This window comes from Sceloporus occidentalis, unplaced genomic scaffold (genome assembly GCF_023333645.1).
Source record: "Sceloporus occidentalis isolate IW3139 unplaced genomic scaffold, rSceOcc1.0.p SCAF_7, whole genome shotgun sequence".
Lineage (NCBI taxonomy): Eukaryota > Metazoa > Chordata > Lepidosauria > Squamata > Phrynosomatidae > Sceloporus > Sceloporus occidentalis.
Genome location: NW_028316987.1, coordinates 29,183,255 through 29,305,150, shown reverse-complemented (window position 1 = coordinate 29,305,150; position 121,896 = coordinate 29,183,255). Strand labels below are relative to the sequence as shown.

Genomic DNA, 121,896 nt, shown 5'->3' with positions numbered 1-121,896 from the left:
AGTGTGGCTTTGGCGCGACCTCCGGACTCTTAGGACCCATGCATCATTTCAATAGCATACCTCCAAAGAGACCCGAAGCAGCTTTATTTTAGCAGTCTGTAACAGGCCAAAGAGTGGAGAAAAAGGGAGCTATCCTTTGCTCAGGATGGGACTAGGCAAGGGAGACGGTGAAAGCGTTGGAACATCCAGCCACCCAGAAGCCTTTCCGCGTTCCTGACGATTACGTTGCCATTGGAGTTTATCACACTGTGGTAAATTCAGCATTAGAGAGAGATTAAAGCACATCTAAAGCATCCCGCAAGTAAAGCAAAAATGACAAGTAAATATGCAAATGATTATCGCATGCAGTGATATCAGAAATGCATCGTTACTGAAATCCCGAAAGTAAAAAGAGGCGTGTTAATGCTTCTTTGTGACCACTTTAACAGCAGCTTTTGTGTGATGTTGTGTGAAATCGTTTCACGTGATTATGCGATTTCCCTGGGATATTCATGGGAGCCCTGGTGGCGCAGTGGTTAAATGCCTGTACTGCAGCCATTCACTCGAAACCACACGGTTGTGAGTTCAAGACCAGCAAAAGGGCCCAAGCTCGACTCAGGCTTGCATCCTTCTGAGGTCGCTAAAATGAGTACCCAGACTGTTGGGGGCAAATTAGCTAACTTGCTAATTAGCTTACTTGCTGTTCACCGCTATGATCTTTGGAATAGTGGTATATAAATAAAACAAACAAATTAAACTCCTGCTCTCCTTCGTGAGATAAACTTCATCGAAGTCGGTGCTGTGGGTTGTTTTCTTGTACAGCTTCTGCTGCTGCATTGCCAGGGCTGTGGACGCATTTCAAGGTGTGCCGAAGCCACCCACCTGTGGCCCTCAAGCCTCCCTTCAGCCAAGAAATAACTCAGGTTGACACCGTTGTAACTGCCATGGCTTAACGCTATGGAACTCTGGGAATTGTAGCTTGTTGTGAAATATGCAAATAAAAAGCCTTTTCCCTTTGCCTCTCTTCACTGAATCCACACAGCAGAAATACTCTGCTTTGACACCGCTGTAACTGCCATGGTTCAATGCTGTGGAACTCTGGGAATTGTAGCTTGTTGTGAAAAATGCAGAAATACTCAGCTTCGACACCACTGCAACTGCCATGGCTCAACGCTGTGGAACTCTGGGAACAACCTACAATTCCCAGAGTTCCACAGCGTTGAGCCATGGCAGTTATGCGGTGTCAAAGCGGATATTTCTGCAGTGTGGATGCAGTGAAGAGAGGCAAAGGGGAAAGGCTGCTTGGTTTCTAAGGACCTTTTGAGGGAAGAGGATGCTGAGAGGCAGCGAAAGATGGGCCTCCCAGAGTGCAAGGAAGGAAGGGGAAGGGAAGGAAGAGGAAGAAGCGACCCAGAGGGAGGGAGGGAGGGAGGGAGGGGGCCGAAGGGGCAGGGAAGCCAGAGGCAGACAGAGCCACAGCTGGAGCCCCCCTGCCTCTCTTTGGGACCGCATTCCGGGAGCAAGGCGCCTGCCTGCCTGCCTCTCCCAGGGCTTGGGCTGGGCCAGCGCTGCCCTCCTCCTCCTCCTCCGAAGGACCCTGGGAGGGAGGCGACCTCCTCGCCCCTTTCCCAGGCCTTGAGGCTGAGGCGCCTGCTTCTTCCATCCATCTATCTCTCCGGAGGAAGGCAGGGATGAAGGCGGGAGGATCAGGGGAGGACTGAGAGGAGGAGGAGGAGGGAGGCCAAGTGGCGCCAGAGGGAGGCCTCGCCTCGGTGCCCTTCCAGCGGCGCCCCTGCCCTCCCTGCCTGCCCCGCCTGGGGCTGGGGCTGGGGCTGGGGCTGTGGTGGCAAAGGGGAGCCCCAGGAAGGAGGATGGAGACCCTCCGCGCCTTCGGGCTGCTGCAGCTTTCCCTCTCTCTGGCGTGCGGTAAGTAAGTCAGGGGCGTCCTCCTGGGCTGCCTCCCTCTTCCCTCTCAGGCTGCCAAGGGAGGGTCCCTTCTGCAGGAGTAGCCTTTCACTCAGCAGACAGAGAGAGAGAGAGACAGAGAGAGAGAGAGAGAGAGAGAGAGCTTTGACTAAAAGTTTTCACATAGCTTTTTGTTATTATTTTATTTTTGTTACTATTTTAAAAAAAACAGGGAGCTGGCTTTTCTAGATAGTTTTGGGCTGTCGCTATTGCCAACTTTTCTATCATTTGATCTCTTTGGTAGCACATTCGTCTACAGCTTACACTGCTCTCCTCTCTCTATTCCCTTTCATCTCCAGTCAACTCCAGGAATTAGTGAAGAGGAATTCGTGGTAGAAGCTGTGCTATCAATCCCTCCGAGGCCACGCATCCTGTATCCACACTGGAGAAATCATCCTGGGTTCAATGCTAATTTCACTCTGGGAACTGAAGCTCCGCTCCGCTCTGGGGCCACCACAGACTTCGGTTCCCAGAAGGACAGAGCACTCAGCCAGGGAAATTAAACCCAGATTATTTCTCCAGTGTGGATACAGCTCAGTCAAGATGATCTGAAACACTGTGGAGAGAGAGCAGTGTTGCCAACAAGCCTCAAAGAAGTTCCCTGGAATCTTTTACCAAAATCCAAAGTCCCCAGAATTCCCCAATATTTATTAATATTATTCAGTCAAAATCCCCAGAAAGAAATGATTTAAAGTCCCCAAATTCTAGGGAATTCCCCAGAAATTGGCAACACTGATGGAGAGACATTTGCCACTGTGGGTCCACTCAACAGACAGCAACAATGCTTCCCAGCATGGCTTCAGTACATAATGTTTTCCTACGCCTTGCCTTAAGGACAACTAAAATGGTGAAGGGCCTGGAAACCATGTCCTATGAGGAACGACTTAGGGAGCTGGGGATGTTTAGCCTGGAGAAGAGAAGGTTAAGAGGTGATATGATAGCCCTGTTTAAATACTCGAAGGGGTATCATATTGAGGAGGGAGCAAGCTTGTTTTCTGCTGCTCCAGAGAACAGGACCCGGAACAATGGATGCAAGCTACAGGAAAAGAGATTCCAACTCAACATTAGGAGGAACTTCCTGACAGTGAGGACTGTTTGACAGTGGAGGCTGGATGGCCACCTGTCAGGGATGCTTTGATTGAGATTTCCTGCATGGCAGGTAGTTGGACTGGATGGCCCTTGTGGTCTTTTCCTACTCTACGATTCTATGATTCTATAATTCTATGACTTCAACTGCTCTGAACAGAATGGACTTGATGGGTGGAACATGAACTGCGTGTTTGGCCCCGGAATTACATCTGTGTTAGTAGTTACATCGTGTATCTTGCTCTGATTTTTAATAAGAAACATGCACAAGTATTTTCATAATTATTTCTGTGTTGATTTTTGTAGGCAAGCCAAATATGGTAAAGGTCATTTTCAAAGGTCTTTTATGGGGGGAGGGTGCTTAGTTGGAACAGTTTCTTTCCCACCAAAGTGCGTTCTAATGACAAGTAATAAACATGACTTGCTTACAAAAACAACAGTGATTCATCTGTTCAAGGGCAGGACTTTTCTCTCACCCTTTCCCCTTTTCCTTGTGAGAGCAAACATCTGTTCCTAAATCGAGATACATATCTCTCAACTTTTTGCTACATTACATATGTTAATAGGCTGGTGTGCATTACAGTTGTGTATATAACCAAGCAATTTCTTTTAATCTCAAACAAATGACTTCAAGTGATTCAGCTTTCCTTAAAACAGGTATTGTTTTGACACTTCTGAGACAAATAATATCCTAGCATATCTGTATATTCATTTACCATTACAGATGTTTATGCTAAACCAGTCCTTTGAAAGTTTATGATCAGTTTTACAACTGCTATTTTTTACACATCCTAGAAATAGCCATGTATAATAACATAACCCACCCCAACCAAACAATGAAACCTTTGTGGGGCCAACCAAAATGCAAAAAAATATGTGTTGCAAGCTTTCAAAGCGCCACTGGGATCTTCATCAGGAGAAAAGAATATATGCCGATGTTAGTCAGAAGCCTGCATTTTATCAAGATGTGGCTGTTCGCTGACAAAATGCAGACTTGTGACCAACATTGTCATAGGGGTCATTCACACTACCGTATAGACCAAATTGCAACCCGGATTAAAAGTTGGTTGTTCCTGCTGGCGCTGGTTTTTGCACATCCGGATCAGGGTTTTGCACACCTGAACCGGCGCAAACCCCCTTCAGCACAAGTTTTCCAAAAGTGGATTTTTTCCTGTTTCTTTTTGGAAAACCCAATTCTTTCATGGTGCCGGCAAATGTGAACTTGTCCCCAGTCATGATCGAGTCATTTAGGGGGAAGGATAAAGGTCAGAGGGTGGGCAGTGGGCAGAACATGCCTCCCCTCTCGCACCAGTTGCTTTGCATGCGGCCTTTTTTAATTTTTTAAATTTTTTTGGTGACAGATTATGTGAATGCTTGTACTACGAAGTCTTCCTTTCAGATATGGCAAATTGATAGAATGTGTGAATGCCTGTGCTACATATGTTTCCCTTTTGTTTGCTTGCTCCCGCCACTGCAGCCAAAAAGTTCACTTTTTGCTCTGTTGTCGGCATGTGGCTGGGACCCCTGTTCTGCTTTCCTGCCTCCTCAGCCTCTCTCCCTTTGCTTTGGGGACTGTTTGGTGGGGTCTGGGAGCCATTCCCTGGCTGCCCCCTTCTTTTCTCTTCTCTTCTCGTCTCTTCCTCCCCCTCTCTCCCCTTTACCTCCCTCAGCAAGGCTCGATGCAGATCCTTTCCCCACTTCCACTGAAGGGCCGCAGTAGGATTGAAGGGGGCAAAGAGGGAGGATGGCAAGCCCTGGACACCTAGAAGTGGGGAGTGGGCTGAGGAGAGCGTGAGGGGAGAAAAGAAGGAGGGAAGGATGAAATCATAGAATCATATACTTCCTTTCAGTTATGAAAGGAAGGGGGCATAAAGTAACCTGGGCATAAAGCTAGAATGGAGGACCTCTTTTCACCATCATAGACATGTTAAACCCAGGCATTTGTTTTTATTTGACAAGTTGACAGAATATGTGAACGTTGCCGCTAGATTTTTTTTTAAAAGAAGGGGAGGAGCACCCATGCCATTGGCAAATGGCTGTATGATGTCACCACTGATGACAGCGGAAGTGAATATGTAAATCATTTGATTGACAACAGGAGTCTTCATCTTAAATTGCTACTTTGTGAAGTGTGAGCATCAGTGTGGTAAATTGCACCGGGGAGGTTCAATCGCGCTAAAGGTAGTGGGAACATCATTCCGGACAGATTTGGTATTGGGATTACTGGATCTGCCTGGATCTATCCAGGACAAAAGCACCAGTGTGAAAGGGGCCATAATTTTTTTCTCCTGTATAATCTTTGTCTGAAACCAGTGAAGGTTTGAAAGCCTGCAGCATGTATTTTGTGCATTTTGGTTGGCCTAATAAAAGTATCACTGTTCTGTGGATTTTGAATATTGTTGTACTTTGTTACATGGCCAACACAGCTACCTCTAGATATGTTTTCTAGGAATAGTCATGTGAACTATGAGACAAATTCTAAAATCCATATTTATAAGACTAAACAAAAAGGCACAAAAATCTCAGTGCTAGCTTGTGAAACCAAGGCGCGTTACAGACCGCTGAAAAGCGGCGGCCTGCACCCGCCCATTTCCCTGGTGGATCGGGGCCTCAGCGGTTAGAGCGGCAGCTGCTAAGGCCCCGATCCGCTGCTTTCTAGGCCGCGGGGAAGCGGCAAAAGGCCCCTTCCCAGAGGCCTGGAAAGGGGTGTCCTTGGACGTATTAGGCTTGGGGCATCAAGAAGTGACACCCCTTTTTAAACCTAGGACGTCCTGAGGATGTCCCTTATGGTGGTTTGTAACGCGCCCAAGTTTCTTTATCCGGCAAAAATGTTTTTTTTAAAGTTTACAGGAGAGAAGGGGGGAAGGTGACTAAGGCTGAAAACAGACAGCCCTAAAGGTGTGGCATCACGCCGCCCCTTTGTATGCCAGATTGGGGCCATGACAATTGCATGCCGTGGCTCCAATCTGGCCTTTTCCCCAGCGCAAAAAGGAGTGTCAGAAAACTGCTCTTTTTGTGCCAGTGAACAGGTGCTCATTTCACTATGGGTCTTCTCCGCTCCTGCAGCGTGTGGCATCTGGTTGCTGCATCGCAGGAGTGTTCCCACGCTGCCTGCTGTCAGTCCGGGCGGGTGGCGTGAGGCTGGAATGGGGGCAGAATCAGGGCATGCATCATGCAGTTGCCATGCCCCCACATCACCCCCATGTCAACTCTTATTGCCAGTCAGTTTTGCCCCATAGTTTTCTGCATGTTGTCTTCAGAAGGGTCTGTAGGATATCAAATTAAGCTCATGAGGCCACATTCCCAATTGCCTGGACTAACTGGTGGCAGCAGCAACAACAAAATATTATAGAGTAGCATTTCTCCACTTCAGAATGAAAAAGATCCTTTGAAACCTCCAACTTGTAGCTCTCAGATACTTCAGACTCTTTTTTTTAAAGAAAAAAAGGGGTGCAATCTCTTGCATAGGTTCATGTAATTTTCTAGCTGTCATTTCACTCTGATTCCACCCCAATTATGTATGTGTGCATGCATATCTGCCCCCTCAGTATTGTAGTTTTAGGAAATGAGTTATAATCCACAATTTGAAAACACACACAGTAAGCCACACATAGTACCCTGGTTATGATCAACTGAAATGTCACAAAGCAGCAGAGCTTGGTTAATTCCTTTGGGTATGTTGAAAAGATTCATCTTTTACTGTCCTCACTCTGGATCATTTGACACACCATATAACCTATCTGAGTTGTAAACCTAAAAAATAACATGCATACAGGACAACTATATTTAGAGGCACATGGATCATACAGGTATGTTAATTGGACAGCTGTAGCTCACTGGCAAGCATACAATTAGAAAATCCAAGTTTTCTAGTCATATGTGGATAGCCTACTATACCAGGGTGGATGATGAGCACCTGTTCAAACACACAATCTCAGAGGCACACCCACTCTGCCTTTATCCTTATTGATCTGTAACATTGGTCAGAAACAAGATTTAGAAGAGCTTTGAGTAGTGTGTTTGTGTCTGCATTTGGATCTTCACTGTTTTTGATCCTTTGCTTTTGTTGTGTGCCCTCCAGTTGTTTCCATTTATGACACCCCTAAGGTGCACCTATAATTGGGTTTTCTTACCAAGTTTCTTCAGAGGGTGTTTGCCATTGCCATTCTCTGAGGATAGAGAGTATGACTTGCCCAAGGCCACCCAGTGGATTTCCTTCTTTTCAGTGTATCTCTTTTGCCCCACCATTTGCCACTAGGGGACTGCTGGTACTTGTGAGGAGTTGCTCTGGAGTTTTCTGCTCTTCATCTTACTCTGTAAAATTATTTTCAGAGCACAGTGAGCTCAAGCAACTGAGGCATATGCAAAAAGAGAAGGGAAAAAGGAGTGCACCTGAAAACAACCCTGCAGCCCAGGTTACTGCTAACACGGTTGTAAACAGCTGTCAAAATTCTTCTTGTCCCTGGAGAAAGGTGGAAAATATATTTACTGTTCTCCCCACAGGCGAAGTATGAGAAAATTAAAATGTTTCATATCTCACACAGGGGGCTGGAGAAGAGAAGGTTAAGAGGTGATATGATAGCCTTGTTTAAATATTTGAAGGGATGTCATATTGAGGAGGGAGCAAGCTTGCTTTCTGCTGCTCCAGTGAACAGGACATGGAGCAATGGATGCAAAGCTACAGAAAAAAAGAGATTCCACCTCAACATTAGGAGGAACTTCCTGACAGCAAGAGCTGTTTGACAGTGGAACACACTCCCTTGGTATGTGGTGGAGTCTCCTTCCTTGGAGGTCTTTAAACAGAGGCTGGATGGCCATTGATGGAAAGTTCCTGCATGGCGGGGGGTTGATGGAGAGTTCCTGCATGGCAGGGGCGGGGTGGACTTATAGCTGACTTCAGCATTCAGTCTGTCATTATGTTTGTTGTTGTTGTTAATGTAGAGTTAGGGCCTAAACCATGCTCTGACTTCCCCGAGGTCAGTCTTGACAGTGGTTTTCAGTATAAAAATAGATGGAAGGTTATTATAGCAGATAGAAAGTACTGTATTTTCTGGCGTTTAAGGCGACTTTTTAAGTCTGCCTTATGCGCCAGAATTATACCCCAGAGACAGGCGAATGGCATAGCCACCTCCCTGTCTCTGGGGTCCTTGCTGGGTCCTCTCCCAGCCAGCCGGCACTCGTGCCAGCTGGAGGGGACCTCTCTAGAGGCCTGAGAGAGGATCCTCGGCGGCTCGACTCTCGCCGCCTTTTTTTTCAAAAGGCGGCAGGGAAGCGGCTCCAGAGCCGGCTGGGCCGAGGAAAAGAGCAGGCCCCTTATTCCTTTGCGCCACCGCCACCACCGACGGGGATCCTCCGATCCTGTAGCGGCTTCAGAAGTCCTCCGCAGAAGCCGCTGAAGGAGTGGAGGATCCTAGGTGGCGGCGGCGGCTTCCGTGGAGGACTTCTGAAGCCGCTGGAGGATCGGAGGATCACCGGCGTCGGCGTCGGTGCGGAGGACTAAGGGGCCACTCTTTTCCTTGGCCCGGCTGGCTCTGGAGCCGCTTCCCCGCCATCTTTTGAAAAAAAATGGCGGCGAGAGCCGAGCCACCGAGGATCCTCTCTTAGGCCTCTAGAGAGACCCCCTCCAGCCGGTGCGAGACCCCCTCAGGGGCATCCAGGGATGCTGCTGGCAGGCGACTTGGGGGGTTGTCTTATACCCCCCCCCCCGTCACCTTATACGCCGGAAAATATGGTACATGTTCCTCACTATTTGAGTAATTACATAACATCTGCACACAACATGTTTTAAAGTGAAGGGCTCCTGAAACAGAGGATGGTAACGTGGAGACTTGAAACTTAGGTATTCTTTCACCCTCCCTGGAGACTGAGCACTGGTATATGTTGTTCTTTCACAGGCACATACAGGGCACCTTTTGTGGTCTTTTAGTTCACCATTTGCTAAATCTTTATGCTTGCAAGCAGTTTTCACAAACTAACTCAGATTAAACTGTTTTATATCCTTCAAAATGATACATGATAGTGTATTAAAGACCCATACATGTTGAAGATTCACTTAACTTTTTGGTTAGGAAGGTTTTGACTTAATTTGCTTTTGCAAAAGAGTAGTTATCGGTACATTTGTTTGGTGCATACAGAGGCATCTAGAATGGAAAGACTGTAAATCAAGGGTGGGAATAGTGGTCCTGCAGAAGCTTTGTACTGCAGTTCCAAGCAGCCCTACTTAAGATAGTAAATGGTGAGAAATGCTGGAATTTGCAGACATATACAAAATATGTGAATACAAACACACATATAATTACTACAACCTAAAAAAGTGAATAATCTTAGCACATTGTTGAATATCCTCACTTCCTCCTCCTCCACTTCTCCTCTGCCTATTCAATCAAACATTTTTAGTGCATTTAACAACAGTTGCAAGTTCAATAGCAGCAAAAGGGCTCAAGCTCGGCTCAGGCTTGCATCCTTCCGAGGTCGCTAAAATGAATACCCAGATTGTTGGGGGCAATTAGCTTACAGTTGTAATCTACTTAGACACTGTTAGTTCAGTATGAAGCGGTATATAAATGAAGCTGTTTGTTTGTTTTTGTTTGTAAACACAATAACATAGCAAAATGATTTCCCTTATATAAAATGGCAATATCAAGGCTTGCTTTTTGGAATGTACATATTTTTTGAATATTTTTAAGCCATGGAAAGTGGGATCCTGAATATGGAGGGTCGACTGTATCCAGATAAAAATTGAAATGAAAATAATTCACAATATAAGCAGGCAAAATGACATTTAAATCTGCAGAATTAGAAAGATTCACAATAAAGGCTCCCATGTTCATTTCTTACAACTTACATAATTATGGGGGGTTTTCTTTTGGCTTCTGTTAAACTTTCCTGATCCTTTGCTTCCCTACTGTTTTACTGTTTAGTTGGTTATAGTGTGGCCCAGATGTGACTGTACCCGCTCTGCTGTTTGTTTTCTCTTAACCTTTCATGTCATGTTGTAAATAGTAACATTTCAAATGATGAAAGTACATGTATTTGCTTAGGCTATTTTTGCTTGGCTGAGGGCCAGTTTATATCATGAGAAAAGTCATGTAGTGAAGCTTTTTCCTCTTGCTGCTTGATTTTAGTGTTATATAAGATGACTCTGAAACTGAGCGAGATGAAATGATTTTTTTTGGGGGGGGGGGGAGCCAAAGAATTAACAGTAGTAAATTAAAGTATCAAATAGATAAGACAAGAAGAAAAAATCTTCCAAAAAATTAAATGGCTTCATTTTGTAAAGAGAGCAGATAGTTGTAGTCATAAACAATTCTCTCAGACCAACCCTTTGGTTTTTTATGTGTGCATTTTCAAAGCAATTAATTCATAGACTCATAGAGTTGGAAGAGACCGCAAGGGCCATCCAGTCCAACCCCCTGCCATGCAGGAAATCACAATCAAAGCATCCGCAGCAGATGGCCATCTAGCCTCTGCTTAAAGACCTCCAAGGAAGGAGACTCCACTACACTCCGAGGAAGTGTGTTCCACTGTTGAACAGCCCTTACTGTCAGGAAGTTCCTCCTAATGTTGAGGTGGAATCTCTTTTCCTGGAGCTTGCATCCATTGTTCTGGGTCCTGTTCTCTGGAGCAGCAGAAAACAAGCTTGCTGCCTCCTCAATATGACATCCTTTCAAATATTTAAACAGGGCTATCATATCACCTCTTAACCTTCTTTTCTCCAGGCTAAACATCCCCAGCTCCCTGAGTCGTTCCTCATAGGGCATGGTTTCCAGACCCTTCACCATTTTTGTCGCCCTCCTTTGGACACTCTCCAGTTTCTCAATGTCCTTTTTGAATTGTGGTGCCCAGAACTGGACACAATATTCTAGGTGGGGCCTGACCAGAGCAGAATACAGTGGCACTATTACTTCTCTTGATCTAGACACTATACTTTTATTGATGCAGCCTAGAATTGCATTGGCCTTTTTAGCTGCCGCATCACACTGTTGATTCATGTTCAACTTGTGGTCTACTTGGACTCCCAGATCCCTTTCACATGTAGTTTCATTCAGCCAGGTGTCCCCCATCCTATATCTGTGCATTTCATTCTTCTGCCCTAAGTGCAGTACCTTACATTTCTCTATGTTGAATTTCATTTTGTTAGCTTTGGCCCAGCTTTCTAGTCTATTCAGATCATTTTGAATGTTGATCCTGTCCTCTGGAGTATTAGCTATTCCTCCTAATTTAGTGTCATCTGCACATTTGATAAGGGTGCTCCCAATTCTGTTATCCAGGTCATTGATAAAGATGTTGAATAACACTGGGCCCAGGACAGAGCCCTGTGGGACCCCACTGGTCACTTCCCTCCAGGATGAAAAAGAGCCATTGTTGAGCACCCTTTGGGTTCGGCCGGTCAACCAGTTACAAATCCATGTAACAGTTACCTTGTCTAGCCCACATTTTACAAGCTTGTTTGCAAGAATGTCATGGGAAACCTTGTAAAAGGCCTTACTGAAATCAAGATATACTATATCTACAGCATTCCCTTCATCTACCAAGCTGGTAATTTTATCAAAGAAAGAGATCAGATTTGTCTGGCATGACTTGTTTCTCTGAAACCCATGTTGACTTTTTGTGATTATGGCATTGACTTCTAGATGTTCACAGACTCTCTGTTTAATGATCTGCTCCAGAATCTTTCCTGGTATTGATGTCAGACTAACTGGACGATAATTGTTGGGATCCTCTTTTTTCCCCTTTTTGTAGATGGGACAACATTTGCCCTCCCCCAGTCTACTGGGATTTCTCCTGTTTTCCAGGAGTTTTCAAATATGATTGCCAATGGCTCCGATATTACATTTGCCAGTTCTTTTAGTACCTTTGGATGTAGTTCATCTGGTCCTGGAGACTTAAATTCATTTAGATTAACAAGGTATTCCTCTACTATCTCTTTACTTATTCTGTGCTGAAATTCCCCTATTCTGTCCTCTGCTCCATTATCCTCAGGTTGAGCACCCTTTGCCATTTCTGAGAAGACTGAGGCAAAGAAGGTGTTGAGTAATTCTGCCTTTTCTCTGTCCCCGTTAGCATTTTGCCATCTTCTCCACGCAGTGACCCTACCGTTTCCTTCTTCCTCCTTTTGCTGTGGACATATATAAAAAAAAACCTTTTTACGCTTTTTAACCTCTCTAGCAAGCCTGAGTTCATTCTGCACTTTAGCGTTTCTGACTTTACCCCTACACATGCCTGCTATTTCTTTGAATTCCTTTTTTGTGATTTCCCCCTTTTCCCATTTCTTATACATGTTCCATTTCAAACTTAACTCGGTTGAAAGTTCCTTAGTCATCCATCCTGGTTTCTTGAGACACCTCCGATTTTTCTTTCTCACTGGGACTGTTTGAAATTGTGCCTTCAGTATCTCTCTTTTGAGAAACTCCCATCCATCCTGAACTCCCTTCCTTTTTAGTATTTCTGACCACAGGGTCACCCTCAATACTTCTCTAAGTTTACTGAAATCTGCTCTCCTAAAGTCTAGAATGCATGTTTGACTATGCCTGGCTTCTCCTTTCCATTGTATAACAAACTCCAGGAGAACATTATCACTTCCACCTAATGATCCCACCACTTGCACCCCATTAACCAAGTCATCCTTGTTGGTTAGGATCAGATCTAAAATAGCTGACCCCCTTGTTGCCTCTTCCACCTTTTGGACCATGAAATTGTCTTCCAGGCAAGTGAGGAATTTACTAGACCTTGAGGATTTTGGTGAGTTTGACTTCCAGCAAATATCAGGATAGTTGAAGTCGCCCATCACTACTACAGCTCTCTTTTCTGACTGTGTGGTCATCTGTTCTAGAAAGATATCATCCAATTCCTCAGTCTGACTTGGAGGTCTGTAGTAGACTACCACCATAACATCCTTGTTGTTTCCCTCCCCTTTAATTTTTATCCAGATGCTCTCCACCTGGCTTCCAAGATTGGTGTCCTGGATCTCTTCACTGGTGTAAATATCTCTGACATATAGTGCTAATCCTCCTCCTTTCCTGTTTGGCCTATTTCTCTTAAAAAGGTTATACCCCTCTATTTCCATATTCCAATCATGAGACTCATCACACCAGGTTTCAGTGATGCCTATTATATCATATTTGCTTTGTTGTAATAGGAGTTCAAGTTCGTCTTGCTTATTTCCCATGCTCTGTGCATTAGTGTAGAGACATCGCAGACCACGGGTCCCATTTACTTGCTGCTTGTGAAAGGTTTTTTGCCTCCCACTGTTGGGTCCTTGCACTTTTTTCTTGTTTCCTCTCTGTCTGTTTGACTATTTTCTCCAGCCCTTTCGCCTTCCTTTATATTGTCTCCCTTCCCTACGGAACTCAGTTTAAAGCCCTCCTGATCAAGTTCTTGAGACTGTTGGCAAAAACATTTCTTCCAACTGGCGTGAAATGCAACCCGTCCGTTGCAAGAAGTCCCTCCTCATGGAACCGCAGCCCATGATCAAAGAATCCAAATCGTTCTCGGCAGCACCATCTGCGAAGCCAGTTGTTCATATCCGCTATTTTCCTCTTCCTTCCTGGACCGTGCCCTTCGACTGGCAGAAGAGACGAGATGACAACCTGTACATCCATTCCTTTCAGCTTCCTACCAAGCGCCTCGTAATCCCTTTTGATGTTCTGCAGGCTGTGTCTTGCAGTATCATTGGTTCCCACGTGGACCAAAAGGAAGGGGTATTTGTCAGTAGGCTTGACCAGTCTTGTCCGCCTCTCTGTCACATCACAGATCTTTGCCCCTGGAAGACAACACACCTCTCCAGACATCTTGTCAGGTCTACAAATCACTGCTTCTGTATCCCTCAGCAAGGAGTCCCCCACTACGACCACACACCTCCTACGAGGTTTAGCAGCGGCTGTTCCCTTGGGTGGGACTCTCAGGCTTGCCTGCTCTGTCCCTGAAGTCTGTCCATGCTGCTCTTCTTCATCCTCCTTGATAAGGGAAAGAGCTTCGAATCGATTCTCTATCTGCAAGCTCCCCGAACAATCCCTTCTTGGCCTACTTCTCTGTGTGACATTCCTCCAACTGTCTGCCTCCTGTGTATGTGAAGTGACCTCCCCGGCTCCAGCATCTTTCTCTGCGTGGTATTCATCCAGGATTGTTAGTTCTGTTGTGTCCAGGAAATCCTCCTGCTCCCTAATATGCTGAAGTGTAGCTACTCTGGACTCCAGCTGCTGCACTTTCTCCTCCAAGAGTGCTACCAACTTGCACTTGGTGCATGTGAAGTTCTCCATTTCTGTAGGCAAGAAGAGAAACATCTCACAAGAGTTGCAGGTGACTGCAGCAGATCCCTCGTCGTCCATACTGCAAAGTCTTTAGTAATGACTATAACAGGACTGTGGGCTTCCTCTTCAAAAAATTCTATGGTAAAAACCAACGTTAAGGCCCCTGATGACTTGGCCTTTTTCATTTCAATTGATAGTCTGCAATTTACTGTATTATTTAACTACCTTACTGCATATTTGAAGCAGGCCGGAGAAATACTATGGTTTTTGCTATTTGGGTTTCCAGGATAAGTTGTCTGGACCACCCATCCATCTTCTTTATTTCTATCATGATGTGCCAATCAGGAGAAATCTTGGGAGCCCTCTTTAGAGTTATATTTTGAAGCAACCCAAATGAAAAGAACCTTAGAATTTGAATATGAAAGGGAGAAGAAATGGGTAAGGTTAGAAAGATCAATAAATTAAATGGAATACAATTCAGTAATTAGATTGAGTGGAAAGAGGCATAAAGGTAATTTGATCAGCGCCTTGAGTGTAAATAAATAAATTTTGGGGAAATGGCAAAATATAATGGTTAAAATGAAGGTATCAGAGTTATAGGTGGCCTGTTTGATGAAGAGGGTAAACCACAGGCCCATAGCTAAGCTGGGGCAAGCCCCGGGGGCCCCAGCCAAAGGGGGCACCAAAGACGGAGATAGAGAGGCTTAGGCTGTATCTACACTGGAGAAATCACCTGGTTTGGCACCGCTTTCACTTTTTCCTGGCTCTAGGCTATGGAATTCTGGGAGTTGGGCCCACAACAAATTCCACCTCCCAGAATGCCATAGCTTTGAGCCGGGATGCTTAAAAGCAGTGCCAAACTGGGTGATTTCTCTATTGTAAATGCAGCCTAAGTCTCTCTCTCTCTCTCTCGGGCGCGCACATGTCTGCATGCTCCCCTGCCCCTCCTGGGAGTTGGAGATTGCTGTGGGACTGGGCACATATACACACACAGGAAGACCTTTGGATCTGAATGAGATCCCCTCTTCTTCTTCTTCTTCTTCCTCCTCCTCCTCCCCCCTCTCCTCTTCCTCCTCCTCCTCCTATTACACTCTGGGCCCCACAACATACTCCACCTCCCAGAATTCCATAGCCTAGAGGCAGAAAAGAGTGAAAGAATTGCCAAACCAGGTAATTTTGCCAGTGTGGTTGCAGGCTCTCTCTCTGTTGTGCACGCGCTCCCCTGACCCTCCTGGGAGTTGGAGTTTGTTGCTGGCCGGCTGGGCCCTTCTTATTTCTCTTCCTCCTCCTTCCTCCCCTCTTCTTCTTCCTTCCCTCTTCCTCTCTTCCTCTTCCTCCCCTCTTCTTCCTCCTCCCCTCTTCCTTCCCTCTTCTTCTTCTTTCTCTTTCTCTTCCTCCTCTTCTTCCTCCCCTCTTGCTCCTCTTCTTTTTATTTTCTTTCTCCTATTCTCCTTCTTTCGCCTCCTGTTCTTCCTTCTTCTCCTCCTCATTTCTCCTCCTCCTTCCTCCTCCTCTTCTGTTGTTGTTGTTGTTGTTGTTGTTGTTGTGTGCCTTCAACTCCTTTCCAACTTATGACAACCCTAAAGAGTTTCCTTGGCAGTTTTCTTTGGTGTGTGTGTGTTGCCTTTACCTTCCCCTGAGAGGCTGAGAGAGTGTGACTTGCCCAAAGTCACCCAGTGGATTTGCATGCCGCACTGGAATTTGAACTTGTCTTAGTCTGATACTTAAGCCACTACACCATGCTGGACCCTCCACTGCACTTAAAGGTACAGTACTCAGTTATTATTTGTTGTTGTGTACCTTCAAGTTGTTTTCCACATTATGGAGACCCTAAAGCAAACCTATCTTGGGGTTTGCTTGGCAATATTTGTTCAGAGGAGGTTTGCCATGGCTTTCTGCTGAGGAGGCTGAGAGAGTGTGACTTGCTTGAGGTCACCCAATAAGCAGGGAATCGAATCCTGGTCTTCAGAGTCTATGCAGAGTCTATGCAGAGTCTATCACACTGAGGTTTATGCAGTTCAGATCCGGGGTGACTTCTGGTTCAGCAATGCGAATTCACGCCGTAACGTGAATGTTTTATCACACCTGATTGCCCTTCCGTTGCCCTTCCGAATTGAGGGGGAATCGAATCCAAGGCAAGTCACGTGATGCAGATTCAGGCAAAGCGGAGTGAGTGCACATTGTATTACCTCACCAGTACATACCATGCAGATTCAACGATTTGAATTGGGACCCTTGAGCATGCTAAGTGGGGGGTCTGAACACATCCTGAACCTTTGCACTTCTGGGGTGAAGAAGGGAGCCTGGCTCCACTTTCACGTGTGCTAGCCTCACATGAATGACAGCTGCACCTTTCTTCCTCCCTTTTATTTTCCCATCCCTGGCAGCCAAATTCAAAGGCGTCCTCTGTGTCTGAGCCCCCATCCATTTCAGCCACATCAACATCCTTTCTCCTGTCATTCTCCTCATCCATTTCCGCCACATCTATATCTATCCTTCGTGTCAGAGCCCCCATCCATTTATTATTATTTTTATTAAGGAATAATAATAATACTAATTATTGTTATTATTATTTTTCACTACAAAATAATCAGTGTAGAAGCTGCACATTTGAAGTAAATCCTTTGGCTCTGAATGCTAGCCTCACGTGAAAGATTGCTTCATGTTCTATGGGCTTTAAAGTCCGTCTTGGCACCCAAACTAGAACTCCTTTTTGGGAGATTGGGTCCGTTTTGGCACCCAAACTTGCACTCTTTCTCTGGGATATATGGTTCGTTTTTCTCCAGTCACACAAGGAGACTTTCTATGGGAGATAGATAGGGTCCCCTGTTGGCATCCAAGCTGGCACTCTTTCTCTAGGATACATGGTTTGTTTTTTCCTGTCACACAAGGAAACTTTCTATGGGAGATAGAAAGGGTCCCCTGTGGAATCCTAGCTGGCACTCTTTCTCTGGTATATATGGTTTGTTTTTTCCAGTCACACAAGAGACTTTCTATGGGAGATAGATAGGGTCCCCTTGTCAAGGGTTAATAACTGACAATAAATGTTAAGATGTGTGGTGGCCATGAGCAATTAGCAGCTGGAGAAGAAGCTGATGAGTTTCAGCTGCTGCAGTATGGCAACACAGAGTGTACAAGATCATTCTACTGCCAGCGTGCAGGAAGCCTATAATGTAAACATGTGTCTACTTAGACAAGGGGACAGTTTTTTGGGTGGCACAGGAAACAGTTAACAGCCATGAACGGAAGAGGCTGAGTTTTAGGACCACATGGCATTTGGTCTATATAAACTCAGAGGTTTCCGGGAATTGGTGTTGGAGTTGGATGTTAGTTCTGTATTGGAGAGTAATAGTCGCGTTGGATAATTGGTTTGCACTTGTAAATAAAGATAAGCACTTTTGGGAGCTCCGCTTTTCTGTCGTTAATGTAAGATCCGCCAACTTCCACCAGTGATCCACAACAGCAACTTGCTTAGAAGCAGTGAAGTTTATTGAGATACAGATGAAAGTGAACAGACAGACTTTTCAGTGAAATCTGAAAGCCAAGCCTCAAACACCAAGTTAAAAGTACTCAAGCCCCCACCTTTTTTTCCTCTCCCGCCTTTTCTCCTCTCCACCTTCTTTCCCCCCTTTGCTTCCCAAGCTAACGATGCCTGAGAAACCAACCTGACCTTGGACAGTCTCCGCAGATGTCTCCAGCTAATTAAACAGTGCATTCCAATCCTAAGCTGCAATCCGTCCCAAGCACACCATCCCCCTTAGCAAATCAATGCAAAGCAGACAGAACGATAATTAAAGCAATTACCCAATATGAACAGTAACCAAGGTGAATGTGAATATTGATCAGTAATTGGCTTTGGAGTTCTGACACTCTGCCCCCCCAAAACTCTATTTACTCATTTTAGGTTTATCAGGGTAAGCCAAATGAAACTCATGTATCAGCCGCTCAGCATTGACATGTTTAACCCCCACCCACTCAGCCATATCAACTGGGAAATGTTTCCACTGCACCGAGTATTCTAAGCCCCCTTTTACAACCCTAGAGTCCAAAATCTTCACAATTTCAAAATGTTCTTCCCCCTCAATGAGCAATGGCAGTGGAGCAGGTTCCTTCAGTTCATCTTCAGTTCTCTTCCCAGCAGGTTTCAGCAGGCTGAAATGAAATGTAGGGTTAATGTGTTTGTACATCTTAGGCAGGTCCAACTCAGCAGTCACTTCACTAACAAGTCTTTTTACAGCAAAAGGACCCACAAATTTGGGGCCTAACTTTTTACATGGCACTCTACACTTTAAGTTCTTGGTAGACAGGAACACCCAGTCTCCCTCCTGAATGTCCCAACCAGGCTTCCTGTGCTGATCAGCTAAGCGCTTGTAGTCCAATTTGGCCTGTTTCAATGCCTCCTCAATTTTAGGCCAACTGTCCCGCAATAGCTGACTCCACTTTCCTACCGGCACCGGATCCTTTGGTTCAGGGGATAGTTGTGGGATGACCCTAGGCTCATATCCAAACACCACTTGAAAAGGAGACATCCCAATGCTGGCATGACTAGATACATTAAAGGCCACCTCAGCATGTGGTAGCAAGTCCATCCAGTTATCTTGTAGGTAATTGACATAGCACCTTAAATAGACCTCCAGGCTCCGATTAACCCTTTCCGTCTGACCGTCCGTCTGGGGGTGAAAAGCAGAGCTGAACGCCAATTGCACCCCCAACTTGTCTTGCAAACACCTCCAAAATTTGGAAGTGAAGGACGATCCCCGGTCGGACAGAATCTTGTCCGGCAAACAATGGAACTTGTATATGTTTTCAATGAAAAGGTCAGCCAGTTTGGATGCAGTGGGGACCCCTTTGCAACCCACATAGTGCACCTGTTTGGAAAACAAGTCCGTAACAACCCAAATGGTGTCTTTGCCTTTGCTTTCTGGCAAGTCAGTAATGAAGTCCATTGCAATGTGTTGCCAAGGCCTAGATGGGGTCTCCACCGGCTGCAATAGGCCACTCGGCTTGCCCGTGTGGGGTTTGGCTCTGGCACAAATTGAACACCCCTGTACATAAGCCTCCACCCCTTTACGAGCTTTGGGCCACCAGTACTTGGAGCTTAGTGTCAGCCAGGTTTTAATGAAACCCCAATGACCTGCGGCTTTGACATCATGACATAGTTCCAGCACTTTAGACCTGCAGGCCCCAGGCACATATATTTTCCCATCTTTGGTCCATACTCCCTGCTCTGAGCATTGGAGTTCAGTCTTTAGGCCTGCCAACTCCTCATCTGTTTCATATGCCTCCAAAATTTCTCTCACCATGGGGTCTAGAGCTTCCAAGCTAGAGTCCTGCTCCTTTTTGGCCTGGGAACGCGTGGTCACTCCCAGCCCCAATTGTTTGGAGGAGAACAGAGTCTGAAGTTCACTACGTTCTTGTTGTCCAGGGCCATGCATTCTGGACAACCCATCTGCCAATACATTGTCTTTACCAGGGAAGAACTTTATTGTGAAGTTGAACTTATAGAACTCCTTGGCCCACCGCCTCTGTTTGGGAGTCAGCTGCTTGGGGGTTTGTAGGGCCTCTAAGTTTCGATGATCCGTCCACACTTCGAACGGGTGCGGGGCCCCCTCCAAGAATTGCCTCCACACCTCCAAAGCCCTCTTAATGGCATAGGCCTCTTTCTCCCAGCATGGCCAACCTTTTTGGGTAGAATCAAAGCGTTTAGACAAATAGGCGCAAGGCCTCAGTTTGCCCTCGCTATCCCTTTGCATCAGCACTGCCCCCACTGCTTCATCTGAAGCATCTACTTGCACCACAAAAGGCTGCTCAGGGTCTGGGTGCTTTAACACAGGCTCTGTACTGAACAATTTCTTTAACTGCACAAAAGCCTCTGTGCACTCCCGAGTCCAGTCCACTTTAAAGGAAGGTTTCATTCGGGCTGCCTGTTCTCCAGCACTTGCAGGTTCACCAGATTCCCCCACCTTGGTTTTTAACAGATTGGTGATGGGTAATGCAATTTGAGCAAAATTGGGGATGAACTGTCTGTAAAAGTTAGCAAACCCTAGAAATCGTTGCACCTGTTTGCGGGTTTTTGGTTGCGGCCAGTTCATGACATCTTGTACTTTATGTGGGTCCATTTGTAATCCCCGGGTGGACACTCTATATCCCAAGAACTCCAAACTATCTGTGTGAAATTCACATTTAGACAGTTTAACATACAGTTTGTTCTCTAACAGCCTTTGCAACACCTTTCGCACCAGTTTCACATGGCTGGGAAGGTCCGGGGAGTAAATGAGAATGTCGTCCAAATATACCAGCACCCCTTCGTACAGCAAGTCCTGCAGCACCTCATGGATCAGCTGCATGAAACACGAAGGCCCCCCCGCAAGGCCAAACGGGAGGACTAGGTATTCAAACGCCCCCAACGGGCAATGGAATGCGGTCTTATATTCATCCCCCTCCTTAATCCTTACTCGAAAGTAAGCATCCCTTAAGTCCAATTTGGTGAAAATCTTCCCCGTGGCCAATCTGCTCAACATGTCCTTCATCAATGGAAGGGGATATTTGCTACAAGTGCTGATAGCATTCAAGTTCTTGTAATCTGTCACCAACCGCAGGGACCCATCCTTCTTTTCCCTGAAAAACACTGGCGCACCGAACGGTGAGCTGGAGGGGCGGATGAACCCTCTAGCCAAATTCTTGTTAATGAACTCCTTCAATGTCACCATCTCCCTTGGAGTCATGGAGTACAGTTTGGGTTTAGGGAGTGGGGCCCCGGGGGTCAATTCAATGGCACAGTCTGTGTCTCGGTGGGGCGGCAAGAGGTCACACTCAGTTTCCTCAAACACTGCACTCAAATCCTTATAGACCTCTGGGAAACTCCCCATCTCCTGTAGCCGGTTGACTGTCGCTTTTGGGTAAGGGCCATAGACCGTCACCGCAGTGGCACGGTGCGGCTCTCTCCCCATGTTCCCTGCAGGCGCCACATGCTTACTGCACCCAGGGTCGTTGAACACCAACTGCTTGGTTTTCCAATTGATGAATGGGTTGTGAAACGCCAGCCAGTCTATTCCCAACACTAAATCGCAACCCCTGGTGGGCCCAACCACAAACCGGAGGGTTTCCCAATGTCCCGAAACCTGAAGCATAAGTTTCTCAGTCTGATGACTGCTGGGTTTTCCCCCCATGACCGTCCCATCCATCTGCAGGAAAGGGATTGACTCTGGCAAAGGCTCCTGTTCAATCTGGAGCGATTGCACCAGCTGTTCGCTGATTAGACATCGGGTGCACCCCGAGTCCAGAGCTGCCAGCATTGGCTCTGTAGTCCCTTTTATTTTATGTCCCAATTTAACTTCCAAGTAATAAATGGAGATCCCTCCACTCACCAAATCCGGAATGGCCTGGTCTTGGGCCGATCCAGCTGGGCGCTCGTCCTCGGCCCCGGCCGGCTCGGCAGCCTGGCCGGCGGCCCCTTTCCCTGGGCCTCCGGAACCGCCTGGCGCCGCCTTGGGGGTCTTTTTGCCGGTGGCCCTATCCGGGCAGGTCGCAATCATGTGGCCCTTTTTCCCACATGCCAAACACAGGCCCAGTCTCATCCGGCGCTGCTTCTCCACCTCCGCCGAAGTCTTGGGTCTGCCTTCTCGGCCCGGGGTCGCGGCCATCTTCCCTTGTTGGAAAGCTGCTCGCTGCTTGGCAAGCCGAATCCGCTCCCTGGTGGCCTCCGCCTCGCCGGCACAACGAATCCACTCTTGTAGTCCCGCAGGCGTTTCTCTCATCAGGATCCACTCTAGCAGGTCTGCGCGGAGGCCATCCTGGAACTGGCGGGTCATCATCGCGTCCGGATAATCCGGAATGTTTGCAGCCACGCTCCGGAACTCCAACACGTATTCTGCCACGGATCGACTTCCCTGCTGCAGGGTGGCGAACTTGGCCTTTGCCCGATCCACGCGGAACGGGTCCTCGAACCGGGCTCGAAGTGCTGTCATGAAGGCGTCCAGGGACCGCAGCTCGGGTGCCCCACAATCATACAGCTGCACTAGCCACTGAGCCGCTTGGCCCTCCAGTCGGCCGGCCACGCATCTCACCTTCTCGGCTTCGTCCGGGAAGTAGTCCCCTCGAGCCCGCATGTGTCCCGCCACCTGCGCGAGGAAGAATGGGAGCTGTTCCGGGTCCCCATTGAACTTGGCCTCCAGCTTGCCCGCCAACAGCTCGCGCAGCGCCTCTGCTTCTCCCCGACGAATTCGTGAGGTTCCCCCCACTCCTCTCTGACGAGAGGGCGGCCTTGAGCTCTGGTCATCCTCGTCCTCCATCTCCGAGTCGACGTCCTCCTCCAGGTCCACTGGACGGGCGGCCCGGGCGGCGGCGAGTGCGGGTGCCTTTCGGGCTTCCTGCCCCGGTTTCTTCCCTTCCTTGGGCATCAGGGTGGCCATCATCTCCTTCAGTTGACGGATGTCGTCTTTGACACCTGCCACCTCCTCCGATAGGTCCTCAGGTCCGGGGCTCTGCAACATAGCTTCCCCCAGTCCTTGGTTCCACGCCGTCAGTCTGCCAGCCCGGCGCCGGTGTCTCCCGGTCCCCGCTGGCAGGTACCACCAGTCCTCTGGTTGGTCCTCTGAGCTGGTCCCTGTCTTGGGCCTTGCTCCCTGGCGTTCCTCGACGCCGCTCTTTCCCTCGGTCCCGAGGGCCCCGGTGTCTTCCACCACCTCGATCTCCAGATCGGATGGTTCAACCTGCACCTTCACTTCAGTCATGATGACGAGTTGATTACAGTAGATTTCACTGACTGTAAGATCCGCCAACTTCCACCAGTGATCCACAACAGCAACTTGCTTAGAAGCAGTGAAGTTTATTGAGATACAGATGAAAGTGAACAGACAGACTTTTCAGTGAAATCTGAAAGCCAAGCCTCAAACACCAAGTTAAAAGTACTCAAGCCCCCACCTTTTTTTCCTCTCCCGCCTTTTCTCCTCTCCACCTTCTTTCCCCCCTTTGCTTCCCAAGCTAACGATGCCTGAGAAACCAACCTGACCTTGGACAGTCTCCGCAGATGTCTCCAGCTAATTAAACAGTGCATTCCAATCCTAAGCTGCAATCCGTCCCAAGCACACCATCCCCCTTAGCAAATCAATGCAAAGCAGACAGAACGATAATTAAAGCAATTACCCAATATGAACAGTAACCAAGGTGAATGTGAATATTGATCAGTAATTGGCTTTGGAGTTCTGACACTTAATCATCAGAAGCCTGGTGAGAGCTGGACAGCTCCCGGTGACCTTGCAATTCATCATTCTGGAAGACAACCATCCGCTGCTACCTTTGCTGCTGAGGGCTGAGAACATGCTTCCAAAATACGTCAGTTTACTCTGCAATATCCTGGCACCCCTGTGGAATCCCAGCTGTCACTCTTTCTCTGGAATGTATGGTTAGTTTTTTCCAGTCACATAAGGAGACTTTCTATAGGAGATACATATCTGTTGAGCCTCTCCTTTGAGGCAAAAGATTTGATGGAACAGTTTTTTTCTGAGAAGCTGCCATCTTACAGTTCCAAAGTAAAAAGAGAGTGTTTCACAGTTGTAGGTACACTACCAAAAAACAATTGTATGTTAAGTATTAATGTCACTTACACTATTCCCAGTTACACTACAACTGTTCACTTATTTTATCAGTACTATAATAAAGAAATTTCTAAAGTTTACCAGGAAAATTCTAAAGTTTTCAGAAATTTTCCAGTAAATTTCTTAAATTTCTAAATTTCCAAAAATTTCAAACCCTCTCAAATCTCATGTCCAAGTAAACTAGCATCAACAAATAAACACAAAAACAAAAAATTAAAAATTATCAAATTTTTAAAATTTTTAAAATTTTATAAATTTCCCAAAATTTTAATTTTTCAAAAATTTGTAAATTTCTCCACTTGGAGATTTATAAAGAGATAAGCATGAATAATATCAAAAAACCACTGACAGCAAATTTTAGCTAAATTTTCACAATTTTCAAAATTTCCCCAAAATTTGGTAAAAACTCAAAAAAATTTAAATCCTCTAAAATCCCATATATTAGTAAGCACAGATGAACAAATATGGATGAAAACCAGTAAGATTCAATGTTATTGAATTTCAACAAAAATTTAAATTTCTCCAAAATTTCCCAAAATTTTTCCAAATTTCACCAAAGTGTCCTAATTCTCTATAAATACTGGTTAAGTCTTTTTCTTCCATTCAGGTCTCTCTATTTTTAAATTTATACAAAAGTAAGTATAAGTGGTGCCAATAAGATGGTTAATCTATCTAATTCATAAATCAGCCAAGGTTTTTAAGAAACTTCACCACTATCATCCAATCTTGGTCTAATTTTGCTTCTGTCCTTCTTCCTTCCTAAGCAATTAGGAGGTAACAACAGTATCAATTCTGTCGTCTGCTCCACTCATCCTCCTTCCGTTGCACATGTTGTGGTCCTAAAACAAGTTGAGAGCAACTCCAGACTAATCTCCACTATCGTCTCCTCCACCCATCCTCCTTCTGTCGCACTCTTTGTAGTCCAGAACTAAATTAAAAAATAATTCCCAACAAATCTCGACAGCTGTCTCCTCCATCCATCCTCCTTCCGTCAAACTCTTTGCAGATCAAAAACAAATTGAAAACAATTCCAAATAGTCCTGAATGGTCATCTCCTCCACCCATCCTCTTTCTGTTGCATTCTTTGTGGATAAAAAAAAACAGATTTTAAACAATTTCCAGAATTTCAAATTTTTTCTCCTCCGCCTCCTCTCTGTCTCATTTCACATTTTTCAGTCCAAAAATAAAAATTTACAATTTTACAAATTTAAAAATTTCCTTTACACTTCCAAGTAACTTTCAGTCCTCCTCTTAAAGTCCAAACCAAAAAGAAAAAAGAAAAAGACTTGCGAACAAAGCTGCACTGATCAATCCACTATGCTTTCACCTTTTTCTATTTTTCTATCTTTCTCTCTGTGTTCTCAAAAATAAAAATAACAATAGTACTTCACCACTTCCCTCCTTCCATTACTTTCCTTGCATTAGTCTTGCTTTAGTCCCTCATGGCAGTTGCCATTTTCAATCTACACGAATTGTAATGTTCAGTGAGCAGTTTCAAAAGTTTCAGAAAGTACATAACCATAAATGGCTAGTTTTTTCCTCCTTGGTTGCTTCTTTAAATAAATTTTAAAAAAAGACTTGATATCTTCAAGTTGTTCTTTTAACTTATTAGGGTCCACTACCCAGTATCTTTATCAAAGCTTTGTAGATCCTGTTCTCTCCCTCCTCCCCTCCCCACTTCTCCAAGTGAGGAGAGATGAAAGGTAAAAAGAGCAGGTCTATTAGTTCTGCCGATTTTATGTGAACTTCGTGGCCCTTCAAAGGGTCCAGAGAGACTGTGTTGAGCTTGGCTGAAAGGCTTATTTACACAACAAAGCAACTAAATCTAAATCTAAAAAAAAGCAGCTGGCTGGGCTCAGTGCCGTAATGGCTGCTATTAGCAGGCTCGATTGCTCTGTGGTCTGTATTCCCCTCAGCCCGGGAGAACCGGGGAGTTGGTGGCTCCAGACCCCTGTCGAGCCCCGTACCCTGGTCCCTTCGCCAAGATCGGGGGGGGGGGGAGGAATAAATCCTTACTTTCCCACTAATGTGATTGCCTCGGCAGGAGCTCTGTCCAAAGGTGACCTCTCGCCCAGCCATCGCCGCCGGAAGTCTTAATCATCTGCAAATGCTTTTATTTTGAATTCTGCTTCTTTATTTTTGACTTCTTGAATATTTTTTGTTTGCATTTATTTTCCTTGTTATTGTTTCTATTACTATAATAAATAGCAATGCAGACAATGGGCAGCCCTGTCTAGTACCCCTTTGTATTTTTAATACCGTTGTTTTCTCACCATTTACTATTATGTGTGCTTCTTGTTCTTTATAAATTGCTTTAATCCAGTTTTCACTTTTTCTCCAGTTCCCATTTTCTTTAGAATTTCAAATATAACATCTAAATTTATTCTATAGAAGGCCTTCTCCATGTCAACAAATATTAGTGCCAGCTCTCCATCTTTATTGTTATTGAATAGTTCTAATAGGTCAAGTACTAGCCTCACATTTGATCTTAATTGTCTTTTGGATAGGAAGTCATTTTGTTCTACCCTTATCCAATTTTGAAGAATTTTAAAAATTCTTTCAAATAATATGGCAGAAAAAGTTTTATAATCAATATTAAGCAATGAAATTGGTCTATAATTGTTTATTAGTAGTGGGTCTTTCTCAGGTTTTAAAATTAATGATATATTAGCTTCTCTCAGAGTTTTTGGAAAATTTCCTCCTTTTATTTCGTTCATAATGTTCTGTAATGGGATAATTAAATTTTCTCCCAACATTTTATAATAGTTTTATAATAGTTAAGTCCATATGGACCAGGGGTTTCCCCATTCTTCAGTATTTTTATTACTTGTTTAATTTCTTCTTTTGTAATTGGTTGGTCTAACCAAGTTTTTTGTTCTTCTGTAATGGGTTTAATCTCCAGTCCTTCTAGAAATTTTACTCTTTGCATTTTCTTGCTTTTTTGACCTTCATATATTTGTGTATAATATTTATAAAATGCTTCTTTAATTTTTTTCTGCTCTGTAATTATTAATGTAATAGTTACAGAGCAGAGAAAAATTAAAGAAGCATTTGATAAATATTATACACAAATATATGAAGGTCAAAAAAGCAAGGGAATGCAAAGTGATACAGTTTTCCCACTCTTTCTTTAAACTGTAAGCCAGCCACTTACCAGTTTTATTAGCATTTTTAAAGTTATATTGTTTTGTGTATTTCATGTTTTTTTCTCTCATCCGTCAAACACATTGATATTTGTTTTTGTAGTAATCTTATTTCTTTTGCTAATTCTGTTTTTTTTTTTTTTTGGGGGGGGGTCTCATTTAATTATTTTTCTTTTCCCTTTATTATTTTACTGATTTTATTAATTTGTTTCATCTTTTTCTTTTCCATTGTACACATTGTTGTAAAAAGAAACCCCACATGACAGCTTTGCTTGCTTCCCAAACTGTTATGTTGTCTACCTCTTTATCTAAGTTTTCTTGAAGATATTTTTCTAATGTTATTTTAGCCTTTTCTATTACTTCTTTTTTTCTTAGTAATTTTTCATTAAGCTTCCATGAGGTGTTTTGTCTTAAATCTTTTAATAACAATTGAATAGGGTTATGATCCAACATAGCTTTTGATAAAGATTCCATTTTTACTATATTCTTTGCCCAGGATTTAGATATTAAAAACATATCTAATCTAGATAAGGATCTGTGATCATCAGAATAATAGGTGAAATCCTTTTCTTCCCTGTATTTATACTTCCACACCTCTATCATAGCTAATTTTCCCATCATTTTATCAATTTTGGGGGGGATTTCCCTTGATTTTTTAAAAATATAATTTTGTCTGATTTTCAGTCTAAGGAGGGGGTCTAATACCCCATTCCAATCACCCATCATGATAATCTGATCGTAATTTAGTTCTAAGGTTTCACCCATTAATTAATTTCTGATTTTCTTTTCCACCTAGTGGTCCATATATAGGCTTGCCATATCCCGCCTGTGCGTGGGACTTTCCCGGTTTTGGGCGGGTCCGCACAGTCCTGCCCCGGGTTGGCCCCGCCCCTGGGATTTCCCCCGCCCCCAGGCTTTGTTGCAAAGTGTGCAACAGCGGTGGCGGGGGAAAGAGAGAGAGGCCTCTGTAGGCCTCTCTCCTTTGGCAGGGGGAGTCTTCCCTCCCCTCTTTGGCTCCGCTGGAGCCGAGGGAGGGAAAGAAGCCTCGCCTGCCAAGGCCAGACTTCTTTCCCCGCCTGAGCTCCGCCGGCAAAAACGGAGCCCAGGCGGGGAAAAAAAAGCCTCCCTGAGGGGAGGATTCCTTCTCCGCCTGGGCTCCGTCCTTGGTGAGAAAGGAGCCCAAGCGGAGAAGGAATCCTCCCCTCGGCGAGGATTCTTTTCCCCCTGGGCTCCGTTGGTAAAAACGGAGCCCAGGGGGAAAAGAAAGTCTCCCTGGGGACGGATTCCCTCTCCGCCTGGGCTGCTTGCAATGGAGCCCAGGAGGAGAAGGAATCCTCCCCTCAGAGAGGCTTTTTTTCAAATGTAGGACCAAAAAAAAAAAAAAAAAAAAAAAAAAAAAAAAAATGTTGTCCTACATTTGTCCCGGTTTGGAGGTCCGGACTAATGACAACCCTATCCATATACAGTGCGCCCGCACCATACGTGGGCGCGCCATACGCGGCCTTGAGCATACGCGCTCAAGCCGTGGGGCGCCTGCGGGGCGGAAGGGGCGGTCCGTCCCATTCAATTGAATGGGTGCGTGCGCCTGTTGCGCCCCGCGCGCGCCCGCGCCACCGTGCCGCCGCGCACGAGCCCCATTGTTTCCAATGGGGCTCGAGCATAGGTGGAATTCGCCTTACGCAGAGGGATCCGGAACGGATCCCCCGCGTAAGGTGAGGACGGACTGTACTCCTATATTGAAAACTTTCTGGGCCAAAATTTTTACTTCAACTCCTATCTAGCACCCTTCTTTATCGTTAAGTCTTTTAGCAGATGGCAAATTAGAATTTATATATATATATATATATAGAACTGTTCCTTTCTTCTTGGATTTGGTTGCAGACACATATTCATGACCCAATTTCTTATTTTCCAAGAGTCTAACATCTTTATCTTTGATGCGAGCCTCTTGAAGACATCCCATTTTCCCCTTCACATAATGGAATATTTTTCTCTGTTTTTATGAGGTATTAAGCCCCTTTACATTCCATGAAAGAATTTTCAAATTCATTTTAGAAATGTGTCTTTTTTATTCTTTTTTGTTTATTCAACACCAACCTCTTATTTTAATAGTTAAAGTTCGTTTGTTTCTCTTTTTCCTTCTTCTTTGCTGTCTTCATGGTAGCTTGAATTTTCCCCGTCATCAGGATTGTCTTCTTCTGCTCATGGATTCGTCCTCTCATATTTTGTTTCCTCCTCAGATGATTCCAGGTTTTTTCTGTGTGTCTTCCAGAATTCCTTTGCTTTGCTTACGGAATTTATCCTTATTCTTTTTTTTTCTTAAAAAAAAGAGAGATTCCCTTCAGAATTTCCCATCTGTAAGCAACCTTATGCCTTTTAAAAATGCTGTTAGAAATCTGTTGTCAGTTCTTTCTTTTCAATATTCCTGATGGGATGTCTTTAAAAAATCATAAGTTCTTCTTTATTGACAACAGTCTCTTTCCATGACTTTTTTTGCAGTACAAGTTCTTTACTTTTGGTTCTCACAAAATAAATTATGATGTCTCTTGGTAATTTTTTTCCCTTAGCCATTCTGGAATTAATCCTAAATAATTTATCAATTTATTTCGAGAAGTCGTCACATGGCTCTCCTGCAAAGTCAGCTAATATTGGCACCAGATAGTTAAATAAGTCCTTGTTTTATATCTCTCTCAGTCCTCTGATCTTCAAACAGTGTTTTCTCATTTTCATGTCTGAGACTGCCCTTAAATCCTGTTCCTTTTCTTGTTCCAATGACAGTTTCAATGTCCTGTCTTCTAATTATTTTGTTTTAACTTCCTGTATTTCCACTTTTATGCCTGTTGCTTTTAAGTCTTTAGATACACTTTCTATTGTTTGTCTAAGACTTTTTATTTGTGTTTCGAAATCTCATTTCTATTCAGTTTTTAAGTCTTTCATTTCTTGCCTCATTTGCTTCATTCTTTGGTTTAATTTCTTAATCTCCTCCATGATGATATTCTGTTCATTTTGTCTCAAATTATATTCTAATGATGGTTTTCTTTGTAGTTGTGATGTTGACTGTGCTGTTGTATGTGTTCCTAAGGACATTGCTATGTTTTAATTCTAGTGATGTTTTATTTATTTATTTACTTGTTTGTTTTGTTTTTTCCCCTTCTTTTTCCTTCTTGGTTATCTTTAATTATGAGAACTTGTTTATTTTAATGATTACTAAAAAAAAAATTAACAGAAATTTTAATGATTTCTAATTATTAAGTTTTGGATTTTTGTCTGAATTATCTTCTTTTCACCACTATATATTGCTTTTAATTACTGATTCAGTCTTCCTCTATTAATTTCTATTATTTACTTTTTAGTCCTGCTTTGGCGTCCATTCTCCACTAGAAGTTGCTTTAGGATTTCTTTAGATCTAGCTTCTTTTCACTTTGCAGCGTTCCTTTTCGTTCTCACTCTGTCATGTTTGTTTTGTCTGTCTTCCTTTAGTCCTTTGCACTTTTACAATTAGACTGTGCTCCACTTAGTGTATTGTTCATTTAGAAGACTACTGTCAGAACCATGGTTCTATCAGGAGTTGATAGATGGCTGGATAATGTAAATAAATTATAAAGGAGGGTAATATAGCATTATATATTAGACATTAGCTGTAGTTGGGAATAATACAGTGCTACCTCGGGTTACGAATTTAATTCGTTCCGCGGCGCCGTTCGTAACCCGATACATTTCGCAACCCGAAAAGGCGCTGGAAAGCCGTTAGCCGCGCTTCACATTTGAATTTCGCGCCGAAATGAATTTCGTAACCCGAAAAATCTTTCGTAACCCGGAACAGTTTTTTCCAATGTAACTTTTTCGTACCCCGGAAATTTCGTAACGCGGTCAATTCGTATCCCGGGGTACCACTGTATTGGTTATATTCGAGGATATTTTTGGTGGGGGATGGGCAGAGTACAGCTTGTCAGAATGGCTTTGAGAAAGTGAGGTTGAGAATGTGCTCTTGTGTGGCGGAGGTGGTGGTGTCTGTTACTAGGAGAAGTGTGTAGATGGTGGAATTGTTTGTAGCTGAGAGAGATAATGTTGGTGAGAAGATTGGGAGACAGAGTGGTTTGGATCTGTGGGAATAGGAGGTGTGTGCAAGGTTTCGCGCCATCTGAGGATTGGGTGGAGTTTGGATTTGGGGGGCTTTAATATACTGTTTGGACTTTGGGAGGTAGTTCTGGCTTAAACACTGACTGGTGAATTTCTGCCTGTGTGCATTCAATAAAGGTTCATGAAACCTTGGACTGGTTGATACACATAGTTCTGAATTTGCTCAAGTCTGACAACAGCAGAAAAAAAGAAAAATTCATCAGATAAATAATAGATATATTGTTACTATTTCTTCTAGTTCAAAGTTGATGTAGTTCTTTAAAATTTATTTGGATAGTGTAAATTGATAATGGTATTACAATTTCATTAAATGTAGTGTTTCTTTTTTCTTTTTCTTTTTTATTCAGTTGATTCAAACTTCTTGTTTATTCAGCCCATTTATTTGTTCAGTCCATAAATTTCAGGGTTATAGCTGATCAGTGTTTTCAATTGATTTCTTTTTCATTACTTCTATGTAAGGTATGAATCACATTAATTTATACTGTAATTTTAGATGGATTAAATTGATTGTCCTTTAAGCAGATTTGGTTTTTTAAATTTCTTTTTATTTATGGGAAGCAAGTTTGTTCAGATTGTTCTTTAAATATTTTAAGTGAATTAATTCAGTTGTCTTTCAATTAAAATGAATTCAATTTTATCTGTTCAAGCAGATAAGTTAATAAAGTTAAATTAGTGTATTTTTAATTGCTTTTCTTTTCCTTTTCTCGCTCTCACACTTTCTCTTTCTTCTATGTTCTCCCCCTTCACCTTTTTCCTCCGCTCTGCTTCACTTCTCTTTACGCTCCCGGCTCCCTGGTCCCCCTTCAAGCAATCGGGTTGTCATTCTCCATCTTTGTCCCCAGTTCATTCTGTGAGGCCTTCAGAGCCCCTGTGAGCCTGTCAATCTCCTCTTTTTGCAAGGGCAAGATATCTCCCGTTTGTTGTTGCTTTTATTGTTAGTTTTCTTGTTATGTTTTGTGGGTTCTGCCACCTGGTGATATTGTCTTCGGAGCCTCTCTAGAGACAATCCGCCATATCACCAAGCCCAGCCAGAAGTTCAAGTCTTCTTCCCAGGTTTCTTGATGGTGTTAAAATGATCTGCCCTGGATTTCAAATACATTCACGATACCACTGCTTTATTATATTATTTATAATATTGTTATTATGCCTTTTGACACAATGGCCACAATGTAAATTCTGTTTTGATGTTTTCAGCAGTCTGGACTATTTTTTTCATGAATCAAACTAACATCAATATTAGTAGGAAATCTCTGTTTAGATTTTAAAAGTTGCCTAAAGAAGCCCTGGTGGCACTGTAGTTAAATGCCAGTATTGCAGTCACTCACTTACAAACCACAAGGTTGTGAGTACAGTCACAGCCAGGGAGGGGTTCAGGGTTGATTCAACCTTGCATCCTTCTGAGGTGGCTAAAATGAGTACCCAGCTTGTTGGGTGCATACTCAGAATCAGTATGGATCATTTTCACCTAATATGATTTAGAAATTATGAAATTAAATCAATGGAAGGTTTTAAAATATGGGAAACAATGTTCTAACTTGTTAAAATTATGTTACTGTATAGTGGGATCTTGTATAGTGAAGGGTCTTGAAACCATGTCCTATGAGGAACAACTTAGAGAGCTGGGGATGTTTAGCCTGGAAAAAAGAAGGTTAAGAGGTGATATGATAGCCCTGTTTAAATATTTGAAGGGATGTCATATTGAGGAGAGAGCAAGCTTGTTTTCTGCTGCTCCAGAGAGCAGGACCCGGAACAATGGATGCAAGCTACAGGAAAAGAGATTCCACCTCAACATTAGGAGGAACTTCCTGACAGTCAGGGCTGTTCGACAGTGGAACATACTTCCTTGGAAAGTGGTGGAGTCTCCTTCTTTGTAGGTCTTTAAGCAGAGGCTGGATGGCCATCTGTTGGGTATGCTTTGATGGAGAGTTCTTGCATGGCAGGGGGTTGGACTGGATGGCCCTTGTGGTCTCTTCCAACTCTATGATTCTATAGGACTCTTTTGTATAATTTAGTTCCTGATTACAGGATGATAAAGAATTTGATTCTAAGTATTCTTGTTCCTACAACTCCCTGCCCTGTTACCCCCTGCTGCTCCCCCACCCCGTTTAGCGGGAAGTAGAGGCTTCCCCCTGTCTTTTCTTCTTTGACCCAGTTTAACATGCATTTACACTCTGTTAGTGTTTGCTGGTGCCAATCATATTTTCATGCAGTATATCTAAGAAGGCATCTGTTTATATCCTGCATCCTTGCTTTGTACTACAGTTATTATTTGTGTCTTTGAATTTTACTTGCCTCATTTCCTTTGGTTTTTCCCCCCATTCAGCATTATGATTGTTCTCAATCTTTTCCCACAACCAGCTGCGCTGACTATGAAGGTCAACTAACATAATGGCTAATTAGTAACAAAACAAAAGAAAACTGCATTAAACTATGTGGTTTGCTTTTTGAAAATGGGTGGCCTAGTTTCTTTTGTTATTTTAAAATAATTATTTTTGCTTGTTTGCCTCTAAAAATGGGAGAATCTTGATATTAGTTTTCTTGAACCAGAACAAACTATTTAAAAGAATACAAACAGAAGATTTTTTTTTCTGAAATAACTAGTAGAAGATAATATCTTCACGAGTTACATTTTCAGAGATGAAAAATATGTAAGACAATTTTGGTTCTCACATTTTATTATATAATACTGATATTTGGTGGATCGAACCAAATTATCTAAATGTGATGCTCTCTATTTAAAGTTATGTTTACTCTAAGAAGGTGAGCTAGGAAGTGGCTTTAGGCAACCCCACTGTAGAAGGGATAGCAGCCATCCTTCCCCACCATCACTGTTGAGGAACATCTGAAAGTGACATTTAAAACAGTTAAAAGGAGGTCCTGTGCTGCTGGTGATTCCTTGAATCCTTTGAGAAGATCTCAGGGAGCACCCAAGACCATGGGTCCATTCACAGTACAGAATTAGAGCACTGTGATTGATTTTAATAGCCATGCTTCCATCCTGTAAAATCATAGGATTGGCAGTTTAGAATGGGTCATTTAGAATTCTCGGCCAGAGTGCTCGAGAACATCACCAGATTACAAACACCAGGATTCCATAGGATGAAACTGTGGCAGTTGAAATGGAATAATTATGCTATTCTTGTGTAGTGTGACAAGTTAAAGGGGTTTCCTTTCAATTCTTTAAAAAACCCACCCACCACTTTTCTCTTTGACATAGCTGTGTTAGTCTGGCTCAGTATGCAATGTGATCTCGTAGTACCTTTGAGACTGAGAGAAAGAAGTTGGTAGCATAAGCTTTGATAGACTCGAGCGAAACAAACAGGCAGGAAGGAGTGGCCAGAAGCCGCTTCCGGCCTGATCGCCCCAGGGCCATGGTGAACACACATCACAGCCCTGAAGGCATCTCCTGCTATGATCCCAAATGGACCAAGGAAAGGAGCAGATAAGATCTGCTCCTTTTGAGCTGGTTTTGGGCTACCTTAGGCAGCCCTGGTGCGGCATTGGGCCAGCTTCTGGGTGCTCTGGAAGTATGTGTTGCCTAAACGCCACACTCCCAGAGAGGCCGGAAGTTGCCCATCTGTTTTGGACCTCAGTCTACTTAATCAGAATGATGCATGGTTTCAGCAGTCATAAAATCATAGAATCTAGTATAGCTGGAAGGGATCATACATGCCATACAGGAATACATAAGTAAAGCATTTCTGAAAGATGTCCAGCTGAGAATAGATGATTGGAGGAGAACATGGAAAAGATTAGGTTTGTACCTAATTCCCTTTGTAATCTTTCCCACTGCCATGAAGATAGAATTGCTGCACAGGGAGCTGTCATTTCAAGGCTCTCCAGAAACTTCAGACTACATTCCAATGGAGTAGGCTTCCATCTTACTTCACTTTTTATAACAGGAAGGGAAATGGAAGCATTCAGTACCTGCTGCTTCAAGGTATGGCATTTGGTTGGAGTTGGTTTTGCTTCCTTTTCATGAGGAACAGAATATCAGGTAGGGACCAGGGCCTTGGCAGGCCAAATAAGGCTTTGATAAGGAGACCTGGCAAATTGCAACTGGCACGTGGGACGGAATTTCCCCCTGCCTTTTGTGTGTCTACGTGGTTGATTTTAAATTCCCATTCCTTTCTCTATATACAGAATCATACGCTTGGAAGAGATCATCTATTATTATTATTATTATTAAACTTTATTTCTATAGCGCTGTAATTATACACAGCGCTGTACAAAGTCGGTAAAATTAGAAGTAAATAAAAGCCTGCCCAAGGCGTACATTCTAAGATAATAACAATTAAAAGAGGAATAGATAAAATTACCATATAGAAAGGAAAAAACAGAGTAAAAACATCAAATATCAAACAAATCACATCACATCAAATATTGTCAGACAGCCAGATAACAATCACAAATTCCCTGAGAACGCTTCCCTAAACAATATGGTTTTCAGCTCAGCTTTAAAGCTGGTTAGGGAAGTGATGAGCCGTGCATGCAGAGGAAGAAGGTTCCAGGAATGAGGGGCAGCTAGAGAGAAGGGACGGATCCGGGATGGGGCAGAGGAGATCTTGGGTTGAGAGAGGAGACTTTGGCTACCAGAGCGGAGAGTGCGAGTAGGGATGTAGGGAGAGAGAAGATCAGTTAAATAAAGAGGGGCCAGCCCATGCAGGGCTTTAAAGGTGAGTAGCAAAAGTTTGTACCTGATGCGGAAAGGAAGAGGGAGCCAGTGAAGGGAAGACAACAGAGGGGAGACATGATCATAACGGCGAGCGAGTGAAATAATGCGTGCAGCTGAATGCTGAACAGAAATTAATGGGTGGAGATGAGAGAGGGGAAGCCCTGCCAAGAGGAGGTTACAGTAGTCTAGTCGTGAGACCACTAGGGCATGGACCAGTGTCTTTGCGGTAGAAGCTGAGAGATATGGACGGATTTTGGCGATATTATAGAGAAAAAATCTACAGACTTTGGCTGTAGTCTGGATCTGTGGGATAAATGACAAAGAGGAGTCAAAGATGAAACCGAGACTGCGGGCTTCCTGGACCGGCTGGATCGAGATGTTATTGACGGAAATAGAAAAGGAATAGTGAAGGGTGGGCTTAGGAGGGAAAACAAGAAGCTCAGTCTTGGACATATTGAGCTTCAGACGCCGATGGTGCATCCAGTGGGAGACAGCTGTTAAACAGGATGACACTTGCTGCTCTAGCTCTGGTGAAAGATTAGGGGTGGAAAGGTACAGCTGGGTATCATCGGCGTAAAGATGGTAGGAGAAACCAAAAGAACTGATAAGTTTGCCAAGGGTGAGTGTGTATAAAGAGAACAGAAGGGGACCCAAAACAGAGCCCTGAGGAACTCCAACAGATAAGGGGACAGAAGACGAGGTCTGACCACCTGAGACCACTGAAAAAGATCGATCTGACAAGTAAGATGTGAACCAATCGAGAACAAGGCCCGAGAAACCAAGGTCAGAGAGTACATCTATTAGGAGACAGTGGTCCACGGTGTCGAAGGCCGCAGACAGATCGAGTAAGACAAGGATAGAATAAAGGCCATTCGCCTTGGCCCGCAAAAGATCATTTGAGATCTTAGTAAGGGCCGTCTCTGTGGAGTGCCGTGGGCGAAAACCAGACTGGAAGGGATCCAGAATGGAGTTGGTTTCAAGAAACTCAAGACAGCGTGAATAGACGACTCGTTCCAACACCTTGGAGAGAAAAGGAAGAAGAGAGATTGGACAATAGCTAGCCAAGGAAGAGGGGTCGAGAGAGGGTTTTTTCAGGATAGGGGAAACTAAGGCATGTTTGAAGACTGAGGGGAAGGAACCCGAAGAGAGAGAGAGGTTAAAGATATAGAGGAGGGAGGGTAACAAAGAGGGGGCTATAGAGATTAGAAGACGAGAAGGAAGTGGGTCAAGAGAGCAGGTGGTGGGTTTTGATGAGTTCAGCAGCGAAGAGAGTTCTTCCAAAGAAGCAGAAGGAAACACAGAGAGTTTATTAGTAGGAGGGGCAAGGAGATTAATGGTGGGAGCCAAATCATGAGGAGTTAACTCAGAACGAATGGTAGTGATCTTTGTAATGAAGTAATTGGCGAAGTCGGAGGGAGAAAATAATGGAGAGACGGAGGGAGGAGAGGGTTTTAACAGTGTGTTGAAACAGGAGAACAAGCGCTGCGGGCGCCTCTCGTTGGCGCAGATCAATGATTTGAAGTAGTCTTGTTTTGCCATCGACAGGGCGCGTGAAAAAGATAAAAGAACGAACTTAAAATGGATAAAGTCAGCCCACTCCCTGGACTTTCTCCAGAGACGTTCGGCTGCTCGGGAGCAGGACCGGAGAAATCTAACAGTGGGAGTGATCCAGGGCTGAGGCCTAGTCATAGAAGAAGAGGAGGACACGCGCGTAGATACTGGGGCAAAGCTGTCAAGAGTTGAAGAGAGAGTAGAATTCAGTAAAGACATAGCTGAGTCAGCAGAGTCCCCAAGATTGAGAGAAGCGAAGGATGAATCCAAGGACTGAGTGAGATGGTTAAGGTTAATAGAATGAAGATCACGGAACTGGCGAAGGACGGTATGACGGGGAGGTGGGATGTAAGTAAGAGTAAAGGAAAGTAGGTGATGGTCAGATAGTGGGAAATCAGAAACCAAGTAGTCAGACACGACACACTTGGAGGGGAGAACTAAGTCGAGACAGTGACCAAGGGAATGGGTTGGAGAGTTGGAATGGGGTTGGAGACCGAAGGAAGCTAAGAGAGAGCTGAAGCGAGAGGTTGAGGAATTCTTGGGATCGTCGAGGTGGATGTTAAAATCACCTAAAATCAGGGAGGGGACAGTATCCGAAAGAAAAAATGTCAACCAAGATTCAAAATCTGTGAAAAACTGAGACGCTGAACCAGGAGGACGATAGATGATGGCAACCCGAAGTTGCAGAGGAAAATAGAGTCTAATAGAGTGTAATTCAAATGAGGAGAAGGAGTAGCTGGGGGGAGAAGAGAGAACCTGAAACTGGCAGGACTTTGATAATAAGATGCCGACCCCTCCTCCGCGACCCTCAGGGCGGCCAGTGTGGGTAAAAGAGAGACCGCCAAGGGAAAGGGCAGCAGAGGTAGCAGTATCGTGGGCCGGAAGCCAGGTTTCAGTAAGGGCGAGAAGATTAAATGAGTGGGATAGAAAAAGATCATGGATTGCCGCTGCTTTTGGGGCAGCGGAGCGGCAATTCCAGAGAGCGCAAGAGAAAGGGAGTTGGGAGATAGGGAGGGGGCGGATAGGGATGAGATAAGGAGAAGGAGAGGTGTGAGGAGCAATGGGGAAGAGAGGTTTGGGTGACAAACAGATGGCCGGAGAAAATGAAGAAAAGAGAAAAGCAGAAAAATAAAGATACAGTCCAACAGTGCTGGAAGGGATGGGGTGAGGATCCCAAGACATGAGGGAGTTGACGGAGGAGAAGGGTAGCTATGGGAGCTTCCGGATGTCTGAGGGGTTACTGCCCTGCCTCTCTCTCTGCTGAGCTGGAGCTGTTGCTGCTACTTCCAGGGAGTCCCAGAAGAGTGGGAAGATGGAGGGAAGGTCAGCATTCAGCAGAGGTTCCTCTCAGGAGGCAGGCTGGCTGGTATTCACAAGGGAGGAGAAGGCTGAGACAGTGCCCTTTTAAGGGGAAAGGCAGGCCCCACCTCTCTCTCTCTGCTGAGCTGGAGATGCTGCTGCTGCTACTTCCAGGGAGTCCCAGAAGAGTGGGAAGATGGAGGGAAGGTCAGCATTCAGCAGAGGTTCCTCTCAGGAGGCAGGCTGGCTGGTGTTCACCTAGTCTAACTGTTAGGAAGTCTCTGTTAGGAAGTCTCTCGCTTAGAGGAATTTTAATTAGCTCAAATATAGCCGAGAGGTGGCCTTAACACCACCAAGTGCCGGAATCAGGTCCCAACAGTGTATGCCAGAGGTTGCAAGCAAGCCCCAAGAGAAAGAGACGCTGATACCAACTAGGTCCAATTAAAAGGGTAACGTTTATTAAAGCACAGGGAAAACCACACAGCAAAGGAGAGCATACCCTCCCACACACACACTCAATGCTACAGCAGAGGATGGGTCAGTTAGAGAGATAGGTTTTAGAAAGAGAGGCACCACTAGGGAATACTACCTTAGAAGTCTTCTCTGGGGAGTCTGATGAAGCTTGGATGGACAGTGGATCACGGCCACAGGACAGTGGGGAAAGAGGGCCGTGGGAGCTAAGAACAGAGTTCAAACTGGCGTGGACCAGTTTGCAACCTGGTGATAGTACAAGGAGGGTCCAAAAACCCGGGGTTCTTATAGAGTGAAACGTATCTGGAGGCTAGGGAGACTTGCTAGACAAAGGTGTTGATTGCTTGGGCTTTGTTAAGCCAAGAGCAAGTAATGTGTTGCAATAGACACAATTCGGAGGGGCGTCCGACTTGATTACTAAGTCGTTAAGCTGATCACTGGCCCATCAGGTGTGAGGCTGAGTCTATTGTCTTACTTGAGTAAGCAGTGGCGATTCTGGTTTGGTGACTCCCAAACTTCCTATGGAACATTTCCAATTCTATCTTTCTCTAGGGACTCTGCCTTTGCAAGGTGAGTTGCCTATGTGGTCTCCTCACTTTGGGTTAATGGCAGGTCCTTTATGAGGTCAGTCAGGGGTCATAGCACAGACCACATGTACCCAGAATTTTATTAAAACCAAACTTGATAACATAACCCTTTGGTAAATGCAGGATCTGTAATGTAGGAATGTAACAACAGGATCCTTCACAATTTGTTCTCTACATAAACACTTTCAGAGAAGCATCTGCCCTCTCTCAGACAGAATATCCTGCTGTCAAACAGTTCCGTACTATTAGAAATTTATCCTGTTTGGCAGAAGTCTCCAGAATTCCCTGAAAATTTCCCCCATTGATTATAGTCTTGCCTTCTTGGAAGAAGAGGGATATCTATTCCATCTTTCTGTGTGACAGTCCTGGTCAGTATATTCTGTCATGTATGTAATTCCAATGTGTTCAGGATGTGTTATCACCAGTGTTGCCAACAAGCCTCAAAGATATTCTCTGGCATGTTTTACCAAAATACCCAGAATTCCTCAATATTACCCGGAATATTCAGTCAAAATCCCCAGAAAGTCCCCATAATGTTAATATGGCGGATCTTTTGCAAATAAATGTAAACATAATTAATAAAAAATAATTGTAATTTATTTCAACTCTCAAAATTACCATTGAACCAACCAAATAATATTTCAGTCCTTCTAATACTTTTAAGATATTTCTTTTGGCATGAAGGGGGGCCAGGAAGCTTTGTGCTAAATAGAAATGTGCAGAAACACTGCAGAAATAATCCAGTTTGACACCCCTTTAACTGCCCTGGCTCAGTGCTATGGGATCCTGGGAATTCTAGTTTTGTGAGACATTTAACTTTCTTTGTCAGCAGACTCTGGTGCAACAAGAAACTGCAGTCCCCAGGATTTCATAGCACTGGGCCATTGCAGTTAAAGCAGTGTCAAACTGGTTCATTTTGGCATTGCAGATACTGCCAAAGTTGCACCAAACTGCATGATTTCTACATTGCAGATGCACTCTTAGGCTGCATCTACACTGCAGAAATAATCCAGTGTGACACTGCTTTAGCAGCCATGGCTCCATGCTATAGAATCCTGGGATTTCTAGTTTCTTGGGGTACCAGAGCTCCCTGACAGAGAAGGCTAAATGCCTGACAAAACAAATCCCCGGACACCTTAATTTGTGGCAGCGAAATTAACAAAATAATATTTGGCCCCTTCAAAAATTGAAAACTGTTTCTTTTGGCACAAAAATTTGCAGGTGCTATTTTGAAGTGGCTACAAGCTACATATCCCAGGGTCCCATAGCATGGAGCCATGACAGTTAAAACGGTATGAAATTGGATTGTCTCTGGAGTGAAGATGCAGCCTGAGTTGGGTCCAAGACACATTGCAGAAATAATCCAGTTCAAGACTGCTTTAGCTGCCCTGGCTCAGTGCTAGGGAACCATGGAAATTGTAGTTTTGTGAGACATTGAGGCTTCTCTGTCAGAAAGAGCTCTGGTGCCACAACAAACTACAATTCCCAGGATCCCCTAGCACTGAGCTAGAGCAGTTAAAGTGGTCTCAAACTGGATTATTTCTGCAGTGTGTTTTGGACCTTAGTTATTAAAAATGTTCAAGGACCAATTGATACTGCAGAAATAATCCAGTTTGAGATTGCTTTAACTGCCCTGGCTCAGTGCTAGGGGATTCTAGGAATTGTGGTTTTGTGAGAAAGAGCTCTGGTGTCACATTAAACTACAATTCCCATGCATCTGAGGAAGTATGCTTAAGTCTAGGAAAGTCCATGCTGCCAACTTTTTTCTTTCAGTGAGTCTCAAAGGTGCTACAGGATCTCTCTTCTATTGTTATAGAAGAGATGCATATTTCCAGATGCATATTTCCAAATGCACCTGAGGAAGTGGACGTAAGTCTAGCGAAGCTCATGCTGCCAACTTAATTCTTTCACAGAGAGTCTCAAAGGTGCTACAAGATCTCTCTATATCATCATCACCATTATAATAATTATTATTATATCCAAATGCATCTGAGGAAGTGGACTTAAGTCTAGGGAAGCTCATACTGCCAACTCCTTTCTTGCAGTGAGTTTCCAAGGTGCTACAAGATCTCTCTTCTATTATTATTATTATTATTATTATTATTATTATTTCCAAATGCATCTGAGAAAGTGGACCTAAGTATAGGAAAGCTCATGTTACCAGCTCCTTTCTTGCAGGGAGTCTCCAAGGGGCTAAAGAGCTCTATTATTATTATTATTATTATTATTATTATTATTATTATTATTATTATTATTACCAAATGCACCTGAGGAAGTGGACTTATGTTTAAGAAAGCTCATTCTGCCAACTCCTTGCTTGCAGGGAATCTCAAAGGAGATACAAGACTACTCTACAATATTATTATTATTATTATTATTATTATTATTATTATTTCCAAATACATTTGAGGGAGCAGACTGAAGTAGGGCAGGACTGAATTTGGCCAATCAGGAGGAGGGGAGCAGCAATTGGTTAAGGCTGCTGAATGTGAAATTGGATTGGGCCTGGCCTTATGCATGACCTGGCTGGCTGGCTGGGGGATGTAGTTTAAGTTCTTCTACTTCAGATGGGCAAAAGGATGGATGGGACGACGACTTCCATCAGCCTCTTGAAAGATCTGACCGGGGCTAGGCCTAAAGGAGCAGGACTGAACAGGAAGGTATAATTCCCTATAAATGGAACGGATTACCCAATGGCAAAGTTTAATTCCCCGGAAATTCCCCATAATTTTTTAATAACCGGAAATTACTCGGAATGGCTTTTTATTACCCGAAAACCGGGGAATTCCCCGGAAATTGGCAACACTGGTTATGACTCACCCTGAAGAAATATATTCAGAGGTTTCAGACTTGAAGCCTCTAGTTTCTGAATCATAGAATAATAGAGTTGGAAGAGATCACGAGGGCCATCCAGTCCAACCCCCTGCCATGCAGGAAATCTCAAAGCATCCCTAACAGATGGCCATCCAGCCTCTATTTAAAGACCTCCAATGAAGGAGACTCCACTACATTCCGAGGGAGTGTGTTCCACTGTTGAACAGCCCTTACTGTCAGGAAGTTCCTCCTAGTGTTGAGGTGGAATCTCTTTTCCTGGAGCTTGCATCCATTGTTCCGTGTCCTGTTCTCTGGAGCAGCAGAAAACAAGCTTGTTCCCTTTAATATGACATCCCTTCAAATATTTAAACAGGGCTATCATATCACCTCTTAACCTTTTCTTCTCCAGGCTAAACATTTCCAGCTCCCTAAGTCGTTCCTCGTAGGGCATGGTTTCCAGACCCTTCCCCATTTTAGTCGCCTTCCTTTGGATACGTTCCAGTTTCTCCACATCCTTTTTGAATTGTGGCACTATTACTTCACTTGATCTAGACACTATACTTCTATTGATGCAGCCTAAAATCGCATTGGCCTTGTTAGCTGCTGCATCACACTGTTAACTCATGTGCAATTTGTGGTCTACTTGGATTCCCAGATCCCTTTCACATGTAGTTTCATTCAGCCAGGTGTCCCCCATCCTGTATCTGTGCATTTCATTTTTCTGCCCTAAGTGCAGTACCTTACATTTCTCTGTGTTGAATTTCATTTTGTTAGCTTTGGCCCAGCTTTCTACTCTATTCAGATCATTCTGAATGTTGATCCTGTCCTCTGGAGTATTTGCTATTCCTCCTAATTTGGTGTCATCTGCAAATTTGATAAGTATGCTCCCAATTCTGTCATCCAGGTCACTGATAAAGATGTTGAATAACACTGGGCCCAGGACAGAGCCCTGTGGGACCCCACTGGTCACTTCCCTCCAGGATGAAAAAGAGCCATTGTTGAGCACCCTTTGCGTTCGGTCGGTCAACCAATTACAGATCCATTTAACAGTTACTTTGTCTAGCCCACATTTTACAAGCTTGTTTGCAAGAATGTCATGGGAAACCTTGTCAAAGGCCTTACTGAAATCAAGAGATACTATATCCACAGCATTCCCTTCATCTACCAAGCTGGTAATTTTATCAAAGAAAGAGATCAGATTTGTCTGGCATGAGTTGTTTCTCTGACACCCATGTTGACTTTTTGTGATGATGGCATTGCCTTCTAGATGTTCACAGACTCTTTGTTAATGATCTGCTCCAGAATCTTTCCTGGTATTGATGTCAGACTAACTGGACGATAATTATTGGGATCCTCCTTTTTCCCCTTTTTGTAGATGGGGACAACATTTGCCCTCCTCCAGTCTGCTGGGACTTCTCCTGTTTTCCGGGGGTTCTCAAAGATTATTGCCAATGTCTCCGATATTACATTTGCCAGTTCTTTCAATACCCTTGGATGGAGTTCATCTGGTCCTGGGGACTTATATTCATTTAGATTAACCAGGTATTCCTGTACTATCTCTTTACTTATTCTGTGCTGATTTCCCCCTATTCTGTCCCAAGAATCTGAGAGATGAAGAGCAGATATGGCCCATGAAAACTTTTTGCATGATGGGTGAAAGTAGATGGATGCAGAGGAGAGGCTTCCATTGTTTACAGAGCCCAGCAGATTTCCCAGTGTATGATTTGTTGCTGATTATTCCCTGGTTATTCCTGGGATAAGTCCCCTCTAATTGCAACGTCATGTGATAATCAGCCACGATCACGGAACTTTCCCTGGATAATGTCTTTTGAATCCCCTGATTTCCCCCATGTGATAAAGTCCTAGGTCATTCCCATCTTGACCAGATAACTTTTCAACACCCTCTCATATTGATGCCAGGTTTACTCATCAATAATCCCTCTTTAGTATTTCCACCTTCATGTGATTTCTCTCTGTTCAAGGCCCTGTTTCATTCTCCAGTCTCTGACTGGCTGTTAAAACTTCTTGACTTGAGATTTCCTTTAAAGGTTCTTAACTTTATATTGTTTTTAAAGTCAAGGCAAATAGGCTTAAAGGCATTGAATGTAGTTGATAGCAATGTTGTTGATAGTTGCTGAAAGCAGTCATATGCCTGCCCAAAGAATGACTCATTTAAAAAAAACTCAGAACATTCACTGCCCCCCCATCAGTGCCACAACAAGAGCTGAAGCTGTGGAATTTTTGTCTTTTTCTTAAGGAGGCCTAACATCTGTTCCTCATGTAATTTGGTCCACCTATAAAATATGTCACATAGAAAATGAATATCTTGTTTTCATGTGAGAGTTCTGGTGATAGCATAAATCATGAGAATGACTCAAAGTGCTCAGTACACCAGAGCCTAGAAATGTAATTATTGCTTGTACATAATTGCATGGCAGAAATCCTCCATTTATGTGCAAATGAATCTCTAACTGACATTGGTAATGAATTCTGCTTAAGGGCAATAAAGATGGTAATATTGTTTGCAGTAAAAAGACTGGCATAGATACTTAATGACAGGTTGCCCATATCATTAGAAAGGGAGAGGCACTTGCCTCTGGCAGAAGATTTTGGATCTCATGAAAGTCCAGTTATTTAATTTGTAATTTGTTAATTGTTTTTTTTTTAAGTTACAAGTGGCAGGGAGAAATACTTTGGACAAAATAACTAGGCTGCCCTTGATACTATGTACCTTGACTTGTAGGGAGAAAAGGAAGTACACAATTTACTGTTTTGTCTCAGGAAGTGAAATTACCGTAGGCTGAGCCTGTTAGACCAGCAGGATTTTTGTCCTGAATGTGTGTCAAAATTTAAAGTTAATGGAATGGTAGCTCTGTATATACAGCTCACCAATCTGTCATATGCTACGTAATGGTGATTAAGATCTGCAAGGCAGATACACATAAGTGTTCACAAGATTTACTCCTTAGGTTTTTCTACAAATGATATCAAAGTACCGTATTTTCCGGTGTATAAGACGACTGGGCATATAAGACGAACCCCAACTTTTCCAGTTAAAATATAGAGTTTGGGATATACTCGCCGTATAAGACTACCCCTCTTCCAACGCACACCAAATAAAAATTAAAAAACATCAGATTTGATTTCAATATGGTAATTTTAATTCAAATGCTTATGACATGCAGGTACTTAGCAGGAAACCTTGTTGTATACAAAGTCTGCTTGGACTGGTCAGCTCTCCCTGCATGCCCAGCCCTCCCTGTCTCCAAGATTTTCTTCTACTGTACTTGTACAGCACCGCCCTTGCTGCTTTCATACAGTCACCACATATGGAGGGTGTGCGGCCGCGGATGTTTTTGAGCTCCCCCCACCATATGCGGCAACCGCAGATTTTCCAGTCTGGCTCAGAAGTTTCAGCCATATAAGATGATACCCGGCGTATAAGACGACCCCTGACTTTTGAGAAAATTTTCCTGGGTTAAAAAGTAGTCTTAAATGCCAGAAAATACTGTACCTTATTGCACCTTTCTGCATTGTTGTGTGTCCTACCTCTTTCAGATGGAGGTAGGAGATTGGTTGCCATGGTAAAGGATGCCTATGCAGCACGGGAGTTCAGGGCTGATCGAAGACATTTTCTGCCCCAGGTACTGTAGTAGATAGCACACATTCCAAGTCAAACACATATTATGCAAGGCACCATCTCTCTTTGTACAAAGCCTTGGATTAATTTCTTAGCTTTGCTAAATTACCTCCAGTGGATTTGAAATTGTAGCAGAAAATACGAGAGCAGAAAAACAGTTTGGTATGAATAGTGTGTGTGTCTGTGAACTTAGATCTCACCAATTAATGTATACATAGCAATCTGTTTTCAAGACTCCTTTCACACTACACAGTTATAACACTATGATTCCATTTTAAGTGACATGGCAACATTCTATGAAATCCTGAGATTTGCAGTTGAGAGAGGGGAATTTAGGGGTACAGTGTGCCCTTGTTTTACGCGAGGATCTGTTCTGGACACCACGCGTAAAGCAAATAGCGCATATGCTCGAGCCCCATTGACAATGATGGGGTTTGTGCATGCGGTGCGCACGCCATTTTGTTTCTGCATGTAAAAGCCATATGACGCGGGCGACCTGTATTTAGATATCTGAGCTAAACAGTTCTGGCAGCTCACCTAATTACAAATCACAGAATTCCATAGGATGCAGCCATAGCACTTAAATTGGGCTTAAAATGCTGTAACTGTGTAGTGCAAAAGAGCCCCAATAGAAGCTTACAAATAAGGGGCACAAGGGCAGCAACATTTCATGCTTTTATGTTCCTAGCAGTGGTACTAAACATGGAGATTCAAAATTTATCTTATGTAGCAGATAGCTGGAGCATTCACAGGCAGTACTGGCACAGAATAAATAGGAAATAATTGAGGTAGGTTAAGCTGTGAGAAAACTGAGGATGGGAGAAGCAAAGATATGATGAGATTTATCTCTCTTTTTGGTAATCATGCAGTTATATAACAATTTTAATGCATTCATCTCTTGCTTGTGCTTGTTTAATATTATTGTCCCTCCAATCAGCTAAGTAACATTGTGTAATGATAGTAGTGAGACAGTCCACATTGTTGCTCCTCCTCCTCCTCCATCTTCTCCCGTTCCTCCTCCTTTATGTATTTAATCAATGTAACATTTGGCCTTTTTGTATTTTCTTTTTTAAAAATTTTAAATTTTTAATATTAAAACAAAATTTAACACAATGTTTTGAAGACGGATTGTACAAAATCTGCACTTAAATAATCAATTACCATCACAGTTAATAATAATAATAATAATACATTTTATTTATAGACCGCTATTCCGCAATGATCATAGCGGTGTACAGTAAAAATTACAATACAATGCAATACAAAATACAAGGTGACAGTTAAAAGAGGGAGGAGCCTCTTCCTTCAGGCTGTCCCTGATGGAGCTGGGTCTGCCTGATCGCTCCCTCTGAGGCCAAGATGACAGTTAAAAGAGGGAGGAGCCTCTTCCTTCAGGCTGTCCCTGATGGAGCTGGGTCTGCCTGATCGCTCCCTCTGAGGCCAAGATGACAGTTAAAAGAGGGAGGAGCCTCTTCCTTCAGGCTGTCCCTGATGGAGCTGGGTCTGCCTGATCGCTCCCTCTGAGGCCAAGATGACAGTTAAAAGAGGGAGGAGCCTCTTCCTTCAGGCTGTCCCTGATGGAGCTGGGTCTGCCTGATCGCTCCCTCTTTACATTCCAGTTCTTTTTTTTCCTGAACTTTGTCAAACTTCCTTGATCACTGAAATCTTCCTATATAAACTTACTTTAATATACTGAATTCTTAACTAATCTTTTTACACTACCATTGAATTCTTAATCTTAAATACTATACTTTTGTGCCAACAGTTGATTGTTAATAATTATTTCCCCACATCTGCTACTATTTGTGGTGTACTTTATAGATATCTCCTCAGATCTGGTATATTTACTTAATAGTTCCTAAATAGTTCTAAATTATTACTATATTATGTAATTCTTTACTTCGGACTTGTTTCCTTATTTAATTTTACTGTTCTATATGTTTTCTTTTTTTCTAGCTTTTATACTATCTAATTTAACCTATAATTGTTCTTAAGCATTTAAGATTCCCAGTCCCTAAGTCCGTGATGGCGAACCTATGGCACGCGTGCCAGCGTGGGCACTCCAAGCCCTGTCCGCGGGCACAGAAGGTGGGCGGGGCATGTGGCGCGGGCCGGGCTCACCAGGCCCAGTGCCGCCGGGGAGCGCTCTGGAGGGCCGAGGGGAGAAGGCCAAGGCACGCTGGCCCTGGCTGGAACCACGCCGTTACTTGCCTGGCCCAGCTCCCTACGGAGGAGCTTCTTTACCTGCTGAATATGCTGCTGCTGTTGCCTCCATGGCAGGAGAACAGCAAGAGCAGCAAAAACAACAGCAGCTCTTCCTCCGCACAGAGAGAGAGAGAGAGAGAGAGAGATGGAGGCAAATTCCGGGGCCAGCCCAGTAGAGCAACGGGAGGAAGAGGAGGAAGGCAGAGAAAAAACAGAGGAGAAAGAAGGAAGGGAAACCCCTGCCTTTCCCTTGCTTCTCCTCTTTCTCCTCTGTTTTCCCCTTGCTTTCCTCTTCCTTGCAGCCTCCTCTCCTCTTCTCTCCCCAGAGTTTGCCTCCAACTCTCTCCTTCTCTCTCTCTCCTCCTCTCTCTCTGTCTCACACACACATAAGCTCTGGCCCCACTTTTCTTTACCTCCCCTTCCCCTCCTTTGAGTAAGAGTAGGAGAGAGGAGGCAGCCACATGGTTGTTGTTGCTGTTGTGTGCGCCTCCATTTCCAACTTATGGAGACCTTGAGGCAAAACTATCATGGGGCTTTCAGGCCCAAAGCACACTTTGCAGAAATAACCCACTTTGAGGCCGCTTTAACTGCCTTAACTCAGTGCTATGGAATCCTGGGAATTGTAATTTATTGTGGCACCAGAGCTCCCTGACAGAGGCTAAATGTCTCACAAAACTACAGTTCCCAGAATTCCCTAACTTTGAGCCAGGACAGTTAAAGCTGTCTTAAACTGGATTATTTCTGCTTTATGTTTTGGGCCTCAGAGGGGATTTTTTTGCCTTTGCCATTGTCTTCTCCTGAGGCTGAGAGAGTGTGATTTTCCCAAGAGGAAAATGGCCAAGTGGGGATTTAAACTACCAGGCTCCGCCTCCCTCTTCAGCTCTCCTTCAGGGGCAGAGAGGGTTGTTGTTGTTGTTATTGTTGTTGTTGTGGGCCTTCAAGTAGTTCTGGATGGCCATCTGTCGGGGATGCTTTGATTGTGATTTCCTGCATGGCAGGGGGTTGGACTGGATGGCCCTTGTGGTCTCTTCCAACTCTTATGATTCTATGATTCTATGACAATGGCAACTCTAAGGTGAACCTATCATGGAGTTTCCTTGGCAAAGTTTTTCAGAGAAGGTTCATCATGATCCCTCCTGAGGCTGAGAGAGTGTGGCTTGCCCAAGATCACCAAGTAGGTTTCCATGGATGAGCAGGGCTTTAAACTCTGGTCTCCAGGCACACAACTCAAACCACTGAACCATGCTGCCTCTCTGTATCTTCTGTGCTTTTAAAATGCTTGTTGTATGCCTGCAAGTCGTTTCCAATTTATATCTATATGTATATATCTGTGGGTGGGTGTGCATGTGTAGGTGTGTGTGGGTGAGAGAGAGAGAGAGAGAGAGAGTGATATATATATATATATATATATATATATATATATGGGTGTGGATGTATGTGTGTTTCTGTGTATGTATATGTGGGCATAAATGTGTGAGTGTATATATGAGTGAGTAGGTGTGTGTGTGTGTATGGGGCCGACTCTGCGCACTACGCCTAAGGGGGAGATGTAAAGGGTTGTTGTTGTTATGTAGTTGTGTGCCTCCACTCTCCTCCCCCTCCAGCTCTCTGTTGGTGGTGAGGAGGTTGTTGTTATTGTTGCTGCTGCTGCTGTACACCTTCACTCTATTTCCAAACCTGGCACAAAGTTTTCTTGGCGAGTTTCTCCAAAGGAAGTTTGCCAGTGTCTCCCTCTGAGGCTGAGAGAGTGTGATTTTCCCAAGGTCTCCCAGTGGGTTTCATGGGGTTTCCTTGGAGAGAGTTATATATAAATAGATGTGTGGGTGTATAAATGTGTGTGTGTGTGTGTGTGTGTGTATACATGTGTGGATGTGTATATGTGTGGATGGGTATAAATGTGTGTGTGTAAATAGTGGGTGGGTATATATGTGTGTGTATTTTTGTGTGGGTGTGTTTGTATACATACATATACATACATACACGCACACACGCACACACACACACACACACACACACACACACACATATATATATATATATGGGGGCAGACTCTGCCCCACTACGTCCAAGGGGGAGCTGTAAAGGGTTGTTGTTGTTATGTAGTTGTGTGCCTTCAAGTCCTTTCTGACCTATGTGGCAACCCTATAGTGGGGTTTTCTTGGCCATTTTCTTTAGAAGAGGTTTGTCCTTGCCATCTCTTGCGGCTCAGAGAGTGTGAGCCAGTGGGTTTCCATAGCCAAGCTGGGATGAGAACCCTGATCTACAAAGTTATCCAATGGTCAAACCACTATGCTGGTTCCTTTTTATCATCCCCTATTCTACATTGTAGAAATAATCCAGTGTGACACCAATTTTTAAGTGGTGTAGTTCCATTCTATGGAGTGCTGGGATTTGTAGTTTTACTTCACCTTCTCTGCAAAAGAGTGCTGGTGCCTCATAGAACTACTAATCTCAGGATTCTGTAGGATGGAGCCATGGCAGTTAAAGTGGTCTCAAACAACGCTACTTCTACAGTGTAGTTGCAGCCTAAATTAGAGCCACTGAATCGGTGGAATCCTACTTGTTCATTCGCTATTCATTCAGCAATTGATTGAATGTTTTTTTCCTTAGTTGGGAATAACCAACAGGAATTTATTTATTTGTATTTTATTTGGTTTATATGTGGCTTTTTTGTCCAAGAGGCTGTCCAAAAGATCCCCGATTTTGAGCAGGATTGTGGTTGTTTCTGATTTACTGTGATCTAAGGGTTTCCTTGACAAGGTTTTATAAGTATTTTTCTCCCTTTTTGCTGAGGCTGAGAGAGTGTGACTTGCCTCTATTTTTGTGTGCTTTCAAGTCTTTCCCAACTTAGGGCAACCCTGATTTTCTTCACATGAGGTTTGGGTTTGCTGAAGGCTGAGAGACTGTGAGTTGTGTGTGTGGTGCCTACAAGTTGCTTCCAATTTATGGCGACTCTAAGCAGAAAATATTATGGGGTTTTCCTGGCAAATTTCATCACAGGGATTTGTTATTGCTAGTCTGAGGCTGAGAGAGTGTGCCTTGGGTTTTTACCTGGAAGTCCCAGCCCCAGAAGGCAGAGGTCCTGCTCCCTAGAGGGCAGATGCCCCTCCCCAGAAGCCTTGCCCCCAGAGGGAGGAAGTCCTGCCCCCAGAGGGAGGATGTTCCGCCCCCCAGAGGGAGGAAGTCCCACCCCTGGCACCCAGTGCCCCCCAGTGAAGAGATATCTTTGAGTTTGGGCACTCAGTTTCAAAAAGGTTTGCCATCACTGCCCTAAGTAGTTCTCTCTTTTTTTCTTGTTGCATATATTCCTTCCATATTTTCCATTCATTGTGGAATTCTTCTAGTGATCAATTTTTCACCAGATACGACAATTTGCCCATTTCGTACAGATCCATCATCTTTACTCGCCATTCCTCCATTGTGGGACATTCTTCTTTCTTCCAGTATCTGGCGAACACTGTTCTTGCCGCTATTAATGTTAATAATAAAATCCTTTCTCTTTTCCTTTCTGGCTTTTTCATACACAATGTATTCAAACAATATCAAATTTGGTATCAATATTAATCAGATCAGTAGTAAGTAAGTAAGTAAGTAAGTAAAATTTTTATTCGGTCATTGACCAATACAAAAATTGACAATATAACAATTACATAGTACAGTTATTTAAAAAAATTGTCTATACAATTTCAGATACAATTTTCAGATCAGTAGTAATGATGATGAGTATGACAATTGTAAAACAATAACAGAAACATGAATTTGTGAATGACTCGGGTATTGTGGTTTGAGTGTAGGACTTAGGGCCAGAGCAGATGGGCAGGAAAAAATGTCTCAGTCCTTCTTTTTCTGAAAGTCGGTTGAAACCCTGCTGTCTCCATGGCCTGCTGCCAAGGTGGGGTGAACACCCAGGGGAAGAGTGTACAGTGTGGCATCAAGCTGTGCTGCTGAGTAAATTTTTTGCCACCTCCCCACCATGCATGTGCACTGTCTCTCCAACACACAACCTGCAACCTCCCATGCCCCACCCAGATGCCATTCTTTTAGATGACCACTTCTTTGATCAGTCACACAGTTGCACGTGTGATGCTCTGCCGGTACAGGGCATCAGTTCATTGGTGTGCGAGCAATACATTGTCAAAGCACAATCATGGAGGCTGCCCCTATATGCCACTTTCACCCGATGCCCCCCTATTGGACTGTCTGTTTTGTGTATGTTGTAATTACAGGCATTAGAGTTGTCACACTTTCATTTTTTTGCTGCACTGGCACCGGACTGTTTATATGCAGGTGCGAAGATGCACATTTTCCCTGCTAAGCTGGAGTATCTTGGCTTCTTTTTTCTCTGGTGTTTAGCCCCAGAGCCCAGCTTTGTTTCAGTTTCCACCCGCTTTCAAGGCATCATATAAGCCTCCTGCCTTCAAAGTGGCTGGAGGCCATTTTATTTTGCCCATCTGTTTCACCCCTAAGATTCTGGGAGGTTTGTGTTGGAATCCCTGCCTAGATGTGAAAACCCACAGTGTGACACTGGAGAAGAGGAAGGCAGTGGCAAACCTTTGCTGAATAAATCATTCCAAGAAAACCCTATGACAATGCCACTATAAAACATAGTTCACTTGAAGACATGTAACAACAAAATATGAGATTAAAAGTGCCAAATGCTAATTTCCTAAATTGTATTTCATACAGTTTCCTCATAAAGAAGTGCCATTCACCCTTTTATGATTACCAAAAGCATTTCTATTGAGCCTATGGGAATATGAAATAGCATTCCTGTTCTGCTGGGCTTTAGCCTGCCTTTCTTTTCTATGCTCTTCATGGCTATTCTCCACACCTACACAGCCGGTAGTACAGTCAGCTGCTCATAGAGCTGGATTTCAGCACAGTGGATGGGCTGCTGCTTCCTCTCAAACCTCTGCAGGGGCAGAAGGATGGATGGAAAATTCTCAGTTGGAACTACACTCAAGTATGATGGAGACATGCCTGATTGATGTTAGTTTTCCCTTTGATGGCCTTCGCCTCTTTCATTGCTGCCTTATGCTTCTTATCTTTGCTTCAAATTGTTGTTGATGACATAATGTTCGCTGATATCCACTTTAGGTTTCTCCAGCTATATACAAAAGATATGCAAGACGCCTGTTGAGTGCCACCAATAAAATGTAACTCACACCTGCCATGTTAATTCATGCTATTTCAGAGTAAAGTTATTGCCCAGATTCTCTATAGTTCTGCTGTATGGGGATGGGATGACTCTCAGGTGTCTAAGTTGGAATCCCTCCAAAATACTTTTCTTAAGAAACCGTTAAGACTTCCTCTGGGTACTCCAGCAGCTTTGGTTTGAGCAGAGGTTGGTTTTCCATACATTAGATCTTGCATTCATTTTATTTTATTTAATTATTGGAGAATTGTAAAAGATACCTCAGTTAGGGTTTTCCCCAAGTTATGTTTTTAACAGCTATCTAACTGCAAAGTTTGGAATACAAGATATCACAAGTTGCTTGAACTGTATCCTGTTCCACCTGACAGTCTTCTTATCTTGAATTCTAAAGAGAAGCTTTGTGAATACATCTTTCATCATGGTGTTCACTTGGACAGACATGCTATTAAAAATTCTAAATTTTCCAAATGGGATAAATTCTATAAACTTGACCATCAAACTGCTGTTTATTTGACAAAGCTCACCTTCCCAAAACTTAGGCAAGCTTTTCAAGCCATTTGTTTCCAAAGCATACCTACAGCTGTGATTGATGGCAGGTATTCACACACCCCTTTGGCCCTCTGCCTATGAATTTGTGGGGCCCCAGAAATTGAGAATCTGCCTCATTGTTTTCTTTTTCATTATATTCTGAACCTAGAGCCTAATTTCTAAGATCTACTCTTAGATTCTAATACTGTTTCAGAATTTTTTTTTTATTTCCTGTCTGATATTGACTCTATGGTAACTTGCCAGGTTTCTCTTTTTTACCTGGCAGCAATGACAACTCAGGCAAGATATATTGCCAATATTGCTATTAATTGCTCTGGGGATGCTCTCATTTAATTGTAGTTTTATTGTCTATATTTTAACTGAATTGAATTTTAAATCTTTTACATGTAAGATTATTATGTAATTTATTTTATGTTGTACTTTTCAAATTGTTGTTGATGACATAATGTTCGCTGATATCCACTTTAGATACCATTTCCCCCTCATTTTGCACAGAATTAGTCCAGAACTGCAAAAAGTCTCAATATGCAGTTTTTCAAAACCATTTATTTTTTACCGTTGTTCAAATATTTGCAAATATTTTTTCTCTTTCTAGCATCAGGTGAGCACCAGCAGCCTGGGTAGGACAATAGTCCAGACAAGAGCACAACATTGTAATGGCAAGCCATTCTTTTAATCTGTCTCAAGTGCTACTTGGGTGGGGTTTCTCAAGTGTATTAAAGAGCAATTAGAAAAATGCTTATTTCCTGCCTCCAGTGGCCCATTTAAGAATGCATTTCTTCACTACTTAGTAGTCAAAAGAGTGCTGAATGGGTGTATTGAACAAGGGCCAAAGAACACAATGCAATGTTGGAAGCATTAGGAAGAATTAAAAGATGGTCAACCATGGTGCTCTTTTTAGCATGCAGCAGCAAGGAAAAAAATTCCTAAAGAGGTGCACACAGTCTTGTGCAGACCTCTTTACATATTCCTCTTTTACTGGGTGCTGTGGAACAACAACTTCACTGCTTTTAGCACTGCTGCAGTCCCTGACTTTTGGTTTCCTCAATTTTGGCTTCCTTATTCCCTAACTGACGCTTGTGGGTAGGAGGATCCAAAATGGTGACAAACTAACAGCATCCAAAATAACTTCATAATTCATGACTGCCCTTTCCCCCTCTGAATTAGTTTTTACAGTTTAAAATGTCACCCAAGGGCAAGAAAAGAACTCAGATCAGCCATCATAATGATATTGGGTCCTGCAAATCTAATAAAGCAGGGAAACAGATGAAGAATGATTGTTACTTACCTACCACAAAGACTACACAAAGCATGAGTAATAGATTTACAGCTGTAGAGCCCTTTTCACTTACCTGGAATATGTTTCAGTTCTGGGCACCACAATTAAAAAATGATGTTGACAAGATGGAGCGTGTCTGGAGGAGGGTGACTAAAATGGTGAAAGGTCTGGAAGTCATGCCCTATGAGGAGAGGCTTAGGGAGCTGGGTATATTTAGACTGGAGAAAAGAAGGTTAAACGGTGACAGGATAACCCTGTTTAAATATTTGAAAGAATGTCATAATGAAGATGGAGCAAGTTTGTTTTCTGCATCTCCAGAGAATAGGACCCAGAACAGCAGATTCAAACTATATTGGTAGATGAAGAGAATGCTGTGGATATAGTATATCTTGATTTCAGTAAGGCCTTTGACAAGGTTTCCCATGACATTCTTGCAAATAAGCTTGTAAAATGTGGGCTAGACAAAGTAACTGTTAAATGGATCTGTAATTGGTTGACCGGCCGAACCCAAAGGGTGCTCAACAATGACTCCTTTTCATCCTGGAGAGAAGTGACCAGTGGGGTCCCACAGGGCTCTGTCCTGGGCCCAGTGTTATTCAACATCTTTATCAATGACCTGGGTGACAGAATTGGGAGCATACTTATCAAATTTGCAGATGACACCAAATTAGGTGGAATAGCAAATACTCCAGAGGACAGGATCAACATTCAAAATGATCTGAATAGACTAGAAAGCTGGGCCAAAGCTAACAAAATGAAATTCAACACAGAGAAATGTAAGGTACTGCACTTAGGGCAGAAAAATGAAATGCACAGATATAGGATGGGGGACACCTGGCTGAATGAAACTACATGTGAAAGGGATCTGGGAGTCCAAGTAGACCACAAGTTGAACAACAGTGCGATGCGGCAGCTGAAAAGGCTAACGCGATTTTAGGCTGCATCAATAAAAGTATAGTGTCTAGATCAAGAGTAGTAATAGTGCCACTGTATTCTGCTCTGGTCAGGCCCCACCTGGAATATTGTGTCCAGTTCTGGGCACCACAATTCAAAAAGGACATTGAGAAACCAAATAAAACAACCTTTGCTGGAAGTGATGAATGAGGTGAGAATTGGTAAGATACCCCAAACATGGACACAATCCAATACGATTTTGATACCTAAAGAAGGGAAGGATTTATTATGTCTAAAAAATTATAGACCCATTTCATTATTAAATTCGGATTACAAATTATTTGTTTCTGTATTGGCAGAAAGATTAAAAGTAATTCTAAAAGATTGGATACATCCTGATCAGAACGGTTTTCTCCCTAACAGGAAAATTAAAGATAATATTAGGAACATTCTAAATTTGATTGAGGTACATGAAAAAAAATTGATAAGAAATTGGCTGTGTGTTTCATCGATGCGGAAAAAGCTTTTGACAATATAGATTGGAAGTTCATGTTTGGGGTATTACAATGGTAAAAGCTGGACCTGGTTTTATAAAGATGATTCCAATAATATATGAAAAACAAGAGACCAAATTCTTGGTAAATGATGAGAAGACTAGAACCTGTGAGATATGTAAAGGGGTTAGACAAGGTTGTCCCTTGTCTCCACTCCTATTTATATTGGCTTTGGAACCCTTATTAATAAATATTAGAAAGAATCAATTGATTGAGGGGTATAAATATAAAGGGGAGGAATATAAACTTAGAGCATTTGCAGATGACTTGGTCTTAACAATAGCTAACCCTAAGGAAAGCTGTGAACAAATATTGAAAAGTTTAAAGAAATTTGGAAGGGTGTCGGGATACCGAGTTAATACTGATAAGACCAAATTATTAGCTATGAATTTAATAAAAGAAGAAAAATTATTTATAGAACAGAAGATGGGCTTTAAGTTTGAGAAAAAGATTAAATATCTGGGATGTAACTTGTCAGCCAAAAATTCGGACCTTTTTAGAAATAATTATGATAAAATCTGGGCATCGATTAAAAAAGAATTAGAAAGTTGGGACAGATTGAATTTATCTTGGATGGGGAGAATAGCCACAATTAAGATGATGGTCCTGCCAAAAATGATGTTTTTCTTTCAGACACTTCCGATAATAATAAATGACAAACCTTTTGTGAAATGGGAAAAAGATTTAAATAAATTCATTTGGAAAAATAAAAAAACAAGGATTAAAGTAAGAACAATACAAGATGCAGTGGGAAGAGGAGGTATGGCCTTGCCGAATCTGAAATGGTACTACTATGCTGCGGTGTTAGATTGGTTAGCAGACTGGATTAGATTAGATAAAAAAAGGACATTAAATTTAGAGAAAATGGATTTAAAATTTGGCCTCCATGCATATTTAATTTATGGGAAAACTAAATTAGACAGAAATTTTAATGATCATATTATACGTAAATCTTTGATTAGGGTATGGAATAGATATTAAAAAAATGGTGTCCGGTAATACCATTGTGGACCTTCCCCAATGAAGCCTTTTTTAATCTGGTGGTGATAAAAGAAAATATGTGGGTTACATATAATAAATTAACAACTTTGACGGAAGGAGAGAGAAGGATGAAAACACAGGATGAATTGGAAAGGGAAGATCTTAAATGTGATTGGTTTTCATATAGACAGTTTAAAGAAAGATTTATGATGGATAAGAAAATGGAAGATATAGGGGCGGCAGAACCACAATTAGAAAAAATTATATCAAATCCAAAAAAACAAATTGCAAAATTTTATAATCTAATTAGAGAGTTTGAATTGGAAGTAGAAATTATAAAGGATTATATGATTAAATGGCCCAAAGATTTAAAAGGAACTATTCAATTAGTTCAATGGGAAAGTGTGTGGAATGGGAGACTGAAAATAATACCCAGTTCGGAAGTTAAAGAAAACTTGTATAAATCAATGTATAGGTGGTACCTGACTCCTTTTAAATTATCCAAAATGTATAACCAAAGTAATATTTGTTGGAAGTGCAAAAGGGAAGTGGGAACGTATCTCCATTGTTGGTGGAACTGCCCCAAGATATATAATTTTTGGAAAGATGTCCATAATGAAATAAAGAAAATGGTGATAATTAAAGAAAAACCAAACCCTTTAATGTATCTTCTAAACATTACTGACTTGAATAAAGAGGAAGCATATAAGGAAAAAATACTATTTTACATGATAGTGGCCGCAAGAGCATCAATCGCTAAGAAGTGGAAGACGGAAGATCTACCCTCGATTGAAGAATGGCATTTAAAGGTGATGGAGTATTTTGAAATGGATAAGATAACTACTCTGACAGGGAAAGGTGCATTAGATGAGTTTAATAGAGACTGGGATCCATGGATTAAATATGTTTATAATAGGGGGTTTACAGTATGATGATAATGTTAAGTAAATCTTAATATGACCATTTACGCTCCGGAAGAGGAGAGAAGCTGGTAGGGTATAGAACCAGGGGTAAGCATGTGTGTCATTCTTATATAGGAGGTAGCTTATATCCTATGGTGTGTATATAGAACTTAAGTTTGGTTGATTAAGAGTTAGTTTTAATATTGTGCCAAAAGAGAAGGTAGAAGACGCGATCCTAAGGAAGTCTGGAAAGAAGATAGACGCAACAACAAGAAATTTGTATTATAATGTAATTTTTATTTTGTAAGTGTGGTAACAGTTCAATAAAAAAAATTTTAAACATTAAAAAAAGAGAAATACTGGGGGTGATCCCATGGTCAGGAATACTAAAAGAGAAGGGAGTTCAGGATGCAAGGGATTTTTTCAAAAGGGAGATACTAAGGCACAATTTTAAACAGTTCCAGTGAGGAAGAAAAATGGGAGGTGTCCCAAGAAACCAGGATGGATGACTAAGGAACTTTCAACGGAGCTAACTTTTAAATGGAACATATATAAGAAATGGAAAAATGGGGAAATCACCAAAGGGGAATTCAAAGAAATAGCTAGCTCGTGTAGGAGTAAAGTCAGAAAACCTAAAGCGCAGAATTAACTCAGGCTTGCTAGAGAGGTTAAGAACTATAAAAAGGGTTTTTTTTATATGTCTGAAAAAGGAAATGGTAGGGCCACTGCGTGGAGAAGATGGCAAAGTGCTAACAGAAGACAGAGAAAAGGCAGAATTAGGCAACACTTTCTTTGCCTCTGTGTTCTGAAAGAAGGAAAATGGTGCTCAACCTGAGGATCATGGAGTAGAGGACAGAAAAGGGAAATTTCAACACAGAATAAGCAAAGAGATAGTACAGGAATACCTTGTTAATCTAAATGAATATGTCTCTAGGACCAGATCTTCAAAAAGGGGAAAAAAAGAGAATCCTAACAATTATCATCCAGTTAGTCTGACATCAATACCACGAAAGATTCTAGAGCAGATCATTAAACAGAGAGTCTGTGAACATTTAGAAGGCAGTTCTATAATCACAAAGAGTCAACATGGGTTTCAGAGAACCAAATCATGCCAGACAAACCTGATCTCTTTCTTTGATAAAATTACCAGCTTGGTAGATGACAAAGTTTCCCATGACATTCTTGCAAACAAGCTTGTAAAATGTGGACTAGACAAGGTAACTGTTACATGGATTTGTAACTGGTTGACCGGCCGAACCCAAAGGGTGCTCAACAATGGCTTCTTTTCATCCTGGAGAGACGTGACCAGTGGGGTCCCACAGGGCTCTGTCCTGGGCCCAGTGTTATACAACATCTTTATCAATGACTTGGATGACAGAATTGGGAGCATACTTATCAAATTTGCAGATGACACCAAATTAGGAGGAATAGCTAATACTCCAGAGGACAGGATCAACATTCAAAATGATCTGAATAGACTAGAAAGCTGGGCCAAAGCTAACAAAATGAAATTCAATGCGAAGAAATGTAAGGTACTGCACTTAGGGTGGAAAAATGAAATGAACAGATATAGGATGGGGGACACCTGGCTGAATGAGATTACGTGTGAAAGGGATCTGGGAGTCCAAGTAGACCACAAGTTGAACATGAGTCAACAGTGCGATGCGGCGGCTAAAAAGGAAAATGCAATTTTAGGTTTCATCAATAAAAGCATAGTGTCTAGATCAAAAGAAGGAATAGTGCCACTGTATTCTGCTTTGGTCAGACCCCACCTGGAATACTGTGTCCAGTGCTGGGCTCTTGTGGTCTCTTCCAACTCTACGATTCTATGATTCTAAAATAAATATATAGGCATGCATTTGTATGCCACCCAACTCCACACTACACACTGAATGTCTACATGCAGTAAAACTGTTATATAATTTTAACATGCTTATCAATAGGTTATGAATAATAAACCAATTTTGGAATTTTTTAAAAAGTTAATATACAACTGTACAGAGTTTAAAACTCTCTGCTTCTCTTAGGGGTCATGCAAACAGAGGCTGCTCCCGCCCCGATTGGCACAGGATCACGGTGACTTGCATGGTCCCGATCTGGGATACCACTGCTGTCCCAAATGGGATGAGCAAAGAGCAGACTTTCCCCACTTTTTGTGGCTGGTTTTTCCTGGCTGGGTGCACTCTCTGCATGGCTTCTGGCTGTGTTTGAGGTGTGCATCGTCTAAACACCACGCCCTCAATGCAACCTGAAGGTGGCCCTTTTGACCTGTCTGCTTCAGGCCTTATAATCTAAGCGTTGCATTCTCTTGTAGTATGAGTGACAAAAAAGAATGCTAAATATTATCTGCAAGGCTAATTGAACTGAATTGTTTTATATGCTACAGGCAATCTTGTTCCCCTCATTCTTTATTAATTGACAACTGTTAGTGAATGCTTCACAGATGTGATATGCTGTGGTTTGTGGTGTTTAAAATAATGCACATTTATTGCTACAGCCAAAGACTGGGATTTTAATGGAACACATCTGTTAAAATGTGTCAGATTTTTTATTGTTTGAAGTGTTTCCTGAAGCCAGGTATAACTGATTTACTGGTCTTTTTTTACTTTTGTTAAAGTAAACAGAGTAGGGATTTAAGGCATGCAATGAGATGAAACATATTATCCTTGTGACATACTACAAAAGATTGTATCAGTACTGCTGAGAAAAAAAACACCACATGATCTGATTACATTGCTGTTCATTTGTCTCATTTCATTGGCTGCTGCTTTCAAGGAGTGAGTTGTCATGAACATTATTATATTTGTTGTTATGTACCATGTTTCAGGCTGCTCTGAGATATGAAGTCAGCTAAACAATTCTTTTAAAAAATTCTTTCTTTCTTTCTTTTTTTTTTAGAGAATGGAAAGAATATTTTAATAACAATTTGGCAAAAAAACCCCACAATTTTTGAACTAACAGGAAGGAAACTGAAAGATGAAGTGTATATGTATATGTATATGTGCATATATATATTTTAAAAATACTTTATTCATAATACAAAATACAAAATCTTGCAATCATAAAACAATGGTATAAAAAAGTTTCATGTCATTAAAAAATTTCCTTATTAAAATTTTACACAATTCAATTCGTTTAAAATAAATCTGACCATAAAGAACAATGGCGCTAGTTGGAGGAGAAACAGATGTAAAATTTGTATAAATGTAATCTATAAGAGGAGACTATTTTTCCTGAACAGTTCTTTGATTTTGTTGTTTTGAGTTATATTTCATATTATATGTTAAATTCTCCATAAGCCATTTATCCCAAACTCTTTTCCACCAGCTATCCAGGGATACAAGACCTGTTTTCCAATTATTAGCCACTTCTAGACGAGCTGCTGTCAGCAAAAAAAGATATCAACTTTCTGTTTTTTAAAGATTTATTACCTTTTGTGTATATTGAAAGTAACAAAAGAGCTGGGCAAAAAATTATTTTTTGTCTTGTAATTGAAGCAATTTGGTTGATCACATCATGCCAGAAGTGGGTAATTTTGGAACAGTATAACCACATATGGATATAAGTCCGTAAGACTGAACAACCTCTCCAACACAAAGGTGATACAGATTTTATCATCTGTGATTTCCTAACAGGAGTCAGATACCATTTATGTACTAGGTTTAAAAAGTTCTCTCTGGTTAAAGCTGATCTTGACTTCAGTACAGAAGATGACCAAATAGCCCACCAGTCTGATTCTGGAATTGGTATATTTAGTTCACTTTCCCACAATGTTTTGATAATATGGTATCTTGATATGAATTCAACAAAATGAGATGATATATTTGGGAGACTGAACCTTTACTATTTCCAACAGGATCATTGCATAAAATTTCGAAGGTAGTCATAGATCTCAATCTTTCCCCTTTCTTAAGTAAGCTAGAGGAAAAAGTTTTTATTTGCTTAAATTGAAACCATGAGATCGGTAATGGGTCTAGAGTTGATGCTAAATCTTCAACTGCTTTGAGTTTATTATTCTTAAAGAGATCTTTAATTTGATAAATCCCCTTTTCTTCCCAACCTTTATATTGCCAAAATTTATCCTCATGAAAAAAATTTGGATGATGTAAAAACAGACAATTAGGTGACAAATCTGGAGAGAGAATATCTTTCCATTTTTGCCAGATCTCAATGGTAGTTTTAAACCAAGGGTTGTTTAGCCCTTTAATCTCCTTTCCTGATACTTAAAAAAAAAAATTACTGTGGAAAGTGTGTACATCTATATTGAGTTCCATTTTTACCCATGAGATATTAATACTTTTTTTCATTAAAGGGATCGCCTGAGACAATGGAAAAGCTGTAAAATATAATTGAAGATCTGGTATGGCTACCCCCCCCCCCCATTTTTGAGGGGAGGAATCTGATAGATTGAGAGAAACTAGGTTTTTTATTATCAAAAATATATGTATTAATCTTTGCCACTTTTTAATTCTCAAAGTCAAAGGAGACATAGGTATCATTTGGAATAGAAAAAAAAGGTGTGGAACAATAAACATTTTCACAAGGGCAATTCTCCCTAAAATCGACAGGAATAGATGTTTCCATCCTTTTAATTTTGCAATAATCCAACTAGTAACATTTTTATAATCACATGGAATAAGTTGGTTAATATCGTTGGTCAAATATATACCCAGATATATAAAGCCCGATGGGTATAATTGTAAGTTTGTTAACTTTTGCAGTATGTTCTGCTGATCAGAAGGAATATTAAAACATAAAAGTTTAGATTTTGTATAATTAATTCGCAGACCTGCAAAATAGTCAAAAGAATCTAAAATAACTTTTAATTCCATAAAAGATTTATGAGGGTATTCTAAAAAGAGTAATATATCGTCTGCAAATAAATTTAATTTATGAATTTTGCCTCCGATCTTTGGACCTAATATATTAGGGTTACATCGAATGAAATTAGCTAGAGGTTCAATTGCAATGGCAAAAAGAAGTGGGGAGAGGGGACAGCCTTGTTTTGTCCCTCTTTGTATAGGGAAGGGCTTTCAGATTAGTTTATTGATGATAATAGTTGCTTGGGAGCCACTGTATAACGATGTCAAAACTTTAATAAATCCTGAAAAAAATTAAAAAATTCTTTCCTTCTATTAGTAATTTTGAAAAACACTTACTCTTTTCCAAACAATGATCAAGAGATCGCTAGTGTTTCTTTGTTGATTTGAAAGGACCTTTTTTTTTTTCTAGGTATACAACAAGGAATTGTCTGCAATGAATCCTTCATGTTGCAAAACTTGCCAGTATGTGGGAAATCCTTTGAAGAGATGATGCACAAGGTGGACTCCCAAAAATGGTGCAATCTAACAGAATTCATCCTGTAAGCTTCCCTCTTTTTTGGATGTAGAAATATTAACTATTGAGAACCATTATACTGTAGTCTTCTTAACCCGACTGGCCAATCTGAGACATGGCAGGGGGTTGGACTGGATGGCCCGTGCGGTCTCTTCCAACTCTATGATTCTATGAGGTCACAGATTATGTGACCCTTCTATGAGCATAGTCAGGTTAACACTTGTCTGCTGGGCTTTTCCCTTTTTCTTGATTCAGAACAGTGAAATCAAAAGCACTTTAAGGTATGGCATGTGTATTGTAGTATGTATTTGGACTTGTGCAGATTTGTGAAATATGTTGTTCACTGGAACTTAAAAAAGTAATGTTAAATTCCAATAGTCTCCAAACTAAACAAAATCTATCTAGTTGGATACTGGTCTCCTAGGCATTTTACATAAACACATGCTTGACAGCAAATGTTTAGAATAAGGTTGCGATTCCATGGCCACATACTTGTGAGCAAGACACATTAAACTCAGAGGAACTTGTTTCTGAGTAGACATACCTATTTTTGTGCTACTAGGCTTTAATTTAAATATGATTAGCATGGAATACAAGTTGATTATTCATGAATAGTTCTTTTAAATGTTACTACAGTGCACCCTTTTTTTTACACGGGGGATCCGTTCCAGACCCCCCGCGTAAAAAAATAATGTGTATGCTCGAGCCCCATTGAAAATAATGGGGCTTGTGCATGGCAAAGTGGCACATGTGCGCATGCGCGCACCCCATTATTCTTAATGGGATATGCTGCCCCGTGCACCCCGCACGCTCCTGCGGGCTCCCTAGTGGCTTTCCCCATTTCCGAAAGCCGTGTATGGTGCGTCCACGTATCACGTGGGCGCACTGTATTCTGTTTCTTCATCTTTGATGATAATAATAATAATAATAATAATAATAATAATAATAATAATTTATATTTCCTGCCTCTCCCTGCAGATTGAGGCAGGATTACAACATAAAATATAAATACACAAAAGTACAAAAGCATATTAAAACACATTATTTTTTTTATTCATTAAAGTACTTATACCCCGCCCTTCAGCTCTAAAGGCTGTCAGAGCGGCTTACAATTATTATTTTTAATTAGATGGTTCCCTGCCCTCAGGCTTACAATCTAAAAAGACACGACACAAAAGGAGAAGGGAATGGTGGTGGGAAAGGGGATGAGGTGCAGCAGTTCTTCTTTCCCTCTGAGGCCTGGACCAAGGCAGATGAACTGGAGGGAGGGCTCTGCTTCTTAGTTCAGGCCAGGCCTGATGTGTTAGGAAATGATATGTATGTGACCACAAGATAGAGCTGTAGCGGAACCTATTACAGTTCCAGTGGCAGTTGACACTTGCATTATGGAATGGTGATGCTGTCAGTCCTTCTGAGAGAGAGTGTCAGTTATGACAGTTGGTGTTAGAGTAACTGCCTCTCTGTTTTTGTTGTTATGGTTGTTTGGTTGGCAAAGTAACTTATTTATTGAAGTAACTTATTTATTAAAGCCCTCGTGTAGAGTGAAGGCTTGAAGTGCGCTTGTCATTATTTCTCAAGCTGGGAGCTTAAGGCCGTTTGCAGTGGTGAATGAATATTTTTCTTCTTGGCCTGAATACCGTTGCAGACATCTCTTCAGATTCCTTCTCCCCGGCGTCCTGTCGACGTGGTTCAACTCTGTATGTGGTCGTGGTGGACACAGCGCTTCTTTCCACGCCCTAACATGATGTAGCTGGCAGGCCTCACTCTCTCTCCAATGATGTAGATGGCAAAGGGAGGGCTCATCCGCTTACTTTAGGCCAGGCCTGATGAAGCTGCCAGGCCTCTCTTTCCCTCTGATGGCGTAGATGGTAAAGGGAGGGCTCATCTGCTTACTTTACACCAAACCCTATGGAGCTGGCAGGCCTCACTCTCCCCCTGATGATGTAGATGGCAAAGGGAGGGCTCATCCGCTTACTCTAGGCCAGGCCCGATGGAACTGGCAGGCCTCTCTCTCCCTAACCCTCCCACCGTTACAGATAATAAAATTCAATAGCAGTTAAAATAATTACATCAATAGCATAGCTTAAAACAAGAAGGAAAAAGTGATTAGGTTGAAGGCAGATGGGGCTATCTTTATTTGGGAGGTCAGTCTGGGAAGGACCGCCGGAAGAGATCCATCTTGACAGCCTTTTTAAAGGCATCTAAGGTGGTGATAAGACGGATCTCTTCTGGTTGGTTGTTCCACAGTTTAGAAGTGGCAGAAAAGAAGGTCCTGTGGAAAGTTGCACCAATCTGGTCTTCTGTGGCTGCAATAAGTTCTTCCCAGAGGATTTGAGAGTGCAGGGTAGATTATATAGGAAGAGGCATTCCTGCAAGTTGCCTGGACCCAAGTCATGTAGGGCTTTAAAGGTGATGACCACCACCTTCTACTGCACCTGGAAGCTAATTGGAAGCCAGTGCAGAGATTTTAGAACTGGTGTTATGTGGTTGAACCTGGATTTCCCAGCGACTAGTCTGGCTGCCATGTTTTGGATTAATTGAAGCTTCCAAATTTGGCAGAAGGGTAGCTCCATGTAAAGTGTGGTGCAGAAATCAAGACGAGAGGTTACCAGTGCATGTACCACCAGTTCTACATCCCCCTGGTCCAGGCAGGGTCGCAGCTGGTGTATCAACCAAAGTTGATAGCAAATGCTCCTGGTTGTCACAGCAAATGCTCCTGGTTGTCACATCTATTTGAGACGACAGCTGAAGGGACAAGTGCAAGAGCACTCTCAAGCTGCGAGCACAGTCCTTTATCGGATGTGTGACCCTGTCCAAGACTGGTTGGCAAATCTCCATCCCCGGATTTGGGGTTTCTATAGCGAGTACCTCAATTTTTCCAGGATTCAGTTTTACTATAGCTTGTTTTGTACAAATGTAATTTACACATCTCCATACTTTCAGACAAAGATGTCAAAATTTAAAACATACATTAATTTGAAACATACATTAATTTGAATCCAGCTACAATTCATGGGGCTGATTACAGTTGGTTGATTTTAAAAAATCATGACAATGGTATGTCACTTGCATGTAAGCATTCACAATGTGTAAAAAACTGAGTATTTAAATGCATTTATTTATTTATTTATTTATTTCCAGCCAAGGCTTCATGGTGAATTACAAAATATACATAAAACAAAGTTAATCTTTGAAAAATGGAGGTACTCGCTATAGGAACCCCAAAATTGTATTTACAGAAGTTAAAACAGTTTGAAATGCATTTAAGAGATAATTAAAAGACAGAGAGAAAACCAGAGCATACCACATTCAAAACACCTTTCTGCCTAAATAAAAAGCCAGCCAAAAGAAAACGGGGGGAGGGGGCAATCCAACGTCCCATGAAAGAGTATGTGAAAGCCTGGGAGCAGCCACTGAGAAGGCTCTCTCTTTGCCTCATGCAATGTGTCTGTGATGGTGATGGGGCAAAGAAAAAGCCCTGCCTTGAATGTTTTAAAATTTGGTCCAGCTTGTATATCTTACCTTTTATCTTACCTTTCTTTCTTCAGCAATATACAAGTGTAAACAATAACCTTTTCTTTATATCCTTCTCTGGATCGTCCGTAGGAGCAATTCACGGGATAATTTACCCCTGGTTTGTCAGCATACTTGGCAAGAATTCTAAGTCCAATGTTCTTTTTAGTTCAGTTCAGTTGGAATTGAAGCCTCAGGGACTTTCTGCAGTTTGGAGCCATAGGGATATGGAAATACACTTCCCTTAAATCCTTAAAAAGGATGTTGACAAGCTGGAGTGTGTCCAGAGGAGGGCAGCCAAAACGGTGAAGGGTCTGGAAACAGTGCTTTATGAGGAGAGACACAGGGAGCTGGGTATGATTAGCATGGAGAAAAGAAGGTTAAGAGGCTCTATTTAAATATTTGGTGTCATATTGAGGATGGAGCAAGCTTATTTTCTGCTACTCCAAAGACTAGGGCATGGAGCAATGGATTCAAATTACAGAATCATAGAATCATAGAGTTGGAAGAGACCACAAGGGCCATCCAATCCTACTTCCTGCCATGCAGGAACTCTCAATCAAAGCATACCTGATGGCCATCCAGACTCTACAGGAAAAGAGATTCCACCTTAACATTAGGAGGAACTTCCTGACAGTAATAGATGTTTAACAGTGGAACACATTCTTTTGGAGTGTAATGGAGTCCCCTCCTTTGAAGATAACTGTCATCCTTCAGCCTATGAGGGAGAGAATAGTCTGGCCCAGCTCCATCAGGGCTAGCCTGAAGAAAGAGGCTCCTCCCTCCATAACTGTCATCCTTCGGCCTATGAGGGAGAGAATAGGCTGGCCCAGCTCCATCAAGGGCTAGCCTGAAGATAGAGGCTCCTCCCTCCATAACTGTCATCCTTTGGCCTGCGAGGGAGTGAATAGGTTGGCCCAGCTCCTTCGGGGCTAGCCTGAAGAATAAGAGCCCTCCCTCTGGTCCATCTGCCTTGGTCCAGGCCTCAGAGGGAGAGAAGAAATGCTGGACCTGATCCCCTCCCCCCTCACCATTCCCTTGTCCTTTTGTGTCGTGTCTTTTAGATTGTAAGCCTGAGGGCAGGAAACCGTCTATTATCTCCTCTGTTGTAAGCCGCCCGGATTCCCATTGATTGGGCAGCATATAAATAAATCCAATTATTATTATTATTATTAGTATTAGTATTAGTATTATTAGTATTATTATTTTTAAACAGAGGCTGGATGACCATCTGTTGGGGGTCCTTTGATTCTGTGACCCTGCACTGCAGGTTGTTCGAGTTGGTAGTCCTTGTCTTTTCCAGCACTATGATTCTATGATATCTAAAACAATTGATTCCCTTATTGCTTTCTCTACATTTTGAAGAATGAAATTACCTTCCAAGCAAGTGAGAAATTTGCTAGACCTTAAATTCTTGGCTGAGTTTGACTTTAAGCAAATATCAGGATAGTTGATCCTTAGCATCACTACTACATTTCTCCTTTCTGAGTATGTCGTCATCTGTTTTAGAAAGTCATAATCCAATTCCTCAGTCTGACTGGGGTGTGCTTGGTAAACTCCTACAATAACATTATTGTTGTTTCCTCCCCCTTTAATTTTTATCCAGCTGTTCTCCACCTGGCTTCCAGATTTTACATCCTGGGTCTTTTCACAGCTGAAAACATTCCTGACATATAATGCTATTCCTTTCCTGTTTGGCCTATTTCTCCTTTAAAAAAATAAAATAAATATTAGCCATATGTTCAAGTAAACATAAAACATAAAACACAAAACATGAACATAGAAACATGGACATGAACATATTACCATCTTCATTATTTTATCTTTTCTATATCATCTTTCCTTCTTTTCTTTTCTTTTCTTTCTTTCCATTACAACCTCCCCTTTCTTTCCTTTTCTTTATTAATCTTTATCTTCCCTCTCTTCTCTTCTTTTATCTTCTCTTATCTTCCTTTCCTCTCCTTCTTTCCCTCCATCTCTCCACTAATTCACTCTCGTCCAGTTTCATTCTCTCTCCCTCTTAACTATCAACCCTTTCTCTTGCTCTTTCCCTACTCTCTCATTTTTACTTATTCACAGGCAGGTGATCCTGGTCAGTTGAAAGACAGATCTGGGAATAGGGATTCAGCCTGTGTTAGATGGGGTTACACTTCCCTTGAAGACTCAGGTTCGTAGTTTGGAGGTACTTCTGGGTTCAGCACTGAGCCCAGGTATCAGCGGTGACCAGGAGTGTCTTTGCACAGCTAAAACTTGTGCTCCAACTGTGCCCATTCCTGGAGAAGTCAGACCTGGCCATGGTGGTACATGCCTTGGTTACATCCTGTTTGGATTACTGTAATGCACTTTGCGTGGGGCTGCCTTTGAAAAATGCTCAGAAGCTTCAGCTGGTTTAAAGAGCTGCAGGCAGGCTATTAACTGGAACTGGCAACAGCATATAACTCCCTTGTTGCAACAGCTCCATTGGCTGCCAGTCTGTATCCAGGCACAATTCAAAGTGCTGGTTTTGACCTATAAAGCCCTATACAGCTTGGGTCCAGGCCATTTGAAGGACCGTATTTCCCTATATGAGCTCCCGAGAATATTAAGGTCATTGAGAGAGGCCCTTCTCTCTGTCCCATTACCCTTTCAGGCACATTTCGTGGGAAGAAGAGAAAGGGTCTTTTCAGTGGCTGCTCCCAAGCTCTGGAACTCTCTCCCTAGGGTGGCCAAGATGGCTCCATCCCTGCTGTCCTTCTGGTGGCAGGTAAAGACGTTTTTATGCCGCCAAGCTTTCACATGACATGGATGCTGTTTTGTTTTTATTTTAAAGCGTTTTAAACTTTAAAATTTAATAATGTAATGCTTTTAATTATTTGAACTGTTTAATTGTTTTTTAAACATGTATTTTGCCTGTTTTATACTATTTTACCTTGGACTGTTTTAGATTTGTAAGCCGCCTTGAGTCCCTGTACTGGGAAGAAAGCAGGATATAAATAATAATAATAATAATAATAATAATAATAATAATAATAATAATTCATCTTTCCAGAAAGTAGGTTACATTGGGGCGTGGTGGCGGTGATACTAGGGTTCCAGACTGCGCAGCAACTGCATGCATAATGCATAATGGCGGTGGCCTGATGGCGGCATCCCGTCCGCATGGCCACCACCATTTTTATGTAATGGACGCATAGCGTCTGCAAGTTGCAACATGGCTGTTATGTTACGAGTGTGCCATTGGCGTACTCGCGACGTAACCCAGGTGCCAGTAAAAAGAACTCGGAAAAACTGGGTTCTTTTATCTCTGGAGGGACGTTGCACAGTCTAGCGGCTGCGGCGTCCCTCTGAAGTTAAAATGGGCACCTGCACACCGCCGTTTTCGGGCAGTCTGTACCAGGCCATTATCTCTCAATTAGCAGTAGCCCATTATCTTTTATCTACATTTTGTTTGTTGTAAAACTCATTCCCTGTTGAACACTGTGGAATGTATAGCTAAAGGCTGATCGACCAGTACCACCTTGCCAGCTTTAGGGTATGTTGAGTATTTGTGCCTTGTTCATCTCCACCATTTCATAAAAGTCCCATTTCTAAAATGGCAAGGGTCCATGACAACATTAGATAGTAAATTGTGTTTTAAGCAGGTTGGAGGACTGGAATAAAAAAAATGCAATTCAATAGAAAAGATTTAGAACAGGATGTTTTCTTTAGGTGGAATATTTGTAGTCCTTGCAGGTGTGGGCTGGGAAGGAAAGAGTGAGCATTGGGACAATAACAGATCAACACTGGCTCCTTCATGTACATTGTCCAGAATCTTTAAGACTTCATTTACCCTCATGACAGAATTATCATCAGCTGCGCTATGTTAAATCCTTCTTCCTTTTGCTATAAATGTTATTCTGCTCACACCTGTGTTTATCTGCAAGGAGTAATGAATGGATGTGTTTATGACAATGAAGACTAATAATAATCATGGTGCAAAAATATATCTTGACTTTCAGTGACTTTGATCAAAAATGTTTGGGATGATGTGTCTGGCATTTAACAGTGGAAGTGTTTGCTTTTAAAAGAAACAATTATTCCTAGTAGCTAAAAAGCTCCATCAGTGTTGCAAAATTAAATTTTATGTTGACTGACTGTAATGTAGGAATAATGATTGAATTAGGATGCATAGTGAGTCCCATGTAGGAAAAAAGCCTTTTCAGACTGTCATTGGCCTGGTACATACCGGGCTTTACAGCACCCTTGTCACGTGCAAGGGTTGCCTGGGGGGGCGGAGCGACCACATGCCCCACAATCCTCGCATGTGACAAGGGCATAACAATGGTGGCACCCTGTTTACATGGGCGCCACACTGGTTACATAAGTGCCGCGCGGCATTTATGTAACCAGTGCACCAGTGGCGCACTTGTTACACTGCCATAATGGCAGAAAAAGAATCCGCTTTTGTGGAAAGTCGCAGTTTGGCAGCTGAGGCTTCCCTCCAGCAGAAAAATAGGCACCAGGAGGCCGCCCTTTTAAAGCGGTCTGTACCATGCCCTTCTCGTGCCGCAAATAGAGTGTCCTAAGCGCCCTCCAGAGGGGTGATGACATCAGGCATGCGCCGAACCATTAGGACATGGCGCGTGCATGACAGCATCGTCACGCGCTGCGTACGGATGGCACCCTCCATACATAGTAGGGCTGGGGAGCATGCAGTTGCTGCACACTCCCCAGCCCTACTTTTGGCCCCAGCACAGCGCTTCCGCGCCTTCTGTACTGAGCCTAGATTGCCACAGAAACGAAGCCAGGGAGAAAGGGACCGAGCAGTATGGAAAGGGGCGGCTGCGGACCACTCCTTTTCCGCGGTATGTACCGAGTCATAGTGGCTGTTCCCTGGAATGAGGAGGAAGAGATGGAAGTTTCCAAGGCCAATGGAAGGCTTTTTTATGGAAATAATAATGGTGTGGAATTTTCATTAGAAATGCAGTAGGGGAAAAATCGGTTTCACTCTGGGTCACTGCACATTGTGGTGTTATTGAAATAAGGAGCATGACAGTCACTTCACATTGGCCCCACTCATCTACATTAGTTAAGACAAAATTATGTGATTACTACCAGAGCATCAGGGACACATTTAATTTCTCCCTATATGTAGTTTAGCAAAAAGACTTTTCCTAGTATTCTGAATTTGAAAATTGAGTATATTGCTCTATTTTTTACTTGAGTTTTGTTAATATATGTGTATTACTCATTTCATTTCTGTCCCGCTTTCTCACAGAAAGGGACCCAAGGCAGCTCACAAATAAAACCATTTTATAGTTTTACTATAAAAAAATTAAAAAGAAAATTAAAAACAATTAGCTAAAAACAGTATAAAATTACACAAACATACAAATGTTAAATACATAACTAAAACACCCCCCCCCCACATAAAAGCCACTCAGAAATGATTATATATTAAAAGTCTGCTTGAGTAAAAAGATCTTTGTGTGCCAAAGGAAAGCAGAGAGGGTGGCAGCCTAGCCTCCTGTCTACATTCCAGAAAGTGGGAGCATTCCAGAGGGAGCAAGCACACGGGAGCCCTCATGTCCTCACCAAGTGAGCCTATGATGCAGGACCAAGAGAAAACCTTCCCTCATAATGTTAGGACTCTTACAGATTCCAGTCTTTCAGATAGATTCCAGTCTTTCAGCCATGTGGAGCTTTATAAGTCATGACCAACACTTTGAATTGTGCCTGGAAATAAAGCTGTTTCAACAAGGAAGTTACATGCTCCATATAACTGGCCCTAGTCAGCAATCTGTCACATTTTGAACCTGCTGAAGTTCAGCCTTGAGAATAGAGGGTTAAGAGGTGATATGATAGCCCTGTTTAAATATTTGAATGGGGGTCATATTGAGGATGGAGCAAGCATGTTTTCTGCAGCTGCAGAGAACAGGACCCAGAGCAATAGATTCAAACTACAGAAAAAGAGATTCCACCTCAACATTAGGAAGAATTTCCTGACAGTAAGAACTGTTTGACAGTGGAACACATTCCTCTGGAATGTGGTGGAGTCTCTTTTATTTTTGAGCCTGGATGACCATCTGTTGGGTGTGTTTTGGGTGTTTCTGCATGGCAGGGGATTGGACTCAATGGCCCTTGTGGTTTCCTCCAACTCTGATTCTATTATTCCCTCAGTCTAGACCAGGGGTAGGCAACCTTTTTGACCTGGGGGCCGGGTTGCTGTCCCTCAGACAACTGGGGGGCCGAAGCCAAAAAATAAATACTTAAAAAAATTAAAAAATATATAAATAAATAAACCGGGACAAATGTAGGACAAAATTTTCTAATGGAGGACACTTTTTTAAAAAAATGGAAGACATGCAAAAAAAATTGCTATTTTTAAAAAAATGTTAATATAAATGCATGTTTCTGAGACTTCTATAGACAATTGCCCACCGCTTGCCCCCCCTTGCCCGCCTCCTCCTGATAGGCCAAAGGCCCCTTGCCCTCGCGCGAGAGGCCAAAGGCCCTGGCAGCAATTGGCAGCAGGACCGGGCTGGGGCCAGTCCCAAGGCCTTGCCGGGCTGCATCCGGCCCACGGGCCATAGGTTGCCTAACCCTGGTCTAGACACTACACTCCTATTGATGCAACCTAGAATTGAATTGGCTTTCATAGCTGCCACATCACATGCTGACTCATTTTTTTTTGGTTTTTTAAATCAAGTAATAGAATTCCAATTGACAGATTATATAGCAGGTAACACCAAGGCCCTTCAGGCAAAATCCCCGCTTTGCCTCTAGACACCTTTAAAGTGATTCACTGTAAACTAAATTAAAATGACATTTTAATTCTACAGAGACAGGTCTCACTAAGATCTCAAATGACCTTTTACGGGCCAAAGCTAATGGACTTTACTCTGTTCTCATCCTTCTTGATTTGTCTGCAGTCTTTGACACCCTTGATCACAGCCTTCTAGTTGATATACTCTCTGACCTTGGGTTCTCAGACTCTGTTCTCAACTGGTTTAGATCTTATTTGTCAAACAGATCTTTTGCAGTGGTCACAGGTAGTCATCCTCTGTTCCCTTATCTGTTGGAGTTCCCCAGGGCTGTGTTCTGGGTTCCCTTCTGTTTTCTCTCTGCACACTGTCCTTAGGTAAACTCATTCACTCTTTTGGTTTTTCCTACCATCTGTACGCCGATGACACCCAGTTGTATCTTTCCACCCCTGACCTTTCTCCAAGTCTTGAACAGCAAGTTTCGTCTTGTTTCACAGCTGTCTCGCAGTGGATGCGCCATCGGCGTTTGAAGCTCAACATGTCCAAGACGGAGCTTCTTGTCTTTCCTCCTAAGTCCACCCTTCAACACTCCTTTTCTGTCTCTGTGGACAACATTTCTATTCAACCAGTCCAGCAAGCCCGCAGTCTTGGTTTTATCTTTGATTCTTCTCTGTCGTGTATCCCTCAGATCCAGACCATAGCCAAGGCTTGTAGATTCTTTTTATACAACATTGCCAAAATCCGACCATATCTTTCCGCCTCTACTGCCAAGATTCTGGTCCATGCCCTAGTGGTCTCACGACTTGATTACTGTAACATCCTCCTGGCTGGGCTTCCTCTTTCTCACCTCCGTCCTTTAATTTCTGTCCAGCATTCAGCTGCATGCATTATCACATCCGCCTACCGCTCTGACCACATCTCTCCTGTGTTGGCATTCCTTCACTGGCTCCCCCTCCCTTTCCGTATTCAGTATAAGCTCCTGCTGGCGACGTTTAAAGCCCTCCATGGGCTGCCCCCCCTTATTTATCAGACCTTCTTTCTCCTCACCTTCCCACCAGGGCCCTCCGTTCTGGTAGTCAAAGTCGGCTGTCCCAGCCCAGGATTTCCTCTGCCCCATCTAGGATTCGCCCCTTTTCACTTGCTGCCCCTCACTCCTGGAACCTTCTTCCCTCGCGAGCAAAGGTCATCACTTCTTTAACCAGCTTCAAAACGGAGTTGAACACCATCCTGTTCAGAGAAGCGCTCCCAGACATTGCGTGATTGTCACTTGCTATATGATTTTTTTTGTTGCCTGTTTTATTGAACCATTTCCTGTATTGCTATGTGTTTTATTTGTATTATCCTATCATTTCTTAGATTGTACGCCATAGGCAGGTTTACTCTTTTATATTTGTTGTTTTTACGTACAGTGCTGTGCAAATCTACAGTGCTATATAAATAAATAATGATGATGATGATGATGATGATGATGCAGTTCACTTTGGTTGTCAGGGCCCCACTTCATTTTGTTGATTTATGTCTACCAACATTAAGAATCCTAGCAAAATCCCTGCCAGTTGGAAACAAGATATTGTTGTGCCAATTTATAAGAAAGGTCAAGCCACCGATCCAGGGAATTACAGACCTATTGGCCTGTTATGAATAATGGGAAAGTTACATGCACATGTCCTATGTAATAAACTGACTTCTTTTTTGAACTGTAAGGGGTTATTCAGATAGTGAAAACAATCCAGTTAGAATCTGGGTTTAAGCTTTGCTGTGCACATACATTTCAAATGTATCTGATTAAGTTTTTGGGTGCTGTCAAAAACCTATTTAACCTGGGATAATCGATGTTGAGGTTTAATAGGAACGCTTCTGGAGGGAGTTCAAATTTACTCATAGTATCTTACATATAACAGCCTGTACTTTTTGCCTGTAATTTTTCACTTTGGGTTATGACCACCAAACATTTCCAGCATCTGTTTGAGTTGGGGTTTTTTAAAAATATATTTTGTGTAATCTCTCTGGTGTCAGATACCACCCAAAATATATCTTGTAGTAATTTTCCCTTAGGGCTTGAGATGCTGTATATTTTACTTTCTTTTTCCATGTACACTCCAATTGTCCCATCTCAACAGTGTGTCCCAGATTTTTAGTCCACTGAATCATGTTTTCTTTTACAACCTATGATTCCATTTCATACCTTAATAAAATCTTATACATTCTTTCTACCAAGCAACCTGTACCTGTTCTTAGCAGATTTACCAGTCTATCAAGTCTATTCCTTTTGTCCTCATATCTAACAGGTACTTTTCTTTTATTTGTCTGAAGAGAAACCAATTATGGTTTTACCTTCCCCTCTAACCTCCTCTAGTGATTTCAATTCTAACTTTTTTCCTTGTTGTCATTTTTTAAATAAGTCATTATATGACCACCATTTTTCATTTAGCCATGGGTCACTCTTTAAAAGTGCCTCATTGGGTAAAGCCCAAGATAGAATTTGTTTACTTACGTATGTGTAGACACACCCAACTAAAGATGGTGGCAGATTTGGGTGTGCAACGCCAGTACCCTGGTGAGATCAAACTCTTCTACCCAAAAAGGCTCTGATGCTGAGTGTAAAGTTCAAAAAGGGGGAAGTTTAATTTAAAGAACAAAAATAAAGAGTTTTCTCCTCCCCAGCTCTAGATAAATGATACTTTACAGTTTGGCTTTCAGCAATCTTCCAGATGTCATCTCTCTGGGTTTGATCTCCTCACTCAATGGAGCTGGTGCAGGGTCTTTCAGCTCCTGAATTCTTTGACTTGATGTAGATAACTAAACTGGCTAACTGATTGGCTAATGTACTTGGTTACTAAATTGGCTAAAGTGTAAGAAATGCCCTTTCTGGCTGTCTGGGCTCTGACCAATAATCCACGACAAACTTCAGGTAAAACAGAAAGTTTATTATAAAGATTAAGTAGAAGCATTCCTGGCCACGTCTTTGAAGAATCTGAGGCACACAAAGGGGAAGCCTTAATTTAAAGCGACCAGTGACTACCACTCTTTTTTTCCTTTCCCTCTCACATGTTTTCTCCAAATCACCCCCCCCCCCTCAGCGGAGGCTTGGAGCCCTACATCAAAGCAACCCAATGCGGGCATCATTTGGTCTTCGGACATCCTCTGTCTTGGGAAAGCTATTGATGCTTAATTGATGACTTGTATCTGTGGAACCTCTCTCAGTCGTAAATCTTTCTCAGGGTGTGAAACATTCTTTGTCCGGTTAGCCTATGTTTTGCTTATGTGACACATTCAATTACAAATCATGGCCGCAGATGGGCATTTCCCATAATGCTTATTCAATTGAGTCCTACAGATACATACCTTTATTTAATCCATATATATATTGCTAAGACACTTTAAGATTTATATTTATATATGATAATATATATATATATATGTGTGTGTGTGTGTGTGCATATATATATATATATATACACATATATACATATTATATATATGTTAACTACTAAATATGATCAGCTTTAACCAGTCTACCTTCAAACATTCCAACACATCATACAACAAGGTGAAGGTTGTATGTACCTATCATCAATGTGCAAGTAACTAATTACTAACTTAGATGAATTAATCTAAACTCTTTACATCATCATGACAGAACCCCGAATGAATAAATGAATGAAGGGGTTCTGACACTGGGCCTGTTTGCCACCAAAAGACTGCCTGCTCACAGCAAAGACTGCTCCAAACTAAAAGCCTCAAGCTACAACAGAACATGCTGGGAAAGGGCAAACCAAACCTGGAAAGAATGCAGGGGATCCTACAGCTCCTCCCAGAAATAATACAATGAACTTTCCTACACTAAAATATTCTGTGGCCTGAACCAACACAAAAGAAAATGCCGGGGGAGATTCAAATAGTCCTGGCAGGACATCACACTCACCGCTCAAAATTTCAACGAAATTTTGCAACTTTATGACCTATCTTATCCATTTATACAACAGATCAAAAAGTTCTATCTAACACTTAACAGAGTAACTAAGTCTGTCAAAGGGTCTTTGATACTTGACCACTTTGTCTTTGCTTATAGTTCCTATGGTGGCTGTCTCTGAAAGTTGCAAAATGGATGCTTCTTGATGTTTGATCTAGGCTCTATAGGAACATATTGTCTGGGCAAAGTAAGGTGTTCAATGTCTTTGATCTGAGACGCCCAGGCCTTCCATGCTAAGTCCAGGGCTGGGGACAAATATTCATTCTCACAGATGGCTGGGAGGGAAAGGCCAAAGAGCTTCCCTGATACAGGAGATGCTGAAGATGGTGGTGCATTGTCCACTGGAGCACCTATTCCCCGCCAGAAGGCCCAGTTTATAATGGATCTTTTCCTTTTAAATGGCTTTTGGCTCATCTCATTCAGCTCATGGCCAGTGGCCAGGCGACTTGGCTTGAGAATGAACTGGCACTGAAGCTCACAGGGCAGCCGTTCCATCAGAAAAGCCCCCTGAAGGTCCAGAGGGCAGACACAGTCTTTTGATCCCAGCATCTGAGGCAAAGTGTCACGAATGTGGCTCATTTTGATTCCAAACGGATATTCGTGTTCAATAAGGGGATACGGAACTTCTTCTTTCCCAGAGTTCACCCACAGCAGATAGTCTTTTTTACAGCCATTAATTTCAAGCTGCTGCAAGGCCATGAGGATCACATCATTTGCTGTGTCCATGTTGGTTACGGTTAAGGTTTTTGAATATGCACAGTTTCCAACATCCTTTGCAGTAATCTTCAAGGGAATGCTCTTGGGGTAGTCTTTTGCTTTCTCTTCCTTTATTTGACTTTGAAAGGAAGTCAGCCACTTCTCTTTCTGTTCCACGGAACTGAAACTAGCAACGCAGTTAGTGGTGGGCCATCCTAAAACGACTTTTCCAGGCTAGCACTGCCCTCGCAGATATCTTCCATGTAAGATGCTGTCCACATTTCGGAAAGGCGTGCCTGACTCCTTAGTTTGAAATGCAACTGTGACTTGGGTTTGGCAACCACGATGATATCAGTGAAGAGGAATAGGTGACGTTCCTGGGTCTGTAGACCTGTCTTTAGCTGTACATGTCCATCCAGAAGGAATATTCTGGTGGGACAGAGGAAGGACTGTACAAGTGGACATGTCTCTGGACTGATGGGGGAGAAGCAAACTTCCCTGGCACTAGAGTCGAAAACTATTTTCACCTTTTCTGGCTTTTGTGGGTGAGTTACCTTATAAGAAAACACCTCTCTTTCCCACATCTCCTGGAGCTGAAAGGGTAGTTTTTGGAGCACCTGTCGCTGTGTGATGTATTGATCTAAACAGGCTAGACCAGGTAACTCTGGATTACATTTTGCAGACTGAAGTTCAACTAAAAGCTGACTTAAGTCCCAAAGTTGACTTGAGGATTGGGAACTTATACAGCCGGTTCAGTAAAGATGCTTCTATTTCTGTTGATGCACCATATCGCTCCTCTAATCTGTTCCACGCTGTCTGCAACGCCTTAACTGGGTCTGAGACGTAGGCCACGTAGATTCTCTGGACCTGAAGGGATGAGTTGGGGCCCAACCATGCCATGAGTAAGGTGAGCTCCTCATCTGCCTGTAGTTTCAAATCTCTAATGGCTCTCTGAAAAGTTACCTTTCATAAGATAAAGTCTTCAGGAAGGTCTGAGAATTTCTGGACTCCCTTGTCTCTAAGGTCCTTCCTGGGAGTTTTAAACATGAGTGGTGAAGAAGACTCCATGAAGCAGGGAATGCTGTGGATATAGTATATCTTGATTCAAGTAAGGCCTTTGACAAAGTCTCCCATGACATTCTTGCAAACAAGCCAGTAAAATGTGGGCTAGACAAAGTAACTGTTAAATGGATCTGTAATTGGTTGACCGGCCGAACCCAAAGGGTGCTCAACAATGGCTCCTTTTCATCCTGGAGAGAAGTGACCAGTGGGGTCCCACAGGGCTCTGTCCTGGGCCCAGTGCTATTCAACATCTTTATCAATGACCTGGATGACAGACTTGGGAGCATTCTTATCAAATTTGCAGATGACACCAAATTAGGAGGAATAGCTAATGCTCCAGAGGACAGGATCAAAATTCAAAATGATCCGAATAGACTAGAAAGCTGGGCCAAAGCTAACAAAATGAAATTCAACATAGAGAAATGTAAGGTACTGCACTTAGGGCAGAAAAATGAAATGCACATATATAGGATGGGGACATCTGGTTGAATGAGACCACATGTGAAAGGGATCTGGGAGTCCAAGTGGACCACAAGTTGTAGATGAGTCAACAGTGCAATGCGGCAGCTAACAAGGCCAATGTGATTCTAGGCTGCATGAATAGAAGTAGTGTCTAGATCAAGAGAAGTAATAGTGCCACTCTATTCTGCTCTGGTTAGGCCCCACCTGGAATATTGTGTCCAGTTCTGGGCACCACAATTCAAAAAGGACATTGAGAAACTGGAGTGTGTCCAGAGAAGGGCGACTAAAATGGTGAAAGGTCTGGAAACCTTGCCCTATGAGGAACGACTCAGGGAGCTGGGGATGTTTAGCCTGGAGAAGAGAAGGTTAAGAGGTGATATGATAGCCCTGTTTAAATATTTGAAAGGATGTCATATTGAGGAGGGAGCAAGCTTGTTTTCTGCTGCTCCAGAGAACAGGACCCTGAACAATGGATGCAAGCTCCAGGAAAAGAGATTCTACCTCAACATTAGGAAGAACTTCCTGACAGTAAGGGCTGTTCAACAGTGGAACACACTCCCTCGGAGTGTAGTGGAGTCTCCTTCCTTGGAGGTCTTTAAGCAGAGGCTAGATGGCCATCTGCTGGGGATGCTTTGATTGGGATTTCCTGCATGGCAGGGGGTTGGATTGGATGGCCCGTGCGGTCTCTTCCAACTCTATGATTCTATGAGAACCGAGCACTTCTTTAGACTCGTAACGAAAACCAGAGATAGTGACTTTAAAACAAGAACAAGTTGAGACTCATGGACAAGACACTCAGGACAGTGTTAATGATAGTGACACTGAGGGTGGTCAAGGCACGTTCATGCTTCCCATGAGGTCTCAGAAAGGAAAATTCTTTGTAATAAAGCAGGCACAAGCCTCTTCTGTGACAGCAGTCAAAAAGAATTGTAAACACTCCAGAAAGGTCCAAGAGAACATACACAGAGCAAGAGGGGGTGAAAAACCCAGGGCTCTGGCATTTGTGGCAGAATGTAGCCAAGATATATTTGGTGAGTTGGCAAGGCCTGTTGCGCAAAAGAAATCGAGGATTGATAGCACCAGGGAAGGCAGAGCCAGGTGTGCCAATAGCATAGGCTATTGAGTAGTAAGAAAAGGACAATGTAGTGGACATTATCACGAAACCTGTATCTGTAGAAAGGCACACGTAATTGGCCAACAAGTTAGGTTTCAGTGATTAAGCTCACAGTTTGTAAAGGTTAAGTGTAAATGACACATGGGACACACCACATGTCATTTGGAGGGGAATGTTAGGAAATGACATTTATGTGTTCACAAGATAGAGCTGTAGTGGAACCTATTACAGTTCCAGTGGCAGTTGACAGTTGACACTTGAATTATGGAATGTTGATGCTGTCAGTCCTTCTGAGAGAGAGTGTCGGTGATGACAGTTGGTGTTAGAGTAACTGCCTCTCTGTTTTTGTTGTTTGTTAAATAAGTAAGTAAGTAAGCAAGCAAGCTTTCCATACAGTTTATTTTTTAAGCAAAACGAGAGTGGGGAAACTGCATAGGAAAGCATGCTCATGTACATGCATGGCATCAGTTCACATGAAACATGCAGTTTAGCACTGGAGAAGGGAAAGACACCTGCAGCTCAGATTCATTTCTGTCTAGTGACTCTTGAATGAAGGGATAAAAAAATGAAACAAGGAAAAGGTCTCAGATACTAAAACCCACAGAAAAAAGACTACTGATAATAGAAAAGCACAAAATAAATAGAATAAGGGAGGTAAGTCATATATTCAGAAAGGAAACATAAGTATACCGTATCTACTCAACTATAAGTCGACCTAATGGATAAGTGAAGGGCAGGTTTTGGGGGCAAAATCATGGATTTTGATATGACCGGTGGATAAGTCGAGGGTAAAATTTAAGGGCATGTAATGAAGGGTGTAAAAGTTGAAATAAAGGAAAACAATATCTAAGAATTTACAAAATTCCAGCAGCATAACTATTTGTGCTTATACTAAAGGCTGGATGGATGAGAGAGTAGGAGGGAGGTCAGTGCTTCCAGGGCAGATTAAACATGCTTTTCACCAGGGGATGGTTTTTGTGTGTGTCTGTGTGTCTGTTAAAGTACAGTACTTACACTGACCCGTGGATAAGTCAACTCAGTTTTTTTGGGTCAATTTTCAACCCAAATTTCTAGACTTATACATGAGTATATACAGTAATCAGAAATGTTATAACCATGTCAGAATATAATTATGGCACACATATCAATGACAGGTAATGGAAATGTGTAAAAACAAGCCTACATAATATGTTACAGCAGATTGAAAACTGGACACGGCTCTATTAACTTTAATGGTTGTGTGGAATAAGGAATTTCAGTATGTGCTGTTTGTTATCCAAACAGGTAACAAGCAATACCTGCTGAAACTCTCTCTTCTATACAACCATTAAAAAACTACAGAAGCTATCTCTAGTTTTCACTCTGGTAATCCTACCTATATCACCCACAGAAGAGAAAAACACAATTGAGTACAGGCCATAGTTTTGTGAAACCTATGGTTCAGGTTGTAGAATAATATCTTCAGTCAGAACTGGCTCCAGTCCCCAAAGATAAGATGACCTCTCCTGGGACTTTTGAAGTCATTTCACAAGTCTTCATCAGATAAATTAAGTGGTCTCAGACAAACATGGCAGTTACTAGCATCCATAGAAGTAACCATCTGTGCTGGTAAAAATGCCCAACTTCATCAGCATAGCAAACATTTTAGAAGGATATGCATGCCCGAACAGCTCACCTAGAAATAACAGTTCATACACTGGGAGTTTCAAAAGCAGCACTTGGAACATCTAAGTGTATGAATGGTTAATTCGAAGTACAGATGGCCAGCATTTGTAATAGTACGTTTCTTATATATTTTGATATTGTTTTAATGTTTCTGGTTATATTTATGTTTACTTTCTGAACATATGACTTATTTTCTTTATTTTTATTTGTTTTGTGTTTTTGTGGTACTGGTGGTCACTTAATGAAAAAGGCCAGCTGGTCCAAAACTTTCCTGGAAGTCATCTGCTTAAATCAGTTACCTGCCATTCATCTCCAGCTTGAGTGTCTGACCTTGCTGTGCTGGCATAGTGAGAAGGAAACCCCATCAGGTGTAGGTCTTCTCCTCATCACCATTCATTGCTTTCCAGAGGCATCAGGGTAGATCTTCTCTTTGCCATTGTTTGCTCCTTTCCCTTTCAAAGGCTTGATTGTTGTGACTAAGAAATACTTTATATAATATACAACATGGTCCATGTGAACTGATGCTGTTCATGTACATCAGCATGATTTGCCTGTGGTATTTTCTCAACTATTTTTGTTCTGCAACAGAACAGAACTGCAAGGATAAGCCATGCTCACATATGAATAAACCTGCATACATGCTGATTAACAGAAAGTGTTCTTCATGAGCCTTACTCCCCGATGACTGTAAAGGTAGTATATAAACACCAGCATGACCCAGTCTGTAGTCTTTTTTTGAAACATTAAATAGTTATTGGGAGCTCAAAGAATGTTAAACTGTTGTGAGATTATAGCTCTGGAATTTATTTCTCAAGGCTGTGCTCTGTGTTAAGTAGTTTTCACTTTATGGCATGCCCCACATGCCATTGTCCAAATTATGGATATCAGCAGAAAAGAATAAAATGAGAATAACTGTTTAATTTTCAGTTTTTCATTAATAACCAAATGAAGAGCTTGGAGAATTGAAAGCATATGTATTTAATTTTTTCTTACTGTGAGGAGGGTCAGTGCAGGTAGTTTGTGAAACACTTCCTAAGGACTTTATCACACAGCGGGAAATTGGTAGTTTAAATGGTGATTATCCCATGAAAATCGTACAGTCAAGATTAACATTTTCACACACAGCACAATAAAAAGCCATTATCCCAGGAATAATCATGCAATAAACAGCAACAAATCATTCATGGGATTTTTCCGTGAATGATTTGTTGCTGTTTATTGCCTGGTTATTCTTGTCAGGGGTTAAAGTCAGCACACTGGGAAATGCTTGGATATATATATATAAACTCAGGAGCTTCCAGTGATTGCTTTGTGGGTTGTAGTAGAAGTTGGTATTCGTTTGTGATCTGTATTATAGCACTATAAATAAAGAACTTCGGGAGACTTGGCTTGACTGGTCGTTTATCAGCAGAAGCCTGGCATCGGTTGCTGAGAGTCCCCAGAGGTTCCTGCATTTCTTCAGTTCCTGGAAGACATCCAGCTGTTGTTATCTCAACTGAGGACTGAGAACCACGTATCTGAATTTGCCAGTTTACTCTGCCATATGCCAGCATTGGCTACAGGGCTCAGATGAGTTGCTGACAATTCTTGGGATGATGGCTTTTTTATTGCTTTTCATCATGATGTTGTGTGAAAATCTTGATCGCTGTTGCGTGATTTTCATGGGATATTCCTAGGATAATGGTGCTTTAATTGTGATGTCATGTGAAAATCTTAATTGTGAATGCATGATTTTGATGGGATAATCACAGTTTATACTTCCAATTGTCCCTATGTGATAAAGTCCCAAGAGTTGGAGAGGGATTAGTTTCGCAGAAACATTGACTTTCAGAGTAATGGAAGAATGAAAGGAGGCAAAATTTCACATGCTGTATGATGGTCAAATACTTTTATTTCTCAAAAAGTTCAGTGCATTTCAGCCTTACCACCAACTGGCCTTTTTCAAGAGCAATTCTCAGACATTTCTGGAATTACAGTCTGTATTCTTTATAGATGTGGACCTTTAAATCAGACATGCTGAGAATTAGCAGTTAGCAGTGAAATATATGCAATTCACTCCTATGTTGAGCCTTTAGGAATCAGTACATTTTAAAATAATTATAATCCTTTGTGCTATATTTTGCTCTGAGGCTATCTGGTTCCCCTTCAAGAAAAAACAACCGAGTGTACTGCTGACAAATTCCAAAATTCCAATGGATTGAGCTGTGACGATATTGACATGGATTATTTTTGCAGTGCGGATGCAGGACTCAAGGAAATATACAAGTCCTTCCGACAGGGCTGCATTTTGATACAATGCTGTATCAAAAACATTGTCAGACATCCCCAGCAAATCTTCTCTATGTTTTTTAAAGCTGATTGAACATGAATATGTCATGCTAAGTTGAAAAGAAGGAAAGAGTTTTCAGCCGAGGTTTTTTAATTTGTTCAAAATGAAAGTATCTGTTTGTCATATTTATTTCTGTACTCTTTTTGTTTTTAGGTACTACAACAACTTTACACTGTGTACAGAACATAAGGCTTTAATAGCAAGATGCTTTTGGCCTAACCCTCTTGCTGAGGGCTTCATCACTGAAATCCATAGACAGTTCTTTTCAAATTGTACTTCAGAAAAAGTACACTGGGAAGATCCACCGGATAAAATTCTCATCACCTTGATTTTCATACCAGTTCTTCTGACAGTTGCCATGATCGGTCTAGTGGCATGGTGCAGCAAGAGAAGTGACATTTTGGTGTAACTGACCTTATCACCATTTCTTATTATAGTATGTCCTCTTCTACCACCACCACCACCACCACCATTTTGTTTAGAATGATTGACAGAAAATAATTATACATTTTATTCATGAAGAATTTTAGACTGTGTAAAGGAATAAAGGGGGAGGGTATTTGTGTAGCTATACGAGTCTACTTCCTATAGCCTTTATTCTTGAAATACCAATATCATTTTGACAAAGAACAGAATGACTGATGATCACATTTTTAATGGGAACCATATGGATTGAGCTGAAAATATTATCTGAATTTGCTGTCTGAAGCTGATCCTCCTAACAACCTAAAGATGACACTGTGTATTGCAGATCAAATACAGTTATTGTTTTGGATTTAAATATGAATGAGTCTTGTAAGTATGAGCCTTAGTGACTTAATCATACTTTCCTTGCCAAAGAGATGTAAACCTGAGAAGATTATTGCACCAGGGTTAAAACGTTCCCCGGTGCGTTCTAATGGGGGCGCGCACGGAGCATGATGGGAACCCAATGGGGCCCAGAATGCTAGTTTACTGCACACAGGAACGCCGCCACCGCTGCCGAGCGTTCCCATCACGATCCCATCAAGTTCCAGGGGACTCCATTTCTGGGGACGCTTTGAAACAGTTCCCAGAAATGGTGTCCCCTGGAACTGGATGGGAACGTGATGGGAACGTGATGGGAACGCTTGGTGGTGGCGGTGGCGTTCCTGTGTGCAGTAAACTAGCGTTCTGGGCCCCATCGGGTTCCCATCATGCTCCTTGCGTGCCCCCGCGCGTGCACGTTAGAACGCACCGGGGAACGTTTTAACCCCGGTGCGATAATCTTCTGAGTGTAGCTGAAGAATATAATTTTCTTCTCCTTCTATTTCCCAGTTGTATAAACATAAAGGAAAGTTAGAAACAATGTGAATAAGGAATTGTCAGTGAATCAAGACACAGATGTGTTGGCCCTTCTATATATAAGGAAATATCAAAAATTGCTCTTCGGGCATATCATCTTGGAGTTTGAAGCCTCCAGAATGTACTTTAGGAAGGATGTGGGTTTCATTTTCCAAAGTTGAGAAAAAGAATGAGAGGGGACTGGTTGACTGAATTTATTAATGTAGAAAGGGAACTGTTATATTTCTCTTGTTTTTAAACTACAAATGTTATTGTTAATTTTACAACACTCCCACCCCAGGAGGATTTAAGGGTTTTTTTTGGTGATATACATTAAACAGACAAATTAATGATTAAGAAAATACTGCAGCTATGTTAGTACTTTCAGACTATTGTGTATTGGATGTTACTTTCTGTACCTGGAGCTTGGAAATGGTCTTCCCAGACAAACTTTCATATACAGGATGGGAAATTAAGTTCTATCAGCAAAAGCTGGACACCATTTTTGAAGATGCATTTGCATTTTAATGTGACATGCTAACTTCCCAACAGGTTGTGTTCTCACCATAAGTATCAGATTAACCAAATCTGAAGTGTCCTCCCAGCTAAACATTCTATTCTGAGTGATACTTTTTTCAGTTCAGCATTTTTCTTTCACAGATTATACAAGTAAAGCTAAAACTGCTACCAGCTCTTTCTAGAAATCTGTCTGCTATCTACAATTTCCATCTAGTGCTCATTCTACATCCCCATGCAGGTAGTCTCTCTGAGACACATTTCTCAGTCTATGTTAACATGAAAATGTTCTTTGTGTTACTACTATTTTTCTGTAAAATGACATGAGGGAACTATTTCCAAAGCTTTCTGGAGCAGTTTGACATCCCTTTCAGTTCAGCAATGCTATGATTTCTAAAATACATCTCCACAAATTTCCTTGTGTCTTATATAAATGTCAGCAACTGGCTCACACGGTCTTCATCAACAAAGTCAAAATGTAGAACAGAAGTCTAAACTAGAAACTTTATTGAAAGAAAGAAATTGTATAAAGGCACAGTTCATGGCGTCATAGTCAGATCTAACTTATCATAACAATTTGACCATTTTATAACCCAGTTGACATCCCACCCCACAACAACCCTCATTGGTTAACAGTTTCCCGCAAAACTCTAATTGACAACTTAATTATTCACTCAGCCCAAAACTCACACCAAGTTTTGAAAACCACTGCATGGACAGTTAATTCCCACCAAACTTCCCCACAACAGTGAGATAAGGGCTCCCTGCTCACACCACCTTATAACCTTGAAAATCACAACCAAAAGTATTCATAACTGGATCAGCAATATTTCCAAGAACATACATGGATAACAATTCTAAACAACACTCTTTCATTTAGCTATCCCATCAGGGTGGGCTAAGTAGTGAGTGATCAAATAAGTCCCAGCTCCTTCAAGGCTGTGAACTGCCAAAGTTGCCCATTCTTACATTCTTATGTTCACTCCAGGAATTAACTCTTTTGTTAACCAACTCTAGAGTGCATGAGATCAAGGGAATCCCATTTCCTCCAAGATTGCAAACTGTCAAGCTTGGTCAGTTACTATGGTTACCATTCCTTTCCCTCTGCATTCTCCCCCCCCCCTTAGGTTCACACAAAGGATTAACCCTTTTGCCACCAAACTCTACAAGTTTAGTCATCCCCTTCTCCCAATATATATCTCCACTATCACATTTTCTGATTCATATATTTATATTCATATCAGATTCTTTCATATTGCTCTAGCCACTAATATGAAAGAATCAAAATATCCAACCACAATTTATTAAAGAACCCAAATTTTACATTCTGGTTCTGATAATAAATTAATCCCTGAGCCATACAATGACTGTTGCTGTGAGCAAGAGGGCTCTTTGTTGGCCTCCCTGCTTTTCACTTGGGCAGAAGGGCCAAGATGAATTGCATGCAGGGGGTAAGGCAGGAGGTAATTTAAGGGCCAGTTGCCATCCCTCCATTCTTTTTCTACTCCTGTTTACAGAGACCCACCCACCCTCAGTGCAGTATGAGCATGACAGGTCAGTTCTCGGCCGGGTAGGAATCCCCACCCCCATTTACTTGGAATTTTCCATCTTTCCCATACTGTACCTCTTGGCACTGACAATTGGCCTGAGGTGGTGTTGGTAAATAGGCTTCCACTTAGCAGTTAGTGGGGGGAGAAGGTATGAAATTGTTGTGCACCTTAGCACTCCATTGTGATGAAGGATTGGGTTCTGCTTCTATGTGGCATGGAACTGGGGGGACTGAGGAAGGAGTCTGCCCTTGGGATTGATCTGGGGGTTTCTCCTTTTTGTAAGTCATAGGATTTGGGAGGGAGCACTAGAATTGTGGCTTTCCAAAGATGACCATCTGAGATAACAAACAATACATTTGGATTGCCCTTGAGGTCTGGTGTTTTATTCAAGGGATAGCTGGGGAAGTGTCATAGGGTGACATGTGGGCTTCAGCTGGAGTTGCTCTCCCCTTGTTTGCTCATCTCTTTAAACATTTAGATAGGTTCTAGGTCAATAAAATGGCCCTTGTTTAACCCAATGGCTTGTGTCTGGTCTCATTATTTCATGAGTGGTTACCAAAGACAGAGATAACAGAGGCGATAAAAGGATCATATTGCTACCTATGATCAGGTGCATCATTAGGGGTTCCCCAAACATCTGTTTTTGTACAGAAATAGGGTTACCATAATTCTGTTCCACAAAACTGGGACAAAATGTAGGGCAAATGTGGGACAAATGGAGGATATTCAAGAAAAATGGAGGACGCGACCAACTAAAAGCCAAAAACATTAATAAAATAAATATTAATATAAATTCATGCTTCTCAGTCATGCTCAAAATGGAGGACATTTTGACATTCTTCCCGGATAGAAAGATGGAATGTAGCTTTGTGTGGTTTGTGTGTTGGACTAGGACTCTGGAGACCAGTGTTCGATTCCCGGCCTACTGGGTGACCTCAAGCAAATCACACTCTCTCAGCTTCCTCAGCGGAAAGCCATGGCAAACCTACTCTGAACAAATCTTGCCAAGAAAACCCCAAGATAGGTTTGCTTTGGGGTCTCCATAAGACGGAAAACAATTTGATGGTACACAACAACTGAGTACTGTGCTTTTAAGTGCAGTGGGGTGTTCAGCATGGTGTAGTGGCCTGAGTATTGGACTAGGATAATGGGAGACCAGTATTCAAATCCCAGCTCTGCCATGGAAACCCACTGGGTGACCTTGGGCAAGTCACACTCTCTCAGCCTCTCAGGGGTAGGTAAAGGCAACCCCCTCACTGAAGAAACTTGTCAGGGAAACTCTGTAGGGTCACCATATGTTGGAAAGGGGTTGAAGACACACAACAACAACAGAAGAAGAAGAAGAGGAGGAGGAGGAAGAAAACAAGAAGAAAAAGAGGAGGAGAAAGAGAGGAAGAGGAGGAGGAGGAGGGGAAGAAGAAGAAGAGAAGGAGGAAGAGGGGAAGAGGAGGAGGAGAAAGAAGAATAAGAGGAAGAAGAGGAGGAAGAGGGGAAGAAGAAAAAGAAGAAAAGGAGGCTGGCTTGGTGGTTAGAGATGTTTGGAAGAGACAGACTGGCATGAGGCTTTCCCCCCCTCCTTCTTCCCATTTTCTTTTCTCCCTAAGGGGTAGCCACAGCAGCTGTCAGAAGCCCAAAAAGAGGGGCAGGAAAAACAAGGCAAAGTAAATCAAAGCAAAGCGAGTCCCTGGTGCATGCCGGCGTGCCTTTCCTTCCCTCTGCTAAAGTGCTGAGGCACTTGGTGAGTGAGAAGGAGGACGAAGGCTGGGGAGCGAGGCAGGCTTTAAGAATAGGAGGCTGCCACACCACAAAACCCCCTCTATCAGTCCTCTCCCCTGACTGCCTCCAGCTCAGCACTCAGGGCTGGCTTCAGCTGCTGACACTGCAGTAGCCACCACCTTAGCCGCTTCCTGAGGTCCTGGCTGAGGAGAAGATATGACTCAAGTGGTTATGTAAGGGAAGGAGCCAATCCTGCCTGGAAGAAGGCAGGTACAGTTTGTCAATCAGCAGTCTGACTGCAGATTGACAAAATGTGGCCTGGAACAAAGCAGGAATCTGGGACTGGTGGATGAAAAAGGCCCAGCCAGGCAGGGACATTTTTTGGACCCTCCCATCTGTGAATGTCCCAGAAAAAACTGGGAAATGGCAAACCTAGGCAGAAACCAGCTGTGGTTTTCACCTGGATCTCTTTAAAATGCTGGAGATGGTGTGAGTTGGGTGAGGCTCAGTGGGAAGAAAAGGGAGAGAGGCCTCCATTTTTTAAAAAAAATTAAAATTAATTTTTTTTAAAAAAAGGTTTCTTACCAAATTTTCACTTTAATCACATGAGACTGTGTACATGTAAATACATTCAGGCTATGCACATGGTATTGTAATTTAAAGGTATAAATTTCACTTTGCTAATTGTGTATGTTACAACTATTGCCATTATATTCATTGATTTATGAGTAATGTTAGTAGGATTCTGTATGATGTGGCATGAGAGGAGGCCTAATCATGAGTTACTGCATCGGGTGATGCCAACCTTAGTGATGCCACTGCCTAACATCTGGAGTATCTAACAAGGCCAGAGACCTGTTGTAATGGTTTACTTCTAAAGCATCTATTTACCAAATGTTCTGATTTTACAAGGAAGAACAAAAAATAAGGCATATATTTTAGTTGTTGTGCACATTATGCATTTACAGGAAATCATATCTTATTATGCTGAAATGGTGAAAGCCAGGACAAAGCGTACTGTAAATGTTTTTATTACAAGGTAGATATGAGAAACAAAGCACTTTATTTTTGAAAACAAAACTTTATTTTTTGAATTGAAGGATCTGTGTCTTCATCACATAGATTCTTCTACCAAAACATGCTACAACCACCCTAGATAGGTTTTTAAAATAAGATCGTATAAATTAATGGAGGACAAAGCTATCAGCATCTACTAGTTGTTCAAAGTCATTCAAAGACTAGGCATATCAATTGCTTGAGAACTTCTATGGAAAAGGCCTGTTGCCTTCATATCCCAAAGACCTCTGACTGGGTCACTGTATGAATAGGGAGCTGGACAAGAAAGACCTCAGTAGTCCTACCCTATAGTGCTCTTCTTAGGTTCTTTAATATTTTTGTCTACTTGTGCTACATTTCCCTTTCATTTACTTGCTGCCAGCATGGCATGTCACTTTGCAAGTGGCATTTTTTTTTAAAAAAATTGCGTGTGTGACAGAATATGTGAATGCTTGTGCTACATATGTTTCCTTTTCAATTTGGCAATTTGATACAATGTGTGAATGCTTGTGCTACATATGTGTGGAAACGGAGGGAAAGCAGAGGATGCCAAGGAGGAGAGAAGGAGAGATTGCATTTTGGGATGGCAAACAGAGGGAAAGCTGAGGATGCCAAGGAGGAGAGATGGCATTCTCAGATGGCAAATGGAGGGAAAGCAGAGGATGCAAAGGAGGAGAGAAGGAGAGATGGCATTCTGGGATGGCAAACGGAGGGAAAGCAGAGATTGCCAAGGGGAGGGAATCTGAAAGAATCTGAAGGCACACAACAAATTGACAGAATATGCGAATGCTGCCGCCAGTTTTTTTAAAAAAGGAGGGGGGGGAAGCACCCATTCCGTTGGCCAATGATTGTAGGATACGTCACCTTTGATGAAAGTGGAAGTGAATTTGATTGACAACAAAGGAGGCTCCATTTTAAAGCGGTACTGCAAATGTGAACTTCAGAGGGGCAAATTGCATCAATCAAGGTAAAGGGTAGTGGGAACTTCTTTCCGGGGAGATTCGGTACCAGCTCAGCGAATCTAGACCGGATCTACCCAGGGCAAATGAGCTAGTGGGAATGGGGCCAAAGTATGCAGGCTGTGCTTACACCACATATGTTGTTTTATCGTATAAAAAGTTGTGTGTCAATAAAAACATTAAAAAGAAAAGAAAGATATCTCAGTTAGGAGATACAAGTGCCCTGCCAGAAACTGAGCAGCTTTGAAAACATCAGAGTAGCTTTGTCTCTTGACAGAGATGGCTTCCAGTGCTTTCCACATTGGCATTACAGCACCTGTGGCTAGTGCTGCACTGCTCCACCACTACTTCATCCTGCTATGCCAGCATAATCATGTCAGCCCATGGGATCTTGGCAATGTGTCTAGAATAGAGATAGGAAAGTTGGTGTGAGTTAAAGAACTGAGTTAATCCTTAATAATCTAATTTTGGCCTGAAACAGATAGGCCTAAAATCCCTTTTGATGGTTTTTGTGAAAAAACTACAAGTTAGGTGATAAAAAAAGTTAGTAAAGTGTGGATAATTATTTGTTTATTTTGCCTCTTTCCTACATGACCTACATGAATCTTACCTAATAGTTTAAAAAAGCCAACTGAAATGTGTTTCTCATTACTCCTTATGGTAGCAATGTTATGAAATAATCTTTGTCATTTCAAGAAACCATTCCTTTTAATAGGAATCCATCAGTACTAAAGGTTTGCCATTTGGAAAACCAAATGTGAATAATTGTTTTCTACAGTAAAATTTTAAAATTTAACATGAGAGAAAAGAGAAAATAATTCCAGGAAGCTTTGGAACAGAGAAATAGAAAATGCAGACATTCCTGGGCGTTATGTTTCTCAACTTACTGTTTTATTTTTGCAACAACATTTCCCACCTTTAGATCTCTGTTTGCTTGAAAAATGCATTAAAAAGTAGTAGTGTGAAAATTCCGCCACAAGATGGTGGTAGGAATTCACATTGTTATAAATGGGTTCTTCTCAAACTTGAGCCAGTTGAGAAGGTTCAGAAAGAAATATTTTGCTTCCTGAAGCTAAGCAGGACATTATGTCTGTGCCCATGCAAGTCAAAGTACCTGCAGCCAGTCAAGTTATGTTGGGGCATGATACAGAAAATTTGAATAAACCATGTTTGCATGATAAATTGCTAATTTGCATGTAAGTCTATATGACTTTAAGCACAGTTCATATTTATGATGACTTACCCCATCCCTCTCTTCCTGTGTATTTTTGTATAATAATAAAAATAACAAACACTACAAATTCCTATACAAAAATCTTGTTCAAAAAGCCCAGTAACCTTGCACAGAAAATAGGCACATGGTCTTATTGTGCAAGATTGCTGTTTTCTGTGCAAGGTTTTGCAAGATTACTTGTTTTGAAAGCAGCCATCTTGTACTAGAAATGCAAGGGGATGCCTGGAAACAGTTGGTTTTTGTGTGCAACACCCCAAAGTTTTGTGCGACCCCCCTCCCCCATGTGTACTTCTGTACAAAATAATTTCCCAAAATATTTTGGGAGGTATCAGTGCAAGAACTATGCAGAAATAGTTGTTTTTTCCACAGTGAAGGAGTAAAAAATATTGTATGCCTAATACAGTTGGATGTCAGTGGGGATAAAAATCCTAAGGAGTGCTTGGACTATCTGTTGTTGCAAAAACAATAAAGAATCTTATAACTTCTTGAAGGCTAACTCATTGATAACACGATCTTACATGGATTATAGCCATTTCATATATATAGGCCATTCCATGGACCTCATATTAGTCTTTAAGGTGTCACAAGAAATATTTGGTTTTACCAAATGTCCTGTTGCTGTACTTGAAATTCCCTACCCTGCAGAATTAACTAATTTTATCAACATTTTTAAAACTTTGCATAAAATTTACCATATGTTTTACCCAAAGAGGGCACTCTTCTCTAATTCCAAATTTTGCTTTAGGAAAAAAGGATGACAACAATTGGAGGAAATAGTGACAATATTCTTAGTTTGCAACATAAATGAAGTTCTGAATGGATCCTTTTTGTTAAGTGCCTTCAAGTCATTTCCAACTTATAGTGACTTTAAAGTGAACCTTTAGGCGGCATATAGACTGCCAGAAAGAGGCAGGAGGGAGCCGCCTCTCTTTTTTGCATAGCCATGTCGCAGCAACCAAATTGCGCAATACGGCTATGCAAGAAAAAAAGCAGCTCCTTTTTATGTCGCTGCAAACAGCTGGTGGCAGCACAAGCACGTTGTTACGCGCGCCGTCTATTCGGCGCCATGCAGCAAGGACACCCTCGTCACATGCAAGGGGCGTCTAGAAGCGCCACCCCTCACATGTGATGAGGGCATCCTTTTTGGCCCATCTGTACCGGGCCATAGTTTACTTTTCTTGCAAAATGTGTTCAGAGCAGGTTTGCCTCTCTCTGAGGCTGAGTGTGACTTGCCTGTCACTCAATGGTCACTCAGGTCACTGAAGTTAATAGTTTCTATGGCCAAACAAGGGATTCAAACTCTGGTTTCCAGTCATAGTACAATCTCACAACCATGATATCATGTTGGTTACATGCCATTAAAATCATGTTTGGAATCCACATAAGAAGGTAACAAATAGATTGAGGGGACGATTATGTAGACAACTTCAGTCCCAGTTCTTAAAAGCTTCTGCTCATTCTTATAGGGGCCAAAATACCCTAAAGGCACCAGATCCCATCTGATCTTGGAAGCTGAACATAGTCAGCCTTCAATAGTACTTGGATGGGATATGTCCAATGAATACCAGGTGATGTAGGCTGTATTTCAGTGGAAGGAACTGGCAAAACCACCTTTGAGTTTTTCTTGCCAAAGAAAGCCCTATTAAATTGATAGGGTTTCATAGGGCCCGAACAGACAGGCCAAAATAAAGCTGCTTTGAACCACTTTGGAAGTATGCTGTTTAAATGACGCATGCGTCCTAAGAGGCCAGAAGCCATGCAAAAGCCACACTCCAGTCCTAAGGACTGGAGCACAGCTTTGGCACAGCTTCTGGCCTCTTAAGATGCATGTGTCTTTTAAACAGCATACCTCCAAAGTGACCCAAAACAGATTTTTTTTGGCTTGTCTGTTCAGGCCCTGAATTGATAGAACCATAGAATTGTAGAGTTGGAAGAGACCACAAGGGCCATCCAGTCCAACCCCCTGTCATGCAGGAACTCTGAATCAAAGCATCCCTGATAGATGGCCATCCAGCATCTGTTTAAAGACCTCCAAGGAAGGAGACTCCGAGGGAGTATGTTCCACTGTCGAACAGCCCTTACTGTCAGGAAGTTCCTCCTAATGTTTAGGTGGAATCTCTGATAGGTGACTTGAAGACACATACACATACAATTCCTATTGGACAATGCATGTACCCATTCTTATTGTGATAATGACACTGTCTACTACTTCATTAAATTCTGAGAAACATTAGAATGTTATCCAAGCAATTAAAAAAAAGAAAATATTTAAGCTTTACTAGCACATCTTTGAAAGATTAAAAAGATTAGCTTATTTTATCACTAGGTGAGCCTGTTTGAATCAATGTTACTTATATTCACTGTAAAAAAAAGGCCTCCAGATTGTATTTTGTATTTTATTGTTATTAAAGAAGTGCTTTAACAATAGTTGGATTCAAAATAAGGCAGGAGTCTTTGTTTTGTTTGCCCAGATTTTAATCTTGAACCGTAGGGAAATGTGTTAGGTGTGGTTTGCCAAGGCCTTTCTTACACCATCTGAGCTCTTAAGCATTCCAATTAGTTTTTTAAAATCTGTAAACTGAATAGCTGTGTCTCTCACAGATTTGTGCTAAAACAAGGCACACATCATACATTTTTATATCACTTTTGCTGAAACCATAACAGGCCTTGCAATAACCTCTACTTTTGTCAGAAACCACAAGCGAGGTCAAAGACAGCAGGGGGAGAATGGACCCTTGTAGCTGCCTACTTCTACATGAACTTTGTGTGTGTGTGTTTTTGTGTGTAGTTGTGTTTGTATTAGCTAGGGATGAGATGAAATTTGTTCTATCAATTTTGTCATGCCATTTGTAGTTTGTAGAAATGGGTATCTGTTTTGCCAGTTTCTGAAAGACACAAAAAGGAAGGTGGGAAGCTTGCAGGAAATATTGCTCTAATTCCAGTTGGCTTCTAGAGAATCCTACATGATACTGGTGGACATGAGCTGCTAACCTTTGGGACCATCAGGACCATAGCCTATGAAACAGGTGGCAGCAGCAAAGTGGTGGTAGTGGTGGTGAGGAAATCTCCCCTCCTAACCTTTCAATCTGGATGTTATTTTAAGAAACTTTGAACTCAACTTATCACACAACTTGAATAGAACATTTGGATTTATTCTTGTTTTACTAATTTGACCTTTTCTCATCATCCATTCTGTTTCGTAAACAGCAATTTTTGTTGTAATTTGTTGAATTAAAGAACCTTAAACTAGGTCTGCTGCTTTAAGCACATGTCTGCCAAAATCCAAAGAAATGGGAACTGAGAGGAATGTTTTGATTGTTTAGAGCAGTGCACTGAGTTTACTGGCGTGGGTGGGTGGGGAAGGTTCCTTGTTTGGGAAAACTGCCAGATGCTGACAACAGCTGAGCAATTAATCAGTTGGCAGATATAAGATAGTTCATAGCAAAAACAGCAAGCAGCATTTTAGGTTTTGCAAGGCAGGGAAACAAGGAACATAACACATAAATAATAGTCAAGTCACAGTCTAATAGTCAAAGCTTACAGCAGGTAGAATGGTCAAGAGCAGGCCCAAGGACTAGCAGGATTCCAGGCAGCAGAGATGAGGAGTCATGGTCAGTGAGTATCAGTGCTTTCAGCAGGGGCATCAATCTCTGACAGACTCCCTACTACTCCCTGAGACAGATATATATACAGGTAACTACTGCCTCAGGTGCTCCCTGATTGCTCAGTGCTTCAGATAAAGCCTCTGGGAGTAGTGCATGTCCTCCCTTTCTGATCTATGCTGGTTGAATGATGCACAGATAAATCTAGCCCTTCTTCTCCTTATTGTCCAAGTTAGCAAAACTCTTTGCTGGCACCAGTGCCAGGTTCCTCATCGTCCTTTTTGTCTGATTTGGAAGCATTCTCTGCTGGCACAGGTGCTGATAAACTTGTTCCAAGCCTGTAGTCCACCTCAGCAACAGGTCCGAGTTCCTTTGTTTCCTCATCTCCTGAATTCAAGCCCTCATCAGCCATGCTGGGCATGACAGTCCTTCAGGGACTAACTCTTTACAGGACCTAACAGAGTGAAGGTTTTAAAAGTGTACAATTAACTAGACTTGACTTCAAGAGAGAATGAGGTAGAAGGGAACAAATCAGGTTGAGGTCAAACTGATTTTACAGCAAAAAGAATTATTTCTTAATTGAAAAACAAAAACATAGCAGCAGAAATCATCTATTGTCTATGCAAGCTGTTTCTCAAAGTAAAAAAGGTGGGAAATGGCATGGGTGCTAAAACCTGACCAATCCAAGAGTGGTGTAGCTAAATTTAAGAGATTACAAACTAACACACACATGAATTTCCTCACCCTCCAATGTGAAGAGGAGTCAGGATGACTGGAGATCAGAAGGAAAGGAAGCAGTTCTCTTCCTAACTTGGGTGCTGTATTGTAAAGTGAAGGGAACATCTTTGGGTGGGGCCAAACATGACTTCAATATTATTCTATTGAGGGTTAAGGGTAAAAAATGTGCTTAAGGTGATGAGTGCAAAGTTTGTGCCTCTGTGCAAAAGAGCAGATGTGAACATGCCCTCCAGGCACTGATAATGTCTCTTAGATGGTCTGGGTGGTAGATGGTCTGGGTGGTAAAGGATAATCGAGATACATATATTAGACAAAGCCAGTTAAGTGTAGATATTTACACACTCTCACATCCAGATAGGGTTGTCCAGCATCTCTGGAAGCTGCACAATACCTCACAATGGGGAGTGTACCAATCTGAGCCAGTTTGGCAGGTCTCCATTTAGTGGAAATAGACAAGACAGTTAAGCACTGTTTGCTCTCAACAATGAAACTATTTCCTTGTCAGCAAGAAGAAGGGTTGTAGGAAAATTCCAGTTTGTACTTTAGAATAAGGCTTGACTCCCCCCTCCCCCAGCTAGACAGGGGTCCAGGCCACCAGTATGCCTTCTTAACAATTCATGCTAACTCTGGCAACAGAGAGTTTCCTGCCTTACGCAAAGTCTAACATTCATATTTATTGACCATAACTCATAACAGGATGATTATGTGATATCCCTTTCCCATTCTCTAGGTCAGGGGTAGGTAACCTTTTTGAGACGGGGGCCGGGTTGCTGTCCCTCAGACAACTGGGGGGCTGGAGCCGGGGGGGAGCTTCCACCCTCCGGGGGCGGGGCCGCATGCCAGGGGCGGAGCTTCCACCCTCTGGGCGCGAGGCTTTCTCTACTCCCTTTCCCGACCTCCAGCTGTCTGAGAGACAGCTAGAAGTTGGGGGGATTGGGAGAGGGGGTGACAGGCGCGCGCCTGCTCCTCCTGCCCTTCCTTGGCCACCAGCTGCCTCTCAGAGACAGCTGGGGACCAGTAAGGGCCCGTGAGGGGCAGGAGCAACAGGCGCGCGGCCCCTGCTCCTTTCCTCGGGGCTTCGCCAGGCCTGAGGTGTCCTCCGAAGGACACCTCAGGTCTGCCGAAGCCCCGCAGGGAGGAGGAGGCATGTGCCCGCCCTCTCCTCCTCGGTCCTTTCCTTCGGCCAAATGGGCTCCAAGGGGCCCTTCGGACAAAGGGGAGGGAGGCCGAAGGAAAGGGCTTGGGCACCCGTCCCAGGCCCTTCCCTTCAGCTCTTCCCTTTGGGCGAAAGGGCTCCAAGGGGCCCTTTCAGCCGAAGGGGAGGGAGGCCGAAGAGAAGGGCTTGGGCACCCATCCCAGGCCCTTCCCTTCGGCTTTTCCCTTCGGGCGAAAGGGCTTCAAGGGGCCCTTTTGGGAAGGGAAGGATGGGAAGGAGGAGGAGGACCCCTGCCCCCTTCCTTTCCTGCTAGAGGAGGAGCTCCTCCTCTTGAGGCTGGCTGGCCAATGGGGGCAGGCTGGAGCTGAAACAGCCTGCCCCCTGCCAGCAGCCATTGGCCAGCCAGCCCCAGGAGGAGAAACTCCTCCTATTTAGCCCTGTGCGCAGCCCTGCAGGCGCGCGCAGGGCTACAGGAAGCCGCGGGCGGGCGGCGGCACCGCCGCCATGGTACCGCCTGCGGCAATTGGCAGCAGGACCAGGCTGGGGATGCGGCCCGCAGGCCAGGGGTTGCCTACCCCTGCTCTAGGTGGGTAGAGTGCTTTGGGGAGAGAAGAAAATCTTCATGGGAATTCCAACAGCCAGATGGCTGAGTCAAATTTTTCTGCATCTCTGAATCACAGAGTGCATGTCCTTGGTTGTTATCCTTTGTTGTTATCCTTTGTTGTTATCCTTTCATCTTTGGATTATACTTATCTCCACTCCATTTCATCCCAATTAAATGAATTAAATCCCAAGTTCTAGAATAGAGATAAACAGATGAGCTCAGACCTGCACAGGTCTGGAATTATGATTTGGTCTGTCAGCCAGATGGGGAAGTCTGGTTTGACTAAGGGCTGGCAAACTATTTCCTCTGTTTATTCTCTGACCAAATGATTCTAATGGTTTCAAAGGTGAGGTTTTATTGGGGCAGTACATAATACATCCCCTCTTGATTTGTTCTAGATCAAGAGAAGTAATAGTGCCATTCTATTCTGCTTTCGTTAGGTGCCATCTGGAATATTGTGCTCAGTTCTGGGCACCACAATTCAAAAAGCATGTTGACAAGCTGGAGCATGTCCAGAGGAGGGTGACTAAAATGGTCAAGGGTCTGGAAACTATGCCTAAGGGAGCTGGGTATGTTTAGCCTGGAGAACAGACAGTTATGATAGCCCTGTTTAAGTATTTGAAGGGGTGTCACACTGAGGATGGAGCAAGATTGGTTTCTGCTGCTCCAGAGAAAAGAACCTGGAACAGTGGGTGCAAGCTACAGGAAAAGAGATTCCACCTAAACATCTTCTTGACAGTAAGAGCTATTCGACAGAGGAACAAACTCCCTCAGAATTTGGTGGAGTCTCCTTCTTTGGAGGTTTTTAAAATAGAGGCTGAATGACCATATGCTGGGGTGCTTTGCTTGTGAGTTCCTGAATAGCAAGGGGTTAGACTGGATGGCCCTTATGGTCTCTTCCTTATTATTCTTTCAGTCACAGATTCAAACATTTCCTTTTATTTCCTTGAATCAACATGGTTTTCCTTTAGAACGGAAAAAAAACTTAATTCAAATAAATTACATGGGCAAAATAATTCAAATTCAAATAAATTACACAGGTCAAAAGCAGTGTGGCGCCACCGATACTAGGGTTCAGGAGCACGCAGCAACTGCACACTCCCGAACCCTAGTACGTATGGTCAGCACCACTGTGAGATCTGTGAATGTCAGACCTATGCTCAAGAAACAAACTCATTTAAAAGTAAAAAAGTTTATTGATGAACTAAGGCAAAACAATCCATTGACACATTTTTGCAAAATCTGAAGCATAAAGGAAATTCTTCTTCACTTTAACTCTAACCGCCCCTCCCTAATCCAACCCCCAGTAGCCCAGCCAAAACAACACACACATTTGTTTTCATAGTTACCATTCCTCCCCCAGGCCGGATAATCTTGAGTGCGAATAAGTTCTCAAGCCCCTTATCTCTACAGCTACATTCCAACCCCCTAGTCCACCTAAATCTAGTCTAAGTTACAAACTAAAAATTTCCACTCAACTACCTTTTCCCACCTAATACATATTTTATATTTAAAACAAAACCTAATACACTGGTTCCGATATAACTTTTATATTTAAGACAGAACCTAAGACAGATTCTTAAGATAATTTAAGACAGATGGTTCTGACAGCCATCTTGACGAAGCGCCGTCCATACAGTGTGCACATCTGTGACCTGTCTTGTGTGATGTGTCCAAATGGCATGGCACACAAGCCACATCACTATTTGTTTTTTTTAATTTATATACCGCTATTCCAAAGATCATAGCGGTACTATGATGTCCCAGGGCGCAAATGGTGCCTTGGCGGCATCTGTTAAAATGCTTTTGATGTTTCACAGCACGTGAGGCAACATATCAACGTTTGGCATCAGATTTTCCACCTTTGTGACTGTAGTCAGCAGTTTGTGAGCTAGAGAAACACCTCTCCCTTTCTTAATGAGCAAAGAGACACTGTAAACTTCTCTCAGATGAGACTTTTATTCTTAGAAGAAGCTCCACTGTGTACAGCAATATATACATCGACACCATCCACCATTCACACTACTAACAACCCACTCTGAGATAAAATGTTTGTCACTACTCTAGCAAAGGCTCCATGAGGCCTACTAGGCCTTGCCTCTCCTTCTGGTGTCACAAAGAATCCAGCCACCCTCCTGAGGGACTTTTCAGACTGGCAGTATCCTACAGTACTTTACAGCACTTGTTGACTATCTTTTTGATGTCACTTTCTGTTTAAATGCCTAATCATTATGGCTCACAGTAACCCTTTAATGCCTGGTTACTATTAAAACGCACATTGTACATTTCCCTTGTGACTCTATATCCCAACAGCATCGTGGGAAAGGAGCTCCATTTCAGAGTCCTTTTTCCAGCGGGTCTTTGCCACAGCTGTGTGGTTGCCGTGGCAACGATCTGGAGGAGAAAGGGGCGGCCTCTAGCCGCCACTTGCTCCTAATTTGTACCGGGCCTTAGTATGATGAATAGTTTGCATTGATGCACAATTTTTCTGTGCATCCTTTTGTTTTGCTAGTAGATTGTAAAATTGAAGCAGTTTCCAACTACATTTGGCACACTGAATCAGAAGGAATTACCTGTATGTTGACTTTATATGTCAGCAGTTGATTCAGTAGGTCTGGTCTAGTTTGTTCTAATTAATAGGGTTCAGAACCAATACTCCCCAGCTATCTGTTCACTTTCCTGAAACCATTATAGACTTATTTCAGCAATTAACCTTCTCTGGGGGTAGTTGTCCATGTCTTAAGTTGTCCATCTTTTTCTCTGACATTTCACTATGGATCATTCAACATTTTAAATTTGTTTATGACTTTCCCAGAACTGAAGAAGTGGGTTTATATCCACAAAAGCTCATGCAAAAATAAAAACCAGCTAGTCTTAAAAGTGTAGTAACATTCTTTCTCCCTCTCCCTCACTCCCTCCTTTTTATGCTCTAAGATGGCTACTTCTTTGAAATTTGCTTAACCTATTTTTCTTTCATATCTCATTAACTGCAAAGTAATCTCTCTAACACTTCAAAAGTAGTAGCAGAAATGTGAAAAACAATGCTACTGATGAATACTTGTAAGTAGTTTGGAATACATTTTCCCATGACTTGCATTTCCTTACTTTTTGGCAGCATCAATTCATGGATTGTGGCTATCGGTAAAGTAAGGGCTGGCATCATGTTCCAGATGCCAATACTGTTTCTTTTTTCCAGATTATGCAGTTTTCCCTTGCTCTTATATGTAGTGGTAAGACGAGCCAATCAGAGACAACACAGGTGGCTGTCCTTTGAGGATATTAATTACTCTTCTTAATAAGATGCCATCTGCAGTTTTCACAAGCATGCCCTTTATTTTATCATCCCAAATTTTAATAAAGAAATTGAACATCACTGGGCCTAGAAAAGAACCCCAAGGCAACCCACTACTGACATCTCCCCAGGATGAAGCCATTGGTGAGCACACATTGGTCCTTCAACCAGTTACAAATCCACCCAACAGTAGCTTTGTGTAGTCCATATTTTACCAGCTTGTCTTCAAGGCTATCATCGGGGACTTTTTCAAAAACCTTACTGATACCTATTTGTCTGTCTATCTTTTATTTATCTGTAAAGAGAGAGAATGTGTGTGTACATCCACAACGTTCTCCTAATCGACAAACTTGCAACTCTATTGGGAATGGAAAGTAGTGTCACAACACATTGGGCCTCCTCATCAAACTCCCTAATAAGACACCCATACAATGAGATGTTGTTTGTAAGCTGAGTTCCTGTTTTCATGTCACTTAATTATTGCAAATCACTTCTTTTTCAAAGGTCAGGCTAATGTAGTCTTAATAATGACTACCAGTAGCTACCTGGGAGGAATTTCATCTTAACAACACAATTAACCACAATTGAAAGATTGTGGACAAGAGAGTGCTGACCTTTATACATCAGTTTTGAATGTCTGATAGTTTCAACAGAATCATAGAGTTGGAAGAGACCAGAATGACCATCCAATCCAACCTCCTGCCATGAATCAAAGCACTCTTGGAATCCAGCCTCTGTTTAAAACCTCCAAAGAAGGGGAGTCCACCAAACTCAGAGGCTGAGTATTCCACTGACAAGCAGCTCTTACCATCAATACCAGTGGTAATGGAATGGATGAGGAAAAACATAATGAAGCTGAATCTGGATAACACGGAGGTACTTGTTGTTGGGCCCACTAACCCAGGTATAAGGATAGGTGAACCAGTCCTAGATGGGGTCACACTCCCCTTAAAAACTGTGTTTGCAGTCTGGGAGTGCTCCTGTCAAATCAGGTAAATGCAAAACTCATGAGCTGTTTCGCCAGCTGCATCCTTTCCTGAAACAGCGGGACCTAGAAACAGTAGTACATGCATTGGTAACCTCTCATCTTGATTTCTGTAATGCACTCTACACGAGGTTACCTTTATGCCTAGTCCGGAAACTTCAACTAGTCCAAAATATGGACGACTTCCGGTCGGGGCATGGCAACAAACAGAGAGAACTCATAATGCTGCTGCGGAGAATCTCTTGCCTAACGTGGAGTGGAGTTGGAAAGTGACAGCTCAGAAGCCTCCCTGTCATAGGAATCTCGGATACGTTCTGCAAGGGTCCGGAGCCCGCTTCCTGATGAAGATTTCAGCCCATCTTTGGAGCTAGAAGCGCAGGGGGTCGAAGAGCAAGTGCATCCATGTTAGAGCCGCCATTACGATGGCCCACGAGCGCCACCAACTATAAATAATCAGGAATCCACGGAAATCATTAAAACCTTTAAGCTGTTACAGTTACTTTCTGCATAAAAGGACACTCTGACATACAGTGGTACCTCGGGATACGAAATACCCAGGTTACGAAATTTTCGGGATACGAAAAAATCCCATTGGAAAACATTGTTCCGGGTTACGAAAGTTTTTTCGGGTTACGAAAAAACTTTTGGTGCTTTTCGGCGCGATTTCACACGGAATCGCGGCTTTTCCCCATTAGCGCCTATGGGAATTCGGCTTGCGAAAGCCTTTCGGGTTACGAAATTGACAGCGGAACGAATTAATTTCGTAACCCGGGGCACCACTGTATATCCATTTGGACACTATTATTATTTTTGTTTTTCATCGGCTAGAAGAGACTATCAGACTGAGATTTAGAATCTTCAATCTGACCCCTTTTGATACTTTTTGCCGCAAAAGAAAGAGATTGTATCACAGGCGATTTCCACAAGGAGAGTTGAAGGCTCGGTGGTGAAAATCTTTGGATTTGGAAAAATATCTTTAGGAAGCCCAGTGTAATATGGAGGTTTGTATCTGCGAAGACTAGAAGGGAGGGAGAGAGGAATTTTGAAAAAGAGACTGAGACAAATGAGACTGAGTTTAATATTAAAGTAAAAAATTGATTGGAAAACTGGGCGAAAGGAAGAAAAGCCGGTGGGACGTGGTGTAAAGATTGAGAAGAAAGGGGCTTGCTACTTTTCTCTCTTTTCTCTTGTTTTTTCTTTTTGGAGCTGCCCTGCAGTTTTGGCCCCCCCCCCCCCCCACTCTCTTTCCTGAGGAGCCACATCCTAGTATCTTTGGGAACTGTGTGCTGACCCTGCTTTTCCTTGTTCTGTCTGGAGAAGCCGCACCTTTGTGCTTTTGGAGCCATGTCTGGGTACTCCTCTTCCCGGCTTAGTTTGGAGAAGCTGTGTTCCAGTGCTATTGAAGTTGCGTTCTGGTGCTGTCCTCCTATGCGTTGTCTGGAGGAGCCGAGCCCTGGCGCTTTGGGAGCTGTGTTTTGGCCCTATCTTCCCCTGTTCTGCTTGGAGGAATTGTGTTTTGGTCTCTTTTGATTTGCATCCTGACCCTGCTCTCCCCTCCTCCCCTCGGAGGAGGCGTGTGGTCGTAGTGGGGGACTCCTTGCTGAGGGGTACAGAAGCAGTGATTTGTAGGCCTGACAAGATGTCTCGAGAGGTGTGTTGTCTTCCAGGTGATGTGACAGAGAGGCTGACAAGACTGGTCAAGCCTACTGACCAATACCCCTTCCTTTTGGTCCATGTGGGAACTAATGATACTGCAAGACACAGCATTCAGAACATCAAAAGGGATTACGAGGCGCTTGGTAGGAAGCTGAAAGGAATGGATGTACAGGTTGTCATCTCGTCTCTTCTGCCAGTTGAAGGGCATGGTCCAGGAAGGGAGAGGAAAATAGCAGATGTGAACAACTGGCTTCGCAGATGGTGCCGCCGAGAAGGATTTGGATTCTTCGATCATGGGCTGCGGTTCCATGAGGAGGGACTTCTTGCAACAGACGGGTTGCATCTCACGCCAGTTGGAAGAAATGTTTTTGCCAACAGTCTCAAGAACTTGATCAGGAGAGCTTTAAACTGAGTTCCGAGGGGAAGGGAGACAATATTAAGGAAGGCGAAAGGGATGGCGAAAATAGTCAAACTGACATAGAGGAAACAAGGCAAACAGTGCAAGGACCCAACAGTGGGAGGCAAAAAAACTTGCACAGGCAGCAAGTAAAAGGGAACCATGGTCTGCGATGTCTCTACACTAATGCACAGAGCATGGGAAATAAGCAAGATAAACTCGAACTCCTAGTACAACAAAGCAAATATGATATAATAGGCATCACTGAAACCTGGTGGGATGAGTCTCATGATTGGAATGTGGAAATAGAGGGGTATAACCTTATTAAGAGAAATAGGCCAAACAGGAAAGGAGGAGGAATAGCACTATATGTCAGAGATATTTACACCAGTGAAGAGATCCTGGACATCAATCATGGAAACCAGGTGGAGAGCATCTGGATAAGAATCAAAGGGAGGGAAACAACAAGGATGTTATGGTGGGAGTCTACTACAGACCCCCAAGTCAGACTGAGGAATTGGATGATATCTTTCTAGAACAGATGACCACACAGTCAGAAAAGAGAGATGTAGTAGTGATGGGCGACTTCAACTATCCTGATATTTGCTGGAAGTCAAACTCAGCAAAATCCTCAAGGTCTAGCAAATTCCTCACTTGCCTGGAAGACAATTTCATGGTCCAAAAGGTGGAAGAGGCAACAAGGGGGTCAGCTATTTTAGATCTGATCCTAACCAACAAGGATGACTTGGTTAATGGGGTGCAAGTGGTGGGATCATTAAGTGGAAGTGACCATGTTCTCTTGGAGTTTGTAATACAGTGGAAAGGAGAAGCCAGGCAGAGTCAGACACGCATCCTAGACTTTAGGAGAGCGGATTTCAATAAACTTAGAGAAGTATTGAGGGCGATTCCATGGTCAGAAATACTAAAAGATAAAGGAGTTCAGGACGGATGGGACTTTCTCAAAAGGGAGATACTGAAGGCACAATTTCAAACAGTTCCAGTGAGAAAGAAAAACGGGAGGTGTCTCAAGAAACCAGGATGGATGACTAAGGAACTTTCAACCGAGCTAAGTTTGAAACGGAACATGTATAAGAAATGGAAAAAGGGGGAAATCACGAAAAAGGAATTCAAAGAAATAGCAGGCATGTGTAGGGGTAAAGTCAGAAAAGCTAAAGCGCAGAATGAACTCAGGCTTGCTAGAGAGGTTAAGAACAATAAAAAGGGCTTTTTTGGATATGTCCGCAGCAAGAGGAAGAAGAAGGAAACGGTAGGGCCACTGCGTGGAGAAGATGGCAAAACGCTAACAGGAGATAGAGAAAAGGCAGAATTACTCAACACCTTCTTTGCCTCAGTCTTCTCAGAAAAGGAAAAGGGTGCTCAACCTGAGGATAATGGAGCAGAGGACAGAATAGGGGAATTTCAGCACAGAATAAGTAAAGAGATAGTAGAGGAACACCTTGTTAATCTAAATGAATTTAAGTCTCCGGGACCAGATGAACTCCATCCAAGGGTATTAAAAGAACTGGCAAAAGTAATATCGGAGCCATTGGCAATCATATTTGAAAACTCCTGGAGAACAGGAGAGATCCCAGCAGACTGGCGAAGGGCAAACGTTGTCCCCATCTTCAAAAAGGGGAAAAAAGAGGATCCCAACAATTATCGTCCAATTAGTCTGACATCAGTTCTAGGAAAGATTCTGGAGCAGATCATTAAACAGAGAGTCTGTGAACATCGAGAAGGCAATGCCATAATCACAAAAAGTCAACATGGGTTTCAGAGAAACAAGTCATGCCAGACAAATCTAATCTCTTTCTTTGATAAAATTACCAGCTTGGTAGATGAAGGGAATGCTGTGGATATAGTATATCTTGATTTCAGTAAGGCCTTTGACAAGGTTTCCCATGACATTCTTGCAAACAAGCTTGTAAAATGTGGGCTAGACAAAGGAACTGTTAAATGGATCTGTAATTGGTTGACCGGCCGAACCCAAAGGGTGCTCAACAATGGCTCCTTTTCATCCTGGAGAGAAGTGACCAGTGGGGTCCCACAGGGCTCTGTCCTGGGCCCAGTCCTATTCAACATCTTTATCAATGACCCGGATGACAGAATTGGGAGCATACTTATCAAATTTGCAGATGACACCAAATTAGGAGGAATAGCTATTACCCCAGAGGACAGGATCAAGATTCAAAATGACCTGAATAGACTAGAAAGCTGGGCCAAAGCTAACAAAATGAAATTCAACACAGAGAAATGTAAGGTATTGCACTTAGGGCGGAAAAATAAAATGCACAGATATAGGATGGGTGACACCTGGCTGAATGAAACTACGTGTGAAAGGGATCTAGGAGTCCAAGTAGACCACAAGTTGAACATGAGTGAACAGTGTGATGCGGCAGCTAAAAAGGCCAATGCTATTTTAGGGCTGCATCAATAGAAGTATAGTGTCTAGATCAAGAGAAGTAATAGTGCCACTGTATTCTGCTTTGGTCAGGCCCCACCTAGAATATTGTGTCCAGTTCTGGGTGCCACAATTCAGAAAGGACATTGAGAAACTGGAACATGTCCAAAGGAGGGCGACAAAAATGGTGAAGGGTCTGGAAACCATGCCCTATGAGGAACGACTTAGGGAGCTGGGGATGTTTATCCTGGAGAAAAGAAGGTTAAGAGGTGATATGATAGCCCTGTTTAAATATTTGAAAGGATGTCATATTGAGGAGGGAGCAAGCTTGTTTTCTGCTGCTCCAGAGAACAGGACCCGGAACAATGGATGCAAGCTACAGGAAAAGAGATTCCACCTGAACATTAGGAAGAACTTCCTGACAGTAAGGGCTGTTCAACAGTGGAACACACTCCCTCGGAGTGTAGTGGAGTCTCCTTCCTTGGAGGTCTTTAAACAGAGGCTGGATGGCCATCTGTCAGGGATGCTTTGATTTGGATTTCCTGCATGGCAGGGGGTTGGACTGGATGGCTCTAGTGGTCTCTTCCAACTCTAAGATTCTATGATTCTATGATTCTATCTCATCTGGAGAAGCTGTACATCTGAAGCTGTGCCCTGTTTTTGTTTTTGTTTTTTGTCTCCTTTTTCTCTTTTTTTCTTTGGAGGAGCCGTGTGTCAATGTCTTTGGAGCTGCGTTTGGAGTTGCTATTCTCCCCCCCTTTTGAGTAGGAATATCTGGGTGTCCTTGAAGTTTCACCCTGGCTCTGTTTTTTCCATGCTATTTTTGGAGATGCAGCACTTTGTTTTGGACTGCGGTTCTGTTCTGGGTGTGGGACACTGCTTTGTCTTTGTTTTGTTATCGGGGGAACAGCAAGAAACTGTAAGTAGAAGGGGGAGGTGAGGGTGTATTGGACAGGGACAAAATCAATCTCAATCAGAAGAAGGAGAAGGAGAAGGAGAAGGAAGGAGAGGGTGAGAAGATCTTTCAATTTTGAAGCTGAACTACAACATTAAAAGAATTTGAGACTTTATTTTTATGAGAAGTTGCTGTAACTTGATTTATTGAAGCAGTGGAATTGCCTGATTTGAATTAGAATTAATAGACTTATTAGAATTAATAACACTGTTCAACGTCTGATTGGGAGATAGAAGAGTAAACAGTGCTGGGCATTTTCAAGGCCAGGACTTCTCAACTGGGAATGAAAGAAGTGGAGGTGGGGGAAAACTCTATATTGGGATTAGTAAAATTAGAGAGCAGTGACACCTAGTGGACTGTGAGAGTTGTAAAATATAAAACTATAAATGAAAGTTTGGGGGGGTGGGTTGAGGAAATATCTGAAGGTTTACAGCGCTGTTCCTATTTTGGGATAAGTCCCCCGAATTGTATATTTGGGTTTATATATAATTTCTTTTATAGTAGTGTCCGTGATAATTTGATTATAGAGAAGAGGGGAAATGGCAACAACCAGGCAACAAACACATAGACTGCATCAACAGCAACTTCAATCTCAGCAACAAAGGAGATCCTCTTCAGACCTTACAAAAACACAAGATATGAGTGCTAAGTTATTAGAAGAAATGAGGCAGATGAGGCAGGATATGAAGAGAGAAAAGGATGAATTGAGAATGGACACGAGAAGAGATAAAGAAGACTTAAGACATGATATGGAAAGAATGAAAGGAGAAATTAAAGAAGGAATGAAAGAGGAGCTGAAAGAAATCAATCTAACCATTAAAGCTATTACCTCGGACGTGAGATAAGTCAAAACAATGGTTAAAGTTCCAGAGAAAAGAAACCAAGAATTAGAAGAAAAACTGAAGGTAGAAATGGAAAAGAGAAAAGAGAATCAAGATGAAAGAACAGTATGGGAACAAAAATGGTGAGAAAGATGCCTAAAGATTAGAGGCTTACGGGAAGTAGAGAATGAAAACATCTTTGACAGTATGGTTGACATCTTGGCGGAATTCATAGGTAAGGAGAACTGATGGAATTGGAAATCGATAAGACATTTCGTGTGAACTCCTGAGTAGCGAAGCAGAAAAAACTAACAAGGGACGTGGTTATTTATTTTGTGAGAACGCAAATGAAGGAACAGATCCTACAGAGACATTTTGAAGCAAAACTGACTGTGGACGAGGTCGAATTATAACTGCTGAAGGACATCCCGAATAATATGCTGAGAAAGAGGAAAGAGTATGTCTTCTTGACTAGGGTTCTTAGAGATAACGGAATCAGATACAGATGGGAAACACTGGAAGGTATCTCCCTAGGATATAGACAGAAAAGAGTAAAACGTGTGAATACCCAGGAGGCTAAAGAATTTTTCAAAGACTTATTAAAGGACCTAGAACAACAAGATGAAGAATAAGAGCAACCAAAACAAAATGAAGGGGAAAAAGAAGAGAATAATAATAAAAAAAGACAAATCCAAACTGTTACATGGAGTCCCGGATAAAGAAGAAAAAGATTCTGATGGAGAGATTTTAAGTTTAGGAGAAATCGGTTTAGAAGATGAATGATACGTTAAAGACACTATCTTGGAATGTAAAAGGACTTAACAGTCCTGCTAAAAGGAAAAGAATAAATCACTACTTAGGGAAACATAAACTGGATGTCATATGTCTGCAAGAAACACATATTAAGAATTCGGAACTGAAATATCTGAAGTGCCCAAAATTAGGTAAAGAATTTGTGGCCACGGGGGAGAAAAGAAAAAAAGGGGTGGTTATATACATCAATGAAAAAAATGAGGCTAAAGAAATATTTAAAGATAAAAAAGGACATTATGTGGGGGTAGAAATAAATTGGAAACAAAGTAAAATTCTTTTTGTAGGAATATATTCACCAAATGAAAATAAGGACAAGTTTTATCAAAGTTTGAAAAAGATTTTGTTACAGATGGAATAAGAGAATATAGTACTGTTAGGGGATTGGAATGGGGTTATTGATCCAGAAAAAGATAGAAAAAGTTTAAAACAAAATAAGAGAAATCAAGGAAAATTACCAAAATCCTTTTTTGAAATAAAGGATTTATTGGCATTGATGGATATATGGAGGGAAAAATCAGGGGATGCTAGAGACTACACATATTACTCCCCATATCACAAATCTTGGTCTTGTATCTATATGTATTTAATTTCTGCGATTTTGGCTCCAAAAATTACGAAAGTAGACATACTTCTCCCTAAAATAATGTCAGACCACAACCCAATCACTATGGAAATTAAATTAGGGAAAAGGGAATACAATTGGAGATTAAATGAATTAAAAGATGAAAAAATAGTGGAACAAGCACAGAAAAATTTAGAATTTTTCTTTAAAGGAAATTAAAATAATGAGGTAGAGGAGAGGGTAGTATGGGACACATCAAAGTCAGTAATGAGAGGATTTTTTATCCAGAAAAATATTGAAAGGAAAAGAAAACAAAGAATGAATCTGGCTAATCTGCTAAGGGAAATAAAAGACAAGGAATCACAATTTAAAAAGAATCCAGATAGTAAAGACTTATTAAAAGAAATTCAATTTATACAAAAGAAAGTGTCCTTATATATGACAGAAGAGATGGAAAGGAACATAATGTATAGAAAACAAAAATATTTTGAAGGGAGTAATAAACCGGGTAAATGGCTCGCTTGGAAGCTCAAGAAAAATAAAGAAAAGGATACAATCTGGAAGATTAAGGAAGGGGATAAGACAAAATAGGACAGCCAGGGTAGTCATCGTAACAGCTAGAGGTGACCACATTACCCCATTTGAAAATCTTTACATTGGTTGCCAATTAGTTTCCGGACACAGTAGAAGGTGTTGGTTATGACCTTTAAAACCCTACATGGCTTGGGTCCAACCTATTTGCGGGATCGCCTCCTTCCACACAATCCGCCCCACACACCGAGTTCCTCTGGGAACAACCTTCTTCAGCTAATAAAGACCAGGCTGACGTCGGTTACCCAGAGGACCTTCTCATCAGCAGCTCCCAAATTATGGAATGGCCTGTCGGAAGAGATCCGGAACATCATGAATCTTGACAGCTTCAAAAGGGCTATCAAGACGGATCTCTTCTGACAGGCCTTCCCTGAATGATCCACCTGGTCTTCCATGGATATAGATCATCACAAAAGAACATCCAACTGCCCATCCCTTTGCTTTTGTCTCTGATTGACTGATTATTAATCTATTTTAAATGTTAATTATGTCAATTTTAATTGTTGATTGTTTAATAATATTTTAGTGGGATAACTAATGGGAAAATTTAAATGTATGTTGTATTTTATCGAATGTTGTGAGCCACCTTGATCCTATGGGAAAGGCAGCATATAAATAAAACATTATTGTTATTATTATTATTATTATTATTATTCTATGTTCGTTCTGATTAGGTGGGATCTCTTTTCCTGTAATTTGAATCCATTGCTCTGTGTCCTATTCTTTGGAGCAGCATAAAACAAACTTCCTGTATACATTAACATGACATTCCTTAAAATATTTAAACATATTTAAACATGGTTATCATGACAATTCTTATTCTCCTCTTCCTCAGGCACAACATACCAAGTTCCCTAAGTGACCGCTCATAGGGTATGGTTTCTAGATGTTTCACCATTTTTGTCACCCTCATCTTGACATGCTCTAGCTACAGGAGCACTTAATTTAAGAATCATAGCAACATGGAAGTGGAAGAGACCACAAGGGCCATCCAGTTCAATCCCCTGCCATGCAGGAACTCAGAATCAAAGCATCCCTGACAGATGGCCATCTAGCCTCTGTTTAAAGATCTCCAAAGAAGAAGACTCCACTACACTCTGAGAGAGTTTGTTCCGCTGTCGAACAGCCCTTACTGTCAGGAAGTTCTTCCTAATGCTGGGGTGGAATCTCTTTTCTTATAGCTTGCATCCATTGTTCCATGTCCTGTTCTCTGGAGCAGCAGAAAACAAGCTTGGTCCCTCCTCAATATGACATCCCTTCAAATATTTAAACAGGGCTATCATATCACCTCTTAACCATCTCTTCTCCAGGCTAAACATCCCCAGCTCCCTAAGTGATTACTCATAGGGCATGGTTTCAAGACCCTTCACCGTTTTAGTCGCCCTCCTTTGGACACGCTCCAGTTTCTCAACATCCTTTTTTAATTGTGGTGCCTAAGAACTGGACACAGTATTCCAGGTGGGGCCTGACCAAAGCAGAATAGAGTGGCATTATTACTTCCCTTCATCTAGACACAGGGCTATCATATCACCTCTTAATGTTCTCTTCTCCAGGCTAGTCAGAGAGTGACAGCTTTTACTGTCAGGACGTTCTTTCTAATGTTGAAGTGGAATCTCTTTTCCTGTAGTTACATCCCTTGCTCTGGTTCTTATTCTCTGGAGCAGCATAATACAAGCTTGCTCCAGCCTCAGTATGACACCCCTTCAAAAACTTTAATGTTCAAATTACTACACCATGCTGGCTCTCTCTTGGACTAGCTGGTATGGCCAAAAATATCAGCTTCTGTTAGTCTCCTGGAGAGTTCTGGCTTGATTAGCACATGGTATATGAAGAACATTTCTCCAACACCACATTTCAAATGAGTTGATTCCCACCCCCCACCCAGCTTTCTTCACTGTCCAGCTTTCACACTCATACATAGAGATGGGAAATGCGGTGGCTTGTATTATCCTAAATTCCTTCATAGCTGCCCTTTCAAGTCATAATTTTCTTTGGTTTCTTTACTGCAAACTCCACTCTGATTAATGCCAAGGTATAAAAAATCATGAACTATTGTGATGCCTTCATCATCTACTTTAGCAGCTAACAACAAAACAAAGGACTGACTATTGTTAAGAATTTATTAGTCCACCCCTAAAACGAAGTGTTATCATCCTTCCACTTATTTTGCTTGAAAGTGCTATAACTTAAGGTGGAAAGACTATATGCTGTTAGCAAAACAAATGCATACCTTCTGTAACACTTCTGGAAGAAAGCTTTGTGTTGCTTGACAAAAGACCTTTACACCCACCCAACATTTATTTCAAGTTAATGAATGGATGAGTGAGTGACAACTTTTTTTTTTTTAGATTTAAGAAAATACCCATCAATTATTTTCAGTGAGAACATCATTCCAAAATAGAACCATCTGCCCACACTAGCTCTGACTGAATTTGAATACTTACACTGGTGCTTACGTAAGGCCTGTGCCTAAATTTGTCCATTTTTAAAGGAAGAGCCATCTCAGTCCAAAACACACTGCAGAATAATCCAGTTTGAGATCACTTTAACTAGATCAGTGCTAGGGAATCCCAGGAATTGTAGTTTATTGTGGCGCCAGAGCTCTCTGACAGAGAAAGCTGAATGACTCACAAAACTACAGTTCCTAGAATTCTCTAGCATTGAGCCAGGGCAGTCAAAGTGGTCTCAAACTAGATTATTTTTGCAGTGTGTTTTGGACCCTCATCTCAAAAACAGAGACTATGAAGCTTAGGGTAAACCAAGCACTATGATGTTAGAGGACTGAAATATCACCGCTCAGAATCTCCACCTGTTTGTGAGCTAATCAAGGGGAAATAAAACAAGTAATGAACTGTTCTTAGAGAGTACCCACCAGCTGCTTTTGGCTACTGTAAAGAATGAGGAAACTGTGAATCTGAGCTTCTGTATTTCCAATCGCCGATACTTCCCATATGGATGTAGCTCACAACTCATAAGTAAGGAGTTGCAAATAAAAGTGCCTTTTCTTGACTGACAAGAATGCAACAACTATCCACATATTAAAATAAAATAATAATAAAACTGTTATTTATATCCCACTTTTCTGTAGCAAGACAGTCAGAACGGCTCACACTAAAACGTCCACATACAATATAATACATAAAATTACAATACCCCCCCTTAAAAAAGAATTAAATATATTACAATTAAAATAGTTTTTAAATCAATTTATAATAAAGTTAACATAGGCAGGGTGGTAGTATATACATGGTGTGAGGGGGTAATCAATCTGTGACTGGGGAATTTGTTCGGGAAAGGCCTGCCGGAAGAGTTTTTGAAGCTGTCTTAGGCCCAATACAGACGGGCACCAAGTGGTGTACCGCCACCAATTCTAGGGTGGAAACCACACCTGCACAGTCTGGGACTCTAGAACGTGTGGACGCTGTCATCATGGCTGCCTCCCATCCACACGGGGGCCACCATGATGACGTGCAGCGTCTGCACGTCCGTGACAAGAAGCAACGTCTTAAGGGCTGCAATGCAGCCCTTACGACGTCACAGGAAGAAGCTGCATTTCGCAGCTCTTTCTTAGAGCACATTGTTCCAGTGGCAACCGCACAGCCACGGGAACGATCCTGAGGAGAAAGGGGCCACCCCTTTCTCCACTGTAGGGCCGGGGTGTCTGGGGGCATGAAGCCCCAAGGACATCCCATTTCCCTGGCCTGGAAAATGTTGGATTGGGGCCACAGGGCTGTTGATGAGGTTGCCCTGGCCCCAATCCAGCACAAAAAGGGGCGGGTGCAGGTCGCCCCTTTGGGGTGGTCTGCACTGGGCCTTAGTTGGTAATTTGACAGATTTCGTCTGGCAGGCTGCTCCATAGCCCAGGAGCTATTGTATTCATGCCCTCTAACAGAAATAAATCCTTCATTAACCATAAGTATTTGAAGAATGACAGGTATATGTGCTGGTGAGAATGGGGAAGACAAACGAGATGCTGGTGTATGGCAAACTGAACTGAAGGGTCTGAAAAATGAGACCCTGTGCTTTGAAGGCCATTCTTTCCTGACTTGACAATTGCAAGTTGGATTCCTCCATTTCCAGGCAACAATCATATTATGGGGTTTGCAATTAATCATAGAATCATAGAATCGTAGAGTTGGAAGAGACCACAAGGGCCATCCAGTCCAACCCCCTGCCATGCAGGAAATCCAGATCAAAGCATCCCTGACAGATGGCCATCCACTCTCTGTTTAAAGACCTCCAAGGAAGGAGACTCTATCACCTTCCGAGAGAGTGCGTTCCACTGTCGAACAGCCCTTACTGTCAGGAAGTTTCTCCTAATGTTGAGATGGAATCTCTTTTCCTGTAGCTTGCATCCATTTTTCCAGGTCCTGTTCTCTGGAGCAGCAGAAAATAAGCTTGCTCCCTCCTCAACATGACATCCCCTCAAATATTTAAACAGGGCTATCATATAAATATAAAATAATAAATATTTTTTTATTTCTATCCCGCTTTTTGCCTGGCAATCAAAGCAGCATACAACAGGTTAAAATACATCCATATATACATAATGCCCCCCTTAAAACAAGATTAAACAATGTAAGATTAAAAACTACATATTAAAACTGACTAAGCTAAATAAAAATCATCATGGTCAGAGTTCACTGGATAGGAAGTCTTATTTGTGGCTGAGCATTTTATTCCAGGAAGGCTTGCCGGAAGAGATCCGTCTTAATGGCCTTTTTAAAGCTCTCTAGATTGGTAGTTTGATGGATCTCGTCCGGCAGGCCATTCCATAAGTTGGGAGCGGCTGCAGAGAATGTCCCCTGAGAGGTTGCCGTCAACCTGGTCTTTAAGGGCTGTAATAAATTCCTCCCAGAGGACCTGAGGGTACGGGGCGGATTATATGGAAGCAGGGGATCCCTTAGATAGGTTGGGCCCAAGCCATCTAGGGCTTTAAAGGTGATAACCAACACCTTGTACTGTGCCCAGAAACTGATAGGCAGCCAGTGGAGTGACTTCAATATTGGTGTTATATGGTCACTCCTTGCTGTTCCTGTGACCAACCTGGCTGCCATATTCTGTACCAACTGGAGTTTCCGCACTAGGCACAAGGGTAGCCCCATGTAGAGTGCATTGCAAAAATCAAGTCTTGAGGTTACCAGTGCATGTACTACAGTTTTGAGGTCACTCTGTTCCAGGAAAGGGCGCAGCTGGCGTATTAGACGAAGCTGATAGCAGGCGTTCTTGACCGCCGCATTCACCTGATTCCTCATCTGAAGCAACGGGTCAAGAAGCACCCCCAGACTGCGAACACAGTCCTTTGAGGGGAGCGTGAGCCCCTCTAGGACTGGAGGTTGCAGCCCAATCCCTGGTTTGGGAGCCCCTACCATAAGTACCTCCGTTTTGTCTGGATTCAACTTGAGCTTGTTTTCCCTCATCCAATCCATTACTGCCTGAAGACCTCTTAACCTTCTTTTCTCCAGGCTAAACATCCCCAGCTCCCTCATAGGACATGGTTTCCAGACCACTCACCATTTTAGTCTCCCTCCTTTTGACACGCTCCAGTTTCTCAATGTACTTTCTGAATTGTGGCACCCAGAACGGGACACAATATTCCAGGTGGGGCCTGACCAAAGCACAGTACAGTGGCACTATTACTTCTCTTGATCTAGACACTATACTTTTATTGATGCAGCCTTAAATTGCATTGGCCTTTTTAGCTGCTGCATCACACTGTTGACTCATGTTCAACTTGTGGTCTACTTGGACTCCTAGATCCCTTTCACATGTAGTTTCATTCAGCCAGGTGTCCCCAATCCTATATTTGTGCATTTTATTTTTCCGCCCTAAGTGCAATACCTTACATTTCTCAGTGTTGAATTTCATTATGTTAACTTTGGCCCAGCTTTCTAGTCTATTCAGGTCATTTTGAATTATGATCCTGTCCTCTGGGGTATTCGCTATTCTTCCTAATTTGGTGTCATCTGCAAATTTGATAAGTATGCTCCCAATTCTGTCATCCAGGTCATTGATAAAGATGTTGAATAGCACTGGGCCCAGGACAGAGCCCTGTGGGACCCCACTGGTCACTTCCCTCCAGGATGAAAAGGAGCCATTGTTGAGCACCCTTTGCGGTCGGCTGGTCAACCAGTTACAAATCCATGGAACAGTTACCTTTTCTAGTCCACATTTTACAAGCTTGTTTGCAAGAATGTCATGGGAAACCTTGTCAAACGCCGTACTGAAATCAAGATATATTATATCCACAGCATTCCCTTCATCTACCAAGCTGGTAATTTTATCAAAGAAAGAGATTAGATTTGTCTGGTATGACTTGTTTCTCTGAAACCCATTTTGAGTTTTTGTGATTATGGAATTGCTATCTACATGTTCACAGACTCCTTGTTTAATTATCTGCTCTAGAATCTTTCCTGGTATAGATGTCAGACTAACTGGAAGATAATTGTTGGGTTCCTCTTATTTTCCCTTTTTGAAGATGGGGACAACGTTTGCCCTCCTCCAGTCTGCTGGGATTTCTCCTGTTTTCCAGGAGTTTTCAAAGATTATTGCCAATGGCTCCAATATTACATTTGCCAGTTCTTTTAATACCCTTGGATGGAGTTCATCTGATCCTGGAGACTTAAATTCATTTAGATTAACAAGGTATTCCTCTACTATCTCTTTACTTATTCTGTACTGAAATTCCCCTAATCTGTCCTCAACTCCATTATCCTCAGGTTGAGCACCTTTTTCCTTTTCTGAGAAGACTGAGGCAAAGAAGGTGTTGCCTTTTCTCTGTCCCCTGTTAACATTTTGCCATCTTCTCGACACAGTGGCCCTACCATTTCCTTCTTCTTCCTTTTGCTGCGGACATATCCAAAAAAAGCACTTTTTGTTGTTCTTAACCTCTCTAGGAAGTCTGAGTTCATTCTGTGCTTTAACTTTTCTGACTTTACCCCTACACATGCCTGCTATTTCTTTGAATTCCTTTTTCGTGATTTCCCCTTTTTTCCATTTCTTATACATGTCCCATTTAAAACTTAGCTCGGTTGAAAGTTCCTTAGTCTTCCATCCTGGTTTCTTGAGACACCTCCCATTTTTCTTTCTCACTGGGACTGTTTGAAATTGTGCCTTCAGTATCTCCCTTTTGAGAAAGTCCCATCCGTCCTGAACTCCTTTATCTTTTAGTATTTCTGACCACAGGATTGCCCTCAATACTTCTCTAAGTTTACTGAAATTCGCTCTTCTAAAGTCTAGGATGAGTGTCTGACTCTGCCTGACTTCTCCTTTCCACTGTATTACAAACTCCAGGAGAACATGGTCACTTCCACCTAAGGATCCCACCACTTGCACCCCATTAACCAAGTCATCCTTGTTGGTTAGGATCAGATCCAAAATAGCTGACCCCCTTGTTGCCTCTTCCACCTTTTGGACCATGAAATAGTCTTCCAGGCAAGTGAGGAATTTGCTAGACCTTGAGGATTTTGCTGAGTTTGACTTCCAGCAAATATCAGGATAGTTGAAGTCGCCCATCACTACTACATCTCTCTTTTCTGACTGTGTGGTCATCTCTTCTAGAAAGATTTTTTTTTTTAATTTAGGTATTTATATCCCGCCCTTCAGCCCTAATGGCTCTCAGGGCGGCTTACAATATTATTTTTAATCAGACAGTTCCCTGCCCTCAGGCTTACAGTCATCAGGATATCATCCAATTCCTCAGTCTGACTTGGAGGTCTGTAGTAGACTCCCACCATAACATCCTTGTTGTTTCCCTCCCCTTTAATTTTTATCCAGATGCTCTCCACCTGGCTTCCAGGATTGATGTCCTGGATCTCTTCACTGGTGTAAATATCTCTGACATATTCCTCCTCCTTTCCTGTTTGGCCTATTTCTCTTAAAAAGGTTATACCCCTCTATTTCCACATTCCAATCATGAGACTCATCCCACCAGGTTTCAGTGATGCCTATTATATCATATTTGCTTTGTTGTACTAGGAGTTCGAGTTCATCTTGCTTATTTTCCATGCTCTGTGCATTAGTGTAGAGACATCGCAGACCACGGGTCCCATTTACTTGCTGCTTGTGCAAGCTTTTTTGCCTCCCACTGTTGGGTCCTTGCACTTTTTTTCTTGTTTCCTTTATGTCAGTTTGACTATTTTCGCCATCCCTTTCGCCTTCCTTAATATTGTCTCCCTTCCCCTCGGAACTCAGTTTAAAGCCCTCCTGATCAAGTTCTTGAGACTGTTGGCAAAAACATTTCTTCCAACTGGCGTGAGATACAACTGTTGTTGCAAGAAGTCCCTCCTCATGGAACCGCAGCCCATGATCGAAGAATCCAAATCCTTCTCGGCGGCACCATCTGCGAAGCCAGTTGTTCACATTCGCTATTTTCCTCTCCCTTCCTGGACCGTGCCCTTCGACTGGCAGAAGAGACGAGATGACAACCTGTGCATCCATTCCTTCCAGCTTCCTACCAAGCGCCTCGTAATCCCTTTTGATGTTTGAAGGCAGTGTCTTGCAGTATCATTGGTTCCTACGTGGACCAAAAGGAAGGGGTATTGGTCAGTAGGCTTGACCAGTCTTGTCAGCCTCTCTGTCACATCAGCTTTCCTGAAGTCTAAAGTGTGTGTATGGCTATGCCTGGCTTCTCCTTTCCACTATATAATAAATTCCAGGAGAACATGATCACTCCCAGCTAAGGATCCCACCACTTGCACCCCATTAACCAGGTCATCCCTGTTGGTTAGGATGAGATCTAAAGTGGCTGTTGCCTCTTCCACCTTTTGAACAATGAAATTGTCTTCCAGGCAAGAGAGGAATTTGCTAGACCTTAATGTTTTGGCTGAGTTTGATTTCCAACAAATATCAGTATAGTTGAAATCTCTCATCACTACTACGTCTCTCCTATCTGAGAGAGTGGTCTTCTGTTCTATAAAGACATCATCCAATTCCTCTGTCTGACTTGAGGATCTGTAGTAGATTCCTACAATAACATCCTTGTTTTTCTCCCCTTTAATTTTTATCCAGATGCTCTCCACCTGGCTTCCAGGATTGATGTCCTGGATCTCTTCAGAGGTGTAGACATCCCTGATTTCTTGGATTCCTTGTCCAAGATTTCATGGATTCCTCACCCCCTTTCCCAGCATAGGTGTGAAGCCCCATCTCTAGCTTACTCAGTAATCAGGATTCATGGATGGACCAGAAAGGATCTATTTAGCAGCTCAGCATTGTAAAACATTTGCCAGAACTGGCTTCAAACATCCAGCTACAATCATATAACCCCTTTCATAACTCACTCATCTCCTGCCTTCACATTCTTTCCCAGGAGAGTGACCTTAATCAACACCTTATTTGCTTCAGTCTTCTCAGAAAAGGGAAAGGGTGCTCAACTTGAGAAAAATGGAGCAGAAGACAGAATAGG

The 121,896-nt window shown here is 42.3% G+C and overlaps 1 protein-coding gene across 1 annotated transcript; it reads left to right on the top strand.

The window, feature by feature from the left end:
- The first annotated feature begins 1,777 nt into the window (after positions 1–1,777).
- On the top strand, positions 1,778–86,506 carry RAMP3 (receptor activity modifying protein 3). The gene is made up of 3 exons (XM_089532498.1): positions 1,778–1,905; positions 63,947–64,076; positions 85,741–86,506. The coding sequence occupies exons 1-3, from the start codon at positions 1,851–1,853 to the stop codon at positions 85,994–85,996; spliced, it is 441 nt and encodes a 146-aa protein (XP_089388624.1). The 5' UTR covers positions 1,778–1,850; the 3' UTR covers positions 85,997–86,506.
- Positions 86,507–121,896: the final 35,390 nt, after the last annotated feature.

Coding starts and splice junctions, on each gene's coding strand:
- RAMP3 (XM_089532498.1), top strand. CDS start 1,851: ATGGAGACCCTCCGCGCCTTCGGGCTGCTGCAGCTTTCCCTCTCTCTG. Junction 1,906..63,946: donor TTCCCTCTCTCTGGCGTGCG/GTAAGTAAGTCA, acceptor TTTTTTTTCTAG/GTATACAACAAGGAATTGTC. Junction 64,077..85,740: donor AATCTAACAGAATTCATCCT/GTAAGCTTCCCT, acceptor TTTTGTTTTTAG/GTACTACAACAACTTTACAC.